General features: G+C 37.1%; 1 protein-coding gene across 1 annotated transcript; it reads right to left on the bottom strand.

The window, feature by feature from the left end:
- Window positions 1–22,044: 22,044 nt before the first annotated feature.
- Window positions 22,045–125,952, bottom strand: SLC37A1 (solute carrier family 37 member 1). Its single transcript, XM_036744148.1, has 19 exons — window positions 125,918–125,952; window positions 119,991–120,072; window positions 108,599–108,725; window positions 103,493–103,571; window positions 99,540–99,675; window positions 96,226–96,302; window positions 87,250–87,416; window positions 76,660–76,697; window positions 64,282–64,365; window positions 59,377–59,508; window positions 56,546–56,636; window positions 55,966–56,028; window positions 49,033–49,118; window positions 38,354–38,402; window positions 36,521–36,594; window positions 32,138–32,216; window positions 29,024–29,121; window positions 23,861–23,925; window positions 22,045–23,130 (listed from the first exon to the last, which is right to left on the bottom strand). The coding sequence occupies exons 1-19, from the start codon at window positions 125,950–125,952 to the stop codon at window positions 23,115–23,117; spliced, it is 1,578 nt and encodes a 525-aa protein (XP_036600043.1). The 3' UTR covers window positions 22,045–23,114.
- Between the last annotated feature and the right edge of the window lie 7,449 nt (window positions 125,953–133,401).

Genomic DNA, 133,401 nt, shown 5'->3' with positions numbered 1-133,401 from the left:
TCTAAAGCCCCACTTGGGTTTGAATCCTGGGCACTCTGAATTCCTAGAGTTTCCCTTCTGGGCCATCTGGCTACACACCTGGCCTGGAGTCCTGCCTTCAAGGTCACCATGGGTTGAATGTCTGGATCCCATGGGGATTCTATCACTTGCGCCTAGAATGAAAAAGAACAAACTAACATAACCCTCAGCATGAGTTTGGGGGCCATAGAGGAGAGAAGAAAGTAGTCCTTCCTCTGTCCCCTCAGTCAATTCATGGCACCTGATCTGTAGGTAAACATGACCTTCCCTCTTTCTTGATACCACAGAAAAGTGACAGAGTGTTCTACACTGGAAGTTTTCAAAGATATAGCCTACTCAAAAAAGGCTACTCCTGCCTATAAGGTAGAGAAATACAAGATGTCTTCTAGAAGCCGGATACATCCATGTTAAGTGATCTGTACATAATAAAAAACAAGCCAATGCCCAATTACATTGATTTGCTAATTTGCATATATGATCATTTTCCACCCTCTGAGGACTACTTTAGCTGTATCTGAGAAATTTTGGCAACTGTTTCATCATTATCATTTTTTTTACATAGTCATTAATTGCTTCTATGATTTGTTCTTTGATCCACTAATTATTCAGGAATTCTTTGTCACTGATTTACACTCCCTGGATTGATTATGATTTTTTTATATTAGTGTCTGTAAAAGATATTACTATTTCTTTCTTTTTACATTTATTTGCAATATCTCTGTGCCTTAACACATGGTCAGTTTTTGTAAAAAGTTTCATATGGTGTTGGGTAATATGCGTATTCTTTAGCAGTTCTGTTTAGAAAGACAACATAAATCTTTTAACTCTAAGTTTTTCCAGAAATTTGTTCAATTCTGCATTTTCTCTTTTGTTTATCTTTTTGTTAGATTTGTTAATGACTGAGAGAGGGATATCAAAGTCTCCTGCCAGCATTGTATTGCTATGTCATTGCCATTGCCTCAAGCCCTGACCAATTGTGTTTTCCCAGTTTTTAGGGGACCCCAGTGACTAAGTATTCAAGTTCCGTTTAGCTACTTAACATAAGATTATCTTTTTCAAAGAGATTTTTACTCTAACTAGTAAACAGTTTTAGCAAGAATAAACACATTTTCCCCAGCACCTTGGAAGTATAATCTTCCCCATCATACATTGGTCTCTTGGGAAAGGAGGGAGACTAAGCATGAATCCCATCAGCTTCAAGGTCACCAGCCCCACTGGGCTATCATCCTGGATCCTTGCTTCTTAGGGCTTCATCTTGGATCCCTGTATGTCTGGCTCTATCTCTTGGGTCAGAGACTCTACTTCATATAGCTCAAAGGATGGATGAAAAAAGTCAAAACTCCAGACTCATTTCTTGGGGTCACATGTCATAGGATGGTGGAAGGGGTGGGGGTGGGGAGGAGAAGAGGTGGCTATCATATTCAGGCAGTAATGCAGAAACAGTCCAGGCTATACTCAAACAGTTTAAAAGATGCAGACTGTGCGAGGTAAAAAAAATGTGAAGACTTCACAGGGAAGACATGTATAAATATATATCTATATCTATACTAAGAAATATTTAAAAATCAAGAAATAGGGAAATAGGGAAGTGGAAAAATTCTGAGGCCGTGAGAGTCTGATGGCTCAGCCTCTGGGAAAGTTTACCCTGAAACTTTTTGTTCTTTCTTATGGTTCTGGTTTAAAGATTTGCTCAGTAAGAATAGGGTCACTGTGACCTGCTTTCCTTTACTGTAAAAGTACTGTAGAAGAATGGAGAGGGTCTCCCCTTTCCCTTATCCTATTCTCCTTCTTTGGATTTATAGATGTCACCTCAGCTGTAATCATTAACTAAGGGAATGGGAATTGGAGTTTCTGTGCCTCGATTTCCCGGTTCTTTGTCTAGCTTTCATGTTCAGATTGTAAGCCCGCCTCCCAGCCAATGGTAAGAAGGGTCAGAGGTGGGAGGAATTCTCTTGTGTTAGGTATAATTATTGGTGCTTTGCTCCTTGTAAAGTGCCTCTTTTGCTGGTTCTGCTCTGTGCTAGCAGAGGACACCTTATTCTGGTGAATGGAATAAAATTTATTTCTGTTCCCACTCTGAGATGACTCCTTATTATAAATTAACTTTTAATTGGTGAGGGTCTTTCATCCCACACACAGACAATTCTGGCAACATAGAAAGTGAAAACAGGATGCTACTAACCAGGCCACAACAGAATGTCTAAATAAATGCCAATTGTCTCCCAGAAGCAAGCCCCTATTCATTTTCCACATGGGTGACACCATTTTAAGTGGTACCTAGAACCAATTCCTTCTTTTAAACAGTGGTACTTTAAGGAATGAATTTGATACTTTAGACAGAATTAGGGCAAACTGGAAAAAATCATGGACTTAGGGGGAAAGTTATGGACAGGTTGAATTTAAGATGTCCCTAGGGACATTCAATTTAATATTCAATGGACTACTAGTGTCATAAGACTGAAGTTCAAGGGAGAGATAGGGTCTGGATACATAGATCTTGGAGTCATTTGCATAAAGATGATAGCTAAATCTATGAGAACATATGTGCCATATTCTTTTGCTCTTGTATCTTGTGTACCTAATTTGTTCCACTGATCGACTTTTCCATGTTTTGATTAATACTATAGTTTTGATGAGTGTAGTGTAGTTTAATATCTAATACTGTTAAGCTCCATTCTTTTCATTTTTTTGGTGATTTCTCTTGAAATTTTGACACTTGCGTTCCTCCTGATGAATTTTGTTAAGCATCCTTTTGTAAGACTGCTTAATATAGCATTAAATCTGAAAAACAAATAAGTTGTGCTGTCATTTTTCATTATATTGCTGTCTTCCAACCATAAGCAATTAATCAGTCTAAATACTGAATTCTTTATTTCTGTAAAAAGTAATGTATAGCTACGTTCATAGAATATCTCTGCATTTTGATAGTTGAACTCCCAAATATTTGTGCATTTTGTGGTTCTTTTTATTTTAATTCCTTCTCTATCCTCTTGCTGAATTTTATCGATAACATATGAAAGGGTCATGATGATGTTTGTGGATTTACCTGCTACATCAGTGGAATTATTAATTGCTTCAATTACTTTTTGTTGACTCTCTAAGGTCCTTTAAGCCATTAAGTAAGCCAACAAAAATCAATAATTTTGTTTCTTTTTTGCATATGTGCATTCCTTCAGTTTATTTTTCTTGTAGCTCAGAACCCTGGCACTACATTCTGGTAGTGGTGAGAATAGACATCTTTGCTTTAACCCTAATGTTATTAGAAAGGACTCTTGTTTATCCCCATGGCATATAATGCTAGCTCTTGGGTTTAGATAGATAAGCCCATTTATATCTTTGCTTTCTAGCGATTCTAACAGAAATTGGTGTTGTATGTTCTTATGCTTTTTTGATATAATCATTTGATTTTTGTTGTTCATGCTATGAATTTGGTCAGTTATAGTTTTCCTAATATTTAACCAGCTCTGCATTCCTGAAATACATTCAGCTTGGTCATCATGTATGATCTTTTCGAAATGTTGCTGTAGGCTCTTTACCTTCATGTAAAATTTTGGGTTCAATATTTATCATTGAGCAGTATTTTTCTCTTTTTTGACTCCCCTTTCTTGGGTATTAGGACCGTATTTATATCACAGAAGGAATTTGGCAGGATACCATATTCTTCAATTTTTGCAGTTTATAGTATGTAGAAATTAATTTTTCTTTGAATGTTTGATAGAATAGGTTTGTAAAACCTTCTAGTCCTAATGTTTCCTTTTTCCTTCTTTGGAAGTTCATTTATAACTTGTTAAGTTTATTTTTCTAGAACTGGGTAATTCAAATTTTCTATTTCTTATTTTGTTATTTTAACATTTTTGTATTTGTACATATTTGTCCATTTTATTTAAGTTGTCAGTTTTATTGGCACATAGTTGGGCAAAATAATTTTCGGTGATTTCCTTTATTTATTATTTTTGTGAATTCTCCTTCATTACAGTGTCTGTTATTGTGTGTGTGTGTGTGTGTGTGTGTGTGTGTGTGTGTGTGTGTTAAGGGTGTCCTTATTGGAAAGGCATGTAGGGATGAACACAAAGGCCAATGACTTTGCTTGGGGATGGTGACAGACATCTCTAATCATTTATGTATTCTGATGTTGTTTCATGATTTTGAAAAGCCTGTGAAGCATTATTGTATTTTTATCTTGGGGAATTCAGCTTCAGTTACTCTGAAGGTTACATTACACACAATTCCTTTTTAAAAAGATTTTGGTGTTGCTGAAAGTTGGAGAATGCAACTTGTTTTTTGACCAATCCACCAATGATCTCTTTGGCTATTTAATCCTGGTGAAACTTAGCTCTTGGTTTCCTTTCCAGGTATATTGTACTTAACTCATCTTCCTGCACTCTATATTTCAACAAAACTCTCCTGCTTGTTCTTCTTAATCCATGACATTCCTTCTCAATTCTCCATAACCCTATTCTTAGAATGCCCTTCTTCCAAATTCTACCTCTTAGAGTCTCTTTACACTTTAACTCAAATAATACCTCCTGCAACCTGTAGTTGCTCATGCCCTCCCTTCACATATTATGTTATATATTTCTTATTTTGTTTTCTATATACATGTGTATTCAATCTTCTATATACCTATTTCATTTTTATGTTGTTCTTCCCCAATAAAATGTAAACTCCTTGAGGACAGGAGATGTTTTACTTTTGTCCTTTAGACTTCAGTGCCTATAATAATAGTGCCTCATAGTAGGCACTTAAGTATTCTCACAGTTAATGCCAATAGAGCATAAAGGTCAGCAAACCACACCATGTTGGCAAATCTTCTAGTTTTGAACTTTGGGGCCATTGACTAAGATCAGAGAGTCTTGTAAGAAGATGGTTTATGATACGTTGTTATTATTAACCATATTAACTCAAAAGAATTGTTTACTAAAGTATAAAGGAAATGTGATATGCATTACTGGAGGGGATGCCCAGCTTGATAAAATCACAGATCTTTTGATGTATCATTAATAGGACCATGATGAAATACATTTCCTGTCCTATTACATTCCTTTTGATGTTTGATTATAATTTCCAGAACTGAAATCTCATAAGACTTTTGCTCAGGCCAGATTTTTCCATAGAGCTAGGAGGGAAAGAGAGAGAGGAAAAACTGAATGGATGAGTTTAAAGGTGGTCTTCAGGACCTCAGCAGTCTTAACGTATCCCAGAAACCCATGAAGGAGAGAAGTCAACCATTGAATATGTGTATGTGAGTGAACCAGACAGATATTTGCTGCTGAGGAGGACTCTGTGCTTTTTCATGGTGTAGCTTTAATTACAGTTACCAAGGCCATCCTCAGAGGTTTTGTGAAAGACTCTAGAAATCTGATTGATTGTTGCAATTATAAATCAAGAATCCAGAGGATTGAAAATGAAATAGTAGGAGGAAAAAAATAATAAATGTGCATGGTGCTTAGTACTTAAAAAATACAGTGCTAAAATATTGAAAAGATATTAATTGCTCATGGATAACCTGTGATAATAAAATAAAAAGATGACAATATTTCCTAACTACATAATTTACTTATTCAGTGCCAAACCAATCAAACTACCCAAGAAGTTGAATTTAAAAACAAATGAAATACTTCTTTAGTGGAACAGGTTCCTAGGTATATAAGACCCTGGAGCATCAACAAACCCAAAGATCTACAACTAATGGGGTAAGGGCTCAAAAAAAACTTCTGGGAAAATTGGAAATCAGATTAGAAAAAGTTAAATTTTAATCAACTTCTCATACCATATACCACACAAAATGTAGTGTTATTTTAGTTGCATCCAACTCTTTGTGACCCCTCTTGAGGTTTTCTTGGCAAAGATACTGGAGTGGTTTGCCATTTCCTTCTCCAGCTCATTTTACAGATGAGGTAAACAGAGTTAAATAACTTGCCTAGGGTCAGACAGCTAGTAAGTATATGAGGCCAGATTTGAACTCATGAAGATGAGTCTTCCTGATTTCAACCCCACTGTCCACTGTACCACCTTTCCACCCACCATACAAATTAGAGGAGCAGAAAAAGAAATAAACTTTCATAGCTGAGAATAAAGAAAGAATTCTTAACCAAACAACTTATAGAGAATATCATAGAACATAATGTAATACCCCATTGCATGTGGGCTTGGGTAATTCCTAGAAAGGCAGCCCAGACTTATGATGCTGTGTGCATATGGAGATAGAAATAGGGAATAAGAAAGAGATGGTAAGAGTCAAGGCACATACTTTGAATGTCATACAAGAAACCTCCCAGAGACCCTGTCATTTGGGAAAACCAGATCCACCAACAGATTTTTGATTTTCAGCACCTGAGATAGTACTATCAATAAAACTTATATGTAACGAGTGGTGGTGGAGCCAAGATAGCAGAAAGAAATAAATGTTTTTGCTGAGCTCTCCCGACATACCCATCTAAAGATCTTGAAAAAAAATTGTCAAAGTGGGACAACCAACAAAAAGCTACAGTGCAGGGCAACTTAGGAGGACAGAAAGAGAGGTCCACAGACCTGGTTTATTGAGCACTAGGTTAATGAACTCCATCATTTCTGATTCTCCCTGTTCTAGTTTGTTCTGTTGTTCTATTCTTTTTTTCCAAATGGAGAAGGTGATACTAAATGGCTTTTATGGCTGCTGCTTTATAATATAGTTAGGTGTCCAGAAGTATCATTCCCCGTTCATTCTTATCATTTTTTATTATTTGCCTTGATAGTCTAGATCTTTTGTTTCTCCAAATGAATTTTATTATATTTATTAGTTTTACATTATAGTTGTTAGCAATAATTACTGCCTTCCTACCACATAGATCATCTGTCTTCCTGATGGTGATAAAGTTTTGATACAAAATCAGCCTCTCAGGCATTACCAAGTTCTTGGTCTGTTCCTGACCTTGAACTGGAAGGAGGGGAAGAAAGCTGTCAGAGTTGTTGAAAGGTTCAGGCAGCATGAATGAAACAGTGGTCAAGAACAAAGAATGATGGAGACGTTCTAAGCATGATTTTGCTGATTCTGCGTTGCTGACCAAAGCTGATCTAAGAAGTGAGAGTGGTTTTCTCCTCCTCCCTTTCTCCCTTGCCCACCATTAGCCAGATGTCTGTATGTGCTATTCATTCGCTCCCTACTTCCATTTTATTTTGCTAGGTTGTCTGAAAAAGACAACTAAAGTTTGGAAACTTCATTCTTTTTCCAGGTGTATACATCTTGTCTTAAATCATTAACGTGTGATAAAGTTGTTGGCCAAGAAAAGTCCCAGGCTGTCTGACGTATTACTTACTGTGTAGATAGCAGTAAGGAGAAAAGAACGAATTCTTCTTTAGAGATGAAAGATATGTATTTGCTCAGGAAGGCTGAATTTGGGACTAGAGCCACAGACACAAAGGCAGGAAGTCAGTGTTACTTTCCACAGGTCTTACAAAAGTACTTGGGGGCAAATGTAGCAGATATAGTAAGCCATGAGCAGCAGCTGGAATGTGTGGGTAATTGGTTGGGGGCATGGAAAACTGTTACTATTTTAGTTTGAGAGGCTTAGAGCATCCAGCATAACCTCTGGGGTAGGAGGGGGAGAGCTAGATCATTGAACCAAGCAGTAGCTTAGCTGGAGGGCATCAATAGTGAATGCACAGTTACCACAGTGGCACATTCTAAGCCAAAGTACAGTTCTGAGAGTCTGAACTCACTTATGAATGCCCTCTGGTGGTTTGAATATTTTACTACATTTATTCTTACACAGATAATAGAAGAATTTAATTTCTCTGGTGTGGGGAAATTCCAGTATGGGAATTCTCTACATTAGATGAAACTGGTCTATGACTTAGTAGATAGATCCTAGCAGTTGCCTGAGGCACATAGAAAATAAATGATTTGCTCAGGTGAACAAATATAGTGTTGGAGGTAGCATTTCAATGTAAGTTTTCTTGACTTGATGCCCTTGTGCAACTTCAATTCTTTACAGATTGGTATTCCTTATGTAATATCATATAAGTATTCATAACCATATGGGATAATTGAATGATGTTGTCCTTAAAAGAAGTTTGGGGGTCATTAAAAGTAATGCACAGTACTCCAAAGATCATAAAAATGGGGGAAAATACAAAAAAATATATAACAGCTCTTTTTGTGGTGGCCAAGAATTGGAAATTAAGGGGATGTCCATCAATTAAGGAATAGCTGAACAAGTTGTGGTATATGAATGTAACAGAATACTATTGTGCTATATGAAATGATGAGCAGGTCTTCAGAAAAACCTGGAAAGACTTCTATGAACTGATGTTGAGTGAAGTGAGCAGAACCAGGAGAATATTGTACACAGTAATAGCTATGTTGTGCGATGACTAATTTTCATAGAGTTGACTTTTCTCAGCAATGCAAGGATCTAAGGCAACTCCAAAAAACTCGTGATGGAAAATGCTATCCACATCCAGAGAAAGAACTATGGAATCTGAATGCAGATCAAAGAGTACTATTCTTTCTTTCTTTCTTTCTCTCTCTTTTTTTGGTTTTGTTTCTTCTTTCTCATGGTTCCTCCCATGGGTTCTAATACTTCTTTACAATATGACTAATGTGAAAATATGTTTAATATGAATGTATATGTAGCGTCTATTCAGATTGCATGCCATCTTGTGGAAGGGGGAAGAGAGGGAGAGGGAGAAAATTTAAAACACAAACCATATGGAAATGAATGTTGAAAAAGAAAAATAAATAAATAAAATTTAAAAAAGAAAACATAAAAAAGTAATGCATAGTTTCTCAAATGCAACGTTCTTATTCAATTACAAACCTAGTTTATTATTTACCAGTAATCTCTGTTTAACAGAAATGTCCTAATCTTTTGGCCATAGCTCCAAAGCCAGGGCTTCTTGGTCAAATAAAATTTACTGTAAACAGCCAGGAAGAAAGAGCAAGTAACAAGGAAGCACAGTTAGGATCATGTAAGATTATGCAACAAAAATAAATAAAAAGGAATCTTGAAATATGATATATCGAAAACAAAGGTAAGGAATAGGGCCGCATTTTTGTGTGAGATAGGTACGAAGGAGGAGATAATAGCAGAAGGCATCTGAGTAATATGAGATGAGGAAGAGCAGAGAAGAGGAAGCATATAGAGAAAGGCCTCATTTTTTTCCCTGTAAAATATGAGACAAGGTTCTCCACTGAGACAGCAGGGGAAGGGGGAGCCACGGGAGATCTGAGGAAGGATGAAAAGGTTTGGAAAAGCCAATATGGAGAGTGAGGAAGTGAGTTGGTAAGGAAGGTATAGAAGGATTTCTTAGCAGCAATGAGGACCCAGTTGGTAGTGGACTGTTATAACAGCTGTGTGATTTTTCTCCACCTTCATTAAATAGCATGTGAGTAAGACCAAAGGTAGTGGATGATGGGAATTATCAAAGGCTGAGATTTAGCAGAACTTAATCATCAGTATGATAAGGAGGACAAAGAATCAAATGAATAGGACAGTGTAGAAGTAAACTTGTTCACCAAAGGATGAAGATGAGGAAAAGAGGAGAGAGAAGGTGGTATGGGTTACTGTCCTGAGAGATAACTGAGAATTCAAGACATTGAAGATCACAGTGTAGATGAAGAGTGGAGTTCAGGGAGGAATGGCAGAAGAAGAGAAGGAAAGCCCATAGATTATGGTCTGATAGCAGAGTTTTGGAATTCTTGAACATGGAGGTGGTACCTTTGTGGGTGAAGGCAAAATCAAGAGTATGTCCATATTTGTATATGTTGAAGATAGAGTGGAAGACTAAGTCATAAGAAGTGAATAGGTTGAGGAACTGAGTGGTTTCTGTGTTTAAAGGAGAGTCAATAATTATGTTGAAGCCTGTAGCATGAAAGCAGATGTTGGAGAGGAGAGAAAAATTGTGAGTTAGGTACTGAACTCATAGAGGAAGGAAGGGGAGTGACCTAGAGTTCCAGAAAATAGCTACCAGGATTTTGATTGGGTGGGAGATGTGGATTGTATGGACTTCAAAAGAGGAGAGGTTACTGAGTGATGGAAGTAGGTTGAGAAGCTGGAAGTGGCAATGGGGAGCAAGGAGTATTCCAACTCTTGTGCCTTGACTAGTGAGCTGAGGGCAATGAGTAATGAATGGCAAACCAGTACTGGAAAGTGTGGCCAGAAAACTGGTCATGTTTCAGAAAATGGAAGGAGAAGGAGAGGAAAAGATTTAAAATAAAGGTAAGTGTGTTGTCTATGGAATAGGTATTCCATAAGCACAGTGGAAGGGGTGGGTAATATTTGGTTGGGACTGTGGGGTTGGAGAGTTGAGAGGGAAGGGAATAAAAAGTCAGGTGGTGGAGGATGGTGAATGGAGTTTGGATGATGACTTACAGGAGGAGTTCAGAATCACTGGGATGTGTAGGGTATGACCAGGTATGAATATGTTCATCACTGAATGGAAGGTGTCACTCTTCTTCCCAGAGAAGGCTGGATATCAGACAGAAGACACCCACAGCATGAGATAGAAGGTCCATGGTCAAATGGGAGGTCCTGTTCACCTCCTTTTTTCTTCTTGCAAGTCTAGAGATTAGTCAAGAGACTGCACAACAGGAGACAGAAGTGGAACCTGCGCAAGAGATGGAAATCCTGTTCCCTACTGCTTCTTCCCTCAGGGGACATGCAAGCAGGAGATGGAAGGTAACTGTCACTTCTCACTCAAGGCTAGGGATTAGATGGGTGCAGTGCAGAAGGAAGTTGAAGTCTTGCCCACAGGGGAGATGGAAGTATTGAACTTCTCAGTCTCACTCAACTCCACCCTACCCTGCACCCTATAACCATATGTCAAGTTCTATCGTTTTATCTTTATTAACATCTCTCATATACTCTCCCTTCTCTCTTTGGACACTGACACCACTCTATTTCAGTCCATCATCACCTCACACCTATGCTATTGCAATAGCCTGCCCATTTGTCTCTTTGCCTCAAAGTCTTTCTGAAATTCAGTCCATCTTTCACTCAGCTGTCCAACTGATCTTCCTAATGTGAAAGTCTCACTATGTCACCTTTCTATTCAATAAACTCCTGGGCTTTTTCTTTAACCTATGAAGATCAAATATAAAATGCTCTGCTTGGCTTTGAAAGCCCTTCATAGCCTGTCCCCTTCCTACCTTTACAGTCTTCTTACCTCCTTTTCCCTTCTACATACTATGCTATTTGGTGAGATGGGCCTCTGCTTTTTGATCCAGTGACACTGGCCTCCTTGCTGCTTTTTGGATATAATACTCAATCTTCTGACTCCCAGTGTTTTTCTTGGCTGTCCCCCATGCCTAGAATGCCATTCCTTATCTCCATCTCCTAGGTTACTTCTTTTGCTTCAAGTCTCAACTAAAGTTCCACTCTCTGCAAGAATCCTTTCCCAGTCCTCTTTAATCTTAATGCCTTCCCGCTGAGAATATCTCTAATTTATCATATATATATATATATATATATATATATATATATGTATGTATATAAATTCTATATGTATGTGTGTATATATCTTGTTTGCAGAGTTAATTGCATGTTTTCTCTCCATTCAACTGTAAGTTCCTTAAGAGCTGTAACACCAATGCTGCTTGCTGCTATTGTGGCTGTGTAAGACCAATAGCAACAGCACACAGGAGGGCTGCCAGCACAGGTTTTTTGATATCCTTTTCTAAGGAAAGAAACTTTAAGGGGTTTATAATCTTACTTTAACTAAACATACATATATCATTCACTTAGTTCAGGGGGAAAAGTCAGCACCCTGAACTTCAGAGAAAACACAAGCAGAAATTACATAAAAAGAGCAAAATAACAGAAATCAAGAGACAGGCTTCTAGCTGTCTGACTACAATATTACATACATAGTTACCAGAGACAGAAGCACCAACATCTGGGTTTTTCAAAGCCAGGGGGCTCCTTCATGGCTACCCAGAGTCTCAATCTGGTCAAATCACAAGAACAGTCTTCCAGTGAGTGAGCCCCAAGCAAAATGCTAACCTCAAAGTATATATACACTTCTTCAGGGTCAGAGAGTGTTGCAACCATGCGACTCAAACCCATGTGACCTAAACCTTCCCATGACTTAAGCAGGTCATCAAAGACTCTTGTTCCAATCAAAGACTTTTGATTGAAACAAAGGCAAGCTTCAAAGGCACTTGATTGCCTTAGTGCTGAGAAGCATTCCAAAACAAAAGACAACAAAAAGTCCCACCCTGCTTGCTACCACAAGAGGAGGGACTGTTCTTTTTCTACTTTTTTACTTTGGTCTTTCTTTGAATCTCCAGGGCTTAGCATGGTGACTTGCACATAATAGATACTTAATAAATGCTTGTGCTAACTGATCATATCACTCTCCTACTCAAAATGTTTCAGTGGCTCACTACTGCCTCTAAGGTAAAATTTAAATCCCCCTCACAATCTGACTTCACCCTTCCTTTCCAGGTTTATTATGTATTATTTATACCTTTTCACTTGCTCTAGAAAAATAAATTTTCCTTAAGTACTCCTTTAACTGAAACCCATAAATTTTGGGATGTTGTCTCATTGTTGTCATTCTCTTTAATGAAATTATTGCTTATTTCTATGATCTATTCTTTGACCTGCTGATTCTTTGGGGTTAGATTATTTAGTTTTCAATTAATTTTTATTCTTTCTACTGTTCTTTGTTGAATGTAATTCTTGTTGCATTATGATCCAAAAAGAATACATTTAGTATTTCTGCCTTTCTACATTTGATTTTGAGGTTTTTATGCCCTAATATATGGTCAATTTTTATCTAGGTGCCACGTGCTGCTGAGAAAAAGATATTCCTTTCTGTTTCCAATTCAGTTTTCTCCAAAGGTCCATCATATTTAACTTTTCTAATATTCTATTCACCTCCTTAGTTTCTTGTTTATTTTCTGTTTGGATTTATCATGTTCTGAGAAGGGACAGCTGAGGTCCCCCACCAATATAATTTTGCTGTCTATTTCCTCCTGTAACTCACTTAACTTCTTTAAGAATCTGGATGCTGTACTACTTGGTGAATATATGTTTAGTATTGATATTACTTCATTGTCTATGGTACCTTTCAGCAAGATGTAGTTTCCTTCCTTATATCTTTTAATTAGGTCTATTTTTGCTTTTGCTTTATCTGAGATCAGGATTGCTACTTCTGTTTTTTTTTTTATTTTTTACTTCAGCTGAAGTAGAAAAATAAATTCTGCTCCAGTCCTTTACCTTTACTCTGTATGTGTCTCTCCGCTTCAAGAGTGTTTCTTCTAAACAACATATTGTAGGATTCCATTTTTGTTATCCACTCTGCTATATGCCTCTGTTTTATGGGAGAGTTCATCCCATTCCTATTCTCAGTTATGATTATTAACTGTGTATTTCCCTCCATCTTATTTTTCCTCCTGTTTGTCCTCTCTCTCCTTTTACCCTTTCGCTCCTTAACAGTGTTTTGCTTCTGTCTACCACCTCCCTTGATCTGCCTTCCCTTCTGTTGGTCCCTCCACCCTGCTTCCCTGCCCTATTTTTAATTAACCTCTTCCCCTCCTACTTCCCTTTTGGATAAGATAGATTTCTATATTCAACCGATTTTGTATATTATTAAGATAGATTTCTATATTCAACTCATTTTGTATATTATTCCCTCTTTGAGTCAATTCTGAAGAGTAAGGTTCAAGTGATGCCCATTGCTCACCCTCCCATCTTCCCCTCTACTGTAGTAGGTCTTTCATGCTTCTTCATGTGAAATAATTTACCCTGTTCTACCTCTCCCTTCCTTCTGCACCTGGTATACTCCTCTTTCTCACCCCTTAATTAATTTTTGTGTGTCATTGCCTCAAATTCACCATATAACCATGCCCTCTGTCTTTGTATATTCCTTCTAGCTGTGCTACCAGTGGTACAATTTTTAAGAATTACAAGTATCATCCTCCCATGTAGGGATGTAAACAGTTTAGCTCTGTTGAATCCCTTATGTTTTCTTTTTCTTTTTTTTCCTTTTTAGGCTTCTCTTTGGTCTTGGTATTGGAGAACAAATTTTTTTATTCAGTTCTGGTCTTCTCCTTATGAAAGTTTAAAATCCTTCTATTTCATTGAATGACTATCTTCCCCCCTTGAAGCATTATGCTTAATTTTGCCAAGGTAAGTGATTCTTGGTTGTAGCCCTAGCTCCTTTGCCTTCTGGGATATCATGTTCCACGACCTCCAAACCTTTAATGCTATAGATGCTAGATTCTGTGTAATCCTGATTGTGGCACCCTGATATTTGAATTGTTTCTTTCTTGCCACTTGCAGTATTTTTCCCTTGACCTAATAGTTCTGAAAGTTGGCTATAATGTTCCTTGGAATTTTTATTTTGGGATCTCTTTCCTGAGGTGATTGATGAATTCTTTCAATGCCAATTTTGCCTTCTGGCTCCAGAATATCAGGGCAGTTTTCCTTGATAATTTCTTGAAAGATGCTGTCTAGTTCCTCCTTTTGATTATGGTTTTCAAGTAATCCAATGGTTCTGAGATTATCTCTCTTGGTTCTGTTTTCCAGGTCAGTTGTTTTTTCCCATGAGGTATTTTACATTTTCTTCTATTTCTCATTCCTTTGATTTTATTTGATTGATTCTTGATGTCTCATAGAGTCATTAACTTCCACTTGCCCAATTCTAGCACTTAAGGTGTCATTCTCCTCTTATTTTTCCACCTCCTTTTCCATTTGGTCAATTGTACTTTTTAAGGAGTTTTCTTTTTCCAAGCTGTTGACTCTTTTTTTATGTCTCTTGCATCACTATCATTTCTTTTCCTAGTTTTCCTTCTACCTCTCTTATTTGATTTTTAAGCTCCTTTTTGAGCTCTTCCATGAGCTCTTTCTGGCCTTAACACCACTTCCTGTTTTCCTTTGTGGTTTTTCCCATAGGTGTTTGACACTGTTGTCCTCTTCTGCATTTGTGTCTTGGTCTTCCCTGTCACCATAATAACTTTCTATGGTCAGATTCTTTTTTTGTTGTTGTTTTTTTGCTATCTTTTTTGGCCTTCTTCCTTTTAAATTTGACCTCTGCTCCTGGGGTGAAAGGGGCACTGTCTCAGGCTTCCTGTTATAGGAGCTGCAGGCCCTGGCTGTTTACCTGGTGCTGCTCTCCTGTTGCCCTGAGGCCCACAGAGGATCCTCATGTCTGGTGCTGGGCTGAGGGGAGGGGTTGGGGGGTGGCAGGAGCTGCTGGAGGCCATAGGAGTCTGGAAGCTTACCTGATACTGAGCTGAGGTCCCAGTGCTGGTGTCTGGTGTGTGCTAAGCCTGGTGGGGTGTTCCTGTGTTGATGTCTGCCTGTTTGCCTGGGACTATGCTGATCTACCTTGCAGTCCTGGCACTGGTGGCTGCTTGTTGACATGGCTATGCTGGGTTATGTGTGGGGTTCTGCAGCTGATGTCTGCCTGTTTGTTTAGGCCCCTGTGGGGTCCCTCTGTTTGTGGCTGCCTATTTGCTGGGTGCTATGCTGAAGAATGTAGAGGTTCTCAGAGCTGATATCCACCTGTTCCCCTGGTTGTGCTGAGGCATGTGGTGGGTCCTGGTGTTGGCATTTGCCTGCTCTACTGCACTGGGGTTCAGGATCTCCTGCTGGTTTGCTGAGGTGGGCCTTGCTGCTAGCTTGCTGGGATGCTTCCCATCTTGGACTGTGCCCCTCTTTCCCCGAGTAAGATAGATCTTCCCTGCTGACCTGCCAAGTTTCTTGGGCTAAAAGATTGTTTCTCCCCATCTTTTTGCTTGTTCTTCTGTTCCAGAGTTTGTTTTGGGGTTTTATTTTATGATTGTTTGGAGGTGAGTATTGGAGGAGAGTTACAGTGATTTCCTGCTTAATCTTCTATCTTGGCTCCCCAAAGTCTTCACATACTCTATATTAAAAGCCCTTTGTGCTATTCCTTCTATAGAGCATTGTGTCTTTTATATTTGTGCCTTTGCATAGGCTGTTGCTCAAGCTTGAAATAACCTCCATCACATAGAATTCCTTATTTCCATCCAAGTTCAGCTCATATGCCACCTGCTACACAAAACCCTTCCTGAACCTCACATTTGTTAGCACCTTTCCTGAAATTACTTTGTACAGCATTTACTTTATATATCTACATATTGTTTCCACCAATAGATTGTGAGCTCTCTGAAAGCTGGGGTTGTTTTTTCTGTCTTTAAATTTCCTGTCATCTAGCTGGCACATAGTAGGAACTTAATAAATTAATGTTACAACTCTCTCCTTTTTTGATTCTCTTCCCTTTTAATCCAACAAGTATTTCTTAACGACAGCCTATGTGGAGGGCACTTTGCCGGATGCTGGAATTCAAAGATGCTTATATTGTCCTTAAGGGGCTTATATTCCACTGGGAAGTGGAGAGAATAGCACATGTGAACAGACAAGCACCATGACACACATTGTGATGCACAGCACCCTTTGTAGTGTTCCCATTGTTACTTTCCTAGATCAGGACCCCAATTACTTCTTTCTTGGGCTCCTGTCTTAAATGGTTTCCCTAACTCCAACTACTGTCAGCTGTATCCTTCTAAGACTATAAGAATGCAGCAAAAAGGTAAAAGAGAGTCTGGACACATCTCCTAGGCACAGAAATACACTGGGAGGTGGGATACTAGGATGAAGGCAATAGCACCTGGTTATTCAATCAAGCATTTGTTATGACTATAATGTGGCTGCCACTATACTAGGTTCTGGGGTGACAAAGACCAAAAACCCCAAAAAACCCAAACTTTCAAAAAGCTTGCATTCTAAAAGGGGACACACACACACACACACACACGTATGTATGTATGTGTGTACATACACATACACATATATGTATATATACACATATATATACATATGTACAATACAATATATACTTCATACATACATATATATATATATACATACATACATACATAAAACAGTTTGTTGGAATAGAGGTTAATGTGCTGGTGAGCATATGATTGAACAGATGACCTCTTGCTGGGCCCCACCCTGATGTAGGCAGAGCCACTCTTCCCCAGGTCCTCCTCATCTCCTCTTGGAAGTTAATTTTTCTCTAATTATGCCTTTGGCCCTGCTAATCAGAAGAAAGATTTTCCATTTAAAACTAGGAAGGAGTGGAAAAGAAAAAGTACATGAGGCAATCACCTCAGAAAGTCAAATTTTCAACTCTCCAAATCTTTCCTCACTGATATGGCTCAACTCATTTTGTTTGGGATTGGTTCTTTTCAGGTTTTTCTTTCTCTGCCTTTGAAAAACATAAATCATTAATAATTCTCTTTTGTATAGCCCTAAGACATGATTTTTCCAGGAAAGGTCTCATCGGTTATATATTTTAAAAGAACAAGCAAAACCCTCTTTTCTGGATACTTTACCACCTTTCCTTATTTACTATAGCACAAGGGGACACTGACACACACACAGACACAAGACACACAGACACACACACACCAGCAATATAGTGATTAACTACTTTTTTTCATTTCAGAGAAGCCATAAAACAGAAAGCAAAACAAACTTCTAAGAAACTGGCATCAAGAAAGAAGCTCATTTCTGTTTCAAGAAAGAGAATGTAAGTGGGAGTGAAACAAACGGCTGGAAAGTGCATATTTACCAATATTTTTCTCAGCAGCACGAATCACTCCAATGACTTTGTTTTTGTTCCCGGTTGGTTTCAGGTCTCTGCTTTGCTCTTTCCTACAAGTTCTCTTAATAGTAGCTACAGCACAAAGACAATCACATGTTTGGGACCCCCAGACTGCTCACACCAATCTCTGGCCCTTGCTTCGTCTCTACTATCTCTCGTTCCTCTTGTGAGACTTCTCCTCACTCACTCTGAAATAGAGGCTAAACTTTTAGTCAGTCTTATGGGTCTTCAGGGGCTTAAAGCAGACATACATTGAAGAGTTCTTTTCTACCGTCAGAGACCTCCAATGTCTTGCTGAGTTCACAAAACATATGCGTACTTAAAGCACACATATAATTAATTGGGTGTTGCTAGAAGCTGGGAGGAATAGGAAAGGCCTCATGTAGAAGTTGGTACTTGAGCTCAGTCTTAGAGGAAATGAGGGGTTCTACCTTACAGATGTGAGAAGGGAACAGTATTCCAGACACAGAAGACAGACAATGTAACATGGGTGTGAGAGATGTCATGTTGTATGTAAAAGCAAATGGTCTAGTAGGGCCATAGAGAATAGGAAGAAGAGCAATGCGGAAGAAGACTAGGAAGGCAGGGTAGGCCCAGGTTGTAAAGAACATTAAATGTCACATAGTGGTTTTTATTTGATCTTAGGGGTAAAAGTCTATTTTAGTGAGTAGGGTAATGACAAGGTCAGACCTACGCTTTAGGAAAATTATGTTGGCAACAGTGTGGAGGATTGGAGTGGGAAGAGACTTGAGGCAGGCAGAACAATTACCAGGCTACGCCCATGTGAGTGGATTGTAGAAAACCCATAGGAGATGTGCAGGTAGAAACAAGGTTTGACAATGGTTGGGGATAACACTGACGTCCATTAGAGGGAGAAAAGTAAAATGAAAGGAAGTTTGTTAAGTATGAAATGGTGATCCTAGTGGTGGGGAACAGTGGTAGGGATAGGTAAACCTGGGCTAGGATGCTGGAGGGTTATAATTGAAGTGTTTGGGCATGATACATCAGAGAGCTGGGGTTGGGGAGAGTTATTTGTTCTAAGGCAGTTGAGGATCTAGTATTGATGGAATCAGAAGAATAAGAGGGATGGGAGTTTGTAACCACTGGAAAATGAGCCAGCCCCTGATACAGAAGTTAATTATTTTAATTATTTAATTATTAATTATTTCACCTGCATAAAAGCAGTTACATAGAAACAACTATTACTTATTTTTATGAATAATATTTCTTTATCTACATGTCCTGACTTTCACACAAATTCTACTTGAGAAATGTCCTTTAAAAATCTGTTATATTTAGGGCAGCTAGGTGATGCAGTGAATAGAGCGCTGGCCCTGGAGTCAGGAGGACCTGAGTTTAAATCTGGCCTCAGACACTTGACACACTTACTAGCCGTGTGACCTTGGGCAAGTCACTTAACCCCAGTTGCCCTGCCCTCCCCCCTCCAAAAAAAAAAACACCAACAAAAAAGTCTGTTATATTAATTCCTTTTGCTTTCATGTAGCATTTCTGAATGTGCTTCTCTTTGCCCCTCTGCACATTTAAGAACCTTTGCTTATAAAACAATTTTTAAAAATAGATCTCTTGCTAATTATTTTATAGCATTATTCATTAGGAGTCAAACTAAACTTAACTAGTTTTCAGAGTCAGGTGTGATGCTGGTACTCATTATGATTGTGTAATGAAATGATGTACATAAAGCATTTTGAAAACCTATATCAATTTCAGTTATTATTGTTAACACTTCCCCATTTGGTTCTGGGGAACCAAGCTATGAAAATCTACTACTTACTTACTGTACTTACTTACTATACTTAGTAAGCTTACTGTACTAGTGAACCATCAGTTTAAGGTTAACTTAAGCAGATTAGCCATATGCTCTTCTGTTTTTTAAAATTGGTAATATCTTTGGACATGAAGACTGCATGTCTAGAGCCAATTTGTTAAGATTAGCTGTGGGGGAAAAAACCAAGATGGTGTCAAATGCCCACTCCAGTGCTCAGTCTTGAGCTTGAGATCTACTGCTTGACTATTCTGCCACTGGACTCAATGATCAAATTCCTCCATATTTAAAGTTCTCCAAATTATGATGATCTTGTTTGGTTGGCCAATGAGAAGATTCTTAACATTTTGTGTCATGGATCCTTTTGAAGATCTCTTGAAGCCTATGGACCTTCTTTAGAATATTTTTAAATATATAAAATAAAATACATAAAGTTAAAAAGAAAATACATAAAGTTACACTGATACATAGTTATTAAAATATTTTTGAAAAATCCACATAATTGTTAAAATACTTTCTGAAAAACTCCACAGACTCTAGGACTCCATGTTAAGAAACTGTTCTAATGGAGTCCGAATGTAGATTGAAGCATACTATTTGCTCTCTGCTGTTTCTTCTTTCTTGTGGTTTCTCCCATTGGTTCTAATTCCTCTTTATAATGTGACTAATATGGAAATAAAACAAAAGAAACTATTCTAATTAGTTCCTTCTTGACTTAGTCAAAGAGATTCATGTCTCATAAAGGGTTACCAAGAGGGGATACCAGTCCCCTGGTAGTTTAGGTGCAACGACAACAAAAAATTCCATCTAACATTAAACACAAGGTTTACTTAGTCATAGAAAGAGTATTCTGAGATGCAGAAGAGTTTTCATTCATGATAAAGCACTGATTCAGTTGAGCATAGCTCACCAGTGGAATTCATGATTATGGTCACAAGCCTGAGCAAAGAACTGTAGCCTCTTACTTTATGAACTGAGGGTTTGTTTTTTGCATAATATTTTTAAGTGATTGGCATTGTTCTTGAAAATTACTGATGTAGCCCTGATTTGCCAGCCTGAGAGAGCTGCCAAGGAGAATCTGGACACTAGAAGCAAGTTTTGCCCAGAGTACACAGGGTTTGGATTTTGGGAAGAGTAACATGGAGAACCCATCTTGGCCAAGCCATACAGAATCACAATGTTTGGCCTGGCTCCCTAGGTGCTTTGTCATTCCCCTTCCCCAAGCTGTGTAGGTTGCTGTTGGAGATAATTTCAGTTGGGAGCTGCAAGCAGCAACAGTGGAAACAGCTAATGGTGGAGTGGGCTGGTGAATCACACACACAAAAAATCTCTGACATTTTTCTTTCTCCCTCCCCCATTCTTGTCAGTGAAGCAACCTTCTGTTATATGTTCAAATATCTACTTTCTGGTGCCCTCCCCTTCCAGGGAGGAGCTGTGTTAATAGGGGTGGAGGAAGGGGACAGCTTATCCTGTTCCCCACCAGCTATTGCCCCAGGTATTCCTGACAGTTTTCCAATTGCCTATTCTAACTAAACAAAATAAAATCAAAACTGGTGGCCACCAAATTATGATTAGCTAGTGGGTTTTATTTGGGATGGGGGGCATAAATGTGGGAAGGGGTTTTGCCCTTAAAAAGATCCAAGACAGTTGGATCTACCCTTAAATAAGAACTGAAGTGGGAATGGGGAAAGGAGATCCTGAGAGAAAAGTGTGTGTTGTCAACATCAACCCCTATAAAAAACCACATTAAGGGAAAATGAGCCCCAGAGATAAAAGCCCAAGATCCAGGGTAAGAGAGTTTGTCATTGAAGTTACTGAGGCCTTTTGCCAGTTTAGACTAAGACCCTGCTGCTGCAGCTTGCCATCCAAGCTTTTTGACTATGACATTGCTGGGGATGGTGATGCTTTCTACCCTGCCCCTGGTGCTGGAAGGATTTCTAGCAACACACCTAGTTCCCTATCATATCTGTCAAATGAGACTATATATGTATTACTATTATTATTATTATTATTATTATACTTAGGGCTTTTTTGTAATGTATTTGGGCATGTTATAGGTGGGATCCAGCCCAAGGTTCTTTCATAGTTGAGATCCCTTTGTTTATATTCAAGAACATTGGGAACTCATTGTTATTGCTACACATGCTCCACGTCTGACATTCGTTGTTACAAGTCTGTGACATGCTGATGCTTTACTTAAATTTAAACTGCATAGCTTTCTGAAATCCAAACAGTTTAGGCAGCTGTTTGTCATAGCCTACACTGCCTTTTTTTAGTTAAAAAAAATTAGGATCTTATCCATGCAGAAGAATATACACTATTTTAATTGGAAACCATCTGTGATTTCAATTTGAACATTATCAGAGATGCACTTGATCTGGACAAAACTAAAAACATGCAATTTTATTTTGAAGATTATCACCCCTCCCCCCAATACTTTGGGAAAGAAAATTGTAAGACACACAATATGTTGGTTTGATTTTCTAAAACATTTTATTTAAAAGGGATCAGATGGATATTTTGCAAAACCAACCAAGCATTCATAAAAACTCAGAAAACAAATTTCTGTTTGCTTTAATAAATAACAAAATGCCATTTAATTTTATTTAACCTGAATATAACACAACGCACATTTAAAGAAAAATCTATTGTGTTGCTGGACATCTAAAAACAATCTCTGCTATTTTATTAGAATGAAAAGGAAAATTGGGCAATGCAATGATAAACTGTATCGATATTATGCATGTGAATAAACTGACCTTCCTAAATAACAAAGCTATGGATTCTCCTTTTTCATTTTGCTCATCCTCGTGTAGAATTTGGCTCTGAGTGCTGAGTAGCAGCTTTAACTGATGTGTAGACATTTTACAGGGCCTTCAACAACATTCCAGAGTACGCCTAATAAATGTAAACCTTTCAGAAACATCAGTGTTGCTTGTCTGGTATTCTCTGATATGATGCTGTTAGCCATTTTTATTTTATCCCAGCTAACTGGTTCAGGCTGCTTCGTTGTTCTATACCAATTTATCACTTCATTTGGATGTAGGACAGTATATAGAGAAAGTTGGGAAAACACTTCATTGGGATTGACCTGCTCTAAGCTCAGTTTTGACTGAAGCTTGAGTAAATCAAATTTTTTTTCAAGTTAACTATTGTTTTATATCATTGACCTCTTTACCAGTTTGTGGCTGTAACATTTAATCTGACTACTAATATTTTTGAAAATGAGATTGTTTCTTGTTAAAGAATAAACAGATGTTTGTTGTTGACGCTCTTTCCAGCATAGTGTTCAAATTGCTGATACATATTACGTCACTAAGAAACCTCAGAATGGTTCACTCCTTTGTTTCAATGCCAGATCAATTCTATATTTTTTTTCTCATGTTTAATAATTGGATGAAAATGAATCTGCCAGGCACTTGGCATCTTTTCCTCATGCCCTTGACTAAAGTAGTTAGTCTGAAGATTTCAGCAGCTCTTACTTCTCTGAGAACTATAATCCTGAGGTTCTGTATGTGCTTAATAAAATAAAAAAGGTTGTAACATTTGTTTTTGAATCTCTTTCAGGTATGTGTGCAAAATGCATGAGAAGAAAGCAAGTTCTTCAACGTGGAGTTGTTTACATTGTAACGTGTCTTGAATGATTATTTTTGGATGATGAGTACAGATTCTTCCCCAAATGTGTCTGAAATGGCTAATGTTCTTTAAACCTGCAAGAAAGTGATAATACGAAAAAGGATTAAACAGTAAGCAGCTGAAAAATAAGTATATTAATAGACTGCTCAATAGAACATTCACCATCTTTGTGACTTTCCAGACCATAATTCCTTTTCTGTGCTACTATTAGCCTATCTATCGTGTTTCCTCCATTAGAAAATGAGCTCTATAACGGTAGGTACTGTCTAACGTTCACACTTGTGTCTCCAACGTTTAGGATAATATAATAAGATTTGCATTTGCTTATTAATTTTAAATCGTAAATATTTTTGTATCAAGTATATTTTCAACATTATATATGCACAGTATAACAGCAGAAAGCATCTCTTTCTCTCTCAAAATTTCTTCCCAAACTATGTGCTTATTGCATAGCACTTTCCTCAAATTCCAAAGCACTGTAGGGGTCAGCAAGGAAAGAAGCAGGAAATGGTTTGAGAGTCACCATTTTTATCAAACTCTTTCAGCCTAAAGAGAATGACAAAAGCAACCAATTTTCATCTGGCATACTTGGTTCATATTTTAAAGAGAGATTGACAGGTTCATGTTTGTGTGGGTATTTTATTCAAAAAGAAGGAGTAATAAATCATAAAGGATCTTCTGGGGAGAGCTTTTTTTTTTTAAAAAAAAGGAAAGGTGATATATGTAAGAAAGAAAAGCTAGAAAACTAGTTTCAATTACCCACTTGATCATATTAATGAAAAAGATGGTGGGTTTTAGACTTACTGAAGCTGTTCTCCAGGCGTGGATCCTGTGCAGCAGAGTTCCTTCTGGATGAGACGCAGTAAGAACTGTGCCCAAATAATAAGGTTATTAATCCAGGAAAAAAATACCAATCATAAAAGACATTCAGAATCCATGTGAGTGAGGAAATGTCTAGTTCCAAGGTCTTAGCTATTTAAATGGTATGCTAGATTTAATGATTTTGATCACCAGTTAGAAACTCATCTTCCTCAGATACATTTTTTTCTTTAAAATCTTTGATAACTGGTATTTCCAAAGTACAATATTACCCCTCAGTAAGTTTTATAAACAACTGACAAAATACCCTTGAAAATATTTTTAGTCTAGATATAACACCAACTGGGATACTATTTTGACCTAGATAGTATTTTAAGATACAATCAGTCCAATAATAGAAAAGTTAGCTCAAGGTAGAAAAATAAATGAAATCAAAGACATTTAAATAGATTGGAATCAAGATCTGCCAAGTGGGGGAAAGGTGAAAACTACAAAGATTTACTGTTAAGATAAATATGGTACATTCAAGCATTTTATTTAGAAACAGTCATGAGAGCATTTCTAAAGATATTCTGTCTGTTTAATACATTCATCTTGTATTCCTTGGATCTACTGTGAACACCATGCAGTTCAGCCTGCTATAAATGACATTATTAAACTGAATATTCAATTGAAAGAATGGAAGAATTTCCCCCTATTTACGCTATCTCATATTTGAACATTAGCATCTCTTTCGATATTAAAGAGAGTTGCTTCAGAAATCCAGATGTTGTCAGTAATCAGATATTACACAAAAATAAAATGTTTTCTTTTGCTGGATTGTAATTGAAATACTCTATTCTGCCTCTCCCTCTCTGCTACTCCTCCTCTACTTCAAACATTCTATTACCACTACACAATTATTACCCAGAATTTATGGGGTGACACAAGTCCCAAAATGAGTGCTGACAATGCTAGTTTCAAAGGATTCAGGACTTCTAATCCTTTCCCCTTTGGGATCTTGCAGTGGTTATCATGACTAGTAGGAAAAAAAGCTGGAAAAGGTAATGGCAGCAAAAAGATGATCTACTAAGTAAGGGGATGCAGAAATGGGTGTTTTCCCAAAGGCTGATTTTTGCCATCCCAAACATTTGTTCTATCAGCATCTGGGTTTTTTAGCCAGCTCAGGATCAGTGCCCTCAAGGAACAACAGCTAACCTCTGGGAGTGACTTTCACAAGCCAGCCCTACAGTAGCTGGGACCAGGATTCATCTGGCAGCATCACCTCATCGGGACAGGAACTTGGTGAGACTGGCATTATAAAGGAACCTAGCTAAGTTTGAGTTCACTCTACTCAGATCAGATGGTAGGATGGGGAGAGTGTGCCTCAGAGGTGCTGTGGGGAAATGTTTTGTCCTTTTGTTCTTGTTACATCTTCAAAGTAAATATCCCTTTGTAAAAGCTAGGAGAAAGAACCAGTAGGCTCAGATGATGGCATTAAAAAAGAGACACTTCAGAGCCACTCAGCGTATATTATAACTGAGAGGAAGATGAAGCCAGCCTTGCTTAAGGAGAGTGAGGCCAGTGTATTCTTGTCTCAGAAGAATGAAACAAACCTAGTTAGTAAAACAAGCAACTATTAAGCATCTATGCTAACTGCTACTGACAGTATCTGGGCTATAGAGGTGAGAGTGCAAAGAGAAATGAGCAGAATTTAGAGAGAATAAAAATGCTTTCTTGAATTCGGTCCCTCCTATTACCAGGTAACTGCAATCCAAGACAGGATTTTAGGGGAAGGACATTCACCACAGAAGCATTCATATTCAGCTCTAGTAGTCACACTAAAGACTTGCATGCATATTTGTATTTAGTGGTTTTTCATTCAAAAGTGTGTTTTGTTTTCCTCCTTAAAAACAAAACAACTTCTTTCTCATGACTCATTCTATTGGTTATAATTCTTCCTTACAACTTGACTATTGTATAAATAAGTTTAATGTGAAGGTATGTGTAGAACCAGATTACATGAGGTCTTGGCGGGGAGGTGGAGAAAATTTGGAACCCAAAAACTTGTGGAACTGAGTGTTGTAAACTAAAATTAAAAATAAATAAAAAAACAAAACAAAATAAATCTTTCTTCTCTGTATGTGTTTATATTTTCAAGCATGGAGCAAGTCTATGTTGTGAATTACATTTTTTTTTATGAATTACATTTTAAGAGGTTCCTTGGTTAGACACAATATTCAAAGATAGCTAGAAAATTCCCCTGACATGTATCTGAACCCTTTATATAACTAGAGTCTCCAACAAAAGGAATATGTATGCATACTTCCATCCTTATGAGGGTTTTCACCACAGTCGATTGTAAGCCTTCAGTTCCTTAGCTGGGAATCGCCACGAGTATTTTTGGCCAAAAACAATTCATCACTTGTTGGCCAATTTTTTGGCGATGAGACTTGATTCCATGCCTGGGGTCACATTTAAAACCTTTCCACTTTAAAAAGGTTTCTGGTGGCAGCATAGACCCCGAGAACACAGACCATCTTCATAATACAATGAATCCGTTCAAATAGGACCTAAGTGGAAGAATCTACATGATGATGGCTGATGCATAATCCTTCATAGTTTTAAAAACACATCACCACAACCCAAGAAATCATAAAAAGTAGAGTATAAGTGAGAGGCAAATACAATATTATGAATATTCATTGGAAGAGAGAGATCAGGATGTAATCCTTGAGAGGATTTCAGCAGCAGAGAAGCAGCTGGGTGTGGACATGGTATCCCAAATACAGGCAATAAAATGACCGATTTTATTGGAATGAAGGAATGAAAGTGAGAAAGTGAGATAAATATTCTGTGGACTGAGGATACTATAGAGAATGTGGTTGTTACATCTTAAAGATGCTAGAGCTATGACTCTAAAAGCAAGCCAATGTGAGATCACGGACAGCCTTAAATGCCAAGCTAAGGATTATAGGATTTAAACCTGGAAGAGATCTTAAAGCTCATCTAAGGAGTAAAGGATAAGAGTAAAAAAATCCTCTTCTCTTCTTTTTGCCTGCATTGGAATAATGTCTGACAGCCTGGTGTATAATAAACTCCTCTCTTTCCTGCCTGGAAAACTATTCTGTAGACACAGTTTCACCTCCTTCTGAGTTCCTAAACAATAACTGACAAAGATTGGGAGAGAAACGTGGCTGTTCCTGGTAAATGATTATGGTTCATGTAGACAATGGGCAGTCTCTAATCTTCAAGTGTAATGTGTTCAAAACTTAGGAAAAACTTGAAGTTTTAGGATATCCTTCACTAAGTGAATCCTAACATCAGGATAATGTGTACTAACCAAACCATATCATCCTCCCACTCAAAATACTTCAGTAACTCATTACTGCTTACTGAGTAAAGGTCAAACCCTTTTGTTTGGTCTTCTATCCACCCTGTCTTTCCAGCCTCATTTTCTTATTATACCACTGAATAAACTACTCTGTGCTGTGTTACTATTCCCTAAAATAGTTTCCTGTCTTTTGCTTCTATTCACACTCTTCCCTAAACGTGGAATGTCCTCCCCACTCTCTCTTCGCCTGCTACATTTCTATCCATCCTTTACAGCCCAACTTAAATGCTAGCCCCCTTTACGAAGCTTCCCCCCGCCCCCATTCCCCAGCCCCGACCCCTGTCATCACTGACCTCTTCATCCTGGACTTTACACAGGAGTTTGCTTTGAAACTTTAATGTTTGCCCCACATTCCTGAGTGTGGTTGTGGCCAATGAGTTTTTAAGTTCCATGAAATCAAGAGCTGTCTTATGGAAGCTGGATCTCTATTCCAGTCCCCTGCACAGCACCTTCCATACTTCCTTCCCTCAAGGAGCTATAAACAGGATGTTCGCTAGAGTCTTAGCGCAAGTTTAAGCTACTGAGGAGCAAAGCTGCACTAAGACTTTAGGGACAACTTATATAATGTTGTTGATGAGAAGACACCCTCTGTTGACTCCAATTGCAGCCCTGTTATAATTCGAGAGCTTGTTAGACCATATACTATAGGATTAAAGATGTAAAGCTAGAATAGAAGATACTTTAAAAGTGATCTAGCCCAATCCCCTTATTCTACAAATAAGAAAACTGCAGGGGAGGGGGGCAGAGAATAACTTGCCCAAGAAAATTCGAGTAATAAATCACAAGTAGGAATTAAACTCAGGCTCTCTACTCCAATGCTTTCTAGTCAGTGCCCATGCTGTTTTCCATGTTAATGTAGCTTTCAGAATTTGCTACAGCCAAATAAATTAATCACCCTAGCAAGGGTGGGGAACCTGTGGCCTCAAGTGGCCTTCTAGGTCCTTGGGTTTGGCCTTTTGACTGAGTCCAAGTTTTACAGAATAAACCCTTCTGTGAAGTTTGGTTTCAGTCGAAGGACTGCACTTGAGGACCTAGAGGGCCACATGTGGCCTTGAGGCTGCAGGTTCCCCACACCTGTGCCATTCTGGTAACAAACCTCTGTGAATAGGCTGGCTCTGTAAGAGGACCTGTACTTGCTGCCTTTCCATCTTGGTTAGTAACCCCTGGGACCTGACCTCTGATCACACAGCTTTTAAGAACCGCTATAACATAACGAAGCTTTAGAATGGAGGCACCTGGGTGGCAGAGTGGATAGAGAAATGGTCCTGGAGTCAGGAGGACTTGGGTTAAAATTTGCCTCAGACACTTGACACTTACTAGCTGTATGACCCTGGGCAAGTCTCTTAACCCAGATTGCCTTGCAAACAAACAAATAAAAGCTTTAGAATGTAAGAGTTTAGTGGAGCTCAGTATGCAACAGGTACTTAATAAATATTTGCCGAATTGAATTATATTTTAATGTGAATTAAATGGGTGAATACCCTACCTTTTCATGCTAATTTGTAGTCTGTTCAAAACTACTCAATTGGTTTCCAGAAGCTTGGTTTAGAGCAGGTTAGATTTCAAAAGTTTCTTTTTCATATTAAAAGGTCACCTCTATCAGTATGCCTTGAATCATTATGAGCAGTATAATTTCTCTCTCCTGACAAAAAACTACACATTTTATCTGTGCAGAGGAGGAAGTTGGGAGTCTGCTTGAGGCTTGAACTACAGTACCCAGTTATATATGTGCTAATAAAGTTCTTAGCATGGTTAAAAACACAGGTAGGACTTACCAATAAGGCAGTGGCATCTGCTACCATCAACATGTAAAACACATTGTTCCAGCCAGAGGGGGAGATAAGTCCAGCTAAGAGAGGACCTAAGGCAGCACCTGAAAGTCACGAACATGGGAAAAAAAAAGAGTTTTTAATGATAGTTACTTTTTTCCCTTTTTTTCTCTTTTTAAAATTTAAATTTTTTTATTTTTAATAAATTTATTTTTTGTTTTTAGTTTACAACACTCAGTTCCACAAGTTTTGGGTTCCAAGTTTTTTCCCCTCCCTCTCCTCCCCCCTCCTCCCCAAGATGGCATGTAATTCAATGCAGGTTCTTCATATACCCTCACACTGAAATTATTTACATAATAGTCCAGTTGTAAAGAAGAATTATAACCAATGGAATGAATCATGATAAAGAAGAAATGAAATGATAGTTACTTTTAAAGTTTAATATAAATGCTCTTTGCTCATTATTCACAGTATAGAAATTACAAATTCTGCGGTAGCAGAAAGAAGAAATAGTACTAGACTAATATTTCCCAATATCAGGAAACCATATGGCACTTTTATGATTCACTGAGAAGACATTAAGTTCTCATTTGTGATCAGAGAAAAACTTGGCCTCAATCTAAACAAGACATGACTAATGCACTTTATAACATAATAAACAATGGATTATTGTGAATGGACTTGTAGCTACTACAGTACATTTCAAGGTTAACTTTTCTTTTTTTGGCCTATTGGTTGCCATTAATAGATACATGTGACCTCTCATGACTAAAGAATAATTATTTAAGATGCTGGGGGAAAGAGGTCAATGTGGTTTTCCTATGAAATTATTTTTCATACTTTTGGCTGCAGGATTGTGACATAACTTGAAGTAGAATTTAAAGAGAGCAACAGTTTCTTGTGAAAAGAGTCCTGCGTCCGCAGACAGGGGACCTCAGTTTCAATTCCGTTTCTGATTCTGGGCAAGTCATTTAATCTCTCAGGGCTCTAGTTTCCTCACTTGTAAAACGAAGGGGTTGGATCTATGATAATGGAAATTGGCTATACTTAATTATCAACGTTAGGTCATGCCCCTTACTTTTAGGTACTACATAAACTCAACAGGCAATACTCCAAGGGTTCCTGCTGCAAGTGGGCTTCATGACCTGTGTTCTGAATAGAACACTCTTGACGCTCTTGTGCTCTATTTACTAGGTTAAGAATTGTGCTTTTTGTATGCTGTGTATGCCAGCTGGCCTTCATAAGATGAATGTGTTAGGGAGCTAGGAGGATATTAACAAATGAAGCCAAGAATATTCTTAGCCAACTAAATTCTTATTCATACTGATACTACCAAAATAAGCTACAAAGTTACTTGTATAGACAGATATGTTAAATATCACTAAGACTTAGTGATTTACTTGTCCTAAGGACTTCTCCCCAAAGACACCAAGAAAATACCCTTGGGGAATTTTAGGAATATTATCATCTTTTTCAAACAGAGTAGGAAAATCACTAAAATCATATCACTATTTAAAATTACGAATCAGCGTTTACATCAACAATCAATTCATCACTTCTTTGTCAACAGCATCCAAGTAAATTGTTTCATGATCTTTGAACAACTATTATATTGTGTTGTCTATGTTAAAAGCTGCTATCACCTTCTGAAAACGGAAAGTAAAAATTTAGCCTAGTTCTTGTCAGGGAAAAAATCATTTGTTGAATCCCAAAAATAAATAATTCACGTTTATTACCTATATAGATGGCTACTGTGCCTACTTAGGACGGTGATTGGTGCCAGAGGAATGAATGTGGATAATGTGCTCTATCCATAAAAGGAGCAAATTGCAGAGAAAAGCAGAAATAAAACCATAATAGAACAATGAGAAAATAATAAATGCCACAATATAGCCATAGACTGCATTTTTCAAGAATTTTTCCACCAACAGAAATTCCATAGCACTATCTACTATTTGTGAGATTTTTACTTTTTACTCTTTCTATTGTTCTTACATATAAGGCTACTGTTTTCATAAAATCAAAACAACTTACCTTTAGCTTTTGTGTTGTTGTTCCCATTTCACAACTGGGGAAAAGGAGGCTGGCTCATTGATGCCTAACTTTTGTTTCTAAGATTTGAAACTCTATCTCCTAACTCCAAAATTGATGTTTTTTTTCTATTATACCATGAATGTGAAGCTATCCTATCAATTTCCTCTATTTTTTTGTACATGATTCATAACCCTGCAGTCAGATGTCCACATTATGCTTTCCCCATCAGACTACAGAGATGCTAACTATATCAAGGTCCTTACCTGTGGCCAAGCATTCTAATTTACCCATTTTATAGAAGCATTTATGGATTCTGACTAGATGAACTATTATTTAGCATTAGCAAATGGGTACTATTTAATTGAGGTGAGTTTCTGGCAGGAAGTGTCCCTTTCCTCAAAAGATCCCCATTAATAGTTTTAAATTTGAAATACTTATTGAAACATTTATCTACAAAATAATAGATGAACACTAATTTTTTGAAATAGTGATGTTTTATTTAGCAATATACAAAAACGACTAAACATTTCTTGGGCCTGATAACTTTAGCTAGTCTTTTCCAGAAGAAAAAGACTTAACCTTTTTTGATATCTGTAACCAGTCACAAGTGGAATTGAGTTGAGAGAATGTGGCTGGTTCAATGCTAATCCTTTATTACCAGAAAAATCACATGTTGTATTGATGGTTGTTCAATTACAAAGACTTGTACCAAACACAACTTGAGTAATAAGTATATTTGTTTAACTCACTTTTAAAAACAATGAATTGCAAATGGAACAAAAGACCCTCCTTTTTCTCTTCCCTCCCTTCCCTGTTCTTCCTACCCTGCAAAAAGAAAATCCCACAAACTCCAAGAAAACAAAAGAGGACATCAACTAGAACCACCAAACAAAAATGATAAAATATAGTTCAGAAATCCATGTTTATATATGAAAGGATAGTATATAATTTTTCAATGATGTCCACTAGGCCCTCCTTTCTCCAGCTTTACTTAGCTCTCATTATCTTTGAATTATCTCATAAAACAGATATTCCACAGAGCCACTATTAGTTACTTAAGCTTGCATTTCTAAAAAGACAACTTACCTACAGAACCAGTTCCATCAATAATAGCAGTCACAGTGGAGAGGGCTTTGGAATTCCCCTTCAAACTTTTATGGGTACCCTAGAATAGAGGTGAGGAAAGTGACTATTGTAACAAGTCACCACAAACTGTGAAGTGAGAAACAAACCAATATTCTCAAAACTTGCTCCTGCCTAAAATTTCTCAAAGCCTAGATCTCCACTTAGAAGTTATCATACTCCCCCTCGTATCAGAGTTGTTTATGTTTATGTTGTTTTCCCTATCAAATGGCAAACTCTTTTAGATCAAAGCCAGTGTTGTCTCTAGTTTTGTATCCCCTAGCACAATACCTCAGACACAGCAGATGCTTAATAAATTTCTATTGCATTGAATAATTTTACAAAAGATAATACTGCATATAGATATTTTCATATTTTTTTGATTCATTTGACAGCAAAGGAAAAGTTCAGGCTTTTTGTTGATAGAGAGATATCGAAAATATCAGTTTGTCCTTTAAAATGGAACTCTTAAAATTCTTCCATTGTGAGGAGGAAACAAATTGAGTTCTAAGGAAAGAAATATAGTATCCCAAATATAGGGCAACTATAGAACTTTTGATAGCTGGGTTTAAATATGCTGAAAGCACCAAATTTCATTAAGATTTCATATCCATTAAATGAAATGAAGTCAGCTTTTATTAGTGACACATGTAATAAGTCTGCAGATTGTAAAAAAAAAATACTGGTTGCCAAATGCTAAAAAAGGTGTTGTCTTCTGATTAAGCAATGACTAGAAGGATATTGCTATGAAACCCAGCGCTGGTTCATTTTCCACTATCAGGAAGCATTAAATGATAACCAGTGGAGAAAGATAACTGCCTGAAAAATCCAAAATTCCAGAGTTTATAGATCCCTTAGGATAGGAGTAAGGTGAAATGAATCATTAGATTTCCTAACTATTCCATTCTGTAGTGGAGAATTATCTTTTTTAGGGTAAAAAACCTCCAGAACTTTAAAGTAACTGATCAAAAGAGGTAGACCCCTTTTCTCTGGAAGGTATTCTTTCTAGACAATCTCCCTCTGATACTCAAATGAATTTCCTAAACCCAGTAAAATTCTATCCTTTTTCTAATTTGGACTGTGAATTGCTTTAGATTTATTAGAGCCTTTTACTAGGGTTCCACTTCTTGCAAATGGGTCCTTTTATTCTTATTTTTCTATTTTGTTTTCTACTTCATTCCTTCCTATGGTTGCTTTTCTCTCTTAGCATTCCTTTTACTATTTAGTTTTTACTCCTCTCTGCCCATTTTTTTCTTACAATTTTCTACCAATATTCCTTTTCCCCACCTTTCATCTTTCCTTCCTCCTTTCTTATTCCCTTGAATCGCTCTGTCTTCCTTTCCTCTACCTTCTCCTTTTCTTTCCTTCCTTTTCTACTTTCTTTAGAGCCAGACAAATTAGGAATGGTGAGGGAAGAACTGGGATAGCTAATTGTTAGGTGGCAGAGTGAATTATGCAAAGTCTAGAGGATGAATTTATCACTGACTGAAGAAATGGTGAGGTCATTTGTCATGGGCTGAGGGAGGGCTAAAGGAAGCAATTTCAGGTCCCTTGTACAAAGATGTACAAGCCAACAGAAAATGAGAGCAAGTGATTCTTATAGAAGTTCTAGTAATGAAACAGAGCCTGGGACAAATACATTGTCAGCATGAAATCTCCCAACAGACCTGTAGCCCATCATCTTCAAAGATACATATTCAAGTGGGATACAGACTTTGTATAATATGGGACAGAAATATTAAAACAAAAGTAAATGAGTTACTCTTATTTAAAAAAAAAACCAACAACTATTTATTGCCCTGGCATCCTGCCTTTTAAACCTCTATATAGGTATCTTGTTAGGACTGACAGACCTCTGTGAAGGTAGACAGTGATGTGAAGAAGAGAATAGCATTTGTACAACTGTTTGCAATCATTAATTAAAAGAGCAGGAAGACACTTTCTAGATATTGGTGGTTGTTGTTTGGTATGGCAGTGTGAGATCTGGTCCTTGAGTGGATTTATGACTAAGCATGGAGAAATTATTGAGTGAAGGAATAACAGGAAGAGAGGGTATAAGGAGGGAAAGTAGTGACTGAGCATGGGATGTGGATCACTTATTAAGTCCATACAGAGCAAGTGTTGACTATAAATGAGGGTGAGGGAGAATGGATGCCTGAGTGAAGGCTCTCATAGCCAATTCTATGTTCAGAGTGAGTGAGTGGATCCTAAGATAAATGGGCATGGGGAGCAGGTTCTAGGGTGAAGTAGAAGCAGTCATCCCTTGTCTATCCAGCAGCCTAGTGACAATGACTAGATCCATATCAGCATTCCAGAACTTCAAGCCTGGAAGGTATAGATATCTAACTGGCAGAGTTATAGCCATAAGTGGTCTCTGCACGGGAAAAATAAATACTCAGGGAGAAGCCAACATAGTCAGAATCTAGTTGTGATCATAATTAGATACAAATTACTTATGAAGATGGAGTTAAAAATAATCAGAACTATTACAAAAAAAAATTCCTAGTCACCTGAAAGGGTCTGACCAGGGCTGTGAGAAGCCTGGAGGAAATGACTTAAAGAAGATCCAGACACTGATGGGTAAAATCCCTGTGTGGGTCACGTTGCCTAATTTCCCCAGATCAAGCTCATTATCATTTTTGAGAGAGCAAGACAGAGAATCTGGTTCTTTTAAGGCTGGTGTTCAGAATGAACCCAAACATGTCTGCATCAAATCACCTCTAGATGCTTTCATCAGACTTGAATTGGATTGAGCAGTGTCTATAATGGAGAAGGACATTACAATGGTGAGAAATCACTAGACACTTTAAAGGGAATTCAAAGAGATATTCAGGTATCTGCATAGAATTTGAGGCAGCTGTGGTAATGTTGAGTATCAAGCAGGGGAGTCAAATTAGGATGTCTGAATGAGATCAGGCATTTGCAAGCTATTTTAGTCGGGAAGGGAGAGGTTCTGATTACAATATTTAAGTGAGGGTGGGGCAATAAATGTCCTGTGACTGCCTCACAAGACATCCTCCCCTGACAATCAAAGTCTGATAGATACGCTCATCCAGTTGGATAACAGATTACAATTTTATCGAAGGAAATCACATGACCCAAAGAGCTTGGAGTGGGGGTGGGGGACAGTCAGGTCCCTGGACAGGCAGCCTAATCTAGAGCCAATACAGCTAAGTTAGACCTCCTGGCATGAGCAGGTACTGCAGTATCAATGCTATAAGATGCAGATACTGGTCGTTACTGATGTGGATGGAGTCCATGTCCTACTATTTAATCTGTGCTTTGGAGGCTGGGCTCTGGGTGAGAAACAGCAGTAGTGGAAGCGTCTAAGGTAAGGGCCTCTGTCTCCATCAAACAGCCAAATTAGTAAGTTTTAAGAAGAGTGGAAAGGTAGTGGGGAGCAGGTTAAGAAGGGCTTTGAATGTCAAATGGGATTTTATGTTTGATCCTGGAAATGGTAAGGAGCCATTTCAGCTCCTTAGGTTTGGTCAAGTCCGTTTTTCCTCTGGTAGGCCAGGACAGTACCAAGATCACAAATTCAGAGTTATCAGAGGAAAGAAACTGTCAGTACTTAGGTGAGGTAAAGTACTTCAGCAACTTAACTGCCCTTTGTGGAGATGGGGAATTGGGAAGGGGGGATATGGGGTACCTTTGCATATACCTGGGTTGAGCTGGGTTACCAAGGAAACTTTGGAAAGGAGATGACTATGCCCTGATAGAGGTGGATTGACAGTTTTTTACTGACATGGTCTTGATTCTCTAGTGGTTTCCACAAGGGAAATGAGGGTTCTTGAAAGAAGCCAAAGAACCTAGAGTCTGGATGTGGGTATGATCAAAGACAAGTAGAGAAGTGCCTGAGAGTCTGTATGAGTGGATCTTTATCATATCCAATTTTTATCTTTTAGGTACTCCTTCCCAGCAAGATACCTCTCTATAATAAGACAACATGAAGGGGATTCTAGCTTATTCTTGTGGAGTACTTGTTCTGTGGATGGTGAATATCAGTTTCAAATGGTTGGCCATTCTGTCCATATAACACAAGACAGATAACGAGGTTAGTTTTGTACAAATCTGTACTCAGAAATGAGCTGAGTTTAAACGTCACTTCATCAAGCCTAATCTTCCTGTTTTGGAAAATGAGAAATCATAACTTCTTTCCTCTTTCTATATTACAAAGTTCTTATAAGGACAAATGAAAAGACATTTTATAAGTTCAAGGTAACTACATTTCTTATTTAATATCCTCTTATCTATATTGTAGGGAAGAAATACAAAACTAATTTATTTTCTCAAATGCTAGAAACAATTGAGATTCAGCAATTGTCTGAGATGCACAGAAAAACTTACCAAGTCAGCAGAGACTGCAGTTGTGATCAATGCATAAGGACCATTGACAAGGGCTCCACTTATAAGAAGCATAACTGGTAAAAATCAGTAAGAACAAATTAGAAAACAGGGGAAAAAAGCCTTTTCCCAATCAAAACCTCCATATTTGTAATAATTCCATAAGTTTTCCATTTTGGCCTCTAAGCTCCCATATGAACCATCCAGTATTCATTCTCTGCGGTGGAGGTGTATATTATGTATACAATCCAGGTAAGAGAAGGATTATCTTTTATCTTTTTCATCAAAAATTATCTAATTATCTTTTAATTTTTAGGAATTATAAGGATTTATATTCAGAAGGACCAAATACAAACTATCTTCCAAGCACATTTCATAAAATCACAAATTTAGAGCTGAAAGAACCTTAGAGGTCATTCAGCTGAATTTCTTTTTAGAGATGGAGAAATAAGACTGAGTGAGACCACATGATTTGACCAAGGTCACCAATCTAGTATGTTTCAGAGATTCTTAGAACTCAGCTCTTCCTGGCCTCAAAGCTACCTTTCTAGCCACTACACTATATTTTTTCCAGTTATTTAACCTATCTTTTCAAAATATTTAAATTCTCATCCCTCCTCATCTTGATTCTCAAATGGTGGTATTTCTGAACCGTCTAGTAATGTGAATACTTAACCCTTTACTGCTCCTCCCATAATATATTTGTTTGACATCTGGAGGTTTTCATAAATTTGGGGTTTTATTAAAATAGGGCAGCAACAGAATAAATAATATAAATTGTATGTATTATTTAATTTCTAACTGCTATGACAACCTAGTGGTAGAAAAATCTATGGGACACTATGTGAAAGGGACAAAAAACCTTTTAATTATAAATAAATGCTTTCCACAGGCAAGACTGAAATAATTATTTTGAGCATGTTGACTTTTTTCAACTTCATTCTTGCCAGAAATTAGGCTGAGTTAATGAGACACTATATGGCCTTTTAGAAATTTGAACATTGGTCAAACAGGGTTGCTCACGGAGAAAACATCATATGATTTGTTCTTCAGAAGACTTTAATGACTGTTCTTTAATAACAAATCATAAACATCCATTAAATTTCCCCTTTAAGAGCAGAGAAATATTTAAGAAATGACAGAAGCATAATTTGATATTGTTGCCTGCAGAAAGTTAAAAATAGCTTTCTTTTTATATAACTGGCCCAGAATGTTGAGTATGAACGGCATACAGTGGACTGGAAACTGATGACAGCAAGACTTTGATTGTAAGAAGCCTGATTCTTGATGAAGTCACACCCTGAGGCTCTCGATAAGACTGGTCATACATCAGGAGCCAAATGAAGCACTAATTACACTAACTGCTATAGTTCTGAATGCCAAAAATTTGCCTTCATATACAGTATTGAGCCATAGGCTGAGAAGAAGCAAAAGTAGTGTTCATACTCCTAAGCTTACCTTTTTGACTCTGAAAAGTCAGTTTCCCCTTTAAAAACAAAAGTATCTCTATGCCATATTTTCCCTTGGTCACCTGACACTCAGGATTTGTAACTGTTCTGAACTATGTTCTATGCACTCTGCTACCATAATCTGTTCTAATATTACAGATGTCCAACTCTCACAGGATGACTGAATTTGGGACATGAATTTGTGTTCATGTCCTCACGAACCTCAATCTAAAGAGAAACAACTAGGTTGTTGAAGATCATCCTCTACCTGAATTATTTCCTTGTTCATAATTGCTGGATTTGGGGTTTTGAAAGTCTTACTCTCCCATGTGAACAACACTCCAAACTTAAGAATAAAGCTTAGGAAAAAAATACATAATGTTCTCACCTATTGTGGCTTCTAGGCCCATTTTACTGACCATAGAGAACATATAGAGCTGCCAAAGTTAAAAAAAAGTCAAAGTTATTTTTATGGCAAAGGAATAGAATTCGTAATTAGAACTGTAAGAGAAGAGTTAGTATTCAATCAGTTTACTATTTTTAAAGTGTACACAATAAAACCCTATTATGACAGAGTTAATCATTATGTAGATTTGGATATATTAGTTTTCCATTCAAGAGATTTAAGTTCAATAGTGGTTCTGCCACTTCTTATGTGTGACCTTGAGAAAGTATATTCAAATGGGCATAATGATGTTTATATCCCCAACTGTACTGGATTTTGGCTTAAAATATAGAAATAGTAGACTCTTGACCAAGAAGGGAATACTCCTAATAAGGACCAATAAAAATATATTTTCCTGGAGACTTGAGGATACTTAAGAAGAAAATCAGCAATAAAATCCATGACTTTGGATATCTGCATACAACTAGAAGACTGGATAAAGTCTTCATATAAAGAAATAACTTTTAAGAAATACAACTATCCAAAAATGAAATGGGGTGCCTTGGGAGGTTGTGTGTCTCCTTGCTCTTTGGACACCTTCATGAAAATGCTAGATCATGTAGAAGAGGTTCTTGTTTAGGTTCAGATTGGACTGAGATTCTGTGACTCTGAAATGCACAAAGTATAAGAATTCACAAAAAACAGAGATCATATTGTGAAGAGGCAAATTTGATCTCACAGATTTCAATTAGACTTGGTGGAATGTGACTCTGGGCTGTAATATGATTCTGGAAGAGCATACATTATTCAAAAAAGAACAGAATAAATAAAAGGTACAATGGAATAGCACACACTTTAAGAAGATACACTCATGTAAGGAAATCCAGGAACCTGAGGTGACAATCATGATGGAGAACACTTGAGTAAGAATCAAAGAAGACAGAAACAAAAATTATGTTGTTGGAATACATTGTAGACCACCTAGACAGGAGGAATTAGATAAGAAAACTGAGAAATAGATCCCAATTCGGTCATAAACACATTATTTATATATACAATGAAGGGGGACCAATTATTCAGGGGTGGGGAACCTGTGGCCTCGAGGCCACATGTGGCCCTCTAGGTTCTCAAGTGCAGCCCTTTGACTGAATCCAAACTTCACAGAACAAGACAGATATTTGCTAGGGCACTCTTTTTCTCTGAAAAAAGCCAAGTAGTTGTTTTGCCTTAGTGATATTTTAATCTGTCAATGTATATAATACTTTAAGGTTTGCAAAATACTTTACATATTATCTCAGTTGATCCTCACAATAACCTTGTAACGTAGGTGTTATTATTATCTCTATTCTTCAGGTAAAAAAGCTGAGGGCTGAGAGATATCAAGTGACTTTCCTAGCTAGTAAGTGTGTAACAGAGGATTCAGTCTCCTGGACTCCAAGTTCAGCCTTCTAGCCACTGTACCACCTAGTTACAAAAACAGAGGAAGAAACAAGGGGAAAAATGATTTCGGGATAAGCCCCTGCATCAGAAATGAAACTTTGCTTTTTAAGCAAAAATGTTCTAAATTGTGACTGTGTTTGACAAGGTATGTGACATTCTGCTTTAGAGCCAGACCTTATTCTAACCAAGTAGGAGGAACTGGATCCTAAAGAAGAAATAATACTTGGAATGAAGCAAACACTCCTTCTTTGAACTGGTGATAAAAGAGGTGAAAGCTAAGCCTTATCTGAGGTAAAGGGTTCAGAGAAAGGCTAGGTAGAATCTAGTGCCCTACAATTCTACTACAGAGTTTAGCAAGAGGGGTGAAGAGATGTGAAGAATGAAATTCTGGAGATATAAATAGAAATTATTTCAATGGAGAGGAAAAAAAAAAGACATCTGAAGTCATAAATGTGCCTCCATAGGGAACATTGAAAAGTTTTTAACCAAAGATCTTTAAGACATGTATAAAAAATACAAAAAAGAAGAGGGAGCAGAAAATAAATACTGAAAGACATAGTCCTTTAAGAGTAGTATGAGAATGGGCTGAATCTGGTGATAAATTCTGAGGATACAAAAAAGCATCACTTAAAAGGGGTGGGGAATCTGTGGTCTTGAGACCACATGTGGCCCTCTAGGTCCTCAAGGGCAACCCTTCCACTGAATCCAACTTGTGAAATTTGGATTTAGTCAAAGGACAACACTTTAGGACCTAGAGGGCCACACGTGGTCTTAAGTCCATAGGCTCCCCACCTTTGACTTAAGCTATGTTGAGGAAAAAAATAAAATGAAGAAGGAATAAGTAGGATGAGATGATCATAATGGGTGACAGCAAGAAGTCAGAGAGCTTCTTAATCTTTGTTTTCCTTCCATTATTTTTTCTTTCCAAGGAGAAAGATTATTGGATTGGGAAAGATACATGAAAAATAACAAAGTGAAACCAAAAATACACAAAGAGATAGTAATAACTAATTATCCTCAATGAGTTCAAACACCAGCCCAGATGTGCCACATCCTAGGTAACTAACATAGGTGGTAAATATGGTTGCTAAGCTACTGTTACGATCTCTATAAAATCATGGAGAATGCAAGAGGTACTACAGATCGGAGAAGGGCAAAGGCTTTTAATAAAAGGGAAAACTGTGAAATACATTTATTTAAAGGATTCTCTATTAAAGTCCCATTCTGATAACTTATTGTTGTATGAAGGGTGTCCCTGAATTCTTGAAGGCTATGCTATCATAACACAAGTGCTGGGGGCTATCATTAAGTCAGAAAGGCTTTAAAAATGGCAGCAGTGATATACTTTATGTAGCTTGTCTGTCTAGCTAAGTTTCAAGGGCTCATCATCAGGTTTGCTACAGGATGGTGAATCTTTCAGCCACACAAACTGTCAAAAATCATCTACTGCATGATTTCCATCTTCATGTAGGAGCTGTGGTATGTAGTGGTGGAAGGAATGCTCCCCACCCAGTCATAGAATCCTGAAGTTTTAAAGAATTATTTTAAAGGCTGAATATTTACAAATGGTGTAGTGACAGTTTCAAACAGGTCACGCATGCCACACAATGAATTTTTTCCTTTAAAAAATAAAACAAATCTACCAGCCTTGCATTTTCTGTACACTTCAGTCCATTGAGGTGACTACAGAGATGCTGTTTCCTTTCAAATATTTTATATGGATCATGTTTGTTGGCTTGTTCTCAATACATACGTCCATTATTGTCATTAAGGTTTTCTAGGGATAGGAAAGTACTTAATGAATAGGAAATATAAGAACAGAATGTATAATTCTAATGAGGATACTTTAGCATATGAAATCTCTCTTCCTAGTTGCTTAAAGCATTTTTTTATTTAACTTGGGATCTCAGAAGCTTTCTCACATTTTTGAGTATGTTACCCCTGGACATTTTCTCTGGTGTTATCTGAGAAACATATCCGTTAAATATGGATTGGGATGGTTAAATATGTGTATCTATCTATTTATCTATCTACATATATATATGTATATATGTATACATATATATGATTTATAAAATATCCATTCAATATGGACAGTGGTTAAATATATCCACTTTCATATGGTTCTAGTACTTCGGGGCAATTAAAAATTAAGATTTCCTGAAATAAGGAATTCAAATTTTTTGTTTTGTTATTCTTTTTGAAGACTCCAGTTTTTAGAGGGGACTATCTCTCTATCTTCTATTTCCCAGATCAGCTTTTAAAAAAATAGCGTGTAGCTCGTGTGTTCTGAATTTGTCATTTTTTGACCTTTTGTTAAAATTTCTTCTTGTATTATTGAATGTTCCATTTCTTTAATTATTTTCTTCAAGATGTCCATTGCTTTGTTAAGAACTTTCATTTACTGTTCTAAGCTATTTATTTTATTCTTTATTATTCCCTTCAGTTTTATATTGGGTCTTCTAATCAACTTCAGAATTCTTATGGCCATTCTATTCTCTTTTCTGGCATTTTGGTTGTAATTATTATTGAGTTACTGTCTACTTCAGACAAAACTTCAGAGTTTTATCCTAGTTTTCTTTTACCCCATAGATTGTCTTCATTGCACTTTTTTTGCTTGCTCATTTCTTTAATCTTTGTACCACTGCAACCCTCTATTCTGGGGCTTAGCTCCTAAACTTTTGAGAGGTGGATTCTGAATGAATCACTTCCTAGAGGACACCCTGCCAGATTAAAATAGACATTGAGGTGACTGGTAAAAGCCCTTGGTGAATATATACCTCCAGCCTTCTATTAGCCCCAGACTTCACCTCTCTTTGGAATTATTAAACGGAGCCCATGATGAGGGTGGAGTAGGATTAGGTAAGGCACCAGAGCTCAGTGTGGAAAGGTAATCAGGAGCTAATAGCAGTAATTTATGTTGGCATGACTAGTGAAGGCTGTTGGTGGATGATCACCCAACTTGCTGTTCATTTTAGCCTTCCTCTGTCTTTGGAACCACTGGAGATACCACCACATGGAGTCCATTGCACAGGGCCTAAAGTCATGAGTGAGGGGAGACAAGAAGGAACAGAAAGACCAGAATGTGGAGATCATAGCACATAAAGAATGGACAACTGGTAACAGTCACAAACAGGATCTCTGGTGAAAGCCTGTGGTGAAAGATAACACCACTTGTTGCTATTCCTGCCTTTCATGTGTCTCTGGAGCCATTAGGGCCACCTCCACTTCCCACCAATCATTGTGGTGGGGTAGGGTGGGTGGGCACAAAAAACTCATAGTGAGGAGCCAATAATATGTCCTTTTTTTCTCTCCTGTTTTGGAGCTCCTTTCTTTTCTCCTTTTTTTTTTTTGATTGTTCCTTTGTTTTATTTGAAACATCTTACTGTTTTGAGGGGATGCTTGAGTAAGACACATTTTACTCTGCTATCTTGCTGAAATACCTATATTTCAACAAAATATTTGATAACACTTACTATGTTATAGTTGTGGAAAATATGGAGACAAATAGATGATAGTATAATTAGACAGGTTTGTGACTCTCTGGATGAACATACCCAAAAAGTAGTGATTAATGAGTTTATGTTAACTTGAAGAAAGGTCTTTAGTAGAATAGCCAAGAAATCTGTCCTTGGCACCTGGGTATTCTATTAATTTCCATTTCTACTGATAATCATTTAATATCAATTTAGTAACTTCAATAAGGGCCAGAGCCTGAAATAATCAACCAGAAGCAAAGCCTGGACCTTAACAGCTTCTTTGTCCTCTTCTTATGTCAACGAGCCCAGATGGGGCTAACTTAAGAACATTCTTTCCTCTGTTCGTAGCCATCAAGGATGAGACCCTTAACCTCAAACACTATCTTGAATAATGGGACTTTTTCTTATCTTAATATTTTATTGGCGTGTACTATGTTATGGCATGTTAATGGTAAATTAAACACAGAGATCCTGGGTTGTAATTTCAATGGACACTTTGTCAACTCTCTTATCTTATTTTATTCACCACCTATCCAAATAAGAAATTCCTTTTCTTATACTATGATTAAACATACATGGAGATCATAAATTTTGAGTGGCAGAGACATGCTGAGTTGGGACTGTCCTGAAATGCATTTAAGCCTTCTCATTCTTTTGTTCAGGCAGTCAGAACTCATACTCTGGCTCCTTGTACATACAAGTAAGCTAGCTTTGCTAGCTTTACAGGAATAAACATTATGAATTTACATATCACCTAGATTGTTTGCCTCCTTTAACGGAACTTTCAGGTCAACACTATTAAATGAAATTGGATGGAAATGAATTGTGTGTACTTATCAAATTTTCAGATGATAACAAAGCTGATAAAAATGACTAACATGTTGGAGAACAGAGAACTATTTAGGGCTGGAAGGCACCTTATAGGTTATTTAGTCTAACACTTTCATTTTACAGATAAAGAAATTAATGTTCAGAAGGGTTAAGTAGTCAGATAGGTAGTAGTGGCAGATTTGGGATTTGAACCCAGGCTCTCAGATCACAAATCCTGTGCTTTTCCCACCATACTACAATTTAAAAAGATATACACTTTGTAACCCTTAAATTTATATATGTGTCAGTAATGATAAACTGAATCTAATAAGATTAAATTGAAGGGGAATAAATGTAAAGTTTATCATTTTATTTTTAAAAAATCAACTTCATACATATAAGATAGCAGAGGCATAACTAACTAGAAAGCCATTAATCTGAAAATGACTATAGGGATTTAAAAATACAGAACTAGGAAAAATGGGTAGAAATGGCAGAGTGTTAGATTTGAGTTTGATGTAAGAAGAAATTTGCTTAAAAAATTAAGAATTATCTAAAAGGTAACTTCTTCAGAAGACAGTGGATGGCCCCTCATCGTAGTTTTTCTTTGAGAAGATAGATGGTAATTGGTTGTTGATGTTGAAGAGATTCTTAGTCAGTTGCAGGTCAGACTAAGTGGCCACTGGAGTTCACTTCAGCTCTGAAAGGTTTTATCTGTGGTTGTTGTAAGGAAAAATTTTGCAAATCTTAAAAATAATATTATCAGACTGTCCAGTTTTTTGTCTTCTCCCTTGTACTCCTATTATTAAAAATTTCCCTACACCAAAACCTTTTTAAAAAATGTAGGAATAAATGTGTCAATTAAAAAAAAAAGTGTTGTATCTAATTCTAGGTTCAAACAGTAATATGAAGAAGCTGAAAGAACCAGAGTAGAACAATGAACATGAACTGAAGGAGAGAAAGAAAGACCTGAAAAAGGATGTAAGAATAGTAATTATTATGCTTGTGGAAAGGATGGGAGATAAGTGGTCTTAATAAAAACGTCTATGTAAACAACGACTTATCATGAGAAATATTTAGCATGGCTATTTTCCACCTATATTAAGGAGAAAAAAAGACATCAATTTCAGGCACAGCAGAAAGGAAATGGGAAGAAAAGAGATTTATTGGGAGAAAGTGTAACAGAAACTAGTTTAGTAGTGGAGGTTTAGGAACTGTTTTTCCTTACGCATTTTAAAAGTAGAGTACATCTATTTGGACCAAATTTTAGGTAGAATCTAATTTGAGAGAGGAAATGATCTAGATAACCTGTCCAAATGTTCCACTAGGATTACTATATAGATTTATACAACTTTTCTTTATCATTATATTATAGTTATTTTATTCCTTTTTTAAACTGTTGCTTCCAGAACAGTCACGTCTACTGAAATTGTACTTATTCTGCTGCAACTTAAGGTGGGAGTTAGTCAGCAGTAGGTTAATAGTCTGAGTCAGTGCTCTCCCTTTTCCCCAACAGAGACTACATTTTATACTTTATAGATATTCAGTTAATCACATCAAGTTTTATATTGCAGTAGCATTGAAAATAGAGGGGAATCAAATCCAGTGTTATGCAGTGCAGTTTCAAGTTTTAGGGTTCTTGAATGCTTTGTCAGCAAAGTGCAAATTCTGGCAAGCTGAAAAGGTAATTTCAGGGCATAACTGTGTTTGACAAAGTCTCATGCTATTGGACAAGACAGAGATGTCAGCTAAAACAAAGGTGTCAAACTCCCCTTGCCAACAGCCAGTGAGGCATGAACCAGATAAAAATGTAATTGGGGGATGTTTAACAAAACAAATAGAAATGCAATACAACATAGTTTATGTTAATATGTGGCTTTCTGAGTCAATACACAGTCCACATCTGTCTCTTTCTATTCAAATTTGGCACCACTGGGCAAAAGGAGAAAATAGGTAGATTTTGAACTAGTTCAAGGATTGGACACAAAGATTAGTCATTAAAGTGAACTTGGGGAGTATATCTAGTGGAATGATTTAGGAATCTAAGGCCTTGTACTCTTAATTTTTATCACCGACTGGCAAGCTTGTTAACTGGCATGCTTGTTAACGCTTCAAATGACACCAAGTTTTGAGGGCTATTAAATGCATGGATTACAGAATCCAATTTCTACAAGATCTCAATAGGCCAGAAGGGTACTCTTCATCTAATGAGATAGCATTGAATAAGAGTAAATGTAAAATTTTACAATGGGGGTCAAAAAAATCAATTCCACAAGTATGGAGGGTAGGACTTGTTGCCAGACAACAGTTCCTGTGAAAAAGATCTGGGGACAGAGAGTTGGAAATTAAGAAGGTGCCTCTCAATTGGAAGAATGAATGAATACATTAAGGTGTATGAATGGAATGGAATTATGGCACCACAAAAAAAAACGACAAAAGGAATGGCTTCATAGAAATCTGAGAGCACTTGAGTGAACTGATGCAGAGTCAAAGAAGCAAAATGGGGAAACAGTCCATATAAGGATTTCAACAATACAAAAGAAGATAATTGTGAAAGACTGATGAGAAATAATGCTTCTTATATCTTGGCAGACAGATGAAAGATGAAATAAATTCTAGCCATTTTTAGTACATGCACGTCTATACAAGTCATGTTTTAGTTGGCAATACTTATTACAAGAGAAGGATTTTCTTTTTCTTTGGAAGGCAGAGCATTGTGTGGGAATGAAGGGAATAATGATAATGATAAAAAAGAAGAAAGGAGCATCAATTAAAATTAAATATTAAAAATATACATAGAAGAAAGGAGAAGGAAGAGGACTTAGATAAACAGAGAAGCACTGGAACTCTTGTGCTAAATTTAAATAATATATACATGTGTGTATCTTAAAAACCAAACTATATAATAGAAATGTATAGTGCCATATATAATATTCTTTTTTGTTCTTTTTCTGAAGAAATTTTAATTTAGTGATTTTTATAAAATTTACCATAATAAAATGTTTTAAAAATTAAAAATAAATCAAGAGAATAAGACAAAAAAGATAAAGATGGCTTTAGTGGATCATAATAGGTGGGATAGGACAGTTGAAAAAGTTAATGCTATCCAAAGTTGTATTAAGAGAGACATAATGTCCAGAGTGAAGGAGGTAGCAATTCTATACTCTCCCTGTTCAGGCCACATCTTGAATATTATGTTCATTTCTGGACAACATGTTTTAGGAAGAACACAGACAAATTAGAATATGTGTAGAAATCCATGACCAAGATGGTGATAGGACTGGAGAACATGCCATGGGACGATTGATTAATGAACTGGGAATGCTTAGCATGGCAGAGAATTCAAATGGACATGACAGATGTATTCAACTATTTGAAGGGCTGTCATATGGAGGAGAGACTGCATTTTTTGCTTGGCCTCTCAGAGGATAGAATTAGAAGCAATGGATGAAAGTTTCTGAGTAGACTTAGATGATGTGAAAAAAAAAACTTAATAATTAAAACTATTTGAAAACATAATGGGCTGCTCTCTTCAGTGGATATTTAAGGCAGAAAGTGGATGATCATATCTTAGGAATATTCTAGATGATATTTTTAGTAAGTTTGTGTGACATTAAATGGCCTCCAAGCTCCCTTTTCATTCTTTGATTTTTTTTTTGAGTATAAGGCAGACTATATGTCTGTAGTTTATTGACCAGCCCTACCTAAGTCTGGAGAGACTCAGCTCACCACCAAAAGGTTAGCCACCAAGTGATGACTGCTTTTGGCCTCACTCAATTGTGAAATTCCTAATGTGAGGAGGGGTTTTGATTTGCCTTAGTGGAGGGAATGCTTACGTGAATGAACTCATGGGTATTTCAAAATACCGAAGTATATCCATAAGCTTGGGGAGGGGGGAGTTGAGGAGACATATGGAGGTCAGACATGGACACAAACAGGAGAGGACAGGTGACATGGGGGGTTCTGGGGGCAGACACATGGTATCCAAGTATGGACTGATGAAAGACAGATACATGGGGGCTGGACACGTGAGCAGGTAGGTGGAGCAGGAGAAAGGCATTCTCTCTCCGTGTGGTGCTGTGTTGGCAGTCTCTTCATGTTTTTTTTTTTTTCTTTCACTTGGAGGAGTTCATTTAGGTTTTTTTTTTTTAAAGTTTTTGTTTTGGTGGGGATGTGGGAGGCCACTGAGCTGAGGGGCAGAAGGGGAGAGAGGGAGAGAGAGAGAGAGAGAGAGAGAGAGAGAGAGTGTGTGTGTGTGTGTGTGTGTAAGAGAGAGAGAGAGAGAGAGAGAGAGAGAATACACAGTATTGTACATTAAAATTAACATAGGTTTTTTTTTTTTGGAATGTGGATTTCTTTCAGAATTCTTTATGTAAAGTTGAATATGTGTAATGCAAATGTATGTAAAGTGAGAACAATCTGTATTTGGAAATAACCTGTAAGTCTTTTTTTCTCTATGCTAAACATTAACAGTTTCTATTTACATTCTGAATAGAAGCTTTTAAGTGAAAGCCAAAGAAAAAACAACTGAAAGGAATCTTCAGAGGACTTCGGACCTCTATCTTGTTGCAATACCACACTGCCATCCTATGTACATGGTAGCTAATATTCTTTTATAAGCCATCTGAGGGGTTCTTGTGAGTCTATGAGATTCTACTACTTTGATTAGCAGCCCATTCCAATGTGGTCTGTCCCTTTCTTTAATTTGTGTCAATATGTCCATTTCCATTTGTAGTGGGAATGAACTTTAGAAAAAAAAATCTTAGTTGGTAACTTAGCAAACTATTCAAGCATTATCTTGCATTCTTTGCCTTTAAGGCAGAATCCAGTACACCAGTTTGGAAGTCTACAACCAATTATGCTGAAATACTGAAACGGTGAAGAAAAAATGATGGTGCCTCAACTACCAATGCACCACTAGTGCAGAAGCAGAGAAGGATCTCAAACTCTTACCGCTGGAGCTGCCAGCAGCAGCATTAATCCACAGGTAGTAGCCCGCTTTCCCAGCCTATCAGAGACCACACCTGCCAAGATTCCACCTGAAAAAAGAGAAAAAGATAAATGTGGCACACTGGTAAGAATGAGCAGCTAGATGGCACAGTGGATAGAGCACGGGGCTTTGACTCAGGAAGACCTGAGTTCAACTCTGACCTTAGACGCTTACTAGCTGTGTGATCCTAGGCAAGTCGTTTAACTCCTATTGGCTTCAGTTTCCTTATCTTAAAATGAGGGTTAGAATAATGCCTACCTCTTAGGATTGTTGTGAAGATGAAATGAGGCAATAATTGTAAAGCACATAACACGGTGCCTGACGTATATTAAGTACTATATAAATGTTAGCTATTATTATTAGCTAAGGTCCGACCATACTTATGTGTAGGTCACTCAACCTTAGCCTACCACTTAAATCATTCTCATTCACTTTTAATCTTCTGAGATTTTTAATGATTAATGGGTACGTTGTGATAATTTATTTCTTATTAATATATTTTCAATCTTGTTCTCGTTGATTACTTAATTAGCTCATATCCCCCATTCCTGTTCATTAAATAATCACAATTTAGTTAGGAAAAGGAAATTCCCATTGGTAATACTCATTTCTCCATAGCTAAATATTAAACTTGTGGAGCTTCTAAAATCTACTAATAAATAGAATCAGTAAGAAAGCAAAGACATATAATCATTTACATTATTTTGGCTTAGACAATGGCACAGACCGAATCATTTCAATCCCTTACCATAACAGTATATGATTCTTCTTCCACTTGTCTGGAAATACAATCTCAAGTTTATTCATGATACTGAAGTACAAGTCTTACAAGTCTTGAAAGAATATTTGTCCTCAAGATAAAGATTAAATTCAATTTCTTAGAAAGTATGCCAGATTAGTCTTTGTGCAACCCAGGTTTCAAGCCACTTACATAAAACTCGCATTGATAAAAAGAATGATGAACCAATGCTGTATACCTACATGAGGCAGAGTTGCCATGAGAGCTTTAGAGAGGGAGAGACATTCTTTTGATTCCTACTTCAAGAGAGGACACACACGGTTCCAGACCCTCTTCAGGGAGAGACCCATGAAGCAAAGAACCTATAGGGGAAAACAGCTTCTCAACACTTCCCTAATTTCTGGCTTTTTTCCCTAGAGACTTTTGGGGAATTTCTCCTTGGATAAAATAGGGTCCTCTCTCTCCCTTGGTTAAGCTATGATATCTCACTCCCAAAGGGAGAGCTCATTCACTCTGTGTATTGTCTGGCATAGTCTAATCTGTATACTTTTCATGTTATCTATTTTTATGTGCTTGGATAAATGGGTGTAGTCATTATCCACTATTTGTGGTGGTCTTTTGTGTACCTAGCATATAGTGGGAAGGAATCAAGCCTGTTGTTGTAAAGTTGGTGTTCCCCTTTCCCCATCAGAAATATCAATCAGCAAAGTAGCTTGGATCTAAACAAAAATTCCCCTTGACTAGCAATATTTAGGTGGAGTTGTAAAGATAAATGATATTCTGGCCTAATTGGTGGTGCAGTGGATAGAGCATTGGTCCTGGAGTCAGGAAGCCTTAAGTTCAAAGCCGGCCTCAGATACTTGCTAGTTATGAGACACTGGGCAAGTCACTTAACCTGTCTCAGGTTTCATGGTTGTTGTAAGGATAAAATGAGATAGTGTGTGTAAAAGCACTTAGCAGCACAATGCCTTGCACATAGTAGGTACTATATAAATGCTGATTTCCTTCTCACTTGCCCTCTAGTACCCTTCTCTCTTAGCGGAGAATAGAGCAGGCTATAGCTCCTTTTTCCTGTTCCTTGTAGGCAAGAATAGTCTCTCCAGAGATATCTCTCTATGCCTCCCCATGAGCTGCATTTAGAAAACTCTTATGGATATACTCCTAATTTATTTGGGCAACACACATGGCCCCTCAAAACTCTTCATGGAATTCTTGTTAGGTTATAAGGTTTCTTGATAGCATAGCACTTGTGAAGGTTCCCATTAAACTCTTCCTATCTGAGTATTTCCACAGATTCCTCATAGATCTTCATGGACTCCTCCCTCCCCTCCCAATATTCAATCTCTCCTTGTCTAATGGTTTCTAAAATAGATCTTTTTGCCTATGAACATGCTCAAGTTTTCTCCATCTTTAAAGGGCTGTCATTTTTTCCCTCTCATCTATGCTAGTTATTGTCTTATATCTATTCTATTTTTTCAGCTGAAGTTGAAAAAGCTATCTACCTTTGCTGCCTCCACTTCCCCTCCTCTCACTTTTTCCCAGACTCTGTAATCTGGTTTCATCATTCAACTGAAACTTCTCTCTACAAAGTTACCAATGATGTCTTTTAATTGTCAAATCAAATGGCCTTTTCTTGATCCTTATGTTTTTTGACCACTCTGTAGCATCTGACTCCTAGATATTTTGACTCCTGGACTTTTACTTCTGGATATTTTATCCTCTCTGGTTTTTTGTGATATCACTCTTTCTTTGTTCTCCTTCTACCTATCTCACTGTGTCTTCTCAGCCTTTGCTGGATTTTCATTTATATTATTTCCACCAACAGTGAAAGAACCCCAAGACTCTGCCCTGGGTCCTTTCTCTATTTTTCTCTATAATTTCTCACTTGGTGATCTCATCAGCTCCCATGGTTCAACTCTCTTTTCAACTCAGATCTGATCCATATATCCCTATTTCAATCCTAAGCTTTCTCTTAAGCTACAATCCCAAAACACAAACTGTCTTTTGGGCATTTTGAATTAGATGTCCCACTGCTAATGCATCTTTAACATATCTAAAATAGTACTTATCTTTTTCTCATAACCCACCCCCTTTCAAATTTCCCAGTCATTGTCATGAGTACAGCCCTATTTCTATTCACCCATGTTCACAACGCAAATGTCATCCTTAATTCCCTCTATTCACCCATGTTCACAACGCAAGTGTCATCCTTAATTCCTTATTCTCATTGACTTCACTTATCTGCTGAATTGACTTCCTTTCTTAGCAACATATCTCCTATTCAGCCTCTTCTCTCAATTCCTAGAACCTTCACTGTAGTTTAGATCTTCATAACTTCTGATCTGACTGATTATAAGAGTGTCCTAATGAATCTCCCTCAAACCTTTCCCCACTCCAATCTTTGATCCACATGGCTACTGAAGTGATTTTTCCTAAAGCAATAAACTCCATTGACTCCCTATTACCTCTAGAATGAAATATAAATTCCTATCTAGCATTTAGAAGTTCTTTGCAACCTAGAAGTCCTTAAGACATTACTCCCCTCAATATACTCTATGCTCCAGCAATATAGTTGAGGTCTACTTGTTCCCCCAACACAACACTCTTATGTCCCATCTAATTAATTGCCTTTACCCAAGCTATCCTCCATGCCTCTCCCCTTAACCTCTACCTCTTAGAATCATTAACTTCGTTTAAAAATCAGTGGCATGTTCTGTAGGAGGCCTTAGTCCTCCCAGCTGCTACTACCTTATCCTCTAAATTTACCTGCAACCCATTTCGTATGTGTTTTGCATATATGTATATCCATATCCAAATATACATACCTACTGGGAATTGGGAATGGATTTGTGATTTCATTGATATAGGAAATTTGTAGGTGAGGGAATTCCTTTTATCATTGCAAGCTGCCATCTTCTCTGGAATTTCTAATCTTAATAAGTTGTATAGAGTCCTTAGACATTAAGTGACTTCCCCAGGGTCATGGCCAGCATGTGTCAATTCATAAAAATGGATGCAGAATGCTTGTGTCTGATAGCAAGATCACACCCCTGTGACCCTTATCTCTAGTTGGGGTAGATGGGTAAATCATGGGAGCTAAGTAGATTGGAGAATAGGAAGATTAGGGTACTTGAGGAAACGTCAACATGTGTATGTAGAAGTCCCCTTCTATTAGGGCAGGAGTTGGGGGGTGGTAGTGGAAACAGACTGTCAATTGTGTACCATTGAGAAAAGAAGGTGAATGTTCTGGGCATTGGTAGCAAAAGCCCATCAGGATTTTTAATGGTTGATCAATTGGATAGAATGAAACTCAAAGAAGATGCTGAATGATGATGATAGAGAAAATCTGAAAGTGGCAAAGAAGAGCAAAGATTATTCCAACTACTCCCACCATGACCAGTGATTTAGGAGCAACCAGTACTGGAAAGGATGACCAGGATTGCAGGGTCAGCTCAGTGAGCCAGCTCTAAGTGAGTGCAAAGCAATTAATTGAGCATGAAAGGAGGTATAAATGAAAAGAGCTTTGTTAATCCTGGAAGATTTAAATTCAAGGTCACTTATACTGGCTGTGACTCCTGTGCTAGTCATTGACTTTCCCCGTAGCCCAGGCAATTCTAAGACAACAAGCTACAGAATAGTTATAGATCTGCCTTGGGAGCAGACATCCTCACCAATCATTCACTCACAAAAAATTGATGATGATGAAGTAGCTTAAGAATGACTCTACTGTCCAAGGAGGAGAGGCAAGTAAATGATCAGAGGAATGAAAGCAAAAGAGTTTATATATTCTTGCACATATTAAGGCAGCTGGATGCCCAGAGCCTAGAAGACCTGAGTTCAAATCCAGCCTCTGAAACTTACTAACTGTGTGACTCCCAGCATGTCACTTAACCTCTGTTTGCATTGATTTGCTTAGTTGTAAAATAGGGATATTTACATTAGGTTTTTCCCAAAGTAATTGTGAGAATAAAATGAGATAATCACAAAGCATTTTGCAAACCTTAAAACATTAAATAAATGCTAGCTATTTTTATATAGTAGCTACTTAATCTTTAAGTGAATCAATGAATGATTTAATGAAGAGTACATGTAGAAGTGATATAAGAAATGGATAGATTAAGGAAAAAAAGAAGTTCTAGGAAGTCCATCACATTAAAATATGATTTTTCTTTATTCCTACATGGATATTTTCCATTATATAGTTACAGATGTACTCTAAAAATACTCAGGCTTAAAGGTAAGGATAAACAGGAACTTACAGGATGGCAGAAATTGAGGTGTTCTAAAGGGGAAAGTCAAGGTACAGGGAAGCAATTCTTCTGGGGAAATGATTATCACTGAACTGTCAAATGACATAAAGAGAAGAAGCATTTTTTTTTTAAGATAAGACAGTATGCTGGCAATACGCAAGTTATCCACAGGTTAGGATACCTCAATCCAGAACTAAGTAGAAGAAAAAGTTCTGAAATTATTTTCAAAAATCTTCTGGATTTTACTCCTTAAACCCTTACTTAGAACTTAATTAACTCTTATTAAGCATATACTTTTTTTAATTGAGTTTTGTTTTGACAATGAAGACATATAAAAAATATCCTAATGCCCACTCCTCTTCCAAGTATATTCACAGTAAAAAATTACACAAAACCACCTGGTAATCTATAAGCATACAATTCTCAACAAAGACAGATTCTAAGTACATTTTCAGCCAATGACAACACATAGTCATAGAGAACAGGGCTAGAGAACTGAGAGGTTAAATGAATTGCCCAGTCATATAGCCACTATATGTTAGAAGTAGGGCTTAAATCCATGTCTTCCTGGCTCCTAAGCCAACTATCTCCATGACACTATATTGCCTCTCTAACATGAGATAAAGCTGATTTGTACCAGGTTATAGAGGGCCCATAATACCATGCAAAGAAGTGTTAACTTTATGTGGTAGGCAATTGGAGGCCACTAAATATTTTGGGCAGAAGTAATATGACCATATCTATGCAATTACAAAAATCAATCTGGCAGCAACTTGAAAATTGGATTGTTGATGCTGGATAAATCAAGTCATATGTAGTTTCTAAGAAATGGAAGAAAAATTACTATTTGAAATAAAACAATTGTGCTGGAGCAGTGATGTCAAACTCAAATAGAATTGAGTCCACTGACCTATACATAAGGATGCCTGAGGGCCATATGTTGACAGCTTTAAAATGTAATACTATCTGTGTTTTATTGTATTTTTATTTATTTTGTTAAATCTTTCCCAGTTCAGGTCACACTCAGGAGTGCTGTAGGTCTCCAAGTATATGACATCTCTGCTTGGGGGCACTAATAATAGAATATTTTTATTCTTACCTGGAATATCACTAAAAAAAACTGGATTTGGGATCTGTCTACACAGGGGGAAAAAACCAACCTATCTCTCTCCATCTATTCCCAACTGCCTTCTGTTATTCTTTCCTTTTTACTTCCTTTTTTATTCTTTCCACTAAAACTTAATGACTAAATATTCAATGACAGCTGACATTTATATCAGTATGTAATAGAAACATGACTTCTGAGAACTGGAAGGGATTTTCTAAATCATGTAATCCAATCTTATTTGGCAGATGAGGAAAAGGAGGTAATGGATTGCCTAAGTTCACACTAGTTAGTGGCAAGGAGAGGTAAGAACTTATTTCTCAACTCCCCGTTGAGTGTTACGCTTTAACTAGCCAGTTTCTTCTGAAGACATATGATGATAAAATAGATTAGATCTTATATTCTGAGGTGGTAGGACACTCAGAGTTGGTTTAGAGGTATGTTGGACGGAAACTGCTTTTGACTTTGGAGAAGCTTTAACTCTTATGTATACAAATCCTCAGAACAGACTAGGCGTGAATATTAAAATATCTGCCCTAGCGGAACTTGGAATGAAATATTTTTAAAGCACAGGAAATCTTATGCCCACCTTCACTTCTCAGTTCTAAGAAATGCTACAGAAAAATCATCCCCAAGACTCTTTAAGTACTTTCTGATACAATCAGATTAAGATACTAGTTCAACAGTACAGGATCTTAAGAAAAATATTCACGCCTTTCTATTAAAACCAACACACAAAGAGAGACCATGAAATGTCTACTAGCCATCTGTCCAAACCAGGAGAAAAACCCAACAAACTTACCAATGATTCCTCCAACATCAAACAAAGTGGAGAGATCCCCAGCTTTTTTGGCATCAAAATGATCTAGTTAAGTGATAAATAGAACATTTGGTTAATGTGATGACTTTCTTCCAAAAATCAAGGGGTAAAGTTATAAGAAAGGAGTCTTCAAAAACATATAATAGTTAGGGCTATGTTTATTTTCTTGGTTTACAAGTGTGACATTGAAATTAAGACTATATTATTTATCTTGTTATCTTGACTTAATCAAGACTATATCTTTACTAAAACTACCAATTTAAGTTACAACAATTTTTTAAAATGTATGTTATCCATAGAGGTATAAAATCAGAGTCAATTACTACAAACAACACTAACCAAAGGAAAAGCTCAGTTATTATGCTATTCTCAAGGGCTAGTCTCATAGTGCCAGAATTATTAAAGATTTAGTATTACAGAGTTGCACTTAGAGATTCTAGCAATGCTATCTCTGCTGAGACCAGGAATCAAAAGCATCCTATTTCCAGATTGATGCTGCATCAGAATGACATATGCCTTAAGAGAGAAAAATATTTCTACTTCCAGCAAAATGGATACTTACCTACATTTGTGATATAGAGTGGCAGCCAAAACAGAAAAGTGTAGCTGACCAGCTTGGCAAATAACAAACAAAGAGAAAACTCTATGACTCCCTGAAAAACAGAGAAAACTAATGGTGTATTTTTTTATCTTGCATTTTCAGCAGGCTTATGTTAATGTACTAAGTAACATTTTATTTCCCTCTTTTAATAATTTCTACCGAGGTTTGGTTTTGAAAGCACTTGACCTATAAATCAAAATATAATACAATCAAAACATAGCATAATCTATCCAAAGAACTGGACTGAGCAAAGGAGAATATAATTTACTGGCATAGAGCTAGTTGCTATTTTTAAGGATCCAATTCCAATATCATTACAGAAGATTGTAAGCCTGATTTTCATTTCAAGTAACTAACTCTGAAAACTTGGCTATCAGTAAAATTTCTGTCTTTTTATTTTATTGAGAACCAAGTCTATTTATTATGTGTTCAATGGCTATTCTATATTAACCCTGAATTATTTAAACCATTAAAGTCTTCCCTGACCTCTCTAACATATCTTGCTAACAGCTTATCACTATCGCATTTCACTGACAAACTTCCTAATTTTTTTTCCTATAACTGATGCCTCCATACCTTCCACTCCCCTGAAATTTGGCTTGTGCTGTGACTACTAACTAAAAATGCTCTTAGATGTCATCAGAGGTCATCAGTGACCTCCCAATCACCAAATCCAACAATATTTTTTCAATTTTTTATTTATTTCTTGTCCTCCTTGATCTCTAAATTTTTTTAATACTGATGACCATTTAATCATACTGGAAACTCTGTCCTCCCTTGGCCTAAGAAACTCTTCTGATTCTCTCTGGGTCCCTGTAATTGCTCTTCATCACCTTGTTCACTCCTCCAGTTTCAACTCTCATTTCTATGCAGATAGCCACCAAATCTTTATCTCTATTTATGACCTCTTTTTTGAGCTCTGGATTCATATCTCTGAATACTAATGCCATCTTCACTTCAATTTCATATCCAGGACCTCAAACTCAACCTGTCTTCCTTCTGACTTCACTATTTCACCAGTCACCCAGTTTTCTTTGGGATTGCTTTTGACTCTTCTTTCTTTCTCGCATCTCATAATGAATTAGTTATCAAATCCTGTTGATTATTATCTGCACACCTTTCATATTCATCCCCTCTTTTTTATTTTTACTTCTACTACTCTAGCATAGGACTGTATTACTTGGACTATTTCAATAACCTGACTATAGATATTCATCCTCCCCTCTCCCCTCTCAAGTCGCTGACAGATTTTTCTAAACTTTTTTTCTAAAACTACTTTGTTATTTAATTTATTCATTTCACATTATTCCCCTTTACACGGTCTAGGTTTTAGTCTAACTGGGCCATTAGCTATTCCTCAAACTTGACTACAATTTCCTGCTTTTATACACATGTAAAGACTCAGCTGACATATTTGTAACGCTTGTTCTCCTCATTCCTACCTTATCTTCCTTTAAGGCTCAGCTCATATGTGATCTTTCACATATCTTTTACTGACCCCAGTAGCTGAAAGTGTTTTTTATCTTTGACTTTCTTTGAGTACTACGCTTGTATTTCTTTGTCTCATTCACTATATTGTATTCATCCGTAAATGTCATAATATGCCCAGTCAACTATAAGCTCCTGGAACAGAGTCCCTGCCCTTTCCCCATACCTAGCACCTTAGTGCTAGGCTTAGTGCTTAGGCACCCAGTGCCTAGCATAAAGGAAGTACTCAATAAATATTTATGAGGAAAATAGTAATGAGACCTCTAGTTTCAATTAGGCATGAACAGAATTTTCTCTCTCAAACAGAATCTTTTGTATGTTTTCCCAATGTATGTTCATGTTCACATTTTGAATGTGTTAAATTCCCAAGGGGAAGGGTAGAACCTTTGTAAATTTTATAAAACATTCATAGCACAAAGCAATGTCCTTTACCATTTAACTGCTGATACTGAAAAAGCATGTTAGTCTTCCTTGTATCATCTTAGTCTTTGCTCTTTCCCCCATCCTATAGTTTACGGTATTGAATAATATTTAAATTTCTTTTTGTGGGTCCCTGAAGTTCCTGTTCATCTTGTCAAATAGCTTTAACACAAAAATTTAAGGCACCAGGAACTCATTCTCTGGTATCTGAGTTACTCCTCTCTTCCCTATTCCCTTCCATACCATTCTTGGTTATATGCACAAGGCAAAAAGTTACTAAGATTTAAAAAAGACCCCTACTTTGCTTCATCCTTCCACCCCATTCTGCATATGCTTCCATTGGAATTTTCTGTACTTTGCTAACAGCAGGAACCCTGCACAAAGAATGCAGGCACATGATGAAGTGTGCCAAGGGAATCTGAGAATATTTATTAGACTTCTATACTTCCCAGAAAAGTCTACTATGGTTTCTTGCCTTAAAATTTTTTTCCTTCTTAAATTTATCCAGAGCTTCACACCTTCATACTCCTTTCACTAGTACTCTAAGATGGCAAGGAAAAATAAGCCTGACAAATATAAAGAGAAATTAAAACAATTTAAGAGTTTCTTTAAGTTGTTAATTAAACTAACACTTTTATGCTCCTTTTTAAACATTAATAAAAGTAAATGCTGATCTCTCTATATATTTGCATACATTTGGATGTGTCTATATCTACCATACCACGATATTCTAAACTGGTTTTCTTTGCTCTATATAATTCATAAGATACAACTCTTTTTTAGTAGGACAATCAAACAAAACTGTTTGTCAATGTGTATTATAAAATAATATCGGATAGGAGACACAAAGAATAGACTTTGACCCCTTTTAGAAACACACTTACAGGTATTCTCAAAGCACCTAGGAAACTGATTGCTGCCATCCCATTTCCTCCATCACCACGTAGCACTGTGACAAACTTTGGTGGAATTGTACCATTTTCGCCATCTGATAACAAACTCTGAATTTCTGGTTCCTGTTTAGAAATCCAATTTAAAGAAGAAAGATATTCTAGTTAATAGTTATCAAACACTGATTCTATCATTAAAGTTACTCTCAAATATCTCATTATGGCATAGAGGTAACCTCACCTTCTTAGAGACTATTTGTGTGGAATTTAAAAGTTCGAAGGTTTTAATTAGCTGGGAGGTTTAATATGAGTCTGGCAATAAATTTCATGTCCTGCTCTCCAAAAGCAGCCTACTTTAATGGTGGGGTGCTCAGCACTATCAGATTGGATGGAGCACAAATTGTACTGTTGGAAAATGTACCAATGATGAAGGATCTTCTGAATACTAAAGCAAACACTGGCTAAGGAAGTAGCCCTTTCTGGGTCAGAATACTTTTATAAGGCTATGCATGTGTGATATCAGAATACTTCTACAATGCTATGGATCCGTGATTTCATAGTATCTGTGATTTTCATTTCAGTGTAGATATTCTCTCCCATCATGAAGATCATGACTTATCCACATACTTTTTTTTGAGGCTCTTGTTCACGTCTTCCAGTAAATAATTCATTGGGGTTCTACCCAATATGTTGGCAGTCTTCCTCTACTTATCTTTGTGTGCATACAAACAGGATGCACACCTCCCTTTCACTGTGACTAACCTACTTCCTTTTCTAGCCATATTATTTATTAGGTAATATCTTTTATAACACTACTTATTGAAAAGCTGCATCCAATTCTCTTCTATCAGGAATCTTTCTGTTACCCTTTGGGTGACTACAAACTTTAATTTTTTACAAACTGTGGTAGTCTATGCTTTACGGCAATATAACATTACTGGGAAGACATGGGGACTTTGTTTCAAAGAAGATATTGGCATCATTAGCTGATTTCTCAAATGCAATCTATTAATGTTCTTAAATTACAGTCTTAATTAATTTTCTGTCTACAGTGTCATCCAAGATTTATGTACTTATGGAACAGATCTATGAGCTGTCCATTTCACTGTACATCAAAGTCTAGAAAATACACTTTCTTCATTCTTGGTTTTTGCCATCTGGATCGTCAGGCAGAATTCTTTTGCATGACTGTGGATCTCACTTAGGAGTCTTTGCAGCATTATGGCACTTAAATGAAAGGTATATCTGTTACTTCAAAGTATGCTTGCAGGCTTTTCACTGATTATCTGGGAATACCTCCCAAACCATACCTCATCCAAACTTCCCTATTTCAGTCAATGACATCATTATTTTTTCAGTTTCTCAGGTTTATAACCTGGGAATCATTCTCAACTCCTCACCTTCACTCAGGCCTTTATAGATGGTTTCAGCACTTCCCTAATTGGTCTCCATGCCTCAAGTCTTTTCCCACTCTAGTCTATCTTCTTCCACACTGATGCCACAGTCAGGATCCTTAAGCCCAGCTTTGATCATTAGCATTCTCTTTCTAAATAAATTCCAAGGCCTCTCTGTTGTCTCTCCAATTAAACACTAACTCCTTTGGTTAGCTCAATCAACTCTAGCTGCTTCCTATTTCCTCCAGGATCAAATATAAACTCCTCTGTTTAACTTTTAAAGCCCTTCCTAACCTGACTTCACTCTATCTCAGTAGCCTCATTGTTTATTGCTCCCCATCTTATACTCATGATCTGGCCAATATAACCTTCTCTCTGTTTCTCAGATATGGCACTCCATCTACTGTCTCTGGGATTTTGCACTGACTTTCCTGTGACAGGAATACACTTTGTCCTCATTTTCCCCTCACAGGATGCTCTCTTCCATCAAATCATAGATCAAGTACAACCTTCTACAGAAAAATTTTCCTGATTCCTCCAACTGATGGTGTCCTACCTCCTTAGCTATTTTGTGTTGAACTACTTTGTACTTACTCTTTTATATTCCTGACTTATGCTTGTACTTGGTTTTTCTTTGTTTAGAATGTAAGTTCCTTGAGAATCCCATGCCTAGCACATGGTGAATGCTTAATAAATGCAATGGTTGATTGAATTCCTTAGACAGTAGTCTCATAATAGGAACCCAATTTTACTCAATAGCTTTCTTTTCTTTTTTTTTGTTAGACCTGTGATTTCAGCATTCTAGAGAACTCCTAGAAAGCTGTAGAGAATTTCCACTACCAATATATACTATTAGTTATTATGTAACTTATTGTTTTAGAGAGTTTTCCAGAATACTGAGAGGTTGTGGTTAGTACAGTGTCACACAGCCCATCAAACAGACTGTCCACATAGTGCCAGGTTGCCTCTGATAATCTTATGTACTTATGTTTATGAAATATTTATTTCAAATAACCAGTCTTTTTAAAACATAACTTGTGTATATTTAGTTGAATATATATTTATTGAGCCCCTACTATGTGCAAATCATTGTGTTAGGATACAAAGATGAATAAGACATGGCCTTTGCCTTTAAGGAAAACATAAATACAATAGTTAGCCAGTATGTAAGAGGTATGAAATATTTGAGCATGCTAAAGATAAACTCCTAGCTGTGGATGTCTGAGTTTTTTTAGTGGGATTATACAGCTGAACTGAATCTTCATCAGACTTTTGGCTAGAACAACTTACCTTTTAAGTGTTTATCCAAATGTATATGTGACATCACTATTAGTCTATTATTAATTTAATAAAGCAGGAATTTTAGAACAAGAATTCAAAAATTAACTGTCAGTACCTTGACCAATTTTATGGTAATGAACCTCTCTGAATTTAGCTAAGCTGGTATCAATCTATTGCTAAGCCTTCACTCAAAGTCAAAGCATTGTAGTAGAATGTGGAAATAATATATAATACAGGGAACAGAAAAATTATGATACAATAAAACACATCTAGATAATATGGACATCACTAGGGTACCCAGCATTTACTTTTGTCCTAAAATCCCTAAGGAGAGAGCAATATTAGCAGTCCTTACTTAGAAACCAGAAGTCAGAATAGCGTTTTAAAACAGTACATGAAGGTCATCATTTGTAATTTAAATACTAATTAAATGAATATAAACTAAAGTTAGTATTCATTTCAAATTTTTAAAAAATCTTTGTTTCAGGGTTTTTACTAATTTAGAATAAAAAAAATCCCAACCATATTAAGAGTCACACAAAGGTGTGCAAACAAAGGCCCAAAATATAGCACTATCTAGGAGATTTAACATGTTGACCTATTCTTTCTTTAAAGAAAACAGAAAACTGTGTTCTAAAGGTAAATTAGTTTTATTCCTACAGTTCCTAAAAATTCTAATAATCTCATGAGTATTACTTTAAATAGCTCCATAATAAAAATTAAGAAATGTCTATCCTTAGTACTAAGTAAAGCCGTAGCAGTCAAAGGGAAAACCCTTGAAATTTGACCAACTGATTAAAATGTTTAAATATTTGGTAATCAGAATCACTTTCAGAGATAAATCATCACTCTTTTCAGATCCCAGTTTCAGAATGTGCAGTAGCCATTACACTTAAATTTCCTTTACAGATGGAATATTTGCATGTATAAATACAGGCTTGTTAAGTTTATAAATCCTTTTCAAGCTTCCCACTTAAATGAAAACACAAGATGAAAACAGACTAGAGTAAGCAAAATTAAAAGCTACTAGCAAAACCAGAAGAAAACATTTTAGAATTGCAAATGTACTTTGGACCAGAGTTGTCAAACAATGCAGCCCAAACCAGTTTAAAATGTAATTGGAACATATTTAGCTAAATAAAAACACAATTAACATTGATAATACTATATTTTAAAATGAAGTCACCATGCAGCCAGCAGGGTTCCTTATGTATGGTTTCTAATTGACTTTGACACTACTGTTTAAGATACTTGATTTTTAATCCAGCATTTAATCTTATAGCCTTACCTGATTCCCCAACCACAAATAAACTCTTTTCTTTTTTACTCTATATAGTACTTTTGTATATTGTGAGAAAATGATTTATCATATTGTTCAGGAAAAATTATTATACTTCAAAAATCAAATCCTATGTGATTAAGGATTGTCCACACCCAGAATGTCACCTGACCCTAGTAACTCTAGGAATGCCCCAGATGGCTACAAGGTATTTCAGGTTCTCCCAGGTCCTAGATCTACCCAAAGCATTTTTGTTTTGTATCCCCACACATAGGTCTTGTTTAGGGTCCACCCAAGCTTGTGTTTGGGATTTTTTTGTGTTTTGGTTTTCCCCAAATTTTACTTGATGTTTTCAGTCACTCCTATCTATCTCAATCTATCCTGCTTTCAAGTTGCCCTCTCAACAAAATAGTTTAACTGTGTTCTTGTGGTTTTATGGTTGGTGTGCAGACACCCTAGTCTAAATCCTTTATAGTGTAAACCTTCCAGAACCTGGACAAGAAGGAGGCATACCTCCTTTCCAGCTAGCTCTCCTCTACCAAACAACCTAACAAATTTCTTTCTTAAAAGTATTTCGGATTTTGGGGTTTGTTCTCACAAACAACAATATCTATTATGGAACTTACCATATTCTGTCCTGTGTTTCTGTACTTGTCTTATACTTCCTTCTCTTCCAATGTACTATCTTGTAAACTTTTTGGGGACAAGAATATACTTTCTTCAACTTGTATCTTCTCCCCAGAACATGAACTGAGTGCTTAGTGATAGGAGTATGGTAGGCACTCAATAGATATCTGTTGAATGAAAAACTTCGTTTCTGCCAAACAGATACAGTGTGACTCACTAAGAAATTGATTTTCCAGTTATGGATTTGGCATAGACTTCTGCAGGGCAGTGAGAAAATATTATGTGATTCTATGAAAATGACCCTCCTTTATGACTTACCAGATTTTTGCTACTTTCCTTGGTGTACAGAATTTGTTTTTGCACTCTGAATCTATTAGTACCATTCTCACAGCCTTTTGAGCTCTGAAAAATAAAACAAAACATTGCATTCCACGTTAAAAAATAATTCTTGAATCAACAAACAAAATTCAAGCCAAACTTACTCTTTTTACAAAGTGATACAATGGAGAATGATTTAAGAATGTTAAGCACTAAAAGACCAATAGTATAAACATATGACCACAAACAGAAAATAGAATGTAAAATGTCTGTGTGTATTGGAGTGGGTGGAGAGAGTAGTAAAAGTCAGCTAAAGTCATTTTATTTCAGTAGATGAATCATCAAATTGATATATGTGTTCCTGACATTGCTGGAGGTTACCAATCATCCACACCCTCTTAAGCTTTGGGTCTCTTATTCACGTTGTCCCTTTCAAAGTAGATCTGTCCAATACACTGAGACTCTTCCTTTAGATTTATTTATATTTTGTATGAACACTTGGTCTGTTCATCTGTAATTCCTCACTCTTGCAACATGAATTACCTCCTTTTACAATCACATATTTTCTTTAAAAAAGTTTTATTATAAACTTACTAACGTTAATAAAACAATCAAATGAACATATAGAACATGGGTCAAAATCTTACCGAAAACTCCTGGCTTTTAACAAGGCAGAATCAAATAGTTTAACAAATTCTCCACTAATTCCTGTTTGGTTCCCAAGGACCACTTGCTGTTTTCCATGTTTGATGCCCTACTTTGGATTAGTATCAAGAATCACATCTAAGCATATTGTTCCACTCCCATCCCAAGATAAATTGCCAGACTAAGACAGATAACATGAAGCTAGAACAAAAAGCATTTAATAAAAAGAGAGTGCAAAGTAAATAAAAGAGTATCGAATCAAATTGTAAATATTTTCCAATTTATCCCTTGATCTGACACACATTACTGAGCTATGTTACTGCAAACTCATTGCACTGGTATTAGAGTTCAGAGTTTAAAAGTTTCTTTTCCTGAAAAGCTGTCCACGTCCAGAGAAAGAATTATGGATTCTGAATGCAGATTGAAGGAAACTATTTGCTCTCTCTTTTTTTTTGTTTTGTTTTTGTTTTTGTTTTGTTTCTTCTTTCTCATGGTTCATTCCATTGGTCATAATTCTTCTTTACAACTTGACTATTGTGAAAATGTTTAATGTGAAGGTATATGTAGAACCTGAATCGGATTATATGCCATCTTGGGTGGAGAGCTGGGAGGAAGAGAAAATTTGTAACTCAAAAACTTGTGAAATTGAATGCTGTAAACTAAAAATAAATAAATTAAAATTTAAAAAAAGTTTCTTTTCTTGGTCACTTCCCTTTCTCCCTCGGTACAGTAACAGCAAGTGTTGAAACCTTGGGAACCAAAGCTTTAGAGTGTCTAGGCCAGGAAAATACCTCCCTATGTCTTTCTCCTTCCTTTCAGTCCATGTCAGCTTGGATTTTCCAACCTGTTTTTGTCCTCAGCACCCTCCAATCATATATATTCTAAGTAATACCTTTTATGTCACTTTCACATAAGTTATCACTAAAAATATGTTACCTTCTACTTAAAAGATTAAGTACCTTATGTCTCACCTTTTGCCTTTTAGGTCAATTACGATTTTTATACTTTGAAGAGTGTCGTGTTACAAGATTCATAGCCAATCATGCAGCATAACTATAAGTATAGTTAGTTAAAAACTATGAAACTCCTTGTTTTCAGTCTCCCCATTCTCCAATCTGTCTTTCAAAAGCTCTAAAAATAATCTTCCAAGGAAATGTTTTGATCATGTCAGTTTCCTGCCTGAAAGTCTCCAGTGGCTTTCTACTGCTTTTGGTGGTTTTCTACCTGACATTTAAAGCTTCCTACAAGTTGGTTCTACCCTATTTCATACTACTGCCCTTCACATGATCTCTATTCTTGCCAAATTGGACTACTAGTCATTAAATACTTCCTATCCTATCTCTCTGTACATTTGGATAAGCCATTCCTTACTCCTCCTTCATCCTACCTCTTAGAATTCTTATCTTCCTTCAAGGTTCAATTCAGGTCATCTGTTCAATCAAGCATTCCCCAGCCCCCTAGTTCTTAGTCCTTTCTCTCCTCATTTTACTTTGTATTATGCTTATTCATGTACGTCTCCCTCCAGTAGAATGTAAGGTCCTTGAGGGTATGGATTCTTTTTTGTTTTCCTATCTCCCATGTCTCACATAGTGCTTTACACATAGGAGACTTAAGTTGACTTAAAGGAATAGAATGATATCATTTTTGTATCTTCTTGGAGATAATTTATAATTGTTGAAAGCTTTATGAAATTTCTTTTATTTCTTTTTTTCTGTATTGGTTCTCCCTATCTCATCCAGGTTGTAAGTCCAAGAGTCCACTTATGGCCCTGACTTTACTATTAATTGACATGAAAGCTTTGACCTGCTCTGTTTCTGACCTGTATCAGTTTGCTGTTCCTTAGGTAGCATGATCCCTCTGATCCATAGGGCTCAACATATTAAAGCTGGACTGAGTGTGACTATCTGTCAGCTAATGTAGCTCAGAACTTCTGAAAGTAAGCAATCTACTAACCTCAGTCTTCCCTAGTAGCAGAGATTACAAGCATGTGCAAATGCAATCTAACCTACTCTCTTCCTTCTCAATTATGAATCCTGTTGTCTGTCTTTAGTCCCTATCTCATATATATTTGCTGAGGTATTCAACTCAAAGGACAATCTAGCAACTATATGATAAGGTCTAAAAAATAGAGAATCTTTATCTGTTTAGGTTTCCCTGGGGTGTTTGAATCATTGATTTTTGTTGTTCATTTGTTTCAGTTGCATCCAACTCTTTGTGACTACTCTTCCTTTTTTATTTTTTCAAAGATATATTACTGTGTATGTCATTCTCAAAAATTTTAAAGAGATGAGAAAATAGGATTGTTTTCATTGTTGATAGCTTTTAGGTAGTTATTGAAGAACTTTTGATTGCATTTCTTGAGTAATAATACTATTTTTGATTCCTTTCCCCGTCTATCTTTCCTTTCTTTTGTTTATTATTTGACAGAAAAGTGTTTGTCTTGGAAGACCAAAATGTGTCCTTAAAAATGTTCTTCCAATAGGGAGTCTCTCAGGCATTTATTAAGATCGTATAAGAACTCTTGATAAATACCATCAGAGGTAAACTATTTAGTAACCCCCTGACTGAAATCAAGGAAGGTTTGAGGCAGTCCTCAAACCCAGGTCTTCCTGAGGTAGAGGCCAGATGGCTAACTATCATGTCACAGTGCCTGTCACTGTATATACTATTTTAAGAAGGGCACCATATTATGGTAGAAAGACTTCAGGTCAGGAGAGTCCTGGTATCCCTTCCCACTACTAATGCTTACTTTCCTTGGGCACATGGGTAAATATATCATTTAACCTCTCTGAATCTCAGCTCACTCATTTATTAAGCAAGGAGAATAATGCTTGCCTGAAAGGCTGTGTGTGACATAATCAATCACTCAGGAAGTATTTGAGTGTGCCAATTATATGCTAGATACTGTGTTAAGTTCTGGGGATATGAGTACAAAGAATGACACAATACCTACTCATAATGAGTTTTTACTCTCAGACTAGGGCCTTGAAAGACAGACTCTAAGTCAATAACTATCTCATGGAAGAGGCTTTAAATGGAATGGCTGAAAATAAAGATATTAAGAAATCGTTGGGCAAAAGAGTTTCTGATAATTTTCATTATATTCTCTATAATTGTTGTAAGTTTTTAAATTTTTGATATAAACAACGTAGCTTTCCTATCTTTTTAAAAAATGAGATTAGCTCTTTATTTTGTTAGTTTTTTGGGGGTGGGGGGAGGAAGCAGGGCAATTGGGGTTGTGACGTACCCAAGGTCACACAGCTAGTAAGTGTGTCAAGTGTCTGCGGCCAAATTTGAACTCAGTTCCTCCTGACTCCAGGGCCAGTGCTCTACTCACTGTGCCACCTAGCTGCCCCCTATTTTGTTAGGTTTTTTTTTTAAAGTTTGTAGTTTATCAATTCAATAGACTTTTGTCTCCAATTTATTGGTCATCAATTTTCAGAATTTTTCTTTGTTGCTCAGTTGAGGATTTTTGATTTATCATTAAAGTTTTTTAGTTGTGTGCCCAATTAATTGATTTTTTTCCCTCTGTTTCATTGATAAAAGCATTTGGTTACATGAATTTTCACCCTAAAAACTGCATTATCAGCATCCTGTAAGTTTTGGTATGTTGCCTAATTATTGTTATTTTCTTTGATAAAACTTTCTATTATTTCTATAAATTTTCTTGACCCACAACTTCTTTAGAGTTATGTTATTTAGTTTCCAATTAACTTTTAATTCTTTAAGGACCCTTTATTGAATATAATACTTATTGAATTGTGATCAGTAAATTACATATGACATATTTCTGCTCTTCTACATTTTTGGTGAAGTCTTTATGCCCCAATACATCACCAATTTTTGTAAAGGAGCAATATATATCAGCAGTATGTAAACTTTGTTTCACTCCCTTTTATTAATTTACATAAATCAGTCATCTTTATTACATGAAACATCCATTTTCCCCCTGTAGGATTAAATATTTTCTTCAAATAGATTTTCCTTAGTTATAAGCTTTTTTCTTTTGCCTTTCAGAATATTGTATCACATACTCTCCTCTTCTCAAAAATCACAGCTGCCAAGTCTTGTGTGATGACTGCTATTGTTTTTGGTAGTTTTAACTCTTTTTGATTAATTACAGGCTTTTTCTTTGATCTGGAAGTTTTGAATTTTGCTTATGATATTTCTGGGAGTTTTCATTTTGAGATTTCTTTCTGGATGTGACAGATTCTTTCTATTTTCATTTTGCTTCCTGGTCCTAAGAGTTTTAAGCAGCTCTTTCATTCATGTATAGATAATTCTCATGAAGATTTTGTATATATGGCAAATTAGGCATACACATACACTAAGAATTGTTGATTTTTTCCTCAGTCATCCTTTATAATTTTAACGAGGTCTATAGCTTAACAAGAGATTTTTTTTGCACACCCTTTGAAATTTTTAAGAAGCCATTCTCCTCAGATAAATACTGTATTAATCACTCAACACCTTTACAAATGCATCATTTCCAGCATAGTTCTCTTCCATTTATAGTTAGTCCTATTTGGATACTTTCCATATCTTTGTTCTCTGTTTCTATCTCCCCTACAAGGACATCTTGAAATTTAATGCTAGAATCAAAGAGAGATAATCTTACTTTCCTTAATGTTGAAAAAAAAGTTTATTATAGTAATCTTCCTCGATCTTTTCCATTTTAATTGTTTATTGTTCTCCCATTTAGACTTTAAACAACCTTTGGATGCCTTTGCTTCATTGGTTCTCTTGACAAACTTTTGACAAATAGGTTCTACCCTCCACTGTTTTTCTTTGCTTAATAAGATGTTACTGCTTATACTCATGTTATTTTCTCTGTAAGATTTACAAATGTCTTTATGTTCTAAAAGCAGTGTGGCTATTCCTCTTCACTTGGTAAACAATTCAAGTATTTGTTGCCTAAGATATTGTCTGAGATGTTTTAAAATTAATATTGTGAGTATGGCATGGGAAATTTTCCCTGAACCACCAACTCTTGTTAAAAAACAATTCTTCCTGTAATTTCAGAGAGAATTAAAATATGAGACAGGAAAGACAGCCTCTTGTGATGCCCTATTACAATAATCAAATAATTTTAGGCCTATAGACAATGGAATGGTCCCTAACATCCATATGCTTTACTCCATTTTAGATGGAAAGTTAGGTATTTGCTCTGATCAGATTTGCTGAATCCCTCATTAGGGGATTCATATACAAGTTTGACTTTCTGCATTTATCTTTCCTTCTAGTTAATACCTGTCCTCTCTATGGTTGAAGCAAAATTCAGGTTACCAGAAACATCTGGGCAACAAAGCAGCAGATTATATTATAATTTCTATTGATACACATGTATTGCGGGAGAGTTGGGCATAGAGCAGACCTTTTCTAGGAACTTCCCTCAATCCTTGGGTAAGTAGGTAAAACTGGTAGATCAGTCCAAGTCTTCTGCTCTGAGATGCTTATAGGACCTATGACCCTCCTTGATATCTCCCTTCTTTGACACAGTTCCTTTTTTGATATGTTCCTTTTCTTCTTCCACTGGTTGTCTCTGGATTTTTTCTGTTCAGTTCAGGTTTCCTCCATGACTTCCTCTCCATTTCCAGACCTTCAGAATCTCCCTAATTCTGAAATACTGCCCCCCTTTTTATATAAATTCATCAAGGCACAACCAAGTGCCTAGATTCAAGGTGGGGTACATGCCCTCTTTGCATTCAGTTCTGACTGACTGAATCAAAGAAAGTTCTTACCTAACAAAGGCAAGTACTTTTAACTGGAGTGAAGCACTCAATGGCGCCCTACCCTTGAGATCTCATTTTCTAGATGAAGAAGCTGAGGACTAAAGATCTCTCACAAATGTGTCTTCCTCTCCACTCACCCAGACACCAATCTCATTAAGGCCTTCATCATCTCTCATCTGAACTATTGGACTAGCTTCTAGTTCAGTGCCCTTGCCTCAAGCCTCTCTCCCCGTACATAAGTGTTAGGTAGAGTGGTTTTTGCTAAAGTGCAGATCTATTTATGGTATACTTAGTTCAGTAAGTTTCAGTGCTTTAAAGACCATGCCATAAAATAATTACAAGAGAAGCAGATATGATACTTTTCACAGCCATGGGTAGGAGGAAGGTAGGAAGCAAACAAGCATTTGTTCAACACCTACAGTGTTCTAGGAAGTGTGCTAAGTACTTTACAAATAGTATCTTATTTAATTCTCACAATAACCCTGGAAGGTAATTACGATTATTATCTCTATTTTACAGGGGCTGGGTCGGAACTCAAGTCTTCCTAATTCCAGGGCCAGCATTCTTAGTCAAAATGAGGGAAACGGCAAGCACAAAAGATAGCATAAATCATTTTGATTACATGAACTTGAAAACAATTTATGCATCTAGAAAAGAAGTGAAGTGAAAGGGAAGGGAAAAAATAAATCAAATATCTCTGATAAGGGTTTGTGATCGAAGATACATAGAAATTCAGAAGTTGGCAAATGGTCCAAAGGTTATTCCCTAATAGATTAGTGGTCAAAGAGGATATGAGCAAATAACTCTAAAAAGAATTTTAAACAATTATGATTCATATAAATGGTTGCTCCAGATGACTAATAATAAGGGAAATGCAAATCGATATAACCTCGAGGTTGTGCCAGTAAATTGGCTAAGATGACAAAAATGGGAATGCTGCATGTGTGGAAAGACTAATGAATTGTTGGTTGCATTGTAAACTGGTACAACCATTCCAGAAAGCAATTTATAATTATGCAAATAAAGTGACTAAAATGTTTATATTCATGGACCCTGATAATTCTCTTCTAGGCATCAACCCCAAAAAGGTCATTGGCAAAAAAGTAAGGCTCCATATATGCCAAAATACTTATTGCTGTACTTTTTGTCATAGCAATGAACTGAAAATGAAATAGATGTCCGTCGACTGGGGAATAGCTAGACAAATTGTGGCACATGATTGTAAGGGAAATAATAAATATGATGAACACATAGAAGCGTGGAAAGACTTACCTGAACTCATGCAAAGTGAAGTAAGCAGACCCAGGAAAATAAATTTACACAGTGACTACAACAATGTAAATGGCAGGAAAAAAAAAGAATGATGAAAAATTATAAAGAACAAACTAGGCCCCAAAGAAAAGAGATTTGAGAAGATATTTCCCCAAAATCATTTATAGAGGTAGAAGATCCATAGATATGAAAAGTAGGAGTATATAATGTCAGATTTGTTCTATGGTAGTGAACAGTTTTTCTAATTTTTTTCTCTTTTTCTTTTTCTCTTAAAAAATCCTTGGAGATTTTTTTCTGGGGCAGCTCAATGAGTAGAGCACTGGCACTGGAGTCAGGAGGACCTGAGTTCAAATCTGGCTTCAGACACTTGACATATGTACTAGCTGTGTGACCTTGGGCAAGTCACTTAACCCCAATTGCCCTGCCCCCCCAAAAAAAATCCTTTGAGAACCTGGGGAGTCATATAATCTGATGATGAGTTAAGGGAGCAGAACCAGGAGAGTAGTGTATACAACCACAGACACAGTGCTTCTGTGATGACTACCTTTGATAGACTTGGCTCTTCTCAACAATGCAAAGTTCTAAGACAGCTCCAAAAGACTCATGATGGAAAAGGCTACCCACATCCAGAGAAAGAATTATGCAATCTGAATGCAGATTGAAGCAAACTATTTGCTTTCTCTTTTTTTTCTTTTCTTTTTGGTTTTGTTACATCTTTCTCATGGTTCATTTCATTAGTTATAATTCTTCTTTACAGCTTGATTATTGGGAAAATAAGTTTAATGTGAAGGTATATGTAGAAGCTATATCAGATTACATGCTGTCTTGGTGGGGGAGAGGGGAGGGGAGGAAGGGAGAGAAAATTTGGAACTCAAAAACTTGTGGAACTGAGTCTTGTAAACTAAGAAAAATTAATTAATAAAAATATATTTTAAAAATCCTTTGATAGATGAGATAGCTCTCTCTGTCAGAGGAGATGATAAAGAGGGAAATACAGGCAATGTAAAAATAAAAGACAGCAATAAAGTCCATTAAAAAATTAAAGCCAGTGGTGCCTAATTGCTTCTAGAGTAAAATATAAACATTTCTGTTTGGCACATAATTTCTTCACATCCTGTCCCCCGCTTTGACCTTCTTATATATTAATTGCCTTCTTACACTCTGTGATTCATCCATTCTGGCCTTCTGATTGCTCTGGCATACACCACACACAATACTTTATGTACTTTTCCCCATAATTTTGTACTAAGCATCCCTTATAATTGCAATGCATTTTCTCTTTACCTCTACCTCTTGGACTCTCTGGTTACTTTTAAGACTAAGCTCAAGTGCCACTCTCTAAATGAAGCCTTTTCCCATCATTCTACTTGTGGGCACATTCTCTCCCCAAACTAATTTGTATTCATTTTCTAAGTATTATGTATAAACATATTGTCTCCTCGTTGGAATGTAAACACCTGAAGCATTAGAGATTGTCTCACTTTTGTCCTTATATACCCAGGACTTAGTGCAGTGTCTGACACACGGTTAAGTGTTTAATAAGTTCTTATGGCTTTCTTGCTTGAAGTGACTTGGTTAAACAGGTAGTGGCTGGGCTGGGAGCAGAACATAATTCTACTAATATAGTCAAGTGCTCTTTTCACTGTACTAAGTTCTCTTCTGGAAGTATGGTTTTCCCTAAGGTATTAGCTATAAGGTGCTTTCAAATCAATGGAGTAGACATTTAGTGTAGTTTAGATTAATATTGCTTTTTAGAACATGTGAGAAGACATTTTTTGGATACCAAATGCTCAGAAATGCTTAAAATAACAAGGAAACCACATAATTCCCCTTTCAAAGGGGTCTAAATACCAGCTAGTCAGTCTCCCAATGAACATATACTCATTCTGTCAACTGTAGGGCTTGTTTTTTTTCTGATGACTTTTCCGAATTTCTTATTGGATAAGACAGAAAATGAGTGGGAGGGATTGGCCTTGAGGCACTGAGAACTAGCCTCCATGTAAAATAGTACAAGCTCCCAAACTGTTCTAACAGATATACCAATGAGACACAGGAGTATAGATTTGAAGTTGGAAGAGCCATTAGAACTTAGCAAGTTTAGTCTCTTTATTCTACATATGAAGAAACTGAGGCCCACAGAGATAAAGTAACTCCCCAAAGCTACATAACAAATTAGATGAAGTATAGATGAAACAGGAAGATGATCATCTAAGCAGTGACATAAAAAAAAAGAAAAAGAAAACATGGATTGAGACAACTACAAGACTATACAGACACAATGGAAAAGAAGGGGCAATCATGTGATCTTTTTTAAAGAGTACCATACTTTCCAGGAAGCCAGTCAATATGCATATATTAAGCATCTTCTATATATGAGGCACTGTGTTAAGTTCTAACTATAGAGAGAAAAGCAAAAACCTGGTCTTTTGCCCTCAAGGGGCACATATTCTAATGGGGGAGACAACACGCAAACAACTATGCATGAACAAGATAAATATAATTTAAATGGGGCACTAGTAGTGAGGCTATCAGCAAAAGCTTCCTCCCAAAGGTGGGATTTGAGCTGAGTTTTGAAGTCAGAGAATCCAGGGGGTAAGATGAGGCGGTCAGTCAAGAAGGATGAGGATTGAGAATAAGCCATTAGATGTGCCTGTTAAGAGATCATTGGTAGATTTGGAGGGAGCAGTTTCAGCTGAGTGATAATTAAGGAAATATAAAAGAATCGCATTGCAGCAATGGGGTTATGTAACATAAATTTGTAGTGGATCCAGGTGGCAGAGTTTTGTGATTTTCTCCAGATTCATTCAGCAACTTAACAGTAGGAATAAAGGCAGAAGATGGTTGGAGTAATGCAAGGCTGAGGCTTGAAGACCATAGGACTTGAGGACAGCATAGAGTTGCACTGGTGAATCATGAGGTCAATAAGTGGAAGAGGAGAGGGAGTAGGCAGTTTAGGGGTGATGGACTGGGAAAGAACTGGGGAGATATTTATTTCTCCATCTAACTCATGGATTTTTGCTGCAAGTATTTGGAGCTCATTTGTTTAGTATTTAATTTAATTTAACAAATGAGGCGGTGTTCTCTGCTGAGAAGGTAGAGGCTAAAGGAGACTTGGTGAGGGATGAAAAGGATTAGAAGGGTTACTGTGGTGAATGGAATAGTGAATTCATTAGACAGCTACAAAAGAAATGCCCTAATGTAGTGAAGGCCCAACTTAAATGATACCAGAATAAGGCTATATTTTCTAACAATCTCTTGACTCTGGTACCCATTTCCCAAAATCTCAAAGATGGAGAGGACCTTAGAGACCATCTAGGCTAACCAGTAGCAGACTAAGAATCAACTGTACAGGGGCCGCTACATGGCACAGTGAGTACAGCACTGGCCCTGGAATCAGGAGGACCTGAGTTCAAATCTAGCTTCAGACACTTGACATACTTGCTAGCCACATGACCTTGGGCAAGTCACTTAACCGCAATTGCCCTGATCCCTACCCCCCCCCCCACCAAAATCAACTCTACAAATCCATTCCCTTCCACTACTTGATTCTCCTCAAATGGTCCTCCAAAACATTTCACTTTTGTATAGTAATTGTTATTTCTTTCAGCTAGCCTCTCTGCAACTTTTACTTATGGCTCCTAGATCTGTCCTCTAGAGCCCAGTGGAATAAGTCTAAAACCTCTTTCAAATAACAGTTCTTCCTATATTTGAAGACAGGTATAAAATCATTTTTTATGCCTTCTCTTTTCTATCGTAAACATATTCAATCACTTCCACTGATGTTTATATGACATGATCTTGAGGCCCTCCATAACCCTGGCTTCCTCTCTTCTGTACACTCCAAAATATGGCATCTATAACTGAACCCAATAATACACTATGCTCTGTCGAGGGCAGAGCACAATGGGAATACCACTCCTTTCATTGTGGACATTACACCTTTCAAAGCAGAATAAATGCCTTTTTGGTTGCCATGTTAAACTTTTGACATTTTGAATTTGCAGTTTAATAAAACATATTTTTTTCAGATTTGATTAAATGATTTTTTTACTAGATGTATTATTTATCCATGTTAGATTTCATCATTATGATTATTAGATTCATCTCAAAAATGGCTTTCATGAAGACAGTGTTGTAAAAAAAATTGAAGAAATAAATGAATGATAAAGGTAGTAAGGTTGTCATGTGTTAATGCAAATGGTTGTCCAAGTACTGTAATCATACTGAGAGAATGTTTAAAGCCCTGGAGGAAGGCACCAACATTTTGAATTGATCCTCTTGGGAGGAATTGGATGGGAACCTGGTTGAGAATTGTGCAAGCCAAGAAAGTGTGAAGGGAGTACTCAAACTAATGAGATTATAGATTTTTTTTTAAGGACTGAAATATTTTAAACTAGACCACAAATACCTTTAGGGTATATAATTCTTTAAATACATAGTTCTCTAAATACGGGAATAGAACTTTTGATTACTCAGAGTCATCAGGAACAAGATACTCTAATTCAAGGAAAGAAAGAAAGAGAAAGAAAGAAAGAAAGAAAGAAAGAAAGAAAGAAAGAAAGAAAGAAAGAAAGAAAGAAAAAGAAAGAAAGGAAGGAAAGAAGGAAAAAGAAAGAAACAAAAAAGAAAGGAAAGAAAGAAAAAAGAAAGGAAGGAAGGAAGGAAGAAAAAGAAAGGAAGGAAGGAAAAAAGAAAGGAAGGAAGGAAGAAGCAAAACAATTGTACTCACCATTAATGGTGTGGAAGAACACTTTATGTCTTTAGGATCTGAAATATGAAAACACATGAAATGAATTTTTCAGTCTACAATGTGAGGCCATTTAGTAAAACATAAGAAAAACATGAAAATTTAACAGAAAACCAAGTTTCCATTAAAGCAGATGTAACAAATACAATCTGGGCTCCCTATTTCAGAGTCAGGTACTGGGGTACCTCAGATGTCTTTTCTCTATCGCTATTAGCCCAAGCTCCTACCAGTCGTATACACTTAACTTAGGTGCACCAGTTACATTTCAGCACTCAATATCAATTAACTATTACAGGTAATATTTACATTGAAGATACAGGAATAACAAAAAAGTATAAACGTTTCTTCCCAACATCTTTGTAGCACACTATCCCCAATATCACCTGTCTCTGGGAAGAGTGGGCTCAGACTTAGCACAGTTTCTCTACAGCATTGCTATATAGCATATTTCCACATAACATTGCCCCATCAAATTCAGTTCCAAATGTGAACTGACTCCTGGTGAATCTTTGTCTCAGCTACCACTTTGCTTGGTCCTTGAGGTAGCTTCTTAGGTAAGTTCATGCTGGGCTAATTGGCTTGGACTTAACTCCCAAACTGGTTGCCTAGAAGGCTTACTCTCCTGACTTTTGAAACTCAAGTCATATTCTCCAGACTCTCCAATCCCTTCACCTAAACAAACTATAAACAAATGCTGAGGTAGGCAAAAAAACCTGAGGCCCATTTTTTGAGGGTCATAAATTGGCATTTACTATTTAAGTTCAAGAACAAATTTTGAAGGGGGTGGGGGCATATTCAGAACAAAGGGTCGAAGATGGAGCCCTAGGAGAGGTGGAGGAGGAAGGAGACAGGGAGGCCAGAGGCTCTCATCTATGTCTGCTCTAGATGGGGTTGATCCTGATTTCCGAGCCTTGGTTCAGGGCACATGATAATGCACGTGATAAAATGAAGGTCCAGGGGGTTTTAGGAAAACATCAAAAGGTGGCCAAAGTTACACATCTAACCAAAGGTGGGGGTTGGGATTCTCCTTGGATCAGAAGCACCACTTCCTTTTATGGAATTGAAGCACAGAAGTTTGATAAGCTCCATCCCACGCATTGCAGCTCTTATGAAACATCCTTGTAGTTAAAGTCTTTGTGCTAAAGAATTCTTTCATCACCTCTCTAACTTCTTGTACTTTGCTTAGAGTTTCTTTGAATATGCATCCAACTTGTAAGCTGCCTGCTCCAGAGGGGCTACTTGTTCCTCAGTTAAAGTGATCTGATCTAGATAAGGCTGAAGTGCTGCATATTTCTGGTGTAAGTCCTTTAGGTTTCTACTTATGTTTACTGCAATATCTTTCATTTCCAGGTACTTCAAACTAGTCAGTTCGTTCATATTTTCCTGAGGTTTATAGTCTTCACTGGTGGCTGTCAGTTTGCTTGTCGGGTATATGGCTCTTTTGGAGAACATGTCCTGGCACAATCCGGTGATGTCCGCCTAGTGGGCTCCACGGCCTCCTCAGCTCTCTCCACCATTGCATTGTTTAGGCTGGAGAAGGGAGGAAGGAGAATGGATGGAGGGAAGGATGGTGATGGGAGTGGAGAGGGAGAGGGGAGGGAAGGGAGAGAGAAGGGAAGGGAGAGGGGAGAAAAAGGGAAGAGTGAAGAGTCTGAATCTGAGGCCCTTTTTTGTGGGGCTACCTGGCAGCTTTGTAGGTAGAGAGCAGAAGACCTTTCCCCTTCCATTATTCTCTCTCTCTCTCTCTCTCTCGACGGTATCAGCCAAAGTCAAACAAAAAGGAGAAATCTTTTAAGAGAGAGAAGCTGAGGAAAACAGCTGAGGCTGTAGTCCACTAGTACCTTTTGAAGATACCCTCAGTTCTGATTATACAGTGGGTCAAGTGGTTGTCAGACTGGAATCCATTCCAGAATGTGAAAGCATGTTTTAAAGTCTCTCCAAGGGTACTTCCATTATACATCTTTATTGCTCTTCTGGAACCAGCTCCCCAGCTTCCTTATGTGGGAAATAACATCGCAGGTACTCTGTACATGTCAGTCAATCTGTCATAAACATCTATTAAATGCCTACTACGTGCCAGGCACTATAGGACACACAAAAAAATGCAGAAGACAGTTTTTGCTCTCAAAAAGCTCGAAACTTTTCACTTTGTCTTCCTCCCAACACCATTTTTTGATCTTTTTTCTCTCCAATATGGTTAAAAGCTCATTTTGAGCTTTACCACTTCTGATACTGTTCTTATAGGACCATGACATGTTTATTTATTCATACCTGTCCTTATTTACATACATATACTTTATATATAATCTTTTGAAAATTGCAATTTGTTATGGAATTCCATATGACTCTTTCAAAAACTCTGCTTTATAGAAGGATAGTGGACTAAGACTTCAGTTGTATTAAACAATCAAGAATGAACAGTATACCCAGTCTGAGTACTTGAATTAAAAACCCACCCAGTCTCCCTTGAGTAGAAGTCTTAATTTCAGAGGAGAATTACTGAGAAAACAGAAAAGTAGGTCAATCAATAGGTGAAGTTTATTATACCAACAGAGAGAATGTCTTACTCATTGCTGACCAAAGTAAAAGTGGAAATATCTTGTTACCCAAATTGAGAGAGGTCGTGTCTTTTAGTTTATTAAGGACCAAACAAAAGCAGAATTACTGTCATTCAGTCAATTAACATTAATTAATGTGAAAGGCACTGTGCTAAATCCTGAGGATCCAGAGAGAGGCAATAGATAGTCCCTGCTCTCAAGGAGTTTACCATCTAATGGTGAAACAATAACAGAAATTGGAAAACTTGATCAAGAGGCTGTCATTGTTCAGTTGTTCAATCACGTCCTACTCACTGTGACCCCATTTGGGATTTTCCTGGCAAAGATACTAAAGTGGTTTGCCATTTCCTTCTCTGTTTCATTTACAGATGAGGAAACTGAGGCAAAAAGGTTTAAGTGACTTGCCCAGAGTCAGACAGCTAGTAAGTATCCCGAGGCTGGATTTGAACATGAGTCCTTCTGATTCCACACATTGTGTCACCTAGCTTTAATTCTCTAGCAATACAGCTCTTTCTCCAAGGGTGTGTTGGAATTAGCACTACAATTGTTGTATCTGGCACATCAGAAACCATAAACTTAAAACTCTATTTATGTTTTCCTTAATTCTCCTTTTTTTAGTGGAATATTGACTTTTGCTTTATAATTGCTATAAAGAGTAAGCCAAAAATTCCATGGGTAGGAAGTTTTTCTAATTCAGAAGAAGAAACTCTGCCAACTAAGAAGCTCTCTCTTTGAGCAGAACACTTGTGCATGAATTTTAAAAAATGTATCTCATAGATTTGCCTAAAATGTAACAGTAGATTTTTCTCCCACACTTCCCCCCCGGCTTCCATTGGAGTTGAGTCTCTAGAATTTCATTCTTGAGTTATTCATCCTTTGGGGGTTGATTTTCCCTGTAGAATTTTAATCATATGTAACTGGAGTCTGTTACATGTTCAATCCCGATGAGCTTGCTTAGCTGATACAGCCTCTCCACATGAAGAAGCTAAGGACTTTGCTTCTGGAAGAGTTGTGAAGAAGTGCAATGGAAATGCTTTGGAGAGACTGGATCATATGTAAACATTCCAGTTGGTTGGCCAGCTGTTGAAGAAGAGGCTCTTTGATTGGCTACAGAGTTATTTAAAAAAAAAAAAACTATCACTCTTCAGTACCTTCCTCTTTTGCTTCATTTGGTCTTATGAACTTTGCCAATTCTTTTGCTTTTTGGGAGAGAGTCCGTGGGGTCTTCTCCCTACTGAAGTCATATGGCCCTAAGAAACAGGCCTCAGTCCTTGGATTCTGTTCTTTTCCTTTTTAAGTGAAAGAGATTGGAGTCTCCAACCTTGAGGTTTTGAAAGGTTGGGAAAGCCACAGGAACTTGAGATTCAGAGCCTAATCTAGGTTTTACAGTCAGCCTAGCATCAGTGCCCAGAGAAGAACTCATCTGGCAGAGATGATACCTTTGAACCAGAAGTTTATGGGACCAATGCTATGTAGGAACTAAGATAAATTGTGAACCCACTCCTCCAGAGGCTGAGGTGGTACTCACAACTTAAAGATGTGGGATATTATAGTCTTTCAACTAATTTGCACATAATTGTTTTAAGACCAAAGAGGGTAAAATTTTTTAAAATGAAAAATTGTTATAACTATTTAGAGACCTGGGTATGATTTTAATAATACTGCCAATTTTAGAAGGCAAATTCGGTGAGTTGTACCTTTTAAGGAAGAAGTGAATCACTGAGTTCCAAGAGGCTCTGAATTAAGTCCCTGAAAGGTAGATGAGACATAGGAGATAGGATTTTTTCTATCCCTTTAATAATTACCATAAGAATCCAAATATTGTACTTTCCCTCCTGAATCTGGCTTATACAAAAACTAACTGTGGTTTATAATTTTGCTTTTAGTCAGGAAAGGACAAAGTTAGTAAGAGAAAAATGCATATAAAATGAATAAAACAGTATTTGTTGAAAGAAATATTTTTTAAAACCCTTTTATAGTATACTGATACACACATATATGCATTATATGGTAAGTTTGTACAATTATTTTTTGGTCTTTATATAAATTGTTTCCTCCTGGATCACTGCCTTGTTGTGGCTCTGATCATGAGCTTCTTAATTGCAAAATTTGGACTTCAATTCATGAAAGAAGGGAAAACCATTACACCATATAGCTCATACCTTCATATGAATATGAAGTGGAAGTGAAGAATAGATTTAAGGGAGATCAAATAGATAAGAGTGCCTGAAGAACTATGGACAGAAGAGTTTACAATATTGTGCAGGAGGCAGCAATAAAAAAACATCCCAAAGAAAAAGAGCAAGAAATCAAAACGTCTGTCTGATGAGGCTTTACAAATAGCTGAGGAAAGAAGGAAATCAAAATAGAACGAGAAAGGGAAAGATATACCCAACTGAATGCAGAATTGCAGACAATAGCAAGGAGAGATAAGAAGGTTTTCTTAAATAAAATAGAAGAAAACAATAGGATGGGAAAGACAAGAACTCTCTTCAAGAGAACTAGAGATATCAAGAGAACATTTCAATGCAAAAACAGGCATGATAAAAGACAAAAATGTAGGACTTAACAGAAACAGAAGAAATTAATAAGAGATAGTGAGAATACACAAAAGAACAACAAAAAAGAAAGATCTTAACATCACAGATAACCATGATTGTGTGATTATGGATCTAGAACCTAACAATAAGGCTAGTGGAGGTGATAGAAGCAGCTGAGCTACTTAAAATCCTAAAAAATGATGTCGTGAAAGTGTCGCACTCAACAGGCCAGCAAATTTGAAAAACTCAGCAGTGGCCACTGGATTAGAATAGATCAGTTTATGTTCCAATCCTAAAGAAGGACAATGCTAAGGAGTACTCAAATTACTGAAAAATTGTGCTTATTTCATACCCCAGTAAGACTATGCTTATGACTCCACAAGTTAGGCTTCAGCAATATGTGAACTGAGAATTGCCAGAAGAGCAGGCTGGTTTTTGAAGAGAGAGAAGAACTAAAGACCAATTTACCAACATTCATTGGATTATGGAAAAAGCAAGGGAGTTCCAGAAAAACATCTACTTCTGCTTCATATACTAAAGCCTTTGACTGTGTGGATTACAACAAAACGTGGCAAGTCCTCAAAAAGAGGGGAGTAGCAGATCATCTTCTTACTTGTTTCCTGAGAAACCTGTAGGTGGGTCAAAAAACAACTGAACATGGAACAACTGATTGGTTTAAGACTGGAAAAGGAGTATGACAAGGCTGTATGTTGTTACCTAACTTATTTAATTCATATGCAAGGTATTTCATGCAAAATGCCAGACTGGACAAATAAAAAACTGGAATTAAGGCTGCCAGTAGAAATATCAACGATCTCAGATATGCAGATGATACCACTTTGATGGCAGAAAGTAAAGAAGAATTAAGCCTCTTGATGAGGGTGAAAAAGGAGAGTGTAAAAGCTTGTTTGAAGCTTAACACCAAAAAAACTAAGATCTTGGCAACTGGTCCCAATACTTCCTGGCAAACAGAGGGAGAAGAAATGGAAGTAGTGTCAGATTTTATATTCTTGGGCTCAAAGATTACTGCAGATGGTGACTGTAGTCATAAAATTAAAAGATACTTGCTCCTTGGAAGGAAAGCTTTGGAAAATCTGAACAGTATACGAAAAAGCAGAGCCATCACCATGCCAACAAAGTTCCATATAGTCAAAGCTATGGTTTTTCCAGTAGCAATGTATGGCTGTGAGAGTTGACTATAAGGAAAGCTGAGTGCCCTAGAATTGATACCTTTGAACTATGGTGTTGGAGGAGACTTTTTAGAGTCCCTTGGACAGCAAGGAGATCAAATCAGTCAATATTAAAAGAAATTAATTCAGACTATTTGCTGGAAGGTCAAATATTGAAGCTGAAGCTTACATACTTTGGCCACATAATGTAATGAGAAGACAGGATTCATTGGAAAAGACCCTGATGTTGGGAAAGATTGAAAGCAAAAGGAAAAGTGGATGAGATGTCACAGAAACTATGAGAGTCATAAAAACAATGAACATGAACTTGGACAGACTTTGGGAGATAATGGAGGACAGAATGGCCTGTGCTATGGTTCATGGGTCATGGAGTCAGACATGATTGAATGACTGAACAACAACAACATGCAAATTATATCTTTTTTTTCCTCTCCAAAAGACCTCATTTTAGGAGTGCAGCCTTTGTTTGGAAGCAGCACATAGATTAACTGCTAAAATACACAATCAATTTCTAATGTAGCTATGTTCCTCCACAAAATATTCTTCAGTTATTTTACGCTTCATGGTCTACCTCCTCAGCTGGATGGTACACTTCTTAAGAGCAGGCAGGAATTAGGAACTATTTTTTTTTCTTTTGTAAGAGTTAGAGAATCTCTTTACAACACCTAGTTGGTGTAGCAACAGTTAACTTAGTTGAGATGATAATACTAAGAAATCTCAAACTCAAGTACAACCACAAAAATAATTCATTATTTCTATCCTTTCCAGAACCAAGCTTTATTTTGTGATGGAAAAAAATGCAATATTCAATTATACATACTATATATATACTAGATTTAGAGCATGACATTTAAGTGCAGAACTTGTACAGTAGACACAAGTTTCATTTGTCAGTTTAATGAAAAATGTATTTCAGTTCTTTTGGAATACTATGGAAAATTACTGAGCAAAGGAATGAGTAAAGGGAGTAACTTTTCTTTGGTGACCACCAAGGTGCAATGTGACCTTCAAAGAGCATCTTATTACTGCACAATGGTTGTTAGTTAATGCTTAGTTAAATGCTCTCAGGGTAGAGGTGATAACAGTATCAAGATATTGTACAGAGACCCAACTTTATTCTGCTCATAGAGAATCTTTTATAAAGCCTATTTGATGTCATGATAAAAGACCTAAGGGCTAAAATATGAGAAAAGAAGTATAGATACTAGAAATAAGGCGTTTGCTTTCAAAGGATGATTTGTCTGTAATCTCTAAACCTGAACATCAACTCCATGTCCTGGGTACAGAAAAGATTGGAGTGATAGCACAAAGAAAACCTCATTTTTGTGAAGGTTCTAAAATGAGTAATGAAAATGAAAGAATGGTTTGTTTGATTTCAGAGAAAAAAAACGTATGGGAATCAAAAGGACATGTGAAAGACATGCTGGAATTTACAGAAGACAGGAGAAACTAACAGACACATAACCAAAGTTCCCACTGAATTAATGTTAAATGTCAATGGCTAATTTTCATTCTTGATCAATTTTCATTTGCAGTGGTCAATCTGGAGCTCTCTAACAGCATTTGAAATTATTGCTTTGAGCTATATCAAAGAACCAAATAAATGATGAGTTGAATTTTCACCAACGGTAATTAAAACATTACCCTCCCATTCTATTAACATATATGTTACTTATGTCTCCTGGCAGCATTATGGAATTACAAATGTGTGTGTGTATGTGTATATATACACTCATGAATGTTAGTTTGGAGTTAGGTCCATCTTTTGACATTTCAGCGTGGGACAAAAAGGTAAACTTTCCTGTTTTCTTTTTTATTTTTAATTATACATTTTCCATCTCCATATAATTAAAAATGCAAAAAATCATTAAGTTACTACTATTATTAAGCTCATTTCCAGGGTGAGAAGCAGTGTGATGTAGTGAATAGAAAGCCCACTTTAGAGTCAGGACTCCAATCCTGACTCAGACACATATTGGCTGTGTGATCTTGGGCAAGTCATTTAACCTCTCAGTCTCCCAGTCAACTTCCCAAGACTATAAATTGCAGAATAAATGTAGAGAGAATTTCCTCACTGTAAGTTCCATATACCAATGAAATCATGGATCCCAACACTAACACCAACACCAACACCAATACCAACACCAACACCTAAAATGACATGAAGTATTGTAGGGATCACAAATAGTAAAGTTGTGTTTGATTGAAGATAGGATATCAACTCAATAGCTGCTTCTTTCAGTAATAAGACAGTTTCTGACCTCAAACAGTTAATAATTAGAGTATGCCCTGAGTTTTAAGTATATGACACTGTACATCTTCTTAGAAAGAGGTAGGTGGATAATATAATCTTCACTTAGCAGTAAGGCTACCAAATAAAAGGGAGGTTCATTAAATGTGAAAAATGCTGTACACCAGAGGCTTAGAAGGAGCAGAATATGAAAAGGAGGGAAGGAAGGCTCCTGGAGGCAAGAAGGGAAGGCTGGAAGGTCACCTTAGTGATTACCACACAGTAAAGGAATATCAGTTTGGCTACCCTTCATGACTTTATGAAAACAGCAAACAACTTCAGTATGCAGACAGCAGTGAATGTTTGGTAATATTTAATGTCTATAACATTTCCTTGGAGTTGCCTGCCAGATGATGGGCTAAAGATGGTGAATAAAAGGAGAAGCCAAAAGACTAGGGGCTCAAGGTGATGCACAAGGAGGAAAGCAAATTTGCATCTACTCATAGTTATTTTCCTCGCATTCAAGTATAAAGACAACTGTTAAAGCTCTATCACTCAACTGTTTAATGCTTCCACTTGCTTTTGGAGGGCATTTTGGGAAATCTGCAGAAAAATAATGAAAAATCTGCCCAATAGAAGTAGAGGAGGAATAATAAGGTTCTAAGATGATTTATGTGTGTAATATTATCAATCAATTAGCATTTATTATTAAGATGGGCACTAGGTTAAGTGCCGACTAGACAAAGAAAGGCAAGTATACAATCCTTGCCCTCAATGAAGTCATTTTAATGGGAGAGACAACATGCAAACAACTATGTACATACAAGATATATATGGTGTAAACTGGAAATACATCTAGGTTCCAATTAGTACAAATAATCAATCTTCTGTAGTAATCAAATATATTCAAATTCACACTATTCAAAGTTATCATTATGTAAAATGCAATAATTGATTCCAGCTCGATGGAAATACGCAGTGTGAATTTGAATAATGTGACTACATTATTTGTACTAATGAAAAATAGCTTCAGTCCCAGAGGGAAAGGGGAGGGAGGCAACAGGGAAGGCCTCTTTGCAGAAGTTGAGATCTCATTTGAGTCTTGAAGGTAGTTATGGAAGCCAGAAAGTGGAGGTGAGGAAAGATAATATTGTGAGGAAATGAAAAGTGCTTAGAGCATGTGGAGGGGAATTATGTGTAAGAAGATAGAGAGGGGTCAGGTTTCATAAAGCTCTTCATGAGGCTTTAAAAGTCAAACAGAAGATTTTATATTTGATCTTGGCAGTAATAAAGGAACCAATTGAGATTAACGAGTAGGGGAGTGACACAGTCGGCTTTGTGGTTTAAGAAGTTCACTTCGGCAGCTGAGTGAAGGATAGAGTACAGTGGGAGGAGGTGAAGCAGGAAGATGAACCAGAAAGCTACTGCAAAATTTTCAAGCATTAAGGCAATGAGGGTAGTACCACGGTGGTGGCTGTGTGAGTGAAGAAGAAGGGATATATAAGACAGATGTTGTGAAGGTAAAAAAATGAAAGGCCTTGGCAAGAGACTTGCTCTGTGGACTGAGTGAGAGTGAGGAGTCAAGGATGACACTCAGGTTGTCAGTGTGGGTGAATGGGCAAATAGTGGTACCCTTGACAGTAATAGGAAGTTCAGTATAGAGGGGGATTTTGGAGAGAAGATAACTTCTGTTTTGATCATGTTAAGATTGGGATACTATGGGACATACAGTTCAAGATGTCCATAAGGCAATTGATGATACTTGGACTTTCGCACAGAAGAGAAGTAAGGGTTTGATATATAGACATGGGAATCATCTGCAGAGAGATGATAATTGAAGCCATGATATTTGATGTAGGATATAGCCAAGAGATACAGCATAGAGAAAGAAGAGAAGAGGTTTCCGGACAGAGACTTGGAGGAGACGAATGGTTAATGGGCATGACCTGGATGAAGAACCAGCAAAAGAAACCTTACTGGTGAAATTAAACCAATGACTAGACTTACAAAGTGCTTCCCTGGGCAATTTATATTTCATGAAACTCCATACTTACGTTCAATAAGAAAGAGAAAACACACTGTCCCCATTGAAGCAATGATGATACCAGGTACTACAAAAGATAGTCCCCAACAGGTAGACACCCAATAGCCAGCGATTAAAGATCCTAAGATATTTCCCACAGAGGTGTGAGAATTCCAAATGCCCATAATTAAGCCTCTCCTGAAAGAGAAGAAAACAATAAAGAAGCAAGATGGTTACTGCTTAGCTTTAAAAAATGAAAATATATTACAAATATATGCATTATTTTAATAAGATGTGGTATTTATGCGTATTTTCCAAAGAAAAGTTATGCATTCAATTTCATAAAACATACAGATATAAAGAATACCCAAGCAGTTGCAATAATGTAGGTTTCTCAGGACTGAATAAGGTTATTGTTGGATAAAAATGCATTTATTTTACAATTAGCAAAGGTAAAGAAATGCTGGCTAAAATGCTTTCATGGAGCTAAGAATATAAACTCAGGCTTCTAGTGATCACTATGACTAGATGATGAATTCTTTGGTCTTTTCAATATAGAAAACAAAGAAAAATTCAAGAAGGTCCCTAATCCTATGTAACTCCCCCCTTCACCTTCTGCAGGGGTAGTGGCAGAGTGGTGGGAGGTACGGACAGAGAGGGATCTCCTAGAGGAACTGAATCATATAGATATTTACATTCTCGCTACAAATGAAATTGGAAGACAAAAGGAAGTGGCAATTAATTCATCAATAAACATTAAGCCCCTATTATGTGCCAGGCCCTGCACTAAACCATGGGTGGACAAGAAGAAACAAAAGACAGTCCCTATTTTCAAGGAACTCACAATCTAACTCACAATCTCACAACAAACCAACAAATATATACAATCTATATACTGGATAAATAGGGAATAATTAATAGAGAGAAAGCATTGAATTAAGAATTAGGGATTAAGATTTAAAAATTTAAGAATTTAGATTAGGGAAGACTTCCTGTAAAATGTGGGATTTTATTTGGGATGGAAAGGAAGCCAGGAAACTAAATGGAAAGATGACATATGGGTCTTCCTTGGAAAAGCAAATAACCTTTTTAAGCTACCAAGAGACACTACTTTTTTCAACATTTAGTCAATTTATAATGAAGATGAGCTTTTGTAAAAAGATTGCCATAAAGATAATTACAGTTTGTTTACCAACATCTATTGTATGAGATAAGATAGTAGAGAAATTCTGTGAAGAATTCAGTAACATCACTCAAATTAAATAAACTGAAACATTCAATGACTGATGCAAAGGTGAACATAGGGGACTATGAAAACTATGACTCAGGAATTATAAACGAAAGAGCCAAAGTCTAATAGACCAATAGAGAAACATCATACCTATGAATCATAAATACTATTTTATTTACAGTATTTATTAATAATATATCCTCAAGGAAGTGGGGAAGTAGTAGACACAAGTCTCAAGCATCAAATAAAAAATTCCTTCGTATGTGAACACACAAATTATTGGTTACATATGAAAAGATAGAAAATGACTGAGCATTATTTCTATATCAGAGTTCCATGAACTGCATACAATATGACCGTGGTATTATTATAGCAAAGATTGAAGTCCATATTAAACCTGAATGATAAGAAGAAAATAAGACATGAAATTAGCACAATTCCAAGTTGCCCCATGTAAATAAGATGTTGATAATGAAAAATGGAAATGGCTAAAAATGGTGCCATATCACAGATTGTCAACATTTCCTAAGGAAGTTCAATTCTTATAAATCAGTCTCTGCCACAAGGAGAACAAAAGAGCCTGGAAACCACCTTGGATGTCCAATACATGATTCTACGCCAAATGCAAAAATGCAGCCGCCAAAGGCAACTTCAGTTAAGAACAAAAACGTACTTACGAATGATTCATTCAACTTAGATTAAGAGGCATTTGTAAGAATCTACTATGTGTACTGCACTGTGCTAGCTGCTAGAGAAATAAAGACCCTGCCCTCAAGAAACTTACATTCTCAGCCAACATGGTGGAGCTGAGCACTACAACTGAGATTGTTTCCTGAGAAAGGAGCAGCAGCTATATGGCTCTGACCCTAGAAGCAGAATAGGGTCTCAGATCTATCTATTAGCCTTATCTGAAGCCTACAGTGAAATGAGAAGGGCAAGGATTTGAAACCAAATGAGAACCCACAATTCTGTTCCTATGAATCTGCAGAGTTTTCTAGCTAGCAGATTGTGGTTGGGTCAAACAGAAGTTTAATGTAGTTCCAACCAGGGGCAAGCCCACAGTTGTATTGCTTAGACCCAAACCTGGGTCAGAAGCTTACAAAACTCAAATTAGGAGAACAACAATCAGACATCAGCCTGGATTAGAATGCTTTAGGTGCACTAAAAGGTTGTAGATTCCCAAATATGGACTATGTCTGATATCCTTAAAGTATGCAGCATTCAATAAACAGATCTGAAAAATCAAGACTTAAGGGAAAAGAAAATAGAAGGAAGCAAGCCCTAAACATTCTTTCCAGAGCTTGATCTCAGTGCAGAGTCCCAAGTATGAAAGTAAGGCTAAAAGAATAAGTAAGCAACAAAAAAATCAAATCCCACCATAAAGAATGAGTTACACAATTCACAAATCAAGAAGAAGAGAATGGTTCCAAGACACCACCAAGCAAAGCCTCAATGAAAAACACAGTTTGGTCACATGTTTCACTAGAATTCTAGGAATAACTGAAGGAGAATTTTTCTTTTGAAAAATGATGTAAATGATTTTATAAATGAAATTGGGGCACTGAAAGAATTGGAAAAGAAATGAGGGCTCAGGAAGAAAGACTCAGAAACAGAATTCACATTTTAGCACAAGAGGTAAAATATACATGAAAACAATAGATTTCTTGAAAATTAGAAGGGACCAAACAGAAGCTAATAACGCTATAAGAAAATAAGAAAAATTAAAGCAAAGTCAAAAGATTTAAAAGCGGAAGAAAATGCAAGATGTTTCACTTTTAAAAACTTACTAATAAAACAGATCAGGGAGAGATCATTTTAGAATCATTGGACTACCGGAAGGCTAAGACAAAAAAAAAATCTAGACATTATACTTCAAGAAGTTATAAAAGATCTCTTACGCACAGAAGGGAAAGTTAAAAGAGAAAGAACCCACAGATTACTATATAAAACAAAACCCCAAAATGAAAATTTCCAGGAATATCATAATTAAAATTCTGAGCTTTCAAGCCAAAAAAAAAAAAACCCGAAAAACTGCAAGAGCCAAAAAGAAAGTATTCAAGTACAGAGGATCCACAGCCAGGATCATATAAAATTTTGCAGCCACAATAAATGGATGTGGAGAACATGGAATACAATATTCCAAAAGCCAAAAGATACAGGCTTACAACCAAGAATAATTTGTCCAGCAAAACTGGAAAAGTTGATATACATTGGAAAATTCTATATAAAAGATCCCAAAGAAATATAAGGAAAACATTAAAGACTAATTATAAGGCACTCATTAAGGTCAAACTATTTACTTGTTATTTATATGAAAATGTTATCAGCACTTGTAAAAGTGTCATCGTTACTAAGGTAGCTTGAAAGAAAGGTTGGGGCTGAGTTTTTTATGATGGGCTGATTCTAAAAAACAAAATTGGGTAGGAAAAGGTAAAAAGGAGGAACTATATTATAAAAATGGGGTATGAAAGGAAGAACTAATACAGAGGAAGCAGGTTGGGGTGGAGGGTTGGTAATGTTGGGACCTTATTCTCATCTGGGTTAAAGAGGAAACAATGTGTACATCTGAAAGGGTGTAGAAGTCTTCTGAACTATGTAGACAGGTAAGAAAACTGGGGGACAGGGTGGGAGAGGGACTTTTAGAGGGATGTGTGGATTGGGATTTGGGAAGGTAGAAGAAGAGAATGGGAGGGGTGTGTGGATTGAGATGGAGGAATAGGATGGGGGAACTCTCTTGGAGGCATGGGTGAAGTGGGTGCTGGGAAGGTGAGGAAGAAGATAAAGTAACAGGGATAGGGTAAAAAGGAAGGCTGAGAAAGAAAATAGTGAATAAAAATAAGATGGAGGGAAATTCACAAATACTAATTATAACTTTGAATGGGAATGGGATGTTTATAGCAGCTTTCTTTGTGGTGGCAAAGAACTGGAAATTGCAGGGATCTCCTGAAATTTCAGGAAATTGCTGGGTGTATGGTTGTAATGGAATACTACTGTGCTATAAGAAATGGTGAACTCAGTGATGTTAGAAAGGCACGGAAAAAGATGATGACGAGCAAAGTGAGCAGAACCAAGAGAACATTGTATATAGCAACAGTGGATATAGTATATAGTAATGCTGTTTTAAGAACGACTACAAGTGACTAAGTCATTTTGATGATTATAAATACACAAATTACAAATAAAGAACATAAGAAGATGCTATCTGCATCCAAAGAAAGAACTGCCAAATAGAAGTATGTATGGAATAATTTTACATATATATATATATATCTACCTATTTGTGTCTAATGGTGGCCATCTCTAAGGTGGCAAGGGAGAAAAAGAAGAAAAAAAAGAAATTTACATGATACACTGTAGTATATATCATTGTATATTTGGAGGGAATAGCAAATTGTACAGGGTAGGTCTGCAGTTTTATGTGCAATCATCTTTTTTGTTGTCCTATGTTTTGTTTCATGAATCGAAAAATAAATTAAAAAACAAAACCAACAACTGAATATAATCCTATAGGTGAAAAAAAAAATGGATCTTCAAGGAAACAGAGAATTTTCAAGCACTCCTGATGAAAAGATCAGAGCTGAGCAAAAATCTTGAAACACAAAGTAATCAAGAGTGACATAAACAGGTAAACATGAGTGGGCAATTAGAAACAAGCAAACAAGGATAAAGTGTTTATACTCTAATGCAGGGCTGTCCCGCCTTAGGTTTTTATTGAAACAATAGACAATATTTTGATTTGCCATTTTAGTGAGAGCTCTGAGGGAGCTCTGCTTCATTTACTGAAGCATTTATGTAAATTTTTATGCTTGTAGGCAGGCCTGCTCTAATGGAGCAAACTGATAAAGGTCCCCCATCAGAACTCCAAAATCTTCAAGGGTCATAGAGAAAGCCAAATAATGCCTGATAATTTGATGATCATGACAGAAGAAAGGAAGCAGGGGTGGGGGAAGGAGTATATACTAAGGACAAAAAGTGATAGGAAGGGTGGGGAAAATTGTCTCCAATAATCAAGATGACCACGTAGAAGAAAATGCAAACAAGAAGGAAGAGTTCAGGAGGAGTGAGTGGGTGACATGTGACTTAGACATCTTGAATCAGATATCCTATGGACATCTTAAAATCAACATGTCCAAAACCAAACTCATTATCTTTCTCTCAAAATCCTCCCCTTCCCTGAACTTCGCTAACGATGTTGAGAGTAACATCATCCTCCCATCCCCCATGCTCGAAGCCTAGATTAATTGCAACCTAGCTCTCAAATTCTTTTACCCCCCTCTCCCATATCCAATCTGTTGCTGAGGCCTGTCCATCTCATCTTTGCAATATCTCTCAAATACTTGCTCTTCTCTCCCCGATACTGCTACCATCTTTGTGTGATGCCTGTATTAATGCAACCTGATGGTTGCTCTGCCTGCCACAAGTTTTTCTCCACTTTCTCCAGGGCAGCCTTCCTTCAGCTATCAAAATGATTTTCCTAAAGTATATTTTATCTCTATTCAATAAACTCCAGTGACCCCTCTCAGCTCGAGGATCAAATGTGAAATCCTCTGTATGGCATTCAAAGCCCTTTATTATAATGTAGGCCCTTCTTCCCACCTTTCCAGCCTTATACCTTACACTATCCCACAGATTCTTCAATCCTATTACACTGGTTTCCTTGCTGTTCCTTAAATAAGACACTTTGTTTCGGGGCTTTGAGCATTTTCACAGGCTGTCTGTCATTTGTGTAATGCCCTCTTTCTTCATCTCTGCCTTCTGACTTTCCTGGCTTCCTTCAAGTCTCAGCTAAATTCCCACTTTCTACAAGAAGCCTTTCTGAATCCTTCTGAATCCTTCCTTCTGTTGATTCTGTCCTGTTTATCCTATACATGTCTTGTTTATTCATAGTTGCTTGCATGTTGTCTCTCTCATTAAGTTGAGAGCTCCTCGAATGCAGGGAATGCCCTTTTCTTTTCTTTGTATCCCTAGTGCACAGTACAGTGCCTGGAACATAGAAGGCACTTAATAAATGCTTACTGACTTACTTGAGTCTCACTTTCATCTGAACAAGTCAATGGAAGGAAGAATATATACAAACACATTTTGGGAAATATATACATTTAATTCTTTAAGGAAACAGAAAGAAAAGGAGAGAAGTGGGGCAGCTAGGTGGCACAGTGAGTAGAGCACCAGCCCTGGAGTCAGGAGGACCTGAGTTCAACTCTGACCTCAGATACTTGACACACTTACTAGCTGTGTGACCTTGGGCAAGTCACTTAACCCCAATTGCCCTGCCTTCCCCCCCTCCAAAAAAAAAAAAAGAAAAGAAAGAAAAGGAGAGAAGTGAGAAGGAACAAAAAAAAAAGGAAGGTAGGTTAAGGAGTGGATTATTCATAAACAAAACAAATTCTAACCATGGAGGATAGGTCATGAAGAGGTTTAAAAAGGACAGAAAGAAAGGATTAGAACTGATTGAGCTCTAGATGAGAGAAAGAAAGGGCAAGGGAACAGAAATGAATTCCAACAAACCTCAGGGAGTGGGAAACAGACGGAGAGGGGAAAATATAAGAAAATAAGATGAAGGAAAAAACACAATTAACAATTATGATTATAAAGTGAATGGGATGAGTTCTCCCATAAAATTGAAGTGTATAGCAGAACAGATTAGAAAGCAAAGTCTGACAATATGTTGTTTATAAGAAACACACTTGTGTCATAAACATTGATACAGATTTAAAATAAGAGGCTAGAGAAAAAATCTATTTGCTTCTGCTGACTTCAAAAAAGCAGGGGTAGCACTGATAGTCTCACAAAAAAAAAATCCACCAAAAACAGACTTGATTAAGAGATAAACAAGAAAACTACATTATGTTGAAAGGCACCACAGACAATAAATTAATATTAATACTAAAATGTAGGCACTGAATATCATAGCATTGAAATACTGAAAGCAAATGTTATGAGTTACATGGAGAAAGGGATACCTCGCAGTCCTTTTATTTGCCATCACCCCTACAGTGGCTACTCTCTCTTCCCTTCCTCATCTTTATTCCTTGATGAACCAGTTCAATTCTACACTGTCCTCTTCTCTCAAGTCCCTTGGTCCCTTATGGTATTGTCAATCTTGCACTGCCACGCCTCAGTCTTGAATTACTCCCACCATGTGCTGCCTTTGTTCCCACTCATATACTGCTAAACAAAGCCGGAAAAAGGATCACAAAACTGTGTTGATTGTGTCCACTACAAATTTATGCTATATTATATAACCTTAACTGGGCCCTCTCTGCTTCAAGGCAATCTTTTTAGAATTCCCTATCCATTCACTACAGCACCTCTTGCAAATCTTTTCTTCCTTTTGCAAATGTCCCATGGCTCCCCTCTCCCCATCCTCTCAGCTAGGACACTTTCCTTACATTTAACTGAAAATATTGAGGCTATTTGCTGATATCTCCCTCTTCTCCTCTACCATTTATCTCACTTCACTCATGACTTCCCCAACTATCTCCTCCTCCACCCCTGTCTCACAGGAAGAGGTGGGCCTTCTTCTTGCCAAGGCTAACCCACATGCCCAAATAATCAATCCCATTCCATCCCATCTTTTCAAGCAGATTGCCCCCTCTATCATCCCTACTCTCCCATTTTCAATTTTTTCCTTGTCTACTGGTTCCTTCCCTACCAGCTAAAACATACCTATGTCTTGCCATCCTTAAAAAAATCCTCACCTTTTCTGTCCATTTCCACTATATTTCATTCTTTATCTCTCCCATCTATAATCAGTGCCTCTACTTCCTTTTCCTTTCCCTCTTTTCTCTTCAATGTGTCAGTAACAGCATCATTCAACCGGACAGAACCGCTCCCTCCAAGGTTTCCAGTGACCTCTTAAGTGCCAAAACTACCAGCCTGTTCACAGTCCTCATCCTTCTTGACCTTTCTGCATTCTTTGACAATGTTGATTGTCCTTTCCTCCTTAATACTCTCTTCTTTCTGGTTTTTCTCACTTCACTCTCTCCTGTTTCTCCTCCCACTGGTCTGATCACTCCTTCTTGGTCTCTTTTGCTAGCTCTTAAGTCAAGTCATGTCTAATAATCATGGGTGTCCCCTAAGCTCTGGTCTGTGTCCTCTTCCCTTTTCCCTCTTTGTTTTTAGTGGTCTTAGTTCCTATGGATTCAATTATTAATTATACTTCTCTTGTATGCCCTTGCCCCTCTTCTGCCACTGCAACAATCCTGGTGCAGACCATCATCACCTCAGTGCCTAAACTATTGCAATAGCCTACTTATTGTTCTTTCTGCCTCAAGTTTCTCCCCACTACAATCCATCTTCCATTCACTATCAAATTAATCTTCTTAAAGTGTAGTTTTGATCATGTTCCTCCCCATTCAATTAAATTAATTAATTAAATCCAGTGCTCCCTACCTAGTTCAGGACTCCTATTCATATTGTAGAGCTCTCCCCATGTTGGTTTTTGGATGGGCTTGGTGAGATAGTTTTATACATGGAGTGTGTTTAAGGGTTCAATTCAGGTTTCATCTTGTCTGTGAAGTTTTTCCTGATATTTCTCTGGTGGCTCTCTCAAATTCTCCTACGGCACTTTGGTTTCCATTATCCACTTCTCCTTTCATTCCCTCTCCCTCTCATCTCTCTCATTATTTTATCTATCTATCTCTCTATCTATCTGTTTTGTCCCCGCTAGTGGAAAGCCTCTTGAGAGCAGGGACTATTTTGTTTTTGTCTTTGTATCCCAAGAACTTAGCACAATATTTTACAGAGAGTAAGAATTTGGCTTATTTCTACTACCTTCCTTTTCCAAACCAGTTGCCAATGCAAGTCACCACACTAGGCCATCCAGTGGTCTGCACCAAGCCATTAGCTATCTGGAAAAAAAAAAAAACAAAATAATTTATCATTAGGTTATCATTATCTATTTTTCTTAAATTTGGGCATGGGGTATAGCTTGTACTTGTGTGTAGTATGGGAGAAGATTTCATTTCAACTATATTTTTTATGAATTTCTAATTGGTCACTGAAATACCATCACTGAATTTGAAAATTTAGACAACCTTTCTTAACATTTGAAAAAGACTCTGGGCTTAATTTCTAGTAAGTTTATTTTTAGTAATTTTGATAAGTTTATTGTCAAGTGAGCTTAACAAATGTTTGGCTAATGTTAAATTCAAAAAAAATTTTGTTCGTTTAGTTTTTTTTTTCTTTCTGCAGAGTTTGATAAGGTGCTTTTGTTACCAAGATTAAAATATTAGCAAAACTGTTTCCTCTTTCTAGGAAGTCCAGAACCATACCAGGTGAATGTCTCCCAGTGTACTGCTGCCCCCAAAGCATTCCCTGGGGCTGTGTACCTCTCTTGGGCTTATCTGGCTGTAGAGCAAACTCTGAGAACTTAACGTCAATATGAATATTTATTTTAGAATATAGTCACTTTGAGGGCAGAGGCCATGTTGACTTGTCTTGCTTTGCACAGCACCATAAATTTGGGCCCATTACTTAACAAAAAGCTTCTAGATTACTAGATGCTCAAAAATAAAAATACTCAAAAAGTAAATGGTTATTCCCCGTTAGGGCAATGATTTTCAATTTTTTTTGAGCTGAAAATCCTACAATACATTTGGTTTTACAAAGCAATCATCTTCCCTACTCAAAAACTGGGAACTGAAAACAACAAAAAGGACTATACAGTATAATGAATGAAAATAAGATAAGACACTTTGATAATTTCTTCTAGTCATTTTAAGTAGAAAACCAATGAACTTAGGATAAATGCATTATACATACAAACACACATAGAAATTAATGCATATACAATAAAAGTTCAAAGAATTATAGATTTAGAGATAAAAGTCCCTTAGTGACCATATGGCCTAAAATCCTCATTGTATAGTCCAGGTACTGAGGCCAAGAGAAGCTAAGTGACTGGCGCATGGTAACATAGCTATAGCAAATGTCTGAGGCAGGATTCAAACCCAGGTCTTCCTGACTCCAAGTCCAGCACTTAGGGTTGGACCTATAGTATTGGATTTTCTTCTTCTTTTTTGGTTGCCTAATGTGATTTTACTAGTTTCACTTAAAAGAAGTAATAATTTAGGTTACTTAGGAAGCAGTTGAGGTTAAGCAATTTGTCCATGATGCCAAAATGAATATTCCTCAGAAGCATGACTTGAATACCAGATTTCCTTACTCTAAGACCAGGAGTATATTCATACATACTCCCTCTCTCAATAAACACATATGTATGTATATATTTTTACTTTTAAAATTATTACGTATTATTAGGTTATATGTGTGTATGTATACGTGTACACACACATACACACACTCTTTATGGAGATCAAGCTGACTGGAGGATGAATGGGAGTGGGTTGGGTAGGAACTTGAGACAGGGAGACTAGTAGGCTATTGTATTAATCCAGATGTCAGATGATGACTTGCATCAGTGTGGTTGCAGTGTTTGAGGAGAGAAGGGAGCATATACGAGAAAAGTTACACAGATATGACAGCATATGACAAATGACTGGATATTGAGAGCAAGAGGGTGAAGAATTGAGGGTGACACTGAGATGGCAAGCATGAGATGGCAGTACCTTCAATAGTATTCAGGAAATTAGGAAGAGGGAAAGGTCTGGGTAAAACATAATGATTTCAGTTTTGGATATGTTGAGTTTAAGATGTCTAAAGGACATAGACTTTGAGATGTGTGATAAGGCAGTTAGAGATGTGAGACCAGAGACTGGGAGAAAGAGAAAGGTACAAACATTTATTAAGTATATACTATATGCCAGGCACTGTGCTAAGCACTTTATAAATATGATCTCATCGATCCTCACAACAATCTTGTGAAGTAGGTGCTATTATTGTCCGCATTTTGCAAGGATGGAAACTAAGGCAGAAAGACATTAAATGACTTGCCTAAAGTCACAGGTAGCAAGTGTCTCAGGTCACATTTGAACTCAGGTCCTCCTGACTTTAAGGCCAGTTATCTACTTACTATTCTGCCTAGTTGAGGTTAGGGCTTGCCAAGTGAATCTGGGAGACATCTGCACAGAGATGAAAATTGAAATCATAGGAGCTGATGAGTTCACCACATGACATTATAAAGAGGAAGAAAAGGAGAAAGCCTAAGGACAGAGCTTTGGAGACCCCTGTGGTGAGCAGACATGATAGGAATGATCCAGGAAAGGATAGAGAGCGGGAATGTTCAGACAAGGAGGAGGGGGAGTATCGTGGAGTGTCAGGGGAGAGCAGTATGATGAAAACCTAGAGAGAAGAGAATGTCAAGAAGTGAGCGATGGACCATATCCAAGGCTGCAGAGAGGTTAAAAAGTATGAGGATTGAGAAAAGGCTATTAAATTTGGCAATTAAGAGATCATTAGTAACTTTAGAGAGAACAGTTTAGGTTGAATGATGAGGTCAGAAGTCAGACTGCAAAGAGTTAAGAAGTGAGTGAGAGGAAAAGAAATGGAGGCACTGATTGCAGAAGGCCTTCCTAGGAATTTAGCCACAAAAGGGAGGAGAGATATAGGATGAGAGTTAGTGGGGACACATGGAGCAAGTGAGAGATAGGAGAGACATGGGCACATTTTTAGGCAGGAGAGAAGTACTCAGTGGACTTGGAGTGACTGATAATTAGTGAGAGAGTAGAGATGATGATAGAGGGGGCAATTTTCTGGAGAGGATTGGATGGAATGGATCACTTGTTCATGAAGAGGGGTTTGCCTCCTCCTTCATCACCTCCATGTATCCCCTTTCCCAAATCAAAGCACTTAATTCCTAATACTTTCCAGCTAACTCTAAGAGAAAAACAAAATTATAAATTAATTCACACTGAGATGTTCCTATATTACCCCTTTGCCAAGGGCTTCTTCATTTTAAAAGAAGTTCCTTGGAAAACAAATGCCTAAAATTTAAAAAAATCTTTAAAGGTTGAATGGGTCACCTTAATTGCAAACTGCAAAATAGGACCAAGAAACTTAAAAGCAACATTTGTCCTTAGCTCCAATGCTATTAGAATGATTACAATACTTCACTTTTACCAGTTACCAAGGCACAAGCCCCTATGTGTATAATATATGTAGTATTAATTTTAAGCTGAAGTACTTACCTGAGTTATGACATAGAAACCAAAATTGTGAATATTATAGAAATACCCCAAGCCAAAAAGGGTTGTAAAGGCTCCACTGGCAAACATTCCAAACGTTAGGTAATATCTAATTGGCAGGCGTTCCCCTATTATGCCACTGAAAAAGAAAAATGAGGAAGCAGACGGCAAGAAAAGTCATCACTGAACAATTACTTCCAGAATTTTTTGTGCTGTTAGTTGATCTTTAAGAAACACAAACAATTAAGAAATTCCAAGAAGGGCATAAAGCATAACTTAAATAAAACATCTGTTAACCAGAAAATGACAGTAAGCTATAATGAGGTACTTCCTTCATCAAAAAGAATTAATTTTAAAACACCAAATCTCATGATATTGTTTATTAATTAGTAAATAAAACAGGTACCTTGACAGTAGGTAATCTTTTAGAGTCAAGAGCATACAACAAAGGGATATTTTAAAATACAAACTATCAGAACTTAAGGAACATGAAATGATACAGAAATGCAACACAATACATATTTCTAGGGAACAAACTCCCTTCAATTTACTCTAATTACTGCTTGGCAAATGCGCTGCAAAGTAACATTAGCAGGAAAACCTTAAGGATTACTGAACTATCCTAAATTACTTGCTGAATAAATTATCACCTTGTGTTACATCCTGAAAGCAAAAAAGCTAATGAGAGCTGTTTGAGCCCTTTTCAAGAACCAAAAGCTTTGTAAGTGCTTCCGTTCAATGCAAACAAAAGAGGAATGAAAAGATCCAGGAGTAGGGAACCTGTGGCCTCAAGGCCCTGTGGGTTCTCAAGTGCAGCCCTTTGACTGAATCCAAACTTCAAGGAACAAACCCCCACTCTAAATCCAATGAAAAGTGTATCAAATACATTGTTTTCTGAGTTCATAAAGTAAGAGAAATCTGCCTTGATTTTGGTACCTGGCCCATTTCTGAATTGAGACAGAAGAAAATAAATTTTAAAACTGTATACTAAGTTCAGGTGTTACCAAATTCTTTTTTCCCCCAACAAACATTTGGTTAATATCATATAGAATTCAGAGTTAGAAGTGCATCTAGTCCAACATTCCCACATTTTGGATGAGAAAACAGAGCTAAAGAGGTGAAAGAAAGTTATATGTGCATGGTGTGTGTGTGTGTGTGTGTGTGTGTGTGTGTGTGTGTACATATACATATACTAAGTGCAGATTGTCATCCTAACATGAAGAGAAAACAAAAATGATTTGGGAAGGAATGGGATAAGTAATTCAAGGGGAACACAAAGGAGAGAAAGAATGTGAAGAGGCAGCCATGCTAATCTGTTTCAAGAAGTTGGAGAGTAGAATATATGTATGATACCAAGAGGGAAAGGGAAAAGCAAAAGCCCCTAGGGAATTTGGAGTTATCCAACAGGTATGAAGCTCCTCCTGTTTTGGGTGGAACTGAATTCTCTGAGGAAGAAATAGCTTTTGGTGCTTCAAGGAAAGATGAGACTGTTGTATACAATCAGAAGAAACAACCTTCTAGATATTTAAAACTTGCCTTGCTGTTCACATACCTTAGAGCTTAGCAGTTAAAAACTTCAGGATTTCAGCTGAAATAATTTTCTAGCAACTAACTCCCCAACTTGATATGTTGTACCTGCTTAAATCCTTTAATTACTGCTTCCTAATTGCTAAAGGTGTTTTTAAAAACATCACACCTTTCTAGTTCCAATTGCTTTTTAAACTAAAGGCTAGCATTTGGACAAACAGGCTGTCACCCTGGGTATTCCTGGTCTGGTGGTGCCTCTACCTGGAATTACTAGAAAAATTGACAGAACATTCCCTTTCCTCAAAAAAAAATTTATATTTAAGATGTTAAAAATATTGATAACACTTTCAAACATGCTACAGAAACCCCTTACAACACTTCCTGCTTATTGCACACATTATACTGGATGTTCCAAAGATAATTAAAACTCAGCATGTTCAAAACTATGCTTCTCTTTCTCTTCAAACCCTTCCTTCTTTCCAACTTCTCATATTACTGTCCAGGGTAACAATATCTTCTCAGTTTACCCAGGCTCTCACCCAAGATTTCAACATCAGTGTTATTCTTGATTCCTCACACTTTCTCACCCTACATATTAAAACTGTTGTGAAATTTTGATTCTGTCTCCACAATATCTCACATAAATCACTGTTTTTCCTCTTGCAGTAGACAGCCTAGTTTGGGCCCTCATTTCTTTTCACCTAGACTATTGACACAACTTTTTTTTTTTGGAGGGGGGAAGGCAGGGCAATTGGGGTTAAGTGACTTGCTCAAGGTCACAGAGCTAGTAAGTGTGTCAAGTGGCTGAAGCCAGATTTGAACTCCAGGGCTGGTGCTCCATTCACTGCACTACCTAGCTGCCCAGACATAACTTCTTAGTTGGTTTCCCTGCCTCAAATCTTATTTCTAGCCAAATCATCTTGTGCCCAGCGGCCAAAATGATTTTTCTAAAGCTATATTCTGACCACGTCACTTCCCTACACAACAAATTCCAGTGGATCTCTATTACCTTTATAATCTGGCCCCATCCTCTTACCCATGGCTCTCCTCCATTCTAGGATCTAGCCATAACGATCTTCTTGCTGTTCTTCACACACAACACACTATCTCCCATCTCCATGTATTTAAACTGGCTGTCTCCCATGCCTAGAATATTCTCCCTCTTTACCGTGGAATCCCTGATTTCCTTTTAACACTAAGCTCAGTTGCAATGTTCTATGTTCAGTCTTTTCTGATCTGCCTTTTTTCTCCAAGGTTAAGTTGTTTCTGTTTTATATGTGTTTTGTATACAACTATACACAAGCTACTTGAGGGCAAGAAGGATTTTACTTTTGTCTTTGTATCCCCAGCACATAGCACAGTGCCTGGGAAATAGCAGGTGCTTAATTAACATTTATTAATTAATTGATTGGTTGATTCACATCTTACTTTCTAAAAGTTGATAATTACTTATTTTCTTTTGATACTCAAAATTTTAAAAGGTATAATGAATTCTCAAGCTCTGAATCTTACCTTTTTGGTGTTACCAGGGCTAAGGGTTGCACACCTTTTTTGGACCTCATATATTTCATCTATCAAATGATGAAATTAGACTAGATGAATTCTAAGGTGCTGCCAATGTATACCACTGTATAGTTTGATGATTCTCTGAAACATTAGTTATTGATATAGCATGCTGAATGGTTCCTCTATTATATTTTAAGTCAAATAACCATATCTAAATAGGATGGAGTAGTTTAAAGAATGCTAGACTTAGGATCAGGGGACCTGGATTTAAATGCTGGTTCCCCAACTTACTGTTTCAAGAGCAAGTCACTTAATATTTCAAAGCTTTAGTTTCCTCATCTGTAAAATGGGAATAATACTTAAGCTACTTAACATTATATTGCTAGAAAGGTATAAGAAACTGTTAGGATAGAATAAGGAATTATTAGGCAAAATAAAAATTTTTTAAGCTCTGAATGATTGATTTTTTTCTTTTTTGGTATAAAAAAATGAAATAAAATAAGAGATAAGTAAGTAGTATTCACTTTTTATCTTCTCTGCCCACTTACAGTGAAAGAATATTAAGAGCCATGTAGATAGGCAGTGATCTTTGATTATATTAAAACTACATTAAAAGTCTTTTTTTTCCTATGTGGAAAATGGATTTGTCCTCTGGCTGGGGTAGAGACAAGAAAAAAAAAGGGGGCATCAGAATACATTTGAGGCTAGAGTTCATTGTCTAAACAGTGTTGAGTTAGGTATGGGGCAGGCATTGCTCTTGCTTCTCAGTAGTAAATAAAGTTGTGCCATGGAGCATGAAATGTCCAAGTGGTTCTATTTCCCTAGAGGCTGTGGCTTCAGGGTAGACGAGGGCCATGAGATCTAACAGAAATGTCAGTCATATATAGAGAGGAGTCTTAAAAATCAAATTAACAGTTTCTTACCTTAAATACATTCCAATTGCATAAGCACAAAGGAATGAATAATCCAATGCTCCCAGTAACTGCTGATAGTTCTTTTTATCTAAACAATGAGATAAGTTCATTATTAGTGTCCATACTCATGTTAAAAAGTGGTTTAGAGAGTGGTTTTAAAAAGGTGCAAAATTTATCTTCATCAAAGTCTGGGTAACAGTCTCGAGTCAGAAAGGGGTGAGTGTGAATATAGGAAATGTGACTTTTAATATTCTCTTTGATTTCTCAGTGAGGTGTCTGGAACTTACATACCTGTGCCTCAATTTTAAATGATCATTTCATACATATAAACATACACCAATACACACATATGTACTACATGATATATACACACATATAGATACATAAATGCACACATATATACACATATGTATGTGTATATATGTGTGTATATATATGTGTATGTATATATATGTGTGTGTGTGTATATATATATGTGTATGTATATATATATGTATATATATATATATATACACACAAACAATATAAGAAGTGACAAGCAGGACAGTTTCAGAAAAACCTGGGAAGACTGACATGAACTGATACAAAGTGAATTGAGCAGAACCAGGAGAACACTGTACATAGTAACAGCAATATTGTAACAATGATAATAATGAAAGACTTCGCTCTTCTGATAAAAAAAAAGATCCAAGACAATTCTAAAGGACCCATCATGAAAAATGATATTCACTTCCAGAGAGAACTGCCGAATTCTGAGTGCAAATTGAAAGATTTTTTAAAATTTTGTTTATGTTACTTGCTTTTTGTTGTTTTGGCAACATGACTAATATGGAGATATGTTTTGCATGACTTCACATGTATAATGGGTAGCATAGTGTTTGCCTTCACATTGGGTGCAGCAGAGGTAGGAGGGAGAGAATTTGGAACTCAAAATTTAAAAAAAAAATGAAAGCAAAAAATAAATATAAAATATTTTAAAAAATTAACAATTGGCTCTCATGAGCTTGTGAGAGCTAGTTCCAGCATATCCTGAAAATGTTTAGTTTGGCCTAGACTATGAAAGAGAAAGAACAAATGAAGGAAACAGAAGGAAAAAAGAAGGGAAGCAGGGAATTAGGAAGGAGGCAAGAAAGAGTGAAGGAAGAAAGGAAAAAAGGAAGGGAATTATTTAAATAAATTAAAGAAATTTAGTTTAGGTCAGATTAAAAGGAAGGGGGATGGAGAACCTTAGAAATGGATATTTATTGAAACAGTGTAATCAAATTTAATACCAGGAATGAAATGCTTGCCTAAAAAATGCAGAGGATAAAAATTGATACAAAACAAACAAATGGAAGAAAACACAACACTAAAATTCATAACTTTAATGTGAATGGTTCAAACAATCCAGTTAAATGAATAGGAAAAAATCTTGCATCAAATATCTCTAATAAGAATCTGATATACTTATACACATATGTATCTATATAGCACAAATATATAAGACCAAGAGTTATAACAAGTAGACAAAAAATATGGTAAAAAGTTTTCAAAAGAAGTACTCAGATTATTAACAATCACATAAAAGTCATTCCAAATCACTAGTAAGAAAAAAGCAAATGAAAAATAACATGGAGATTTTACCTTATGTACATCAAACTGGCAAAAATTACAAAAGATGGAAATAAAAAAATGTTACAGTAGTTAAAGGAAAACAGACATCCTAACTGTGATAGGACTAATATCCACCAGAGTTCCCTTATCCTTCACCCATCCACCCCACTTAGATTAGGAAAAGGTAACAAAATCAGGAACTGATTGGCCTAGAGGTAGGACAGAGCTTAAGCCATTTCTCTCTTGAAGCAGATTTCTTGTGGCCTATGGCTATATTGACCTGGCTCGCTGGTCACCAAAAGGCATAAAAAAAGTTCCACTCATGTAGGATTAGGTCCTTCCAACATAGTGTATAGACCATGTGAGTGACCAAATTCTGCCCTACTGATCAGGTGCATTTCACTATGGAAATAGGGAGGGTAGTGGTGGTGAGTCTATAGAAGCTAAGCAGTACTATATGCTTCTTTCATATTCTTGCTATTTTAGTTAAATGTTCAGTTACTTAAGTGCCACATATAGTCCCAACATCAAACCTGAAGTAACAAAGTGCCAGAATCAGGCTTCCCCCAGCATTTCGTGTAGTCAAAAATTGGGATAAGATGACCTCATGGCTCATGGCTGAGTTGGAGGTAGGGAACTGCAAATATGGAGGGTGAGATGATCAGATGGCCATATGGTAGTCTGGAACCCACCGCCAAGGTCCCTTCTGGTTGTAGCTGTCTTAATGAAAAAGGAACATGAGAAGTCCTCTTGATGGAAAAGGAGAAGAAGCTATCATTGACTTAGTGAGTTCAGGAGGAGGTTGCCCAGGAGAGTAAAGAAAGCACCATGTTCAGCCTTGCCTGGTTGTTGGTTTTTTTTTTTTTATCATCTTGGACTACCAGCATAGTAAGACCAAAAGTGAACTGGACCAGACACTCAGTAACTAGAGAGAGAGCTCTTGGCTTTTAGGGATGATACGGTGCAGGCCAAGGGTCAGCTAATGGGGCTGGTGATAGCAGTGAAGGGATCTCTCCTGATGGGGGTGGGGACTGACAGGCCACAGCCAAGAACTCACAGTATGATCTCTGACCCAGAGCTTTCATTGTAGGAAAAGAGGACAATCTGTCCATAGATGCCTCTAAGGGATCAACGATTTTGTATCATTTCTGTGGTATGGCTGTCAGGGGAGATTTTGGTGGGTGAGCCTGGGAATACTGAATGATGGTGGTATTGAAAAAGCTTCAGTACCAACTTAGTTGCTGACACAAGTGGCATGCCAGAGGCTTATGACATTTTTGCCACTTTAATAAAGATAAGCCTGATCAATGATGAAGAATCTGTGTCTGTGCCAGAAATGTTATCATCTATGCTGTGTCCTAGATATTCCTGGTGCTGCTCTGACTCATCACGGCCATGTTACACTAGGAGAACTGCAAAGATCTGGCATCACATACACGGACCATATTGTTGAGATATGAATGGGAAAGGAAAAATCCAGGATTATTGGTTCATATTTTTCATATTTTCTCCCTTTTATTTCTTCTTTTTCTTTACTCTTTGGGGGTGGAAAGATTGTAGCTTAAAGGGTTAAAGAAAAAATTAACAACCCTAAAAACCCTAAAAATTTCTAAAAGCATTTAAATGATTGAAGGTTCCCTAGAAGAGAGGTATCAAACTCTAAGCCCCAAACTCAGCAACGTGGCTGGAACCACATTAAAATGTAATTGGAAAATATTTAACGAAATAAATTAAAATACAATACAACACAGATAACATTAATTTGTGGTTTCCTGAGTCAATGTGTCCCCTACCCGTCCCATGAAGGGATCTGTTCTTATTTGAGTTTAACAACACTACTCTAGATAAAGATACTTACAACACGCAATGGGGTTGGTATGTCATAGGACTGATATCAACAATATCTACCAGGCTCTCTCTTTCTCTATTACTGCCCCTTCCTCCCAACATAGGTTAGAAAAAAGTGATTTAGTCAGGACTTGATTAGTCTGTGGGTGAGGCAAAGCTCAAGCTGTGCTTCCCTTAATATAGTTTCTTTGTGGCCTATGGCTATTTTGACATGGATTTCTGGTCAACTAGGGGCATTAAGAAGTATCACCCAGGTGAGGTCAGTCCCTTCCACACGTAGGATGACTGTGCGTATTACCATACACTGCTTTGCTTATCAGTTACATTTCCATGTGGAGATGAGGGTGGGGGTGAAATCTATAGTCTATAGAAGTAAAATACTACCATATCTTTGGTGTTTTAGGGCGAAGCAAAACCTCTTAAGTTAACTGTTCCCTGACTTTATAATTTCTTCCTAGCATTGAAACTGAACTAACAGAATATTGGTGTCAGGCGTGCTCCAATATTAATACACTGCTTGTGGAGCTGTTATTTGGTCCAATCATTCTGAAAGCATTATGGAATTATGTGAAGAAAGTGACATACAACCATCTCTGGAACCCAGAGATACCATTTTCTTTAGTGGTATAGAGATACCACTATATATGCTAGGTATATTTCTCCAAGGAAATAAAAGACAGAAAGGTCCCAAATATTTCAAAATATTAATTGCAGTACATATCATTATAGTATAAGACTGGAAAGAAAATAGGTATCCATCAATTATGGAATGGCTAAACAAATTATGGCATATGAATATAATGGAATATTATTATACCCTAAAATAATTAATATAAATAATTCAGAGGAACATGAGAAAACTTTTATGAAGTGATAAACATTAACTAGGAAAAATATATATATGTATATATATATATATATCTATGTGTGTATAGTTGCTCCAATAACGTAAAAAGAAAGAACAACAAAGTAAAACAGGAAATTGTAACTATTATTTCCAAGCTTGGCCACTGAGAAGAGTTGAGAAAATCTGCCCCCCCGCCAACTTTCTTTGTGGAAATGGAGGATTATGGGTGTTAAATACTGTATATGCCATCAGATAGAGTTGATGCATTGGTTGGTTTTGATAATTTTTTTCTTTTAAAAAAATCTTTGGGGAAAGTACCCTCAATAGAGGTGAATAGTAGGGATATATCCAAAAACTAGTGCTATTTTTTAAAGACCCCCCCAAAATTTAGCCTTTTTTTCTTTGGAGGGGGAAAGGAGTGCAATTGGGGTTAAGTGACTTGCCCAAGGTCACACAGCTAGTAAGTGTGTCAAGTCTCTGAGGCTCAATTTGAACTCAGGTCCTCCTGACTCCACAGCTGGTGCTCTACTCACCTAGCTGCCCCTAAAAATTTAGCCTTTTAAGGCTAAATAGTAAAAGATATGAATAACTCTAAATTATTGTAAATAATTTATTTGCTGCAACATTTACAGTAGTGATTTTTTTCTGTTGCCTTTGAAATTAAGGTATATTACTTAAACTTAAGAGCATTCACTATTGTTGCACAAATTAGTAAGGCTAGAAAAGAAATATAATTTCTCCCCATAACTTCACATGCAAACCCTCCAAGCTATTATAAGTGACAAATAATACAGATAAATAAGGGATTGTTGGAATAGTGAGCTTACCAAATGGTGCCCAACCGCAGTGAGTTTCATTATCTGATATTTTCCCAGCAGGATCACGGAAGGCATTTTCATTAAGTATGTTGAGTTTAACCTTACCATGAGAAGCACACTGCTTATGCAATTCACCCTAGTGAATTAAAGGAGAAAATACATGAAGGAATAGAAAATGTGCACAATGGAAAGTCGGAGGATAATACATAGTAATATAAATGTAACTATCAGTCTAGCATTATGCATTGTATTTGATTAACTCTCTCCCCCTTCCTCCCTATAAACAGATACAACTGAAGTAATTATAGAAAGCAAGAGGCAGATATCAGAGGCAATGAGGTATGAATATTAACAAACTGCTAATACTTGCAGCACTTCACAAAGGGAGACAAACTTTTTTTCTTAAATAAATTAGCTTGATAGCTCCATTTTCAATAAAATTCTTAACCTTTTAGCAGTCTGCTGAAGGCTATGAACCCTTTCTTAGAATAACATTTTTAAAATAATTGGAAGAAATGTTAAATTTCAATGAGAGGTTATTGAAAATAAAGATGCGATTTTCCCCCCATTCAAGTTCACAGACCCCTGAAATCTGTTCATAGACCACCTCTACCTGCCCTTCCCCACCCCTCACCCCCCCAGGTCTGTAGACCTCAGGTTAAGAACTCCTGCTTTAAGAAGTGTGAAGGAGTATTTTTTGACTGAATTGGAAGGATCATTGTTATTGGTGGCAGAATGTTGGTCCATTGTGGATCTTTAAAAAGATGAGTTCACCAATTTATGAATCACTCCAGGCAATGAGCAACTTTGTGGACTGTGACCACTGCATCTATATCAGAGAGTAACAGAAATAATATGTTTTTCTTTCCTCTCTCCCTCATATGTTCACTCTTCATTTGCCCAATAAGCATTGATACACAGCAGCTTCAAGGGGTGGCACCTTTGGTAACAGGGAAGAGATACAAATATAAACCCAACGGAGAATTTAGCTTTGGCATATGGGACCTGACCTGCAGGGACATGAAACCTAGGGGAAGGAAGGGTTTAAGTGGACTACATGAGGAGAGAAAGGACATCAAGACCCCACAGTATCAGAGACCTTAGTTGCCTTGACTACAGAGACACTGCAGATTTATGAGAAACAATGCTTCAGGTTTATGTTGGGGGAATTTTTTGTAGCTGCATAAAGCCATGTGGAAACAAGGCATATTAGCTACATATACATCCAAGATACCTTAGTAAATGCCTAGGCTTTGAACTAATTGTTTTAATAGGCTAACTATTAAGAGGGGGTTCAGAGGTGAGGGCTTATTAACATACCCTTTGATCCAGCAAAACCACTGCTAAGTCTATATTCCAAAGACTTCATAAAGGAGGGGGAGGACCTATTTGTATCAAAATATTTATAACAGCTCTTTTTGTGGCGGCTAAGAATTCAAAATTGAAGGGATGCCCATCAATTGGGGAATGGCTAGACAAACTGTGGTATATGATTGTAATGGAATATTACTGTGCTATAAGAAATGACAAGCAGAATGATTTTAGAAAAACCTGGAAAGACTTACATGAACTGATGCAAAACGAAGCGAACAGAACCAGGAGAACGTTATACACAATAACAGCAATATTGTTCAATGAAGAACTGTGAATAATGATCCAAGAAAATCTCGAAGGATTAATGATGAAGCCTACTCTCTGCCTCCAGAGAAAGAACTGATATTGTTTGAATACAGATTGAAGAATGTTATTACTTTCTTTCATTCTTTTTCTTTTATTCAGGTCTTGTACAAAATGACTAATATGGATTGCAGATACATAGCCTATTTTGCTTACCCATCTCAGGGATGGGGAGAGGAGGGAGGGATAGAATTTGGAACTCAAAACAAACAAAAAAACAAATTAAAAAAGTGTTTTAACATGCAATTGGAGAAAAATAAAAAAAAATTTTTAAAAAGTATTATAGATTGTTTTTACATGTAATTATAACTCATTCAACTTCTCCTCCCAAAATTTGGATGCTATACCATTTGGTGCATATGCATTTAGAATTGATATTACTTCATTGTCTATGATACCTTTCAACAAGATATAATTTCCTTCCTTATCTCTTTTAAATAGATCTATTTTTGCTTTCAATTTGTCTGAGACCATGATTGCTACCCTGCTTTCTTTGCTTCAGCTGAAACATAATAGATTCTGCTCCATGGAGCCCCTTACCTTTACCCCGTGTGTATTTCTCTGTTTCAAATGCTTTTCTTGTAAACAACATATTGTAGGATTCTGGTTTTTAATCCATTCTGCTATCTACTTCTGTTCTGTGGGTGAATTCATCCTATTCACATTTGTAGTTATGATAACTAACTGCATTTCCCTTCATGCTATTTTCTCCTTATTTATCCTTCTCTCTCACTTCCATCCTTTCCCTCCTCATAAGTATCTTACTTCTGATTACCACCCCCTCCAATCTCTCTGTCTTTTATCAATCCTCCCTTCTATTATCCCTTTCTCTTTTTACTTCCTTATAGGGTAAGATAGATTTCTGTATCCAACTGAGTGTGTACATTATTCCCACTTTAAGCCAATTCTGAGGAGGGTAAGGTTTAAGCTTTGCCCACCCCCACCCTCCATCTTTCCCTCTATTATAATAGGTCTTTTATACTTCTTTTATCTGGAATAATTTACTTCATTCTATCTCCCCCCTCCTTCCAGTGCAATCTTCTTTTTATCCCTTTATTTTGTTTTTTAAGGTATCATCTCATCAAAGTTATCTTATGCCCATACCCTCTTAATGCCTTTACAGTAATAAATTTCTTAAGAATTACAAATACTATGTTGCCATATAGAAATATAAAGTTTAACCTTATTGAATTTCTTATGTTTTCTCTTTCTTGTTTCTTTTTTTTACCTCTTTAAGTTTCCCTTGAGTCTTGTATTTGGAGGTCAAATTTTTTATTCAGCTATGGGTTTTCTTTTGTTTTTCGAAGGGGGAAGGCAGGGCAATTGGGGTTAAGTGACTTGCTCAAGGTCACACAGCTAGTAAGTGTGTCAAGTGTCTGAGGCTGGATTTGAACTCAGGTCCTCCTGACTTCCAGGTCAGTGTTCAGCACTCACTGTGCTATCTAGCTGCCCCTTCAGCTATGGTAAAGCCAACAGAATTTAAACTGTGGTCCTTACTTGATTTCTCTGCATTAGGAGTCAAACTGTTGAGGGTGGTTACTGGTTCTGACCTACTAACTTTGCCTCTTTACCTTTGTTTGGGAAGATACTCCTTTATTTTACAGCAAACCCAACAACTTTCTTTCAAATTTTTGTTTAAAAAATTATTCTTGGGGCAGCTAGGTGGTACAGTGAGTAGAGCACTGGCTTTGGAGTTAGGAGGACCTGAGTTCAAATCTGGCCTTAGACACTTGACATATGTACTAGTTTTGTGACCTTGGGCAAGTTATTTAACCCCAATTGCCCTGCCTTCCCCCCTCTGAAAAAAATTATTCTGTACTTAACAAATATCAAAGAAAATGAACATTTACATATATAAAGCAGAACAGAATAAAAGATATCTGTACATATGCAGCTACAACTCTGTATCACTACAGATCTAGAGATACTCCCAAATCCAGAAGAGTATAATTCCATAACAACTGCAATGTGATGCTGAAAGGGAAAAAGTAGATTCCCTGCAACTGCATGAATGCCCAAGAGAAATTAAGGAAGAGATAAAAAAGAAAAAGAGAAGCTCTAAAAGAATTGGAAGGATATTAAATAGCCTAAAACAAAAAGTGGTAAACCTTACCCGCATACAGACTCTCTGAAATTAGGGTAGACCAAATGGAAATCAATGACTCCTTGAGACAACATATATTTTGAAAAAATTAAAAGATTGAAAAAAAAATATATGATGTTTTAAAAAAAAATCTGACCTGAAAATGAGTCAATTTAAGATCATTTAAGATTTGGACTCATGGGACCAGTCAAGATGATAGAGTGGAGGACAGAGTTGAGAATACATAAGATTCTTTTTTTTTTTAAATTTTTTTCTTTTTTTTTTCTTTTTTTGAGAATACATAAGATTCACTGAATGTTTGTAACTGCCTGGCCCAACCACAAATTACATCAAACATTCATAGAACAATTAATTCCAATTTTATAAAGCTATTTACAAAATTAGAAAAGGAAGAGACGCTACAAAATTGTTTTGGTGATACAGATGGGGTCTTGATACCTAGGCTGTGCAGAGTCAAAGATATAAATCAGGACAACTGGAGATGGCCCTGGATGTAATGGGAGACCTTGGCCTTTTTAAGCTGAGGTCTTTAACAGGTCTCAGTTTGATTGAGGCAACACCCATTCAGTGATTAAGGCTAGGCAAGAAATGAGGCAGAAAACGGCCTCTTTTACAAGTGAAAAAAATCAGTCTGGAAGGACAAAACCCTCAGGATTTCTGGCCAGAGCAGAAACAATTGCTATTTTCAGTCACTCTGACCAAATAATGAGCAAGTGGGGCTTGGCACCAGGATCTATTATTGGCCAATCAATGACAGCCAGAGTGATTTGGATTTAAGTCATGGTCCTTAAGAAAGAAATCTAGCCTGTCAATTCCAAGATAGCTTGAGAGATTTCAGAGAGAAAGAAAGAAAAAAAGGAGAGAGAGAGAGAGAGAGAGAGAGAGAGAGAGAGAGAGAGGAAGGAAGGAAGGAAGGAAGGAAGGAAGGAAGGAAGGAAGGATGGGAGCAACTTAGAAATAAATGACAATTAAAGTTTATTAGAATAAGTCCCGCTTTTTCTCATTTATTGTTAACCAATTAGAGTTGATTGCCATTCTCAGGAACATCCCTCTTCCAAGGCCATATAGGTCATGAGCCCTCATGATTGTCTTTGGCATTTGAGAGTGCCACTGATCTTTTATTAAAATGCTAGCATTATTAGTAAAATGACTAATCGTCCAGAAATTATGTCTCTTGAACTTTTTAAACACCATACCTGAGTGATAGTAAGACGGTCCCTTTAACAAGAAAGGTAGAGGACATGAGGCTTCAACTGCTAAATGGAAATGACATTTTAAAAATCATGTTTTCTGGGTCTCTTTGGCTTTAGTGCTTTTCATAAACACATGATGACTATGCCAGACACTGAAAATGCCAGTACATTTAATGTACTTACATGTACTAGTACAAACCTGTTTCTTCTGCTGGCCCAATGGGCCTCCACCTATAAGGACATGGCTCTTAAGAAACTTAATTTTGGTTTGCCAATGGCTCTATCCACTATTGGAAAGGCATTCAAAATTGCACTTCAGTAGAAGTTAATCTGGTAACAGGGGATACCCTAAGGAATGGGGGTCCTGACAATGGGCAATCTGGTGGCCTGAACTCTAGACTGCATGGGTGGTATGTGAGAGAGCCTTAAGGGAAGAGGCAGAGAAGATCTTCACCTGCATTAATTTCTGGGGAGTGGTCATGGGTCTGGCCAAATGATCTAGGCACAGGATTGGACAATCGAAGGCTTTCACTGGTGACCAGTAGAGGAAATTCTTCCCACTGCATACAGTTGCATCCATGTCTACAACCATCAGAGATGTCATATATTTAACCATGTTGGAGTTGTTACAAGAAGAGTAGATTTTGGGGAGTAGGTCCAGTGCCAATATGAACATTATCGTGGTGATGCAATGTTGTGCTAGGCACAGGACCCTACGATCCTCTTAAGGACAAGGAAACTATTCTTGGCCATTTGGATTCCTTTTGCTAATTGGAGTACCTACCTAACCCAAGTGGCCCCCAACTTATTCTCAACTGGCAATGTGTTACCCTCCTATGTCAGGAGAAGAGGTTTGCCCTAGCTAATCAAGAACTATGTCTACATCATGTCCAATCTCCATGAAGTCATGTCTTTGACAAGTCAACATCACTCTAGGAAGAAGGACTCTCCATCTCAGTGATTTCTGGGATCTAATCACTAGGAATACTTACCTGATAAAAATGCACTACTTTATATAGTTCTGGCTCATCCCCTCTGGCCCTTCCTTATTTCTTTCTTGATGAGGAATAATCTTGGCCTTAAGGTTCTTGGCCCCTCAGAGGGCTCTATAAGCCCTTGAGAATTGGGTCATGTTTCCTCAATTGAGTGTTTCCTTTCCTCTGGGAAATAACTCTCTCCCATAAAGGGCTTAGGGTAAAAAAAAGCACAAGGGAGGTTAAACTGTCACTGCATAACTATGGTGGATCTGTATTTACTTTGAAGAAAGGTGGTCACATACCTGACTCTGGAGGTAGAGTCACTGAATAGGAGTGAGAGAGACTCCTTATTTAGCCTCTGTGGAAAAAGGGGGGCAGCCCCTCTACAGAGGCCTCTAAGGGGTTGAAGAATTTGTAGAAGGGGGAGATTTTGGTGGGACAGCCAGGGAATATTGAGTGTCAGCATTGGGAGAATCTTAGTATCAATTTAAATCCTGGGACAGTTTGCATGTAAGAGGTTTATAACCTATTATTCATTTTACCACAGATGACTTTAATGCATATGTTCCTGGTGCTACTCTGACTCATTAGCTCAACCTCGTTAACTTGTATTAGGAGGCCCATTTGTGAACTTCAAAGATTATGATATCACCTAACTTATGAAATCGTTTATTGATATGAGACTTGGATCTTTCAAATGGGAGAAAAAAATCTAAAATTTCTGGGTTTTCCGCTTTCCTCTTTATTTTTCCTTTTTGGTTACTCTTGGGAGTATAGTATTTTTTCCCCTTTCCTGTTAGTATTATCTGTGCCAGGAGTATAAAAACTTTGAAAGCAGCTAAATGATAGAAAGTCCTCAGGGCCTTTCCACTATGGATATGGTAGGCAGTAAGACTAGGGTTTCTCCATTTCTCACAACAGGAATTGTTTTTTTTTTTCATTTCTTTTTTTTAAAATTTTTTTATTTAATATATTTAGTTTTCAGCATTGATTTTTCACAAGAGTTTGAATTACAAATTTTCTCTCCATTTCTACCCTCCCTTCCCCACTCCAAGATGGTGTATATTCTGGTTGCCCTGTTCCCCAGTCAGCCCTCGCTTCTGTCACCCCACTCCCCTCCCATCCTCTTTTCCCTTTCTTTCTTGTAGGCCAAGATAAATTTCTATGCCCTATTGCCTGTGTATCTTGTTTTCTAGTTGCATGCAAAAACTTTTTTTTTTCAACATCTGTTTTTAAAAACTTTGAGTTCCAAATTGTCTCCCCTCTTCCCTTCCCACCCACCCTCCCTAAGAAGTCAAGCAATTCAACATAGGCCACATGCATATCATTATGTGTAACCCTTCCACAATACTCATGTTGTGAAAGACTCACTATATTTTGCTCCTTCCCAACCCATCCCCCTTTATTGAATTTTCTCCCTTGACCCTGTCCCTTTTCGAAAGTGTTTGTTTTTGATTACCTCCAACCCCATCTGCCCTCCCCTCCATCATCCCCCCCTTTTTTTTATCTTCTTCCCTCTTCTTTCCTGTGGGGTAAGATACCCAATTGAGTATGTATGGTATTCCCTCCTCAGGTCGAATTTGATGAGAGCAAGATTCACTCATTCCCCCTCACCTGACTTCTCTTCCCTTCCTACAGAACTGCTTTTTCTTGCCACTTTTATGTGAGATAATTTACCCCATTCTATCTCTCCCTATCTCCCTCTCTCAATATATTCCTCTCTCATCCCTTAATTTTATTTTATTCCTTTTAGATATCTTCCCTTCATCTTCAACTCACCCTGTGCCCTCTCTCTCTCTATATCTATCTATTTATATCTATCTATATATACACATACATATATACATACATACACACTCACATATACATATATATACATAAACATATAACATATATATATATACATATATATATGTATATATATATATATGCATATTCCCCTTCAGCTACCCTACTACTGAGGTCTCATGAATCATACACATCATCTTTCCACGTAGGAATGTAAACAAAACAGTTCAACTTTACTAAGTCCCTTGCAATTTCTTTTTCTTGTTCTATTTCCTGATTACCTTTTCATGCTTCTCTTGAGTCTTGTGTTTGAAAGTCAAATTTTCTATTCAGCTCTGGTATTTTCACTGTGAAAGCTTGAAAGTCCTCTATTTTATTGAAAATCCATATCTTGCCTTGGAGCATGGTACTCAGTTTTGCTGGGTAGGTGATTCTTGGTTTTAATCCTAGCTCCATTGACCTCCGGAATATCGTATTCCAAGCCCTTCAATCTCTTAATGTAGAAGCTGCTAGATCTTGGATTATTCTGATTATGTTACCACAATACTCAAATTGTTTCTTTCTGGCTGCTTGCAGTATTTTCTCCTTGATCTGGGAGCTCTGGAATTTGGCGACAATATTCCTAGGAGATTTCTTTTTGGGATCTATTTGAGGAGGCGATCAGTGGATTCTTTCAATTTCTATTTTGCCCTGTGGCTCTAGAATACCAGGGCAGTTCTCCTTGATAATTTCTTGAAAGATGGTATCTAGGCTCTTTTTTTGATCATGGCTTTCAGGTAGTCCAATAATTTTTAAATTATCTCTCCTGGATCTATTTTCCAGGTCAGTGGTTTTTCCAATGAGATATTTTACATTGTCTTCCACTTTTTCATTCCTTTGGTTCTGTTTTATAATATCTTGATTTCTCATAAAGTCACCTAGCTTCGACTTGCTCCAATCTCATTTTTAAGGTAGTATTTTCTTCAGTGGTCTTTTAGACCTTCTTTTCCATTTGGCTAATTCTGCCTTTCAAGGCATTCTTCTCCTCATTGGCTTTTTGGAGCTCTTTTGCCACTTGAGTTAAGTCTATTTTTTAAGGTATTGTTTTCTTCAGTATATTTTTCAGTATATTTTTTGGCTCTCCTTTAGCAAGTCATTGACTTGTTTTTCATGGTTTTCTCGCATCCTTCTCATTTCTCTTCCCAATTTTTCCTCTACTTCTCTAACTTGCTTTTCTAAATCCTTTTTGAGCTCTTCCATGGCCTGAGACCAGTTCATGTTTTTCTTGGAGGCTTTTGTTGTAGGCTCTTTGACTTCGTTGACTTCTTCAGGCTGTATATTTTGGTCTTCTTTGTCACCAAAGTAAGATTCCAAAGTCTCAGACTGAATCTGGGTGCGTTTTCACTGCCTAGCCATATTCCCAACCAACTAACTTGACCCTTGAGTTTTTCAGTGGGGTATGACTGCTTGTAGACTAAAGAGTTCTATGTTCCACGCTTGGGGGGATGCGCCAGCTCTGCCACAGCAGCAGTCCTCCTTCCCCAAGAACCCCCAACCTAGACTGGACTTAGATCTTCAGTAGGCTCTGCACTCCTGCTCTGATCTGCCACTTAATTCCTCCCACCAGGTGGGCCTGGGGCCGGAAGCAACTGCAGCTGTACTTCTGTAGCTGCCCCACCTCCGCTGCCCCGGGGGCAGTAGCGGACAGGGGAACTCCTTCCACTCCTGCAGCTTTTCCCACTAACCTTCTCTGTTGTCTTTGGTGTTTGTGGGTTGAGAAGTCTGGTAACTGCTGCAGCTCGCTAGGGCCTGCTCCGCCCAGCTCCTGGTCTGGTTGGTCCGCGCTGCTCACGCTGGGCTCTGCTCTGCTCCCAGCTCCATGCGGGATAGACCTCACCCAGAGACCATCCAGGCTGTCCTGGGCTGGAGCCCTGCTTCCCTCTGCTGTTTTGTGTGTTCTGCAGTTCTAGAATTGGTTCAGAGCCATTTTTTATAGGTTTTTGGAGGGACTCGGCGGGGAGCTCACACTAGTCCCTGCTTTTCGGCCGCCATCTTGGCTCCGCCCCCCTTGATCTCTTTTTTTCCATTTCTTAAAACAGGGATTAGTTTTCGCTAAAAAAACCAATAAGGTGGTTCTGGATCTGATTGTCCTGTGCTTTCCTGGTGCAGCTTCTTGTTCACCTAAAGGCTTATGTCATCCATACTTATATAGTGCCCTGCTAACCAAATGACTTTTCATACAGGGACAAGGCGAACTGCCTCCAGAGAAGCTGATATCTCACGGTCCTTGTTGCAACCTTGTTGATTCTTTTTTTTTATCCTTGCTGTTTTAACGCAAAGCAAACCTTGTCTTGTTAACTTTTTAATGACCCGAGAATGCCTCATTTCTTCCCAACATCAAACCTGAAGAGGGTGCTGTAGTTAAGCCGGTCCCAAATGATAGTGTCTCCTGAGGGCATGTACTCATTAGTGAGTGCCCCAGAGAAGACAGAAGCATTCTGAAAATGCCTACTTCTACTAAACGTTTTGAACTTTTCTAGAATTTGAGTGCTGGTTGTTAGAACAAGTTTATTGCTAAACTTCTGATCTCAATTGTACTTACATAATGGAAGAGAAGCTGAAGGGCAAGAAAGATTTGTGTTAAAACTAAACAATCCCTTTGGAGTTCAGTGGATGCACAGTTTGGAGGGCTTGGGAGCAGACTTGTACAAAAAATGTGACAGTCACAAGACAACAGTTGCCTTTACCAGCAGAAGCTTAAGTGACAGTGAAACTTGTCCTATCCCCCACCTGGAGTTCTTGGCTTTGAAGAGGGCTGTCAGTAAGTTCACAATATGCTTCTAGCAAAGTTTCAAGGATGAAAAACAAGGCACTGACATATCCTGATCAGGGCCAAATTAAATCCTGCTTGCCAGAGATGGGTAGCTAAACTGTCTATGAATTCAGTATTCACTAGCAGTCCAGAAAGACTATTATGCATGCAGATGCTGTCCTGAAGGCCATGTGACAATAAAGCTATGTTGCTATCTCAGCAAAGAAAAAAGTATATGTGACATCTACAAAGCTGGGCCACAAGCAAATGAGGAGATATATTTCACCACAGATTAACTAGAGCTTGAGCTATCAAATGAAAATGATTAGTTCCTTTTTTTTTTTTTTTTTTGCAACTCAGGTTAGAGGGGAAAAAATTAGAATTAGGCAAATGAGTTTAGCTGCTTTGCCCAGGGGAAGATGTTAAAATCTGGGAATGGTATGAAAGGTGGGGTTTTGTACACTCCCATTTCCCTCTTTTTCCCCCAACAATTATTGGGAAATGGTTGTTTTGAAAAAAAAAAACACTCTTCTATGGGGGCAGGAGCCAAGGTAGTGACTGAAAAACAGTTATTAACCCAAGGGAAAAACTGAGGCAGTGGTTGACAAGGAGTAACACAACCCACACAAGGCCGAGGTTGAATGAGAGTTAATGACCACCCCCTGGCAACCCCACTTACCAGTATAGCACTATATCACCACCAGCATATGAGTCATATGCAAAATGCGAATTTTTAAAGGTTGGAACAAGGAAACATTTCAAAATTGCCTTCTATTATCTTATCCCCCTCCCCTACAAATTATAGCAACTACTTCCTTTTATGACTCATAGTTAGTTTGTTACAGAATGAACTCATTTTACAGTTTCTTACCTTAACTATGCTGATAGGTTTCCTAGATAAGTGAAAACTTGCATACAGCAAAAAGGTCAAGACAAAAATGAAGGCCCTGTACCTGTAAAACAGAACAGTGGTAATGTATGAAAAATATAAGAAGCTTGAACTAAGCATCACATAGCACACAGTCTATTCATAAATGCTACATTCATTTTAAATGTACATATGTTAGATTTAAAAAGGTCTCTTAAAATTCATTTTAAAATAGCTGTTAAAAATGCAAATCCAGCTATGTTATCTCTTTAATATTTTTAATTTAATAATTTAATTTAATAATTTTAAATATTTTTAATATTTACTCAAATTCACATACTAGCTTTTAAATAATTATCTAAAATGTGGAATGTTATAATACATGAGAAAATTTTTAATCTTTTATAAATTAGTCAATAAATATTTATTAAGTTTCTACTTAGTATTATTTAAGCTGCTACTGCGAGCAAAGCACTGTACCAAGTCCTGAGAAAACAAAGAAAGGCAAAAACCAGTTCCTGTTTACAAGGAGCTTACAACCTAGTGGGGGTGACATGTCTGGGTAAGAACAAGTATATCAAAATAAGATATAGACAGGATAAATTGGAGACGGTCAACAGAGGGAGGCCACTAGAATAAGCGGGAGCAGGAAAGGAATCTTGGAGTAGATGGGATTTCAGGAGGGACTTGAAAGATGTCAAGGGTGCCAGAAAGCAGAGGTGAGGAGAGAACTGCAGGCATGCAGAAAAACCACAGCATGGAGATGTGATGTCTTTTTGTTCTAGGAACAGCAAGGAAGCCAACTACACTGGATATGAGTACAGGAGTGGAAAGGTAGGAGGGGTCCAGGTTATGAAGAGCTTTGAAATCCAAACAGATTTTATATTTGACCTTGGAGGTGATAGGGAGTCACTGGAGGGATGTGTGTGTGTGTGTGTGTGTGTGTGTGTGTGAGAAAGAGAGAGACAGACAGACAGACAGACAGACAGACAGACTTGGTCAGATCTGGGCTTTAGGAAGACCATTTTGACAGCTGAGTGGAAGAGTAAGGAAAGATTGTGCCAGGGACACCAACCAGCAGGCTAATGTACAGGTGTTGGGTAAATGAGAGCCTGAACTAGGGTGGTGGCAGTGACAGAAGAGAGAAGGGAGCTTACAGAAAAATAAAGAATGTATTCAGGAATATGTTGCTTTAGCATACTAGACATACAAAACTGAATTTGTAAGACATATATCTTAAATGGTGATTATTTGTTTTACTAAATGATTCTCCACAGACTTACTTTATATAGCCTACTTCTCTAGTACACTTAATATAGTTAAGACTTTTAAAAAATTTTATGTAACTTTTGAGCAATCCTAAGTGAGATATGGGCAGCTAGGTAGAACAGCAGATAGAGTGCCATGCCTGTAGTCAGGAGGACCTGAGTTCAAATGTGACCTCAGACACTTACTAGCTGTGTGATCTTGGGCAAATCACTTTACTCCGTTTGCCTCAGTTTCCTCATCTATAAAATGAGCTAGAGAAGGAAGTGGCAAACCACTCTAGTATCTGTGCCAAGAAACTCCTGCCATAAAAGGGGGGGTCATGAAGAGTCAGATATGACTGAAAATGACAGAACAGCATCAACAATAAGCAAGGTATTTGTGTTTACTTACACAGGTGTAGGAGGTATCGTGGCATAGTAAACAGTGCATTGGTTTTGGAGTCAAAAGACCGGCTCTTGAGTTCTGATTTTGCCAATCATTAACTATGACCTCTGCAAAAACTGATTAATCTCTTAGCATTGTAATTTCTTCTTCTGTGAAATGATAGGGTCAGAGGGTCTCTTCCATCTCTTAAAATTCTATATAGTTTCTACCTTCGTCTATTGACTTCCTTCCCCTCATTCAGCATAGTGGTTCTCAAAGTGTGGTTCCAGGATGCCTGAGGATCCCTGAGACCTTTTTAGAGGGTCCAGGAGGTAAAATTTATTTTCATAATAATATCAAGTTGTACTAATTTCTAATATAGTAAATATAGATAGATCTAGCCCATATTATGGTAAATATTGATAGATATAGCCCCACATAAACAAAACAAACGCTTTTTGAGATACTTGAATAATTTTTAAGAATAAAAAGGGGTGCTGAGACTAAAAAGTAGGAGAACTATTGCTTTATGTATGTCAACGTCCCATTTCATCGAGGAAGCCTTCCCTGATCCGTTTCCAATTCCCACCCTCTCACAGCACTTGACTTTTACCTCTTTAATATGGTTATGTGCATATGAGTCATGTCTTCCTATAGACTATACTATCCATTTATATCAGAAATTCCATTTTACTTAATCTTTGTATGTATTCAGCCTAGCATAGTATTCTGCCCATAGTGATTGCTTACTGTTTGTTGAACTGAAATGAACTGAACCAAAATGGATTCTAGGAGCATAACTGAGGCAGGTACCAGAGAAAGGGTACAGGATGAGAAACAACCTTTGTGACCTTAGACTTTAACTTTTGAACTTCTGCTTCCTCATTTGTAAAATAAGAATAATACTCACCCCCTTCCAACCTCTCAAAGGTATTGGCTAAGAAAGTTCTCGGTAAAATTTAAGGATCAAATCAAAGTTTCCTTACTTCATCCCCCTTTCTTATGGTCGTTGTGGAAAGAGATTGTTTGTTGTTGTTGTGGATTGTTATTCATTCCGAGAGGATCATGACAGCAGGAAGATGATGCCTTGACTTGCTAGTGAATTGAATTTAAGTGAGGAAGGGCTGTGCAAAGTCATCAGCCCTACTTTCTCCTCCCAAGCCAATTGGGTCCTGTAGCAAGGTATAGATCAGGATGACTGCAGACAGCCCCCATGGAAAGAGAAGGCTCACTTCAAAGCATCATAGCATTCACTACTGCAAAGAAGCTGAGAGGTCATGTATTCAAATCCACTAGTTTTATTTCTTCTTTCTTTTATGAGGTCTGGAGACAGGAAAATCATGCAAGAGAATTGTGGTAGGGCAGAGATCTACCAAGTAGATCTCTGACAGCTAGTTTAGTGGTGGGATATGTTTTAGTTTTGGATTGGTCCTGTGGCAGGGGTTCTTAACTTGGGGCCTATGAACTTAAATTTTTTTTTGATAATTGTATTTTAATAAAATTGCTTTCCTTTGTAGTTCTATGTATTTTATTTTATGCATTTAAAAACATAATGCTGAGGAGTCTTTAGGCTTTAGGGTCCACACAACACAAAAAAGGTTAAGAACTCTTGCTTTATAGGATAGCTACTTATCCAAAAGAACATCCCTCTTCTCACACAGACTTTCAAGTATAGAAAAGAAAAGTTTTAAATTATTTACACAGAATATTCATTCTCATTTCCCTCTAGGATATATTCTGGACTTTCTCCATAATCCCCCTCTTCATCCTAGAAGTTCACTCTACCCCCTGAAATTCACACATTGCATTTACCCTCTGCCCCAGTGATTTCTTCTAACTGGATAGCTTCTCCCAGAACCTCTATTTAATAAGGATGCCTAGGATAGCCAGGTCTCATTCCTCTCCAGGCTGCACTTCAGACTTTCAGCACTATGCTCCCATGCCAGATAACTTGGTCTCACTTTTCATCTGCCTTTTCTATGTTGCCTTCCTCATTAGAATATAAGCTCCTTCAGGGCAGAGATTATCTTTTTGCTTATACTTATTTTATAATATAGTTTATATCATATAATATGTAATAACATAATTATAATTTATTTTATAATGTATTTTATACTTATACATGCCAGTACATACCAGTGTGTGGCACATTAATAAATTTCTTTTAAAGTTTTTATTTATTTTACTTTTAATTTATGGGATAAAACAAACATTTCCATAATATAGTGTAATAAAAAAATGCACAAGAAATTATTATGCACAAATATATTATCTGCAACTTGCTATTCCATTTATGTACATAATAAGGTATCATTTCAAATTTCTTTTTTTCTTCCCTCCCCCCAAACCTAGAGATGGCTACCATTAGATGCAACTATGTACAAATATATAAATATACATTATAAATAGTATAAATATATATATAAGTATGTATGTATGTATATATATATATATGTATATATGAATCATTTCTATTTATCAGTTCTTTCTCTGGATGCAGATATCATCTTCTTTCATATGCCCTTTGTAGTTAATTTGTGTATTTATAGTAGCCAAAATGACTTATTTGCTTGAAGTTGTTTTTAAAACAAAATTGCTGTTACTACATACAACGTTCTCTTGGTTCTGCTTGTTTTGCAACTTCATTATTTCATGCATGTCTATCCATTGTTCTACAACCAAAGGGCTCATCAAGTCTTCCCACGTTTTTCTAAGATCGCTGAGCTCATCATTTCTTATATCACAGTGATATTCCATCACAATCGTATTCCACAGCTTGTTCAGGCATTCCCAACTGGCAGGCATCCCTGCAATTTCCAGTTGTTTGCTATCACAAATACTGCTGCTCTAAATATTTTAGAAGATATTGGTTCTTTTCCTTTTTTCCTAACCATCTTTGGAAATAGACCAAGTAGTGGTATTGTTGGGTCAAAGGGTATAAGCAGTTTAATAACTCTTTGAGCGTAATTCCAGGTTGCTCTCCAAAGTAGTTGGATCATTTCACAATTCTATTAAAAATGAATTAGTGTCCTAATTTTTTCACATTTGTTGTTTTCTTCTTCAATCATTTTAGCCAATCTGGTAGGTGCAAAATGATATCTCAAGGTTGTTTTAATTTGCATTTCTCTAATCAATAATGATTTAGAGCATTTTCATATGATTATAAATTATTTTGATTTCTTCATTGGAAAACTTTCTATCCTCTGACCGATTATCATTTGGGGAATGACTTGTATTCTTATAGATTTGACAAAGTTCTTTATTTTTCATATGAGACCTTTATTTGAGAAACTATAAAAATTATTTTTACAACACAGTAAGTTTTAAATAAAAGTTTGTTGACTAACTGACTGAATCAATTATTAATCTCAATTCTGTACACCATTCTGTCATTACTTACAAAGTGCCTTGCAAGAAAGAGAAACCTTTGCCCCTCCTGGGACTTATATTCTAGGACAATATAACTGAAACCTACACATTCATTAAAATTGTCAAAGCCATTTCTTTCTCCATCTTTCACTGCCTTTTCCCTTATCCTTAACCCCCATCAAACTACTCCCTAACATCCCTCTCTAAAGCTACTGACCTGTTCCACAATGTACTTTGGAATGCTTGCTCCATATGTAAAAAGCCAGCTTTCATCTTAAAACTTTTCCTTTCTTGCTCCCTCAATTTTTCTGCACTCACTGAGACTTAGCCCCCTTTGGATCATAAAGCTTTCCTGGTCTACCTTTCCAGCACTGGTTGCACCTTCATTTATATTCCTTACCTCCATCCCACCCCCACTCACTGGTCATGGTGGAGAAGTTGGAGTACTTCCTCTCCATTGCCATTTCTAGGAAAAGAAGTGCAACCACCATCACTCAGTAACCTCTCCTCTTCTGAAATTAAGCAATCCATAATTATCAGCCCCAATCAAAGATTCTAATGGCTGTTTCATACTTGTCTCCATAACATTTTTCTTTTTTCCTCAATGAGTTCAGTCCCAGACTGTCTTTTTCTCTTCCTCAACTCTTGCCCTTATAAAAAGGGGACTTCAAAAAATATTGGTACTCAACAGTCTAACCTCCTAATTCCTCAACATATTCATTTCCAGGAACCTGCTCTTCCATTCCTCCATAGCTACACACAGAAATAGACATACTCTTAATTTTGCCATCATCCACAAATATTCTTCCATGTCCATGAACTCTGAAATTCCTTTATCTGATCATAATCTATTTTCATTCCACCTCTTCCTTTGCCTTGCAACTCTAAATTCTGTTCTTCATCCTAACCACAACCTCCAATCCCTTTACCTTTCAATTCTTTCCCAGGCCATTAGACCTTGCATCGCTTAGCCTCCTTTCCTCATCTTGACCTTGTGAGGAACCAGTTCAACAAAATACTGTCGTCTTCTCTCAAGTGCCTTGTCCCTTTGTCCTTTTGAAGACCGTGTTCAGTCAAACCTCGGACTTGGATAACTCCTACCATTTGCTGCCTTTGCTAACATGGTGCTGAATGGAGCTACATAAAGTAAGTAAATCATGCTGATCAGCTCCATTAAAATTTATATTATATAATCTAAATTGGGTCCTCAACAGAAAGACAATCCTTTTACACCTCCTTAATTAATTCACCATATCCCTCACCACAGTGGCTTTTCCAAACCTTCTTTTCTCTCACTAGAAGTACTACTAGAAGAAGCTACTTCTTTCTCATTTTTCAAACCCATCTACAAATTATGCGAAGGTTTTGAAAATATGGTTAGTTGGGGCTGCTAGGTTGTACAGTGAGTAGAGAGCACTGGCCCTGGAGTCAGGAGGACCTGAGTTCAAATTTGACCTCAGTCACTTGACATATTTACTAGCTGTGTGACCTTGGGCAAGTCACTTAACCCCAATTACCCTGCCTTCCCCCCTGCAAAAAAAAAAAAGAAAAGAAAATATGGTTAGTTAATTTCTGTCATCCCTGATGTTACTATGTTATTCTTACAAAAAGAAAATCTAAGGGTGTTACATTTTATATTTTTAACAAGTATATTGGAAAATTTTTAAACAAGTCAGAAAATTATGTTTGCAGGTTTTTAGTGGGTAAATATGAGTTTTTTAAAAAAACAAAACAGGTGGCATATAGATCATTTTTGGAAACAAAATTGCATGTAAATCAAAGCAACTCTGAAAGTTCACCTAAGTCAGCAAATTGGCAAATGATGACAGAAAGTGGAAAAAGTTGGTGTTGAAGGTGTTATGAAAACAAAGGTACACTAATGCATATTTGGTGGAGGTGTAAATTGGTTCAAGAATTTTGTAAAGCAATTTAGAAATATGTTAAGATAGTGACTGAAATGTCCATCCTCTTTGTCAGAGTCAAATACCTCAAGGAAGTAAAAAATAGAATGATCCATATTATCCCCAAATACTTACAGAAAATTTTTTATAGCAAAAAAGAACTTCAAAGAAGCAGATGCCCATTGACTGGGGAATGACTAAACAGATTGTGGTGCATGAATATGCAAAATAAGAAAGAACATAAATATAGGGAGGCACAGGGAGATTAAAATGAACTTTCATCCCTCCTCAAATCTTCTATGGCTCACCCCACCCCCTCGTCCACCCCACTCTTTCAGCTGAAACCCTGCCTCGTATTTTACTTAAAGAAATGAGACCATTTGTTACAGCTCCCTCTTTCCCCAACTGTGCTAAAATAATAGACAGGATCCTGGAGTCAGGAAGATGTGAGTTCAACTCTGCCCCTCCAGGATAAAACCTAAAACCTTCTATTTAGGGTTCAAAGCCCTTCCTTTGTTTATTTAATTTTTTTTTTTGGAGGCGGGAAGGCAGGACAATTGAGGTTAAGTGACTTGCCCAAGGTCACTTAGCTAGCAAGTATGTCATGTGTCTGAAGCCGAATTTGAACTCAGGTCCTCCTGACTTTAGGGCTGGTGCTCTACTCACTGCACCACCTAGCTGCCCCTGTTTCTTTATTTTAATATAATTATTATTTTAAATTTTAAGTTCCAAATTCTCTCCCTTCTTATCACCTTTCTCCCATCCACTGAGAAGGCAAGCAATATGATACCCATTACACATGTAAAGTCATGCAAAACTTATTTCCACATTAGACTTATTGGTGTGAAAAAGGAAGAAAAATAAAGTGACAAACAATATATTTCAATCTGCATTCAGAATTCATCAGTTCTCTTTTTGGAGGTGGATAGTATTTATAATCCCGAGTCCTTTGGAATTATCTTGGATCATTGTCTTGATCAGAGTAGCTAAGTCACCATTGATTACGATATTTCTGTTACTGTGTATAACGCTCTCCTGGTTCCATTCACTTCACTTTGTATCAGTTCATATAAGTCTTCCCATATTTTTCTGAAACCATCCTCCTTGTCATTTCTTGTAACACAATAGTGTTGTGTCACAATCATATGCCACAAGTTGTTCAACCATTCCCCAATTGGTGGGTATCCCTTCAATTTCTAATTCTTTGCCACCACAAAAAGAGATGCTGTAAATATTTTTTGTACATATAGGCAGATCCTTTTCCTCTGATCGCTTTGGGATATAGACCTAATAGTGATACTACTGCTTTAAAGAGTATGCAGAGTTTTATATCCTTTGGGCATAATTCTATTCCTCCCTTTCCAGTTTTCTTACAGGTTACACCCTCCTCTCCCCCAGGTTCCTCCAATGAGAAAATACACCTCCTGACTCCAGGTATTTTCACTGTTGTCCCTCGTGCCTGAAATTTTTTCCTTCTTACTTTATGCCTTCTGGCTTCTCTCAAGTCCCAGATAAAATCCCACCTTGTACTGAAAGGGGAGATTAAGGGTTTTTTTTTGTTTTTATTTTTGTTGTTTTCTCTTTTAATATGTCCTAAGTAGCAACTTGTTGACATCTACTTATCAAAGAAAAGGTCAGAAAATTCATGATATTTTCTCTTTTGTGAAAATAATTTTGCTGAAATGTCTCAAAGTTGAAGAATTCTTTGAAGCATTTCACAGGAGATAATCAGCAAAACTCTAAGAAATTGTGTGACTCTGGCAAGTTGCTTAGCCTCTCAATGCTTTAGGCAACTCTCTACAACTTGCAGACAGCTGACCCAAATTTGTATGGGTCATATTTTCATGCCACAGTTTCCAATACTAATGAAATCACAAATGTGATCTTTCCCTCCTTTTTTTTTATTTTCCCCCCAATTGCATGCAAAAACAATTTTCAATATTCATTTAAAAAATCTGGAGTTCCAAATTCTCTCCCTCTGTCCCTTCTCACCCTCTACATCCTCAAAAGTTTTGTGCTTCTGGTTAAACCTTCCCCAATCTGCCCTCCTTTTTATCAGCCCCTGTCCCCCCACCCTCCACTTCTCTTATCCCCGGCCTCTCCTACTTTCCTGTAGGGTAAGATAGATTTCTATATCCAACTGAGTGTGTATGTTACTCCTCTTTGAGCCAATTCCAATGAGAGTAAGGTTCAAGGGCTTCCCCTCCTCTACTTCTCCCATCTTCCCCTCCACTGTAAAAGTTCTTTGGTGCCTTTTTCATGTGAGATAATTTATCCCATTCTACCTCTTCCTTTCCCCTTCTCCCAGGGCATCCCTCTTTCTCACCCCTCCATTTTTTAGATAATCATCCCATCATATTTAATTTACACCTGTGCCACCTATGTATACTCCTATCTGCCCTAATAATGAAAGTTCTTAGGAGTTACAGGTATCATCTTCCCATGAAGGAATGTAAAAAGTTTAACCTAATTGAATTCTTTATGATTTCTCTTTCCTGTCTCCCTTTTTATGCTTCTCTTGAGTCTTGAATTTCAAAGTCACATTTTTTATTCCGCTCTGGCCTTTTCATCTTGAAAGTCCTCTATTTCATCACCTATCCATTTTGCAGTGATTAGCCAGAGCTAACTATGGAGGTTAAATCATCTCTGGAAAAATGACTTTGGTTCAGCTCCTTGTTGGTTATTTTACCTATACCAAAATGTATAGTTTGGGAGAAGGAAAGGAATCAAACTTTTATCACGCACTTAGTCTATGCTAAATGATTTACAAATATCTCATTTTAATCTCACAACATCTTTGTAAGGTAGGTAATATTTTTTTATCGCCATATTACAGTTGAAGAAACTAAAGTAGACAAGGGTTAAGTTACTTTCCTAGGGTCCAACACCTAATAAGTATCTGAGGCTGGATTTAAACTCAGTTGCAAATCTGATCATGTCCACCCCTTCTCCATTCAATAAAATCCTCTAATTAGATTTCAGTCTTCCACAACCTGTTTTCCTTCTTACTTTCTTATACCTTATTCCTCTCCATTTATTCTGTGATCCAGTGACACTAGCCTTGCTGTTCTTTGAACTTGATGACACTCCATTTCTTGAATCTAAGTGCTTCACTGGAGCAGCTAGGTAGTACCATGGATAGAGTGCCAAGCCTGGAGTTATGAAGACCCAAATTTAAATCTGACCTCACATATTTTCTAGTAATGTGGCCCTGGACAAATCACTTAAGCTTTTTTTTGCCTCTGTTTCTTCATCTGCGAAATGGGGATAATAATAACATCTACTTCCCAAGGCTGTTGTAAGGATCAAATGAGATAATAACTGTAAAGCACTGGGCACAGTGTCTGGCAAATAGTAAGTGTTATATAGATTGAAGGATACCTTTTTTTTTCTTGAGTTTTTTGGTCTATGTTTTCTTTCACAACATGCCTATTATGGATATGTTTTGCATGACTACACATGTATAACCTATATTGCATTGCTTGCCTTCTCAATGCGGGGGGTGGAAAGGGAGAAAATTTGGAACTCTAAGTTTTAAAAACAAATGTTAAAAATTGTTTTTACGTGTAACTAGGGAAAAAAAACACTAAATAAATACAAAAAAAAGAGAGAAAAATGCTAGCTTACTGACCAACTGCCAAGGGGCCAATCTAGGAGATTTCCATAGATGAGACTCCTGAACATGCTGAAGTCATAGCATGGGAACTGGGAAAGAGATTGAGCATCTCCAGGTGACCCTGAATATCAAATGAGATCCCAAAAGTATCCCAATTATATCCCTAATATAAGTGTACAATCAATCTTTAAACCACTTGGCTTATTTAAACTACTTAGTATGTTTATACCATAGACTGTGTTAGACTTGATTCACAAGCTACTAATTGGTGCATGCCAAGCATAATTTCCAATACAAGGACTGTGATATTACCATCCTTTCTGTATATTAGGATTAGACTGCTCAGTGCTCAGTGTCATACATGCTCACCAAATTATAGTGATTAGCTGAAGCCACAGATAGCATTTTATAAGTGAAACCAAGACCAGTTGTTTCATTAAACAGGATTGGTTTAGTGCTATAAGGGAGCCAAGTAATCTTTGCTATTAAAGAGGCCTGTAGGCACAATGATACCTATATTCTATTCTTTATCTTTAGTTCCTTATACTTCCAGGGTCAAAGGTAGGTCTCCATTGCTCCTTTCTCTTGAGAAAAGGAAAGAATTTCCCTTTGCTTTAAGAGGCACAAGACTATAGGTCCTAGGGAATTATATGATGTACTTTTGGCTGACTAATGCTACCTAGTAAGTGATTGCCAGAGGTACCAACAATATTGAGATGCTATTATGTTAGTCCTACCATAAATGGCCTTTTATGACTGACCATAATTAAACTATCCTGGACACTTCTTGTTTTGAGTACCAAAGGGAAAGAAAAGCTCTTTTTTGGTCTCTCCAACTTGCAAGATCTGCAAGTGAACACATATGCCGCTGATCACCTAACAGGTTAAAGGAAGCGGGCACAACATGAATGGGATACCCTAATGAGGGTAGAAAAAGATACTGTAGTGATCCAAGAAGGTATCTGGTTCATCATTCTCTTGACTAGGATTAGTGTTGTGGAGCAGACCTGACTCAGGCCAAGATCAGGATTGGAATGAAATGAAAAATTTATAGATAATCTAAAGGGGGGGGGGGGCAGAAAGAAATCTACTTACCAATATCACGGAAAGAATACTCAGCGAAGATGTATTCAGTCAAATCCAGCCCTCTCATTTCCATATGGAAAAGTGTTTGATCAGAAGGGTATGTTGAATGAAAAGGATGTGTTAATTTGCAAGGCCTTAAGGCACCCATCAAGTCTTAGGGAAACTCCTGGAACCTTTTTATGTCCTGTTGTAGGGATTCTTAATGTCTTTTGAGTCATGAGTGCCTTTGGGAGTCTACTGAAATCTATGGAATCCTTTTCAGGGGAAATTTTTAAACACACAAATTAAATTATATAGGATTACAATGGAAAATAATTATACGGAAATTCAGTTATAAAAATATTTTTAATGATCTGTTCACAGTAGCAGATACCCTAGTAGATACTGCTGCTACCACAGTTGTAATGTTATCCACTTAAACACATGGGTTTTTGGTCGTTTTTTGGTAAGAATGTCAGTATATGGCTGACTTTCAACATTATTGAGCTTGCTGCTCTATTCCTAGTATGAAAGTTCTGCGTTTACATTACAAATAAAAATGAAATCTTGCCAGGCACTCTTGGGCACTGATGCAGAGTATGGTCCATGAAAGCAAGTCAGTAGGTGGAATCACCAAGAACCCTATTCTGAGGGCTCAGGTGCATCCACTAATTCCAGGTTTCCTTTTTTGTATCCATCATGTACTTATAATTCATAATTAGCTGAACACACCAGGCAAGTAGTAGGCTATCTTGGGAGGCATTTTCCCCAATTGTCAGAGTTAATTCTGAATATTATGACCTCCCTCATGGTTTATTCTAAATACTGTGACCTTCCTCACGGTTCAAGGTACTACCAATATACAAATTTCTACTTGTAGGAATCAAGTCAACAGGAATTTATTAAGTGTTTATTATGTACCAGGCACTGTACAAAGTACTAGGGATACAAAGAAAGGGAAAAATAGTCCTTGACATTAGGACCCTTATATTCTAATGGAGGAGATAATACGAAAACAACTATGTACATACAAGATATATACAGGGTAAATAAGAGGTAATCTGAAAGGGATGGCACTAGCATCAAGGGTACTACCAAAACCTTTTTACAGAAAGTGAGACTTTAGCTGAGACTTGAAGGAGGCCAGGGAATTTGGATGTAGAGATGAGGAGGGAGAGGTGTCACAGAGGTAGTCTACAAACACATTAGCTGAGTAATGGTAATCAGGGTGGGGCTTTTTTACTATTTTCTCTTTTGGAGCACTGAGGTAATCAAGTATCTTTGATGAGTCTTGCCTTGCTGTTTTTTGTTTGAGTGCTTCTCAGCACTAAGGTAATCAAGTGCCTTTGATGAGTTTTGTCTTTGTTTCAATTGGGAGTCTTTGATTGAATCAAGAGTCTGATGACCTTCTTAAGAAACAAGAAAGTCCCAGGCCCCAGATCTTTTTTTTAAGTAGGCTCTGAGCCCTCAAGGCCCTGAACAAGGTATATGTGCTCTGAGGTTGGCGTTTTGCTTTGGAGGATTTCACTCATTGGAAGAGAGTTGGTGATTTGGCCAGATGAGACTCTGGGTAGTCATCAAGACCCACCCTCTCCTTTGAAAACTCAGATGTTGGTGCTTCTCTCTCTGGTAACTGTTTATGTATTGCTTGGACAGACAGCTACAAACCTGTCTGTGGATTTGTGTTATTTTGCTCTGTTTATACAATTTCTGCTTGTAATTTCTGTTTGTATTTGCTCTTAAGTTGAATGTGCTGGCTTTTTTCCCCTGAACTAAGTGAATGATATATGTATATTTAATTAAAGTGAGATTGTTAACCCCTTAAAGTTGC

The sequence above is a fragment of the Trichosurus vulpecula genome, chromosome 2, assembly GCF_011100635.1.
Source record: "Trichosurus vulpecula isolate mTriVul1 chromosome 2, mTriVul1.pri, whole genome shotgun sequence".
In the NCBI taxonomy this organism is placed as follows: domain Eukaryota; kingdom Metazoa; phylum Chordata; class Mammalia; order Diprotodontia; family Phalangeridae; genus Trichosurus; species Trichosurus vulpecula.
Note: the sequence above shows the minus strand (reverse complement) of the source record. Positions and strands in the feature narration are given on the sequence as shown.

Excerpts from the sequence above, each read along its gene's own strand:
- SLC37A1 (XM_036744148.1), bottom strand. The coding sequence starts at position 125,952 with ATGCAAGGTCTAATGGCCTGGGAAAGAATTGAAAG. Across the intron at positions 87,417-96,225 it reads AACTGGTTTGGAAAAGGAAG|GAGAGGCTTAATTATGGGCA; the intron begins GTAGTAGAAATA and ends CTTCTCTTTCAG. Across the intron at positions 29,122-32,137 it reads TGATGGAACTGGTTCTGTAG|GTGCTGCCTTAGGTCCTCTC; the intron begins GTAAGTTGTCTT and ends CGTGACTTTCAG.